This window comes from Oryza brachyantha, chromosome 3 (genome assembly GCF_000231095.2).
Source record: "Oryza brachyantha chromosome 3, ObraRS2, whole genome shotgun sequence".
NCBI classification, from domain to species: Eukaryota; Viridiplantae; Streptophyta; class Magnoliopsida; order Poales; family Poaceae; genus Oryza; species Oryza brachyantha.
Window position 1 is genome coordinate 17,772,886 of NC_023165.2, and position 108,601 is coordinate 17,881,486.

The window sequence follows — 108,601 nt, forward strand, 5'->3', positions numbered from 1 at the left end:
CGAGGAAGGTGTCTCCCCGTTCAACGCAACAAGGAACCGCAACAGGGTCGTCACGGTCTCGAGCAGCAGCGAGTCCGCTTCTGGTGAAGATGAAGATGGCCTCCCCAGCAACTCAAGAAGCCGCTCTGAAGACGAGGAAGAAGATCCGTCCCCTGTCGTCGATCGTCGCTCTCCTTCCGTGCCCTAGACGCCGCCCTTAGCTTCGTTTTAGTCGTTGTGTGCTAGTTTTGGTGTGTTAGGTTTGCTTCGCTTGGGGCTAGTGGTGAACCATAGCAGTAGTGGGGTTATGGTTGTGCCGCCAGGAGTTGTGTGGTTTTTAAGTGTGTTTCTTAAGCAAGACAATTACAGTTCACTAATTAAATAAAGCCCCTGTTTGCTTAGTCGTTTCTTTTTCTTCTTTCTCTTTCTGTCCTCCCGCCCCGCAGATGGTGAACACCCGCCACGGCAACCGCGACACCGACCAGTCCAGCACCGGAGGACCGCCCCCGCCGCCCCCGCCGCCCCCACCAGAGAACCCGTCGCTTGCCCAGGTTCTTGCTAACCAGACGCAGATGCTCTCTTGGATGATGCAGCAGATGCAACAGCAACAGCAGCAACACCAACAACTGCTACAGCAGCTTCTAAATCAAAGTCAGAATAACCAGCAACAGCAGGGACCACCCCCAGTGCAGTCCAAGTTGCCGGAGTTCCTCCGCGTCCGTCCCCCAACTTTCTCAAGCACCACCAACCCCATGGAGGCAAGTGATTGGCTCCATGCTATCGAGAAGAAGCTCAACTTATTGCAGTGCACTGACCAAGAGAAGGTTTCCTTCGCCGCACATCAACTGATGGGTCCCGCCTCCGCTTGGTGGGATAATTTCCTGGCTACCCGCACTGCTACCACAGAAGTGACTTGGGCGGAGTTCTGTCTTAACTTCCGCAAGGCCCATATCCCTGACGGGATAGTCACCCAGAAGAAGCGTGAGTTCCGCGCTCTGCAGCAAGGTACCAAGACAGTGACAGAGTACCTTCATGAGTTCAATCGCCTAGCGCGATACGCTCCCGAGGATGTCCGCACCGACGCCGAAAGGCAAGAAAAGTTCCTCGGAGGCTTGGATGATGAACTGAAGAAGCAGTTGCTTTCGGGCGACTATGCTGATTTTGAGAAACTAGTGGACAAGGCCATCCGTCAAGAGGACCAGCACCTCCAGATGGACAAGAAGAGGAAGGCTTCGCAGTTCAGGTCTAACCAGCCGCCTCCTCAGAAGCCCCGATTCCACACCGGTCCCTATCCTCAGAATCAACAACACGGGCAATCAACCTTCATTGTCCGCCAACATCGTCCTTACAACCCCAACAACTTCTCCAGTGCTTCGTCCCAGCGTGCTCCACCTCAACGCGCTCTTCCTGCCCTAGCTCCCCGGCAACAGAATGCTCCTCCACCGACAGCTCAACCTCCTCCAGCCAGGAAGGATGCGGGTGCAAAGCCTGGGGTGTGCTACAACTGTGGCGACCCAGGTCACTTTGCTGACAAGTGCCCGAAGCCGAAGCGCAGTGGGCAAAGGTTTGTGCAAGCTCGCGTGAATCACGTCACCGCCGAAGAAGCACAGGCTGCGCCAGAAGTAATACTGGGTACGTTTCCTGTCAACTCCGTACCTGCTACAATACTTTTTGATTCTGGTGCTACACACTCTTTTATTTCAAGGAAGTTTGTGGGAATGCTTGGGTTAAAAAGGGAAAAGTTAAGAGATCCGATGCGGGTTAACACTCCAGGGCATAGTATGTTTTCGGACCTTTATAGCCCTGTTGTGCCCATAGAAATCCAAGGGACACCCTTTCTAGCCAATCTCATCCTTCTCGAATCTAAAGACCTAGATGTCATTTTGGGAATGGACTGGCTTACCAAGCATCAAGGAGTGATTGATTGTGCCAAGCGTACAGTCACCTTGACCAGTGAAGAAGGTAAAGTGGTGACTTATCAGTCGCTGGAGTCAGTGTCAACCAGGACTTGTTTGAATCAGATGGAAGCCGAAGAGCAGCCCTCGGAAAAAGACAAAGACCCAAAGAAGTTGGAAGACATACCAGTGGTTTGTGAGTATCCGGAGGTGTTTCCAGATGATCTCACAACGATGCCGCCAGAAAGAGAGATCGAGTTCCGTATCGACTTGGTACCCGGAACCGCACCGATCTATAAGAGACCCTACAGGATGGCCGCCAATGAGATGGAAGAAGTGAAGAAGCAAGTGGATGAACAGCTTCAGAAAGGTTACATCCGCCCGAGTACCTCGCCTTGGGGTGCCCCGGTTATTTTTGTTGAGAAGAAGGACAAAACTAAGAGAATGTGTGTGGACTATCGTGCTTTGAACGATGTCACTATCAAGAATAAGTATCCTCTGCCAAGGATTGATGACCTATTTGATCAGTTGAAGGGAGCCAGAGTTTTCTCCAAGATCGATTTGAGATCAGGGTATCACCAGTTGAGAATTCGGGAAGAAGATATCCCTAAGACGGCATTCATTACTCGCTATGGCTTGTATGAGTGTACGGTAATGTCGTTTGGACTTACCAATGCCCCGGCATTCTTCATGAATCTCATGAATAAGGTGTTCATGGAATACCTGGATAAGTTTGTGGTTGTCTTCATCGACGACATTCTTGTCTACTCCAAGTCAGAAGAAGAGCACGAGCAACATTTGCGGATTGTGCTAGAAAAGCTAAGGGAACACCAGTTGTACGCCAAGTTCAGCAAGTGTGATTTTTGGCTGCATGAAGTGAAGTTCCTTGGCCATGTGATCAATGCCCAAGGTGTAGCCGTAGACCCCAGTAATGTGGAGTCAGTGATCAAGTGGACCCCGCCTAAGACGGTTTCCCAAATCAGGAGTTTCTTAGGACTTGCGGGCTATTACCGCCGGTTCATTGAGAATTTCTCAAAGATAGCCAAGCCAATGACACAGTTGTTGAAAAAGGAAGAGAAGTTCAAGTGGTCAAGAGAGTGCGATAGGAGTTTTGAAGAGCTCAAGCAAAGGTTGGTTTCGGCACCCGTGTTGGTTTTGCCGGATCAAACGAAGGACTTCCAGGTTTACTGTGACGCATCCAGATCAGGACTGGGATGTGTGCTAATGCAAGAAGGAAAGGTGGTTGCTTACGCCTCTCGTCAGTTGAGACCACATGAGGGTAACTACCCGACTCACGACTTGGAATTAGCAGCTGTGGTGCATGCCCTAAAGATTTGGCGACACTACTTGATCGGTAACAAGTGTGAAGTGTATACGGATCATAAGAGTTTAAAGTATATCTTTACACAACCGGATTTGAATCTCCGTCAGCGAAGATGGTTGGAATTGATCAAGGATTATGATCTAAGTATCCACTACCATCCAGGCAAAGCGAATGTAGTTGCAGATGCCTTGAGCCGGAAGAATTACTGCAACGCTGCGATGTCAACAGAAGTTTGTGAGCAGTTGCAACAGGAGTTTGAACGACTAAATTTGGGTTTAGTCGACGAAGGTTTTGTGGCAGCCCTAGAAGCGCAGCCCACTTTGGTGGATCAAGTACGCCAATCCCAAGCAAATGATTCGGAGATAGCCGAACTAAAGAAAAATATGCGAGTTGGTAAGGCTCGAGATTTTTCAGAAGATGAACATGGAACAATCTGGATGGGAAACAGGTTGTGCGTACCAGATAACAAGGAGTTGAAGGAGTTGATACTCCAAGAAGCTCATCAAACCCAGTACTCTATTCACCCCGGGAGTACTAAGATGTATCAGGACCTCAAAGAAAAGTTTTGGTGGGTTAGTATGAAGAGAGAGATTGCAGAATACGTCGCCTTGTGCGATGTTTGTCAACGAGTCAAAGCAGAACACCAAAGGCCAGCAGGACTATTGCAACCTCTCCAGATTCCAGAATGGAAATGGGAAGAAATCGGGATGGATTTCATCACTGGTTTACCAAGGACTGCTGCTGGTCATGACTCGATTTGGGTAATTGTTGATCGATTGACAAAGGTCGCTCATTTCATACCAGTTCACACTACCTACTCAGGGAAAAGATTAGCCGAGATTTACTTGGCTAGGATCATGTGTCTACATGGAGTACCGAAGAAGATCGTTTCTGACCGTGGGAGTCAGTTTACTTCAAAGTTTTGGCAGAAGCTACAGGAAGAATTGGGAACCCGACTGAACTTCAGTACGGCTTATCATCCCCAGACAGATGGTCAGACAGAGAGGGTAAATCAGATTCTTGAAGATATGCTCAGAGCTTGCGCTCTCGACTTTGGTGGAACTTGGGATAAGAATCTACCGTATGCAGAGTTCTCATACAACAACAGTTATCAAGCCAGTCTGCAGATGGCACCTTTTGAAGCATTGTATGGGCGAAAGTGTCGTACACCCCTCTTCTGGGATCAAACAGGAGAACGTCAAGTTTTTGGGACTGAAGTTTTAAGCCAAGCGGAAGAAAAGGTCAGAATAATCCGTGAAAGGTTGAAAACGGCCCAAACCAGACAGAAGAGTTATGCGGATAATCGTCGAAGGGACTTAGCCTTCGAAGCAGGAGACTATGTGTACCTCCGCGTCACACCTTTGCGAGGAGCGCACCGGTTTCAGACCAAAGGAAAATTGGCACCACGTTTCGTGGGACCATACCGGATAGTGGAACGCAGGGGAGAGGTTGCGTATCAGTTGGAACTCCCCGCTAACATGGCCGGAATCCATGACGTGTTCCATGTGTCGCAGCTCAAGAAGTGTCTCCGTGTGCCTGAGGAACAGGCCAACTCCGAGCACATCGATCTGCAGGAAGATCTAACTTATGTGGAGAAGCCAGCACGGATTCTAGAAACCAGTGAAAGGAAAACTCGGAACCGTGTGATCAGATTCTGCAGGGTTCAGTGGAGTCACCACTCAGAAGAAGAAGCAACATGGGAAAGAGAAGATGAGCTCAAGGCCGCCCATCCGCACCTCTTCGCCAGTGCCTCCGAATCTCGGGGTCGAGATTCCGTTTAAGGGGGGTAGGTTTGTCACACCCGGAGTTTCGTCCTAAGCCTAAGTCGTAAAAAGAAATCCGTAAATAACAATTGGCTTAATTAACTCAGGAAAAATCCCTCTAAAAGGATTAATTCACTTAAATCGAGGCTCGCAAATCGACTAACAGGATTTAAATTCAAATTGCAGAAGTATAAAATTTGGCCAAACAAATTAATTTAAAACTCGGCAAAAGTGGGGTTTTCCTTTTTCCCTCCTTTTTCCTTTCTTTTTCCCTTCCTTCTCAAATTGGGCGGAAGTCCAATTTTCCTCCCTCTCTCTTTTTCCTTTTTCTTTCTCTTTTTCTTTTCCTTCCCGGGCCGGCCCAGCCGAGCCGGCCCATCCTCCTCCTCGGCCGGCCCAGCCGACCGGCCTCCCTCCGCCCGCCACCGCGCGCTCCGCCTGGGCCGCCGCTCGGCCCAGCTAGCCGCTCGCCCGCGCCGCGAGTCCGCGTCGCCTCCCTCCTCTCTCCCGCGCCACTGACAGGTGGGGCCCACCCGTCAGTGACTGTTCCGCGCCCGCGCCCGCGCCGCGCCGCGTCCGAGCCGAACTCCGCCGCCGCGCCGCAACCACCGCCGCCGCATCTGCCGCCGCCGGGACCGCGTCGTCGCCGACTCGGTCTCCAACCTCCGCCCGCCCTAGCCGGTCGCCGCCACCCTATAAATCCCGAGTCGCCGCGCGCCGTCGCTCGCTTTCCATCGTCGCTCGAGTCGCCGCCGCGCTGCCGCCGTTCGTCGCCACCGCGCAATCTCGTCGCCCCTCGCCGGTCGTCGCCGCTCTGTTGCGTCACCACCTCCGTCCCTCTGTCGTCGACTTGTTGCCGCTCTCGCCGTCACCAGGGAGCCTCCTCGGCGCCGCGCGTTCCCTCGTCGCCCGGCCGCCGCCGCGTCTCGCCCGTCGCTGCCGCCGATCGATCTCCACCGCCACCACCGATCTCCCGCACCCGCCCGCGTCGCCACCTTCGCCTCGGTCTCGCCGACCCGTCCGCGCCCTCGCCGTCGCCGGTGAGCCACCGCACCCTCCTCCCCTCTTTCTCCCCCTTTCCGGCCGACCGCCGCCGAGTCGCGTGCCGTCGCCGGACGAGGCCGAAGCCCGCCGCTCCCGTCGGCCACCGTGGTCGTCGTCGCCTCCGCGTCGCCGACGTCTGGCCGCCGTCTCTTGCGCCCGCGCGTGCCGCGCTGCCGCCGCTCGCCAGCCGCCGTCTCTTGCGCCCGTGCGTCGCCGCCCCGGCCGTCGTTGCCGTCGCGCCGTCACCGCTCGCCGGTCGTCGCCGTCGCCGTCGCCGTGCGCCGCCGCCGCCGCGTCGCCCGCCGCTCCCGCCGGTCGCCGCCGTCCGCCGAGCCGCGCGTTCGGTCCCCAGCTCTCTGTTCCCTCTCGCTGACGAGTGGGTCCCACTCGTCAGTCACTCCCCGCGCCCGCTCTCTCTCTCTCCTCCCGGGTCCCGCATGTCAGTCTCTCCCTTCCCCCTCTCTCTCACCGACAGGTGGTCCCCACCTGTCAGCCGTCAGCTTCCTCTCTCCTCGCTGACGTCAGCAGCCCCATTAATTGCGCAATAATTGATTTAGGACTTTTCTGTTTAGTTAAAAACCGAGAAAACTTCTAAAATTCATAAGTAATTCATCTAGTCTCCGTTTAGGTCCATTCAAATTTCATTAAATTCATAAAATTATCAAGAATCCATTAAAAATAGTTTCTTTTGCTGTTTCAGTAGAGTTTGTGCCTGTTTTATTTATTTTTGTGCTTTGTCGCTTAGATTCGGACCCCGCCGAAGAGCCGGTTTACTTCGAGATCGTCGCCGAAGTTCCCCAAGGGCCAGAGCAAGGCAAGTGACACTCATCCTTGAACATATTGAACCCATTATTGCAAATTCCCCGCTTTATTATTTCAAATATGCATTGTTTTAATTAAAGTACTTACTTTACGCTATTTTCGGGTAAACCTTGTTATTATGCCGTTGTTTATCCAACTTTGTTCATTGCTGGACCAGGGGTAACTTGATTAGAGTCAGGCCTAGGTTAATGCTTAGCCATGCTTAGAACAAGTAGCTCATGGGATCACATTTAATTGTGCTTAGTTCTGAATAGCCGAGATAATGATTCACTACCCGGTTCGGGTTAATGTCAACTAAAATATTGATAATGGTGGGCTGTGGGTGCATGGTTTTGAGAGTCGCACCCATGGCGATTAAGGACCGGTTCACGGGAAACCCTGGAAGTCGATAAGTGCTAACCACATGCCGAAATGGGTAAGGTGGGATTTGGAGCATGACTTCGAACTATTTGACGTACCCAGGCAAGGGTAGGCGTGATGGAGTATGGACGGGCAATCGTGGTGTAACGAAAGCTTCTCCTGCTTCCGGATCTACCGAGGCACAAGAGGGGACTGCCCGACTTGGTGTAAAGGAGGGGGTGAAACCTGAAGTGTGGTACGATTAAATAGGGAGGGTTGTGTAACGGGTCCTATCACGGTCTCCTTTCCGGTATGCCGTGGTGGTATGTCGGCGCACGTTCAAGTGTAGTAGAGTCGTGTCTTGTGGGTACAGTAGTACACCTCTGATCAGAGTATAAACTATTCGAATAGCCGTGCCCACGGTTACGGGCGAACTCCCAGCTTCACTGTGATTAGTGAACCCTAATAACTTGAGTAAAATCTGTTGTCACTTGGGACTACTGCAGCGTGGGGTAACGTTGAGTAGTGGTTGGGCCTGTTGCAACGTGGTGTAACGTTGGACAGTGTTGTGGTATTTTACAACTGCTTATTTTATTTATGCTTTACTGTATTTAAATTACCTTTATTTCTTTCAGTCTCTGTTATTTATTTAAATTGCTGCTTTGTCGCAACTAACCCGAGCCTGTCCTTGTTAATCCCATTGCATCATTTGTTTCCCCCTTGTCCGTGTTACTTGTTGAGTACGGTGGTTTGTACTCAGCCTTGCTTACCTTTCCCAACCCAGAGCTAGAAGCAGAGTCCGATGGAGGTGCCTCTCAGGAGTGAGCTGTTCCGCCGTCGAAGTGTTGCCTGTGGACTGGAGCCGTACCCGCTGGAGCTAGTCTGCCCCTTTGTTTTTCTTTCCGCTGCATTTCCGCTAGAATAAGTGTAATTTTTCAGTTGTTTATAAGAACGATGGTTATGTAATCAACATTGTCTTTTTGTGTACCCTGGCTGGTCCTGGACAGGGATTCAATACACAATTAAGTTCAGAAATTCGTGTGAGTAATTTCTGGGCGTGACACCTACGCTCACCCTCAACTCAGCAAGAGCTTCTAGGCTCCTCGTCACCCCTCAATGGCCGCCAAGATCAATCATAGGTGCTACTAGAACTCATTAGTGCCACATGGACTATGCCAGATTCCCAAGTGACATCTGCAAGGATTCATGTAGTACTGTGTTTTGAATTTACCCATAAATTAATGTATATGTTTTATATATGTTTAAATTTATTAGTATCCATTTGAATATAGAAAGAGCCAAAAAAAATATTAACAGAGATAATATATTACCTAGTGCACCGAATGCCACGTGGCAGTATGGGACGCGGAGTAACTCCAGAAACTGGAGCTTGTTCGATCTTGATTCCAGAATCGCAGTACCACTCATGGACGTTTGTTGGGTTTGCCCATGTCATTTTGGTCCCATGTTTTATGGGCCGACGCAGCCCACGTGCATCAATACTCATGCATGGCCGCATGGGTTAACACGGTGGCATTTACGGACAGAACTATTGCCCCTTCAATCTAATGCTTTCCATGTATTAAGCAATTCTCGAAAATGACAATGCACCCAATATTAACGACTTATCATTCAAAGGTACCATACCAACAATTCAAAAGCCAAACTTTCTTGTTCAAGTGATAGATGTGCAATAATTCCTCTGAATAACTAACATGACTTGAGATCTACATATTTCATACTACAGAATCAGACATTTGCAAAATTAAATTTGGTAAGATGCCACAATCCAAAATATGCTCTTATCCCAGCATGGTCAAGTTGGGTAACTCCATAACCTAAAATAACACAAGCAAATAATGAGGTAATTGTAGAATGTATAGCATAGCAATTATTCTATAAAAGGACTAAAACATGACAAATAGTAAAATGTATCAACAGCACATTCTTTTAGTACAATTTTAGTTTTACCAACCCATTTTATAAAAAAATGAACATTATAGCTTTATTATTCTATTATATTAACTATGCAAGGTCTAGAACATAAATGAACTAATTAACCACAACTTCACTTTTTTGCGGCCTTCACAAGGAGAGGCTAAACAGCGAATTGCACCCTCGTCTTTCCGCTTATGCTTATGATTATAAGTCAAAATTTAAATTTCAACCTTAAATTTGGAGATGATTTTAGGGGTTTTTTCATCGTAGTTTATTTTCCAGCTTTTGCTTTTAAAACATTAAGAACATGTATATAAAAGTTTTATTCATAAATTATTTTTCATTTGTAAATATGCCATTTCACTTTTTGCTTCAAAGTGTCAAAAGATGGGCACCCTAATCATGATGACTAGACACTAAGAATGAACAAAATACTGTTAGGCATCATATCGCACACAATTTTCATTGGCTACTTTCTATCTGGCATATGAAACAATTTCATGCTGACATTTTATATTGTTTTCAGCAATGGCAGGGACTATGAAACAATTTCATGCTGACATTTTCTATTGTTTTCAATCCATAGGATGTTAATGTTTGCTATAAATCAGGTAAGTAATGAGATTAGATGAAAATGCTACCATTTATCATGAAATAAATTCTTTTATCATGCTTTTCTAGTGTTTACTAAAATATTATGTTCAAGTATTGGTCAAACTTGCAAATGTCAAAAAAGTTTTATATTTGTACACAGAGGAAGTAAAGACTAAAATAATGAAATAGTAATCTTTGAACATTAAAATACAACATAATATAAAAGATTGTTGCCAAACTTTCCACTATAACCAAAATTATTTTAAACCTCAACCATCTTTCCATTTGGAAAGATCCGCAACCAAACCTTCCTCCCAACCGCGCACATGACTTTTAGGCTCTAAGCTTTTGTTTCTCAGGAACAGAATGGTTGAACACTATAGTTTCTTTTGTTCTCCATCCACAGTATGGTATGGCTGCATTAGCCCTACATGTTTGACCTTTCTAAAAGTGTGGACTGTGGACTGCAGCTAATTTATGTTCACTAAAACAGAGAAAATAATATGGCAATGTTTTCCAAGTAAAGAAGCAATCAGGTAATCATAGTAATGCACTGGAATCCAAAACAATTTTGCAGCTAGACTCAATACAAACTCATCTAAAATGTCCAAAATACTTTTGAGCATATCAGTTTTCTTTGTAAAAATGTAATTTAGTTAGCTGTATTGTGAACAATGAGATCAAAGTGCTTATCACTAGATAATCAGGAATTCAGTACAAACATTGCCAGGAAGAAGTATGAAGTGCAATGGCTTTCAACAGTCTTATTGACTATTCTAAATAGTCACAATGATATAGCCAAAATCCAAATGGTTTAACTGCACATTTTCAGTTCTAACACTGGGTCATGATTGGAGAGAACTGTAGTACACCAAAATCAATATGCTCCTTGGAGCCAAACAACACTTTTGCGACATACAGTCGCACAGCACAGTCAAAGAAAATATATTGCTCCATTTAATCTGAGTTACTTACTACATATAAATCAGTTAATAGGACAGCTGGGAAGTTGAAAAAAGATTGACCCAAGCTTGCTCTCATTCTTTTCCCTTCTGACTATTAATAATAATGTTTGAACAGTTTTAATTTATTGATATAAAGTTTCATAAGTAGCCACTACTTTTAAGTAACAGTTTAGATAATATATTGACAGCGGCAAATTTAGCATTTAGCTATTAAAACTTGATTTTTTTACTAAATAGGGATGGGTTTGGTTGAGACAGCAGAATGTATTATAGTATAGTGTGTAACATAAATCTCGGCAAATGAGTCTTTAAAACTGCTAATGCATTAGCATCAAGATACCCAAAATCCAAGAACATCTAATCATATCCACACAAGATGTTTAGATAGACTGAAATTTGGATCAATGGAAACAAACTGATCACATGTTCTTTATGATTGATCACATATTGCTTGCAAATGTAGGATGAAACTGAAGCATTGATGTGGACAGCAGACAAATATGGAGAGCACACAGGAAACATAATGTATGCAAAAAAATATGTATATGGCATCAATTCTAGACTAAACACTTTGATGCTTAAATATACATTTGATCCGAGTTCGTTGATCTTAGAACATGCGCACCCCAACTCAAAGGTAGAAAAAAGGTTAGAATGGGTCTAAGCAATTTGAGGCTGATATATATTCACGGAAAAAAGGAATATAAAGGTAGATGCAAAAACTAAAGGTTCCAAAGCTAAAAAAATGCTTACCATCTAATGTTAACACACTAAAACCTAGTGTTAAGAAACATTCTGTCATGATTTTAGTCAACACTGCCAAAACTTAATAACCTTAACCAGTAACAGCACTGTGGAGGCTGACATATATTCATGAAGAATATTACAAAGTATAAACCAACTAAATTCAAGACAATAAAAATAGTTCTAAAGACACTGTAGCAGAGTTCAGATGCAAAGCTACGGTGCCTTACTGTAGAAAGGGAGAATATATTTTCATGACATGAAATTATTAATAGTTTCAGTAAATGTCCTTAATTATCAACAATTTATTTAATTTGAAGTGCAAACTGGAGGCAAAGTATTTAGTAATACTATATACGTAAGTAATTAAGCATCGAAAGAGAAAGTATGTAGAGAAGGGAACAATAATGTAAAATATAGAAAACATGCAAAGGAGAAAAGAATAACAGAAAGGAAATATAATATTATTTAGCTCCAGCCCTAGTGTTAAGTCTCTGTCAATCAAAACAGACAAAAAAAATGGCTGCAAAACACCAGTCATGCCCAATATTCAAATTACAACAATTTCATCCAAGATACAGACGGTAGATGAGGGTAAAATTCCATACCTCAGAACCGAAGGAAGAAAACATCCTTATCATCTCCTGCTGAACCTGAATTTACCTCCAGCTGCTGGGCCAGAATGTATGAATGCTATACCCAGTCTTCCAGTTATCCAAAAGAATCACCTTCTTCACTGCCCACCACCCAATTGCCATGACTGCCAGCATCGTAAAGCGCTGGATCTGCAGGTTCTCCGCCCTCACCAGCAAGTGTGTCACCATAGCGATCATGAGCCCGACGAGAGTGTACAAGAACCCAACCGCAAAGCCCTCCGCTCCAAGCTGCATCCCAGAACCCTGGTAGAAGAACACGAGCTTGTTTGGATCTGATCTGTCGGTGATGAACATCGGCGTGTGCCTGATGATCCCGTACATTCCCCCGGAGACGCTGAAGAAGTAAATGAAGAGCGCCCCGGCCATCCAAACCCGCCGGTCATGGAACACGGTTTCCCCTTCCATGATCCTCTTGATGAGGAACGGGATTGAGACCAAGAAGAAGATGACAAGAACTATCGTCTGGTTGCGGGAGACGAGGGGCGGGCGGACGATGGGGCCGACCTCTAGGCCGGTGCGGGACTCGACGAACTCGGCCATGGAGTCCGCGAGGCGGGAGAAGTGGGACTGGTCCATCTGCTCGGAGCCGGCGAGGCGGCCGTGCTCGGGGCGGACGAGGCGGACGTGGGGGAGGGAGTTGACGCCGAACTGCGCGAAGGAGTGCTGCGACTCGGAGAACTCGATGTCGGCGAAGAAGAGGTCGGCGGAGGCGGGGTTGTGGGCGAGGAACGAGGCGGAGAGAAGGGCGAACTCGCGGCGGAGCTGGGGGAGGTGGAGGTCGGTCTTGGAGTGGAGCGAGGCGGCGTCGAAGAAGACGAGCACGGAGTAGGGGCGCGGCGCCGGGGCGGAGAGGAAGCGGGTGACGGATGTGTCGGTCAGGTGGATCACGCCCGACGGGGAGCGGGAGCGGAGGGATTGCAACTCGGCCACCAGGTCACCGGCGCCGGCGGAGGCGAAGGAGGCGGCGAACGCCGCGGCGAGGAGCATGAGGAAGAGGAGGGGGTGGGGCGGGGACGCCATGGCGATTGACGGATCTGGGCGAGGAGACAGACGGAGGAGACGAAGAAATCTTGTTTGGGAGGAGAGAGGGGGAAAAAATTAAGATTTTCGGTACTTTCACGTAGGGAGGAAAACGGGGGCAATTTTTTTTCCACTGCTACCGTATTAGTTTGGGGTATTTGCAATTTTTTTTCCACTGCTACTCGTTTTTTCTAAATGGTATAGATGACACTCGAATAATAATTCTAGTGACATTTTTTGCAATGTTCTAGTGGTAATTTTGTAATAATATTTTAAACCAGTGGTAAATTTGCAATTGTCCCTGTTAGTTTAGATATTTATCACTCTAATAGCAAGTTCATTAGTATAGTCAATTGCTAGCTTTAAATCATCTATATGCCGTGTTCGGCTAGCATGGTAGGTTAACTTACCTCCCTCGTTTTTCACGCACACGCTTCCCGAACTGCTAAACGACGTATTTTTTTCAAAAATGTTCTATATAAAAGTTGTTTTAAAAATACAATCAATCTATTTTATATTTTAATAATTAATAATTAATTAATCATATACTAATCTATTACTACGTTTTTCGTGTCAGGATAAGCTAACTTACTAGCCTTCAACGAACGCGGCCATAGTCAATCTAATAGTCAATTTATACGATAGTTAGCTACCATACATATACTACATGTTGTGTCATTTTGGTTACGGCAATGTTTGCCCATTGTTGATGATGAAAGCATTGGTTGTGCTCATTTGTTTGTCAGTTTCAGATTTATATGCTCGTTGTCCTTAAATTAAAATGATACTACTTGTGCTATTCCAATTATGTTTAACTTGTTATTTGCCCACTAAAATTAGCTTTATGCAAATATTGAACCTAGAGACCCACTTTAAGATAGAAACATGCATACCTCTCCCTCCTCTTGTATTTTTATGAATTTGGGTAAGACTTATGAGTACAATATTGTATTTAACCGCGAAAGAGTTTGTAACTTAGTGGTTACATAAGGCCTTAGTAGCATCTGAGGTCCTAGGTTCGACTCCTTGTTGGAGCAAATTTTCCAGGATTCTAATGGCTTTGTGCTCTCAATGAGAGACCCTCATAGGGGGGTTTGCGCGCGTACGTTCTTAGGGGCGAGTGGGCAGCGTCTACGTTGTACTGTGTGGTCGTTGTGCTCCCAAGTTCTTGTTTCCCCGATCAGTTTGCCCTAGCGAGGGTTATGACACCACCAGTCTTACTTATATGTTTATGTGTTTATTATTTGAGACTTCCACCGCTACTTTTATGTTATATATCGAGATTTCGGACTCGTTATGTGTATGTATCTTGTTGTACTATATTCATATTTTGCACTTGTGATGATGATCCAATTGCTTGCGATAGAAGTGCAAGGCTAGTCGAACTCCTAGGGACTAGCTAAGCATGAGTAATGAGTTTTGATCCCTTGAGATAAGTGGAGATAGCGCTTTGATTTGAGTCCACTGGGGTATGTATTGTTTCCGGTCGCTGCCTTCGTATGGTTTGACGAGCATATGACGAGGTGAACTGGCAAACTATCTTATGGTTATCTCTTGTGTTCACTACTCGACATTTCGATTATTATAGCAGAAGATACCAACCATGATCATGGACACATTGAGTATGAGTGGCTATTTATGTTGGTGGATCCCACTCCTCTAACAGTATGTGGTGATCGTGTTGGGCATTGGATGGTATAATACTCGAGGTGTCCACAAGTTGGCTCTAGAAGATGCGTCTGGCATGCCAATGTATCGTGCCATATAGGCAAAAGACATGATTAATTAAGAAATACCCTATCATTGATGACCAATATGTAGGAACAAATATAAAAGTGACATTTAAATAGTAGTGTTTTGTAGTAGTGGCAAATAGTTAAATTTCTGGTCGATCCAGCCTCCCCAAACCTTCAGTTAAGCTCATAGCCCCATTGAGGTTGCGTTGGTGAGTTAGAGCATCTCCAAGAGAGAGTCCATCCCACTCTCCAAGCTAAAATTTGGACATGTTGCTAAAAAAATAGCTCTTAAGACTGGCCAACCGGATGGTTTGGCCAAACCAGCTCCCAAACTAGCCAAATTTGGCCATCCAAGCTGACTTGCCATCTGTGGGCCCCACGCGTGGGCCCACAACACAGTATTACTTCTATACTATTGAACAACACTGGTGCACTTCTACAAGCCACCACCGGTTGCCAGGGAGTCGCCGCCGCTGGCCGCCGAGGGGTCGCCGCCGTCGGGTAGTCGTCACCGAGGGGTCGCCGTCGCCGAGGGGTCGCCGCCGCCGGGGAGTCGCCGCCGCGTCCGCTCGATGCCAGATCTAGACGTCACCGGCTCGTCGTCGCACCAGGGCCACCTCGTCGTCGAGATCATCACCCCGCACCGCCGCCAGGCCTCCCCGCGTCGCGCCGTGCCGCCTCGTCGTCGAGGTCGTCGCCCCGCACCGTCGCCGGGCCTCCCCGCGCTGCGCCGGCCTCCCCGCGCCGCGCCGGCCTCCCACGCAGCCTCCCGCGCCGCCTCTGCGCTCTCGGCTCGTCATCGCGCCACCCCGCCTCGTCGTCGAGGTCGTTGCCCCGCGCCGCCGTCAAGCCTCTCGAGCCTTCCCGTGTCGCCACCGGGCCTCCCGAGCCTCCCCGCATCGCGCTGCGCCGGCGCGGCGCCGCACCAGCCTCCCGCGCCGCCTCGTAGTCGGGGTCGTCGCCCCGCGCCGCCGTCGAGCCTCTTGGGACTCCCCGCGACGGCGGCGGCGCTGGCACCGCCCTCCCGCTCCGCTCCGCTCGCTGCCTCTGTTGAGGAAGAAAATGAGAGAGAGAAAGAAAGAGAGAAGGAGATTGAGGGAGAGAAAAAGAAAGGGTAGAGGATGACACGTGAGACCCAACTGTCATAGACTCATAATAGAGAGGGTGGATGGAGAGACTGTTAGAGTAAAAAACAAATTTAAGTAGCCAAACAAAATGGAGAGCGGCCAAATCGATATTTAGAGAGTCTAATTTGGGTAGTCTATTGGAGATGCTCTTATGTCTAAGTCTACCCTCACAGACATGAGAAAGCTATATATATATCATCCTAATAAGTGGATTACTATAAATATACCATTATAAAAGAATGGATTCACTGTAGCACTAGCTCTGTTATTTGATTGGTAAGTAATCCACGTAAAAAACTTAGCAACAAATTAATATATAATTAATTAATTAATTATTAGTTATAAAAAATTAGAAAATAGTTTGATATAATTTTTTAAGCAACTTTTTATAAATTTTTAGAAAAAAACCACTGTTTAACGGTTTGAAAAACGTACTGGTAAAAAAAATTGAGTCAATATGGACTAGTACCACTTGCAAAAGAACAGGACCGTTTGTTACTTAAATAGGTCTTAAAACGTCACGCTCGGTAGACACTATATGTCACCAATATTAGAGCGATTGTTCAGTATGATCGACGTATGATCTAACGTTACAGAAGGACGCATGTTGTACCAGCCTACACGAAAACATCCCAGTGCGCGCGGCGGATGTACTTGGTGGACGCCATCATACGACATTCGTATATAAAAACGTTGTATGTATAGCATTGCTCATACGCCACAGCATCATTTCACCAATTTTATGGTAAATATAAAAGATATTGTCCTCTTCTCAGTTTTTATTAACGAAATTGCTCCTGGAAACAGTAGTTATTATTATTATTATTATTCTAATTTAACCGAGCGGCGTCTCTCGTTCTTCCTTCCTCCCACACCGCAGGCGAGCGTTCTCGTATCCGATACTGCCGGAGGACAGGCCCGGCACGGCCGGCCTTCACTTCTCCCGGCCGTACTCGCCGCCTCTAGCCGTCCCGCGCCATCCCAGCCGACGCCTCCGGTCTCCCTCTCCTCCCTCGGCCCTGCACAGATCTGCCGCCGCCGCTGCCGCTGTCGCCAAGCATCCAGGCCTCCGGCACCAGGCGACGACTGGGGCCGGTGTCCCTTTCCTCCCTCGGCCCTGGAGAGACCTCCCGCCGCCGCTGGTCGCCTAGAAACCGGGCCGCCTCCACCACCAGGCTCCCTCTCCTCCGTGTGCCCTGCAGAGACCTGCCGCTGCCGCCGCTCGTCGCCTAGCATCCATCCAGGCCGCCTCCGGCAGGAGGCAACGACGCCGCCGGAATCCTTTCCAGCCCGGCCGCCGCTCTCTCTCCTCCGTCGGCCGCCATTCCTCCACGCTTCGAGCTCCCTAGGCAGGAAGAGCAAAAGTAATGATCCCCTATCTTTGTTGCAATAATTTCCCCTTTCCATTTATTTTTCTGTTATATAACGGATTTTGTGCTGTGGATTTGTGTACATGGGACAAGATCTTAGTGCCGAAAAATAAATATGGATTGTGTGTTAGTGGATTTGTGTAGATCTAAGGATTTGTTATGTGCCTCCGTAAATGGATTTTAGTGCTGTGTAATATAGATGATTCTCAGTTGGAAAAGATGAAAAGTGATTATAATCTATGATGGGATGCTTGCTATGTTTGCACATAGTTGCAATCTATAAATGTCTGATATAATTTTACAAAAAAAAATATTTGTGCACATTAGTATGTACTTATAATCTATATTGCACATATTTGTTACTATCTACTTGCTAGAAGAAATTTATTTCTTTCAAATCTCTTGTTACACAGGTGTAGTACAGACAATTTATCTTCAAGTCCCCACATTAGAATCTACAGCTAACATTTCTAGCCAAATGCCCAACGCTACTGATTCTGATTCTCTTCAATATATGATTAATGAAGAAACAGAATTCGGAAACAGAATCACAGAATGATAGAATCTGGAGCTATACCAATATGCCTTGGCCTCTCCTTTCCTTGGTCCGCTCGTCCGGGAGGTCAGGAAACACACATACACACACTCTCTCTCTCTCTCTCTCCATCTATTGCTCTCTCCTGTCTCCGCAAGGTCCCCAAATTGATACGGCCTCCTGCCCTCATCCCTCAAATTGATTTCAATGTGCCTCCCCAAATGGCTAGTGCTGCAACCTCACATAAATTGGTGCTGTCCCCCATCCTGATTGATGCTGTCTCAACTCATTCACATCTACATAGACATTGCCTCTGCTATCCCACCACATTGCTCACGTTACTCTGCACCCCATCAAACTGGTATGTCCTCTTTTCCTTTCCGTCTTGTGCACCCTTCACCTCCGCCACATTGGTGCCAGACAGTGACAGACCTGCCCCAGTTCCATCACCTAGTCAGAAGGAGATATGGTGTGTGTGTGAAATTTTATAGACAAGGTTTAGTAGAAATACATGTCTCAAAGCAGGTTGGCTTTTGGGAACTTCTATCTTCAGATGAAAATCTTGTTTATCTTTCTTTTTGTATTTGAATCGGTTAGGGTTCAGGGTTGGTTGAACAAATATTTTTTTTTCTGTAAACAACTGAAGAAAACATATACCACTGTTTTTTTTTATTTCATTCAACTTGTGAAGTTAGCAAACATCGATCTACCATGTTGGTTTAGGAAAGCCTCTAGCTCTTCCGATGATAAATTTTATTAATTCATGTTTTTTAATTTATTTGAATTCGTAGGATTAGTTGGGCAATAATTCTCAGATTTATACTGAATAAACAATTTTGGAGGCAGAGAGCTACTAACTCCACCATTATTCTGGCATACTGTGGACTTCCTAATTTGCCATATTTGTTGAATTTTGCATATTAGTGACAGCAGCCCAAATTATTGTTGCAGAGAGCTAGCTCTAAGCCAATTCACATCAAGTAGTGTTTCACCCTGTTCTCTTGTGGCCTTCGAAAAAATTTCGCCCTATTTGCTTTGTACGCATAGAGGAGATTAGTAGGAGTGTTTACTAGAATTCCTTCTCTCTTTTTTGCGAATCTCAATTGTGTAAAAAAAAAGAAAGTATAAGATTTTAATACACATATAGGGACAGAGTTGGTAATTTATCAACAGAAAAGAAGGAAAAAAGGGACTAAAGTCAGCCATTTTATTCACTTGGCCCAAGGATTCGTTCAGAATGAGGATCTGTTTAATAGTACTGTATTTTCTACTTTGACCTAGGATTAATGATAGAATGAGGGCTTGTTTGTTGAATATGCTTACACCTGCTAAGTAGAAAAAACATCTTAGCATGAAAAGTCATCCAGTTGGTTTATATGGTGGACTGAATGTTATTTTCCCATTCTCTCAAAATAATTTTCTACTTAGCAGGTGTGAGGAGATTCAAGTCTTTTCTTTTTGTAGTTGATAGAAACCAACTCTATCCTTACATCTGTATAAAATTGTGCTTTTGGTTTTTTCTTACTTTACATAACTCGCAGGTTAACTTTCCTTTGTAATATTGCGCATTCCGTACTATTAGGAACAGTAGCAGTTGTCTACTACTCTATTTTTTCATGTTTCTGGTATGAAAACTAGCTTCTACAATAATTAACTGTCTTACAGTCATACATGAATGGTTCCTAGGCTCATAGTCAATTGGAAGAGAAGATAAGTGTTCAAGAACATTAATAAAGGGATGAGACTAGGAAGCATAAATGGACTACGGTGCAAGCAGCTTAAACTTGTCATTCTTGCTTCTTTCATGGTGTTTCTTCTCTGGAAATGGGAGAGAGGAACATACTACACTACTGAAATCCTCCGGCCAGATTTATTGGTTTTGACTCATCCAGGTCATATTACGCATACTGAAATATGTTGACTCCATCCTTTCCATTTTAGATATATATTTATTCTCATTTTGTTCCAAACTTCTGTAGCTAACTCAAAGTTTGTAGATCAGCATACATCCTCCGAAGAAGACTTTCCAAATGCAGATACATTGACACAATCAGTAGTTAAAGTAGAACAGCAAGCAAGTAATGCACCACCACCACTGTCCACAGTAAGACATTCTGCTGATGCCGCAGATGAAAGAGAACCACCATCTTCTGGGAAGAAAGGTATCATTCATCTTCTGTAACTGCAGGATGAACCATTTCTTCTGAAAGCACTAATTGATATATTCCTCCTTCCCTTTATTTTGCATTTCCAAAGATTCTTTTTGGCAATGTCTTTGTACATAAGATAATGCATGGGTTGTTTGGTCCTTCCTATTACTTCTACCTGATGTTTAATTCATCATCTTACAGATTGTAACTACAGAAATGGAAAATGGGTTTCTGACAACCGCAGACCACTATATTCAGGTTTTGGCTGTAAACAATGGCTTTCTGGGAGCTGGGCATGCAGACTAACACAGCGCAAAGATTTTGCTTATGAAAAATATAGGTGGCAGCCTGAAGGTTGTGAGATGCCAGTGTTTGAGGCTTCACAGTTCTTGACAAGGTATGCGGCCATTGCCTATCCAAGATGAATTTGGTGATATGTTGCACTCGCTGTCTTGATATTGTTATCTGTATCATTTATGTAAATTCTAATTTTGACATATTTCAGAATGCAAGATAAAACCATTGCTTATGTGGGTGATTCTTTAGGGAGGCAAATGTTTCAATCAATGATGTGTATGGCCACTGAAGGAAAGGAGAGACCAGATGTGGAAGATGTTGGTACAGAGTATGGTTTTTTATTAGCTCCAGGCGCAAAAAGACCAGATGGCTGGGCCTACCGATTCCCAAGCACCAATACAACCATTTTATACCATTGGTCATCAACACTCTGTGATTTGGAGCCTCTGAATCCATTGGATCCAGCCACCAGTTACGCCATGCACCTTGATCGTCCACCTGCTTTTCTGAAGAATAACCTTCATAGGTTCCATGTTCTTGTTCTTAACACTGGCCACCACTGGAACCGAGGGAAGTTAAGGGCAAATAAGTGGGAGATGTATCTTGGGGGGGCACCAAACAACAACAGGAATATTGCTGTCATCTGGAAGGCCAAAAACTTCACCATCCACAGTGTTATTAAGTGGTTGGATTCCCAACTTCCTCACCACCCACAGCTGAAGGTGTTCTATAGGTCAATATCTCCTCGGCATTTCTTCAATGGTGATTGGAACACTGGGGGTAGCTGTGACAATACAAGTCCATTGGCCAAGGGAAGTGGCATTTTCCAAAATCATTCTGACGACGCCGATGCTGAGGATGCAGTGATGGGAACAAGGGTGAAGCTTTTAGATATAACTGCCCTATCACGTTTGAGAGATGAATGTCATATATCGCGTTACAGTATTAAAGCCACACAAGAAGTTCAAGATTGCTTGCACTGGTGCCTTCCTGGCTTACCAGATACATGGAATGAGATCCTTGCAGCCCAGTTGTAGTCTCTAGTTTAAGTTCTTGTATACAGCGATTACTAGAGCTTTTGTCCCTCTGGAAGAGGAACACCAATCAGCGATGGATTCTTTAGGAAGCTTTTTTTATTTGTAGCTATGAGCTTCTTGTAATGTAGTATTACTTCCATCCCATAATTAGTTCAAATTTAAACTACAGATAGGTACTTATTATGAGATTGATGTAGTAACACCTTTTGTATTTTCTTACTGGGTCTGGCCATTTAATTGATTGGCAGCAAGGACGTACTCTTGAGGATAAGGGCACGTTCAATCCACAGACAGCATGTTCAATCCACATACGGTAGTTACAATTAAAAAGACATGTCATAAAACCCATAGTCGATTTCATTGTCTATAAGTTATTTAATATTTTTATATAGTTAAGATCAACTATAAATAAAATATTAAAAAATTATTGTCTACAAGCTATACAACAGAGCTAAAGTCATTTATTTTTTCTTAGAGCATTAGTTGCTGCCGTCTGCTGATGAGACGACAACACTATCGTCTCCTGGCCAAAGGAGGGTTTTTTATAAAAGTACTGTCTCCAACAGAGACGTTATACATGTCCTAAGTTACATACGTGTTCTTAGCGATGAATGATAAGAAAAACTCTAAAATCAATTTTAAAAATTTAAAATTAAAAATTTAAATTTTGGTCTATAAGTATAGGGAATAGGGAAAAGCGAAAAGAGGGGTGGCAATATCGGAAATGCAGTTTTGAGTATCGTGATGAGACCCAAGTTTTGTTTCACTGGCAGCATAATAGCACAATAGTCTTCGGTCAAACTTCTCTAGTTTACAAAACTTATAGAAAAATATATTAACATTTACAGTAAAAAATAAATGCTACTATCAAACATATTTCACTATCGAAAATAAAAGGAGTTTGGTTTACGATAAAACCAAGTAGCCTAGGGCGTGGGAGTATGTTATTGGATTATCTAGTATTCCTCTTTATAGCCAATGACATGCAGGACCCACTAAACATAGGTTATTTATTGTCTTCGGTGAAAACCAAAAACTAGCCTTTGGAACCCATTGTGCGACACAAATCATGTTATCACAAACTTAAGAAGATTTCAGTTAAAACTTGAGCAGGGTTGAGGTGTAAGTGTCATGAAAAATTGAAAATGAAATGCTGCTATTATTTGGAGAGGGCATCGTCGAACGATTACCCAGAATGACCGTGCAAGTCCAACTGTATCCGTAACATGTTTCCAATGTTTCATATTTACAACTGTTTATAAGTCAAAATTTAAATTTTAAAACTTAGCTTTAGTTTTAGAGTTAATTTTGTGTTTTTATTGTAGTTTATTTTACAATATTTATATTTAAATCACTATGAATAAATATATACACAAATTATTATTTATTTATAAATAAATCATTTTACTTTATTATAAAAAGCGAAACGTTGCGAGGCTACGGTGGCCGTGTCCGATTCATAGAGAGCATCTATGTCCGATTCACATGCAGAGAGACTTATTAGCTCACAAGAAACAACATTCCTTCGAAATACCACTCCGGCTGTGTTCTTCTATAAATAAAACATAAAACATCATCTGATTTTTGTTAGATATTTAATAGTATAAATAATAAAATAAATTGCTATGAAGTTAAAAATCTATCTTAGAAATATGAGATGATAAAATTCTATATAAAAACTTTTAGAAAATACGCCGTTTAAAACGCGCACATAAAAACCGAGCAATAATATCGCTGTAAAATAAAAAGGTCAAAAAAAAAGAACATTATCAACTGTCCGATGTCGTAGCAACGGTAAGATGCAAAAGGATTAACCTTTCCAGTTAAGTGCTAGACTCTAATCCCAAAAATATGATATTTGTTTTGCCAAGATTTGACAAACTTTGATCAAAATTTACTATTTTAAATGTGAATTCTCCCTTAAAATATACTTTTGTCATGTGTCAAACCCTCAATTTCTCTGTTTTCGTTGAATATGTACACCCTCGTACAACCTCTTTCAAACGATAGAGCTAAGTAATTAACACGTGTCAGGCTACACTTATCTTTACTACTTTTAAAAGCACAGTTTCGTCCTCCGTACGTTCACCCCGTGCCCTCCCACGTCGCACCGTCCACCCCGTGCCCTTCCACATCGCACAAAACTGCCGCCATCCATTCCGCATATCTTAACAGGTTAATTCAATTAACGTTCAATCAAAGACTCAAGTGGCTTCATAGTCCAGTGGATAAGGGCTTCTTCTCTCTAGAGAGGTTCTAGTTTTGAATCTCCTGTGAATTATGTTTGCAAATTTTTTAGCCCGTGCATTAACAACAAAATATTGTCACCTAAATTTATGTTTATGGACGAAAATATTTTATTTGTATTTAAAGTTTATGACTAAAAATATTTTATTTATGAATAAAGTTTATGTATATTTATGTGCATAGTTTATCGATGGAAAATTTTATTTATATATAATGTTTATGGATAGAAACATTTTATTTATTTAGAAAGTGTATCGATGGAACCTATTTTTCATATATATATAATTTCGATTATAAATTTAAATTTTTTGTTCACTTTTATTTGATAAGAGAACCTAATCTAAGAAAAAAATTCTAAGAAGGTTTCGTACCAAATATGAGAAATTACAATTTTGGATGTACGAAAGCTTTATGCTGCCGAGTATATAATATTCTGGCTGTTGTCATTTGGGCTCTTTTAAAAACGATTAGGATCGGTCGTAACCCATGCCTGTTGCAATGGCGCCTCAAAACACTACATAATTAAGCACAATGACTTATTGTTAGACTATTTTTTTACTTTTGTTGTTATGCAATCATCTATTTAATTTAACAAACATCATTTTTCTTTGTTTCAACGCAAAAAATTAGTTCATCCCAGCCTTAATACTACTATGTTACTTTGTGTTTTTATGTATAATTATTTCTAAAGTTTATTTCTGTTGGTTAGTTTTAGTATATTATGAATAAAATTTATGCTTTAAAATATCTAATATAATATCTTTAAATGTAATTCCGTTGCGAAGCGTGAACATATAAGTACTGTTAGAAGCAGGAGCTTATTTAAATAGTTTCAGCTCCATGCGAAATGAGAGCGGATCAAGTGATTTAAAAAACAAGTGATTTAGAAAGATGAACCAGGTACGTGGAGCTGAGATCGAGCAGCTGTACAACTCAATTCCAGACTTCACTTTTAGGGATCGAAGAGGCAAAACCCTATCAAAGAGGCTACCAAGGAGAGGCTCAGAGAGCCAGAGGCGAAGGAGAGACGAGGAGGCAAGAGAGACGTGTGTGGTGGGAAACAAGATCATCACGCACCCGGCTCCCGCCGCGTAGCGTCCAAACTCCACATGGCGCGCGCTATCCACTGATCAGCGCCGCCACCCCCCTCCATCCCTCCCCTCCCTCGGTGTCACGTCCCCAGCTCCCCGATCGCCAGTTCACTTCGCCATGGCCCCCGCGGCCGCCGCCGCCGCCTCATCCACGCTGCTCCGCGCGGGGACCTTCTCGACCGCCCGCTCCGGCCATTGCCTCCCCACGAGGGTAGCCGCCGCGAGCAGGACGCCGGCGGCTGCGCGTTCTCCTGCCACCACCTGCCTCTCCGTCGGGGCGAGGAGGCGGGGAGCCGAGGCCGTCCGCGCCTCCGCAGGTGGCGCGGCGCCCGCGACGTCCCTGCCGGCGGCGCTGCTGTTCGACTGCGACGGCGTGCTGGTGGACACGGAGAAGGACGGCCACCGCATTTCCTTCAATGAGACATTTGCCGAGGTCCGCTTCCTTCCCCCCACTAGTTTTTTGGGTTTTGGTGTCGCTTATGTTAGGTAGTTCCTGTGATCGATGTCTTAGTTGTTCATGATGGACTGAATTTATTTCTGTGGAATCATGAACCTAAATCTTTCCAAGGTGTTGAGTAGATGATAGTATGATACCTAGTAATTGATTTATTTCTTACCTTCCGTGCACATTTACATTTCGACTCTGTTTACCAGATTAGCATATTTTGCTAAAATAAAGTTAGTTATGTTCAATTGGTCTGTTTATTCATCGGCCATTGCTTTTCTAGCACATTGCACCACTTGCGATTTGTGAAAGACTAACATTCTTGCTAAACTTTGCCATAGTTGAGGTGACCGACTTCTTCACCACGACTGTGGTTTGCCACATATATATTGGCAGAGATAGTTTGTTAGGTATGGGTATCGGGGCATATCCAGTGAAAATGGGATGACTGTTGAAAATGGTACACTGCAATTTCTTTCACCTGGCTCAAGATTCAGTTGCTGTTGTTAATCTTCCTAGAGTGGAAATGAAAGAGTGACCTCCGAATTTTGTACTTAAAACTAAAAACTGTAATACACTTTCCAACCGAAATTATTGTGTCAACACAAAATATAACAGACAGCTGTTAAACAATGAACTTGTTTGCTTTATGATGTACCCTCAACTACTTACTGACATAACAAAATATAATACACACACACATACATACATACATATATGTACTGAAGTGTATGTGCATGTATTGTTGTTTACAGAGGGAATTAGGTGTGAGCTGGAATGTTGAGCTGTATGGAGAACTGCTCAAAATAGGTGGCGGCAAGGAAAGGTTAATCAACACTCTAGTGTTTTCTTTCAGTTTTAGACCTACCAAAATCCTGACCATTCATTTGCATGCCTAACAGGCATGTCCCCAAAACATGTTTTTGTCAATATGTAGTTTGTGCCCATCTAGGCTTACATCTAGTTATCAACCTGTAACTGTAAGAAAAGAAGTGCTGCTCTGTTACTGTGTCAGCTTACATATTTACAATCTAGTCACTACTGTCAACACATAAATGATAAAACAATAATGTTAACTACACACGACAAAAAAATTTCATGAATTTGCAATCCATCTCCTAATGATGTTGCATACATCTAAACAGTATGTGCTTTCCACAATCATTCACATGACAAATTTGCAATTTATTATGAATTCTGACTATTATCTTGACTGGTAGGGGAAGCATTAAGATGCATTTTACCGCTGGCATTTTACTAATGTTATCAAATTTTCAGTAATCAGTATCAAGAACCTTACTGTCATTTTCTAAGTTTATTGCTTCATGCTGATATAAAAAGGTTAATAAATATTGTCTCTGAGACAGCGATATCAAACCATTTGTTTGTTCTAACACAAAGAACATCATGGATTGTTTTTCACGTATCGGATGTCTATTCTTTTTCACAGGAACTAATAGTTATTATCTTAAGAAAAATGGTACAATTTAATTTTCACCAAAAGCATATCAAGATGTCCAGAATGAAGAAACATGATAAATCATCAAATTAGTGTACTTGTTCATTAATGGAAGATATTAGAACTCTCTTTTGGCAAAGGTGCTACTTAAAAAGCTACTCTAAGAATCATGGCTTTTATAGATTTGTGTTTTCCTGTAAAATAAAACCAAAATTTTGGTTGAATTTAACTGCAACACCTATTTCAGGATGACAGCGTATTTCAACAAAACAGGGTGGCCAGCTAAATCACCAAAGACTGATGACGAAAGAAAGGAGTTTATTGCTTCATTACACAAAAGGAAAACAGAATTATTCATGGCTCTTATTGAGAAGAAGTTGCTTCCACTCCGTCCAGGTGTTCAAAGGTCATAATTTTACATGAATTTGATGACTTTAGCAACTTAGTTCACTTTAAAAGTTCTAACACTTTGATACCCTGCTTTGCTACTTTACCACAAGTCATTTGAAATGGTCCTAACAACAAAATCAAAGTTATTATGTGTTGTGGATAGGCATTAGCCAACAAAAGTGATTGTTTATTTTTACCTCTCATTGGCATTCTACAAAATTTCATTATTTTTTCTTTCTTTGTGGGGAGGACCCCGGAATGGTCACCCAATTTCATTAAGAGGGGGAATGTACAATTATAAGGCACTGAGGCCGAAGGTTAGTTGTAAACATACAACCCGTGGCTAAGGCCATCAGCTAAGAACAAAAGCAAAAACACTGCCAACCGGAGCAAGCATCAGCCAATGCCCGTCGGTTCCCGGACAAACTCCGCTGCCTTCCAAACGGAGATCTCCTCCATGTAATCTCTAAACCACTGCGGCGGTGATCTGCTGACATTATTGAAAATCCTTGCATTCCGTTCCTTCCAGAGCAGCCAGCATGCCAGCGCTACTGCCGAATCAAAGTTCGCCCTGTAGTGTTTCCGACAAAACTTGCGCGTCGTTGCCCACCACTCCGACAAAACTTATTTTTTCTTTCTCAAACTATGGATTCGAAGGGGTTATATTCTTGTTGTAGCCAAGCTAATTTTCTTCACTGGAAAACTAAATGCACCTTACAAATATATTGTTTCTTGTACTTACGACTATAACATGATATCGTGACAATGATTGAAACAAGTTTTAAATAAGTAACTGCACAGTTTTACTTTCTGTTGAGGAAGTCTGTGTTTCACTGTTTCATGCATTAGGAAGATACACCAATCCATTTCTAAAATAGAATGTTGAATTTACTAACTTTGAAGTAAGCTGGAGTAAATTTGTGTAAGGTCAGTTACCTAGATTTTTTAATTACAATTTACAGGTTAATTGATGAAGCCCTAGGAAAAGGGGTGAAGGTTGCAGTATGCAGTACATCAAATGAGAAAGCTGTAAGTAATACAGTATTTTCCACACTAAACGTACTTTTATGAAGTTATATTGTCAGGATTGGTAATAACTGTTGTTGACATTTTTTATGAAATTTTCTTCCAAATTTTTCATAAGGAAATACTAGAATGATTTCTTAGAAAAACTTAATATATATTATGCTGAAGACTGTTTAAATAGTTACTACATGTTAATGGTAGCTGTGAACTTGTATGCAAAACAATTCAAATATTTATGCTTGACTGAGTGCAGGTTTCAGCAATTGTTTCATGTTTACTGGGCCCTGATCGTGCAGAAAAAATTACCATCTTTGCTGGGGATGTGGTTCCTCGCAAAAAACCTGATCCAGTAAGTTATTTTTTAATCAATAAATACATTCTATCAAACAATATCCTATCTAGTTCTTCAAGGGAAGAAAACATTTTGAAGTGTATAGAGCATAAAATTATAAACTAATCAGACAGTTGAAAACACTAATATTCTATCAGTTGTGTAATGTGTTGTACCATACTATGCTCAATCTTAAAAGGAAAATTATTTATTTTGCATCACTGGAACCACATGATTATCGGTTAGGTACTTTCTGCCTTCCAGTTTCCAGATTGGTTGTGTTGAAAAAAAAAATACTATGTTCGTAGCAAGCACAGTGCAACCAAACCCTGAAAAGAAATAAAGAGTGCTCATCAGCAGCAGTGGTGCAAGTGCTGTACCTCAGAGGTCGTTATTTATTTATATGAATATGGTCCAGGTAGTACCTTCTTAAAGTTACTGGTTCATATGAAATCATGTTAGTTTAATTTTACTTTTGTTGGATTGGTGATGATTCCTTCAAAATGATCCTTGCATTTAATAGTATGATCTTTTTAGGAAGACTCTAACTCTTCCTTTTAACCAAATTCACTTACTTTTGCCAATGTAGGAAGTAGTTAACTTTTCTTGTACAATACGTGTTACAATTGGATTCCAGGATTTCATTACTCATGAGAGAGTATGTGTTCTTTTTGCCTTTGCAGGCAATCTACATACTAGCATCCACCACACTTGGAGTCGATCCATCTAGGTAATGGATGCTTGGGTTTCTTTCTATTGTTCTGAGTACGAATGCTTATTGGTTGTTAATACAGACTTGCTGATTAACAAATTAGCTTGGATAACTGTAAATTATTCTGTGCTAACTGTCATAAATTGTTAAAGAATAATAATCATGTCCTTTAACATTATATTGTAAGTTGTTTTTTCATAAATGGTTTCTGTAAGTAATCCTAGATTACTTTTACAATTAAAAATCATAAAGTTTTCTCAACATGTGATATATTTTGTAATAAATGCCATTTTTGTCAACATTTTAATAGTATTTCAGTTTGCTGACACATTTTATTCTTGGATATTTAGCTGTGTTGTTGTTGAAGACAGTACCATTGGGCTTGCAGCAGCCAAAGCTGCTGGTATGAAGTGTATCGTCACAAAAAGCGGGTAATAATTTTCTCTGTGAAATATTTCAGTTGCATCAAATCACTTTTGCATGATAATTGGCATGCTATTCCATAATAAAGATGTGTTGATCTCTTCTGGGTGGAAACAAAATTTTGACTTTTACTGGAAATTCAGCACCACTTTTTTGGTGGAGCCGGGTCATTTATTTCCATACGGGTATTGTTTTTGCAAAAAAAGTGGCCTTTTCAAGCTTCATGCATGGCCGATGTATATGAAACAAGCATTACCTGCATTTCTTATGGCATGATAGAAGTTAGGTTATGGCTACTTCAATGGTGTAATGCAATTGCAGAGCTTGACTACGACTTAGGAGAATGCGTGTACAGGCTATACATGTGGAACACTGACATTACAAACTAAACAGAGGGTGTAGAATCTTGGGCCATTTATGGTCCCTGTTGTGTAGTGTTGTGGTATTAGTCATTTGTGGGAGAGTTTAGGAAGGTTGGGGCCATCATTTATACTCACAATTTCCAACCATGATTCATCTGGGATTAGTTTCATAGTTCTGTATGTAAATATCATGCGTGTTGCCTCATACTACCTCCGTTTCATATTGTAAGTCTTTCTAGCCTTGTCTAAATTCATCAATTGATGGATGTATATAATTTATATACATGTCTAGATTCATTAACATCCATATGAATCTAGCCAAGGCTAGAAAGACTTATATTGTGAAACGGAGGGAATAACATTTATATAACAAAAAAATTGCTGAATGTATTATGTCCTACAGAAATGGTGTGAATGGGAAGGGAAAAATAACAATGGTTTGGATAACATACCAAGGAAATAGCTGGCTGCTTGTGAATAGTGCGAATTTGTTCAGGAGATAAGGTACTTCTAAAAATGACAAAATTGATCACCAAATCCATCTGAATAATAGGTGTTAATAAAAATTGTCTACTGGAAGAAGCAAACAAAATAAGAAGGTGCGCTTTCAGTAGTGCACATTTTGATTTTTACCCTGCGTGGATGAAACTATGAACAGAATTTACTAATCTGTGTTGCATACATACACACTGACATAGAGAATGTTATCGATATAACAAACATGTTGCCATGTCTTGGGAATCATTTGGGGGATACTGTGAGGGTATATCCAAGTTGGTCAATTGTAACCATAGGAGTGGTGAATGGCAAGGTTGATTACCAGGCTTGTGAGACTGATGTGCACATTGCCACCATGGCAATCTGCACCTACGGCTGAGGCGAACCACCACACAGAAGATGGTGTTACCGCTTACAGAGCGGGGGAGTCCAGGAGGTGATTAAAACACAAAATCAAAGATTACATTAAATCCCTGGTCTGCTTGACTTCCTCTTCAGTTAAACATCAGGATAAATCAGTGCAACTTGGAAGGCTAAAACCCAAAGTGCATACCCCCACACCCACCGCCCAAAAATAAAAACCTTCTTGAACTTCATAATCAGGACAAATAGTATTCAGTGGTTGCTGTATCTGCTCACAAAATTCTATCTTGAATGGTAGACCTCTAGGTTGCACCTGAATATGTCCTCCATGTGGTCCTATGGAAATGTGTTGTTATAATATGTAGTGAACCAAACAAACCAGGAAAGCATTTGCTTTTGTATGTACAAACAAAAAAATTGCAATATATTCAGGACATATAAAATCTAAAAGTAGAAAAATACTTATATGTTCTCAAAACTTTCATCATCCCTTGTGTATCGCTCCATTCCCCATGACATTAAGATAACTGAGCGGTCATGCAGATTTTTGTTGTTGATGAGTAATTAATCCTAGTAAAATAAACTATGTAGAATGTAGTATAGCCGGATTCTCAATTCAGATTCGAATAGTTTGCAGCTAGATTTCATTAGACGTACCAATAGTGACAGTATTATGTCTTGTTATTTTTATCCACCTTATACTGTCTTCTCGTTTTATTCACTCCTATGCTATTATTTGAAAACCTAGATCTGTTGGATTTTAATGTGACCATTTACCAACTATAGTAGTATCGTGTCTTAATTCTTGATCTACTGTGCATTAGCTAATTAAATAATTAGTTGGATATATACATGACAACTCTGGGAGCTCATGTTATTGAAATAGGTATTTATGCTATTCGCCGTTGCTTTCTTCTGTTCTGATTTTTTCAATCTAAATTAAGAAAAGAACACGTGAGAATTGTACACCTCATGTTCCAAGTTCCAACAAAATTTGTGATATTATGTGTTTTGGGTTCTTTACAGATACACTGCAGAAGAGGACTTTGGGACAGCTGATGCTGTGTTCGATTGCATTGGTGACCCTCCAGAAGTTCGCTTTGATTTGGAGTTCTGCGCCAACCTCCTCCAGACACAATTCGTAAGCTGAAGAAGCAAACGGCCAATTTCACCGATATCGTATAAATCCTACTAGTATATAAATTGTTGCCCAAGTTTGTGAAAAGTGGCAATGGTCTCCGTAAAGTTGCTAATACAAAAGTCAAAAGGAACAACGCTGTTTTACATGTAATTGAACATCATAAAGCCCCAAGTTTTATGGTTTAGTCGCTTGGCATGCTGATCCGGCTAGTGCCCTTGAGCACGCATTTTTGGGTTAGTTTGAACTGGAACTTTGTTTTGGTAGTGTCATGGTTCAAACCATCTATAGGTTTGTTTTTTGCCATCTTATAGATGATAGTAGGAGTTTTAGAGGAAAATGGGAGGAATTGATCAACCCCCACCCCCCAGGTTGGAGTAGAACGGTATAGAAAATTGGAGGAAATTTCCCTCCGGCAATCTTTTTCCTAGTAATTCTGTAGGAATTGAAACTATCTCTCTCCTTTGAGAAGTGCAGGACAAACCAATACACGTGACTTCAAACGATCATAATTTAAACACTCGTAAAAAAACTACTATGTCCGTTTCACAATGTTAGAATCGCAATGTAAGACTTCTAATCTTGCCTAGATTCATATGGATGCTAATAAATTTAGACATATATATAAATTATATATATTATCAATTGGTGAATTTATGCAAGACTAGAAAGTCTTATCATATGAAACAGAGATAGTATAATCTCGTGTTTTGCATATGCAATCCTATCAATGCCTATATTTTTTCTAAATCCATGCGTTCTAGACTCCAAAAAGAAATTCTTTCACCGATTGATCATTCATATCGTTATTTGGATGATTATCCAAAACAGATTCCCTATGTATATCAGTTATTACTTCACTAGATTCATATTACATCATCCATATATATTTTATTAATATTTTATAACCATCTTTTCTTATATTGTTATTGTTTTCTACTCTTGTGATAAATATTGAGATATGGAGGACAAAGAACAACCATATTTAGAGTCTCTTTTCCAATATAGATGATCATCTATTTTTTTAGGACGAGATGAAGTATATACTAAACCAATATTTTTCCCCTCACATACTCCATCTTACAATATAGGATGGGATGGAGTATATATTGAGGATGCTCTTATATGTGTATCAACCTAAAGCCCTTATATGATGCTATATCCACCTAATCAAACTAAAATGAACTACCTCATTCATTTCACATATGTTCCTTATTTATTATAAATGGTTAAATATATGTTAAAAAATCAACGATGTTAAACATTATAAAATATGAGAGAGTATATTAAATTTTTCATAAAAAGGAAAACTACGAAGACAAGGTTTGTAGGTAAAACCTTATAGCGCTGACTGTTGCATTTGAAACAGAGAACGATCACACCCATGGAGTAAGCTAAGGATGCGACCACGAATCTAAAAAACAATAGTAGAGTTTCAGTCCTATTTCCATTCATCTTTGACATAAAATTTTAGAAATGACTTAGTGGGGCTTCCATAGACCTAACAGGGGTAGTGGGACCTCGAGCCCCACTGCCTCTGTGATGATACAATCACATACGTCAATCTAACCATATCCTAGAGCATGCATTCACATTCACCAAATGATATCGATTCAAAATACTCGTGGAATCATGGTACACTTCCCCCTTAGAGATTTTCAAAACTTCGTTGATTTGAAAACAGCCGGGGTCTCATGCTTGTAACTTAAGTTCATCTTATACTATTCATTGCTAGAAACAAAACCACATATACCAAGCTACACTTAGCAATCAACACTACTAATATCGGAGTAACCACTAGACAAAACATTATGATATGGAGAGGCTAAGATAGCAAAAATTGACATTTTCTATCGTGTAAACTAAAAAAACATTCGAGTACGATAACATGGATCGTTATTTCTCAACATGCAAAGTAGCAGAAGCAAAGTAAGAATACCTCAATACGATAATCCGATAAAGTGTGCGCCCACATAGAGTAAATAGTCGATATTAGAAACCCAATCATGTTATCTGTGTGTGAATGTCTTCTTCTCACGCAATTGTCTCCTCGTGTTCCCACTCTGACCAGTGCTACAATATATCAATGTCTCTAATAGTATCCATACGTCGAGGAACGAAACATTAAGTGTGAGTATGCTAGAACTCCATGACCATGCGTAAATAGGGACCTAGTCACTCCAAAAAAAATCGTAGAGAAGTAGAAAACTTTGTCACTAAAAACAATAAACATGACTTATATTTTTACATATTTGCGCTAAAAAAATTTAAATAAGATAAATAGTTAACTGTGAAAGTGCATCAAACTCCCATAAGTGTGTTGTAAATGATTAATGATAAAATGCTTAAGTGACTAATGTTTTGAATAAGATAAATGCAAATAATGGTCTAAAATTGGTACAATGGATCGTGACTACAATGGTGATTTTCAAAGAAAGACAACGAAAGGATCTGACATCAATTTAAATTTATTTTTGGTTTGAATTTGAGTCCTAGAAAAGACGTATAGTCACGGGGGACTATAAACATTGTACCTTCAATACTATTAACGAAAGATCAATTTAGAGCTAAGAGAGACAAACTTGGCATAACACTTGCACACTCTGGTGAGTTATGATAGCCAATGATTGGAAGGTTTAGTTAGGATGACTAGAGGATCAAGTCGATTGGTTCAAGAAGTTCTTTAAAGTGTTGACCGGAGAGTTCGGGCTCCAGTGATTGGGTTATTATGTCTAATGGCTAGGTGACGTAGGGTGTGGGTTTAAAAGCTCCTTCACCCTCTAACTGTTTTTTTTGGCAATTCCACTTTTGTTTTTATCTCATCTAGCTTCCCTAGGGCACTTTTGAACATCTCCCACTTTGATATCTAGGGTGTGTTCTTGAGAGATTCGAAAGATTTAGGGGTTGCTTTTTGAGACGAAGAAGGCTAGGGTGATCATTGAGCTTTGAGGATTGATTGGGATATTGTTTGGAGCTTATTACTCTTGAAGAAAGACCCCTAGATGGTTAGGTGTCGCATGCGAGCATCCTTGAGCTACGGATTACCCCATAAAAAGTTTGTGAAGGTACACGTCGCTTTCACAAGGAAACGAGATAACTTGATCTTTGTGGTTGCTTAGTGAGGCTAGGGTCAATCGAGACCCTACTCTCCGGAGCTTCTCAGCGGAGATCCTAAAACTCCATATGTCCCTCTCTCTGTGATCTTCTTTATGCACTTGACTTTTTATGTTTCTAGTACTTATGACTTGGCATGCATAATTTCTATTGTGCTTTACTTTTCCTGCCCTACGTGGAATTACCTTTGTTTGAAAAATTCCTTAGCTAACCGAAAGCTCTAGTGTGTTTGACCAGAGGTCCTGACCAACTTTCTCGGCTTGACTGAAAAAGCTGACCAAAGCCTCCGACCCTAGAGATTGGAAGTTATAGTCAAAGTTGAATTTGATCGCTGCTGCTACGCATTTTCAAGAAGCCTATTCACCTGTCTGTAGGCTCTTCATCGGGATTTCAAAATATTACTTACTTATGTTTGATAATTCTTGTCGTTTTAGACAATGGAACTATCTTCTAAATCTATTTTTGACTATGATTTTCTATTAAAATATATATAAAAAATAAATAAATATTTTTTTATTAAAACAATTTTTATGACTCATCTATACATATTGACCTAGTGTTTTAAACTAAATATTTTAAAACCATTAATAGCCAAAGTTTTAAAAGTTTGATCACAGTCTTGTCTAAAACAACAAAAATTATGGAACAGGAGCTAGTATGTTTAAAAATCAACAATGCCATGTATTTTATTACGGAGCATGTATTATCGACTTACTTTTAGAATTTTGTTGAAAACCGAAACGATGTTTAAAGATTTTTCAGAAAAATGACTACGGGTTGAGCAAAACTTGCACTCTCTTCATTTTTTCTTCTGATTGCTCGGCAGCTCCCTCTCGACCAAACCGACTACTCGTAGGGTTTTAGGAGCCAGCACGCCGCCGCCGCCGCCGCCGCCGCTAGATTCTCGCAAGCGGCGATGGCCATGGCACGGCGTTCCGCCTCCCGCCTCCTCTCCTCGTTCCGCCCCTTCTCGCTTCTCCTCCAACCGCTCGATGACGCCCCCTCGCTTGCGGCCGCGGCGGCGGCCGCGTCGGCCCGCCGGGGGATGTCTTCGGCGTCGGCGCTGCGGGCGCGGGACGAGAAGGAGGTAGCGCGGTGGCGCGAGTCGATGGACCGGATGCGGAACATCGGAATCTCCGCGCACATCGACTCCGGGAAGACGACGCTGACGGAGCGGGTCCTGTACTACACCGGTCGGATCCACGAGATCCACGAGGTGCGTGGCCGCGACGGCGTGGGCGCGAAGATGGACTCCATGGACCTCGAGCGTGAGAAGGGCATCACCATCCAGTCCGCTGCCACCTACTGCACCTGGAATGGATACCAGGTCCATCAATTTTCATCTCTTCTGTCTTATCTTTCTAGTATATGATTTATTAACGCCGGATTGCCCGCTAGATCACGTTGTTTTTGGCTATTGATCGGAAACTGCTTGCTCTCTCTCTCTCTCTCTCTCTCGTGTTTACTCATGTGCTTCCTTGTATGGATATCGGTTTCATTTCATTTTGCACTCTATGCTTAAATTTTGTTTATATCACTTTAATGTCTGATACTCACTCCGTTCCAAAATATAATCATTTCTAGGATTCAAATTTTGTACTACAATATAAGCATTTCTCTCATGATTCCAGAGCCAATCAGATGCTTAGAAATGAAATCTAATTAATTCAAAATTCAGAAATTAACCACTGACGTGACTAGAAGGGAATCCTTTGACATCTCCTTAGTATATGCTAAAAATCCTAGAAATGCTTATATTTTGGAACGGAGGTAGTAAATTACTATTATGTCATTATGTATCAAAATGCTCAGAAGCTACATGTATTATGATTTTTGGATCAGTCTTAGATTGCATTTTGAGTTTTGGTATAAGTATTTGAAAGTGAAACCTCAATATACGATTTTATGCAGGTTAATATCATCGATACTCCAGGTCATGTGGATTTCACCATTGAGGTTGAAAGAGCGCTTCGTGTTCTTGATGGTGCTATACTTGTGCTATGTAGTGTTGGTGGTGTACAAAGTCAATCAATTACTGTTGATCGGCAAATGAGAAGATATGAAATTCCAAGGGTTGCATTTATCAACAAGTTGGATCGTATGGGGGCTGATCCATGGAAAGTTCTCAGCCAGGTGACCATCAACTCTACTTTGATCTTTTTTTGTTGACACATGTTTCCATTGTGGCGATACAGAATTTCTCAAGAACATGATACATCAATATAAATAAGAAACTTAGAGAGGATTGAGAGAGTAAGAAAACAAATATACTGTAGAAAGTATAAGAATTTTCAAAAGAAGGAAAATATTTTAGGAAAACCGAATGGAAGATACATGCTAACTGAAAAATGATGGGAAAAACAAGAGTAACGCTACCAAAAAAAAATCAAGATGAACCTTTTTTTATTTGACATCGTACTGGACTTTCAAATGAGTGATGATGGGCTGTTGTATCAGAATTGTATCAGAAGTGTTGGTGCTGAAATTCCCAATACTCAGCTGATGGTATATGAGAGCAAGGTTTCTGAAACTGGTTAGGCAAGAATTACCAATGCCCATGCGGTAACTGGTTGGTTAACACCCGATGTCTGATTTTACCAGACTAATATTCAATGACAGTTTACCAGTAATCATATCCTTCTGGCCTTAACTGCCCCTAACAGTTAATGCATATACACAATGGTTTGGACTTTGGAGGAGTTTCAGCGCACCAGAATCTATCCATCTTGATGCATTCTGAGATATCCTTAGGGGTGTGACTGTAAGAGGCATACTTACGCTGTATTTTAAAGTTCTGAAGCCATTTTCCTCAGTGAACAGAAGTCCATCTAGCATTCCATTCCATTTCTGAAGTGTGCATTGGTTGATCTGTGCAATGATGCAGTGCAGCCATCAAACACACGTTAACAAAAGAGACTTGTGTAAATTACTGTGGTGAAGCAGGATTGACCTAAAATCAAACGAGGGCCAACTTAATTGGAGCAATGCTTGCTTAGAACTTTATCAGAAGAGGCTAGTATATAAAAAAGTACAATTTGTTTTTTTTATTAACAACCTATGAGTGGATGGAAGGATAAATACCCTCTTTGGAGCCAAGGAGATCTCTGGCACTTCTCTTTTCATTACCTTTTACTGGAAAAATGTAGTTATACTTGATAACAGATGTGTTTGAGACCTCTGGCACTTCTCTTTCTGTTACCTTTTACTGCAAAAATGCAGTTGATACTTGATAACAGAAGTGATGTGTTCGAGGTGTATGGAGTTGCAACATTGCCCTTTTGTTTTGATTTTGTTTGTTGACATTATTCAAAATGGTAATGGAGCAACCTGGGAGCCTTTACTTTTTCTCCTGTATAACCTTATTAGTATCTACCAATTGTTTTAGCACATGTATGATGCTACATGGGCCATGATTACACTTCAATAATACAGTTCTTGTGGTGAAACGACTGCAAAGCACCATTTACCTTATTCCACATGCATTATTTTTCCTGATATTTTGTTCCAACTTATTACTAGTTCCTTTAACTGATTTATTTTGGGTCTTAACATTCCTTTGCTTTTTTCTGATGAAGGCATTTCACAGTAATATGTTGTCATTTCCATGACTGACTGTTTCTTTATTTTTTTATCTTTGCTATTGAAGGCACGTTCCAAACTTCGGCACCACAATGCAGCTGTACAGGTGCCTATAGGATTAGAAGAAGAGTTTGAAGGCCTTGTGGATCTTGTGGAGCTGAAGGCTTATAAGTTTGAGGGTGGTAGTGGGTGTGTCCCTGTTCTTTACTAGTCCTTCAACCTGAATGCTATGTGCATTTGAATATTTCAATGACATGCCTGAACTCATGTTTAATGTGCAGCCAGAATGTTGTTGCATCTGATATTCCATCCAACATGCAAGACTTAGTCATGGAGAAGCGACGTGAACTTATTGAAGTTGTTTCTGAAGTAGATGATCAACTTGCTGAAGCTTTTCTCAATGATGAACCGATACAAGCTAATGAACTCAAGGTTTGTTCATCATACTTTAATTTGTTCATATACAATAATTTTACTCTGCCCATTTGACATGTTTTTGTTGTTTTTTATTGTTACATGGATATATAATATACATGGAATTATATATTAAACAGTACTTAAATGCCCGTGTATTGCAATGGATCTCAAATGAATGTTACTATAAAATGTAACTAGAAAGGAATCGTCCCTATGCAGAGTATCATTGAAGACCAATCAGCTTTCCAGGCTGCATCCAAACGTCCAATTTTTGACTACATCGAAAACACCATAAAAGATCCATTATGCATAATTTTTTATTTATGTTTGTACTCTATTCATATTTACATGATGTTATCACCCTAACACTATTAATTTCTTCAAGAGTTCTTTGTGCGTAGTTTAAAGTCTTTGGAATATAGAATGGTTTAGCAATTTACACACTGTAAAAAGACTGCCTCCCCAAATGTTTCGGTGACCGATGGAAACCTTTTGCAAAAACACACAGTTTAGCCGTTCATGAAGTGTGCGCGCAAAAGCCGAGGGGAAATCTAAGAAAAAACTGAGAAAAGAATGCAGCCTAAGAGCAAACCTAGTGATATTTCTCATGCATTCCAAGAGACTAACTAATCCTACTACCCTAGTTAACATTTTTATGTGGGTCCCAATAGTAGATGAGTGGAGGTGAAGGATGGCTAGTTTAGTTTGGCTAGCAAAACTTAACTAGCTAGTGAGCCCATTTGGCTAGTGGAATGGCTACCCGAGACAAATAGCTAGTCTCTTGGATGTGTTTTTTTTTTGCTAGACTAGCCAAAATCTAAGATAGCTTGCACGATGGCTTGTCTCTTGGAGATGCTCTAAGGGTATAACGGGGCATGGTGTCAAGTATTCTCCTTGAAAACGTAAAACCTCATATTGATAAGCAAGGAAACCATACTTTATTTATGATCTGAAGGGGTACAAAATTCACATCCTACCATCAGACCCTAGATAATCATGTGACGAGTCAAATGCATAGACGTGTGTAGGACCCCACCCCCGTGGATGAGAAAGATATGGATATTCATATATTTATTTATGGAAATTGCTCGAATTAAGGGCAGTGTCACTGATCAAAACATTTGCAAGAGTAAGTACATATATAAGCAGAAGATTCGTCTGAAAAGCTGTTCCAGCTTAGAGGTGGATCATGACACCAGGGATAAGTATGGATGAAAACCAAGTATTTAAGTGTGTAGTCTTCTACCATGCTGAAGGATTGTTATGGTTCAGTGGTGGAGACTAACATTGGTCAGTCCTGGAGCTGAGCAATGTGCACTTGGCCAGCCATTTTATATTTTCAAAATTATCATAATGTTTGATATGGTTTAAATGGGATAAACCTATAGGGTGCTCAAGCTCTAATTGCCCAACGCTTGTCTCCGTCCCTAGTTATGTTGTCCCTGTCCCTTATACAAGCTGTAAAAATGATTATTAAATTTATGCAATGCACATTTATTTGTTGGAAAGTGATTATTGTTTTTATTATAACTACCCACAACATTTTTTGTGTGTTAGATTAATGTATTTGGAAGTGTTGGATCCTACTGTAATGAACAGTGTTTTTTCTACACATTTTTTGAATGGTCAACATGAAAAATGGAGCAATTATGTGCTAAAAGATATTTACATACTACCTCCTTCCTAAATATAACTGTGTCTGGGCTATGTATCTAGACAAACACTTTCCAGGCACATGGCCAGAGGTACTGTTTAACCAGACTAACATGTTTAACATGCAGATTTATGTTTTTTTGCATGTGTTTGAACTTGATAACGAAAATTGTTAGTTTTTATATGATATTGTGTTGTAAATTTATTGACATGGGTTTCTGGTCACAAGATACCTTTTGATTGCACATCTACTTATTTTCCTAACTGTATATTTCTGAGGATTAGTAGAATATTGATAACTTTATGATTTAATCGTTAAAGGACTTCTGTACTACTTTTGTGTTGATGTCATATTTCATTTTGCCAGGCAGCTATCCGAAGAGCAACAGTAGCACGGAAGTTTATACCAGTTTACATGGGAAGTGCATTCAAAAATAAGGTTTGTTTCTGCTCGTTTCTGGCCTTCTCTGATTTTTTATTTTAATATTGTTTGTCCTGCCACTGATAATGGAATATCCTAAATTCCTTCTGTGCTAATAGAAGTTAGTTCTTAAGCTGAGTTGAATTCCTAATGATGTCTAGACGTAATACTAGTGTGGAAAGCTTCTTGTTTCTCAGTTATTATCTATGTATAGCAACCATGGGAACAAGAAAAATAACAACTGTGAGATTTTCTATAAATTACATGCTGGGTGTTTCACTGCTTGCATGAGCTTATGTTCTAACTGGTTTTGCAGGGTGTCCAGCCGCTTCTTGATGGTGTGCTTGACTATCTACCTTGTCCAATGGAAGTTGAAAACTATGCACTTGATCAAAACAAATCAGAAGAGAAGGTAATATAAAATCTCTGTGATATATTTAATAGGCAACTGTGGTACAGATTGCTTTGTTTGTGTGCTTTAGAACAGTCTTAATCTCCCACTAGCTATTCTATCAAGTTGAAGTGAAGATGGACTGAAAAATTGGTTACGTGTAGGAAGGCCAAGATTTTTTTTGCATGTACTGATCATTTGTGCCATAGTTTCCGTTATTCACTTATTTGTAATAACGAAGTTATTTTTTACACTTGAGGGTACTTTTGCTTCAATGGTGAATTATTATTGTCTTGATATCAGGTTTTATTGGCTGGAACTCCTGCTGAGCCACTTGTGGCATTAGCATTTAAGCTGGAGGAAGGTCGGTTTGGTCAACTGACATATCTAAGGTATGTGATATCTACAAGCTGAACTTTTTGCAGTATCTCATGCTTTACTCTGAAGTGGAATACGCTGCTTTGAATTTATTACTGAACTAATCATTCCTTCATGTTTTTGTCATTCTAGAATCTATGATGGGGTTATACGGAAGGGTGACTTCATTTACAATGTGAATACAGGGAAGAAGATCAAGGTAAGACTTAATTCTTGAGATCACGCAAGGCAGCTGAAGCAGTCGGTAACTACCTTTATGTGGGATTTTTTAATAATCAAAGCGCTATTTCCTATTTTTAGGGGCTGTAAGCAATTATTGAAGGAATAAGTCTTGAGCTGTTTGGTCTTGGTCTTGTGGTGTCCTACCCTTGTTTTTTCAGCTTTCAGTTACTAGGACAGCATCTAGGACAGGTTGTTAGGATGCTCTAGGACACGTGGTTAGGATACTCTAGGACAGGTTGTTAGGATGCTCTAGGATAGTATCCTTTTAGGCTAGAATGCAGCTATAAATATGTATCCAACTTCCCCTCGGGATGTATGGCATTTGGTGATAAGTAAACAGAAAATTGCCCCAAGTTTGAGTGTCATCCTCTCACCAATGAGAGTAACAATTGAGATACTAACATCTGGTATCAGAGCCACACTTTCCTGTAGGTTGAACATCTCTTGCTCCTCCCCTTCCCAACCTCGAGTGAGCACTCAGCCACCACCAACAGCAGCACCACCGGCTGCTCCTCTTTCCCCTTTCCTCTTCCCTTCTCCACGCAGCAGCCCCCCGGAGGCGTGCCATGTCCGACGGACAGTCTCGGCGTTCGGGCGCCTCGAGCACACGACGTCAGTAGGACGCCGAGCTCGCTGCAGCGCAAGAGCGCAGGCGAGCAGCGGCACAGACCGCAGCAACAGCAGCAAGGGCAGCAAGGCTGGCAGCAGCGGAGTTGGCGGCGATCAGGGCGGAGACGGAAGCAGAGGAGGCAGAAGATGCAGCACGTGCGGCGGAGGCTGAGGTTGAGACCTTGCGCAGCAGCATCAACGGCTCCATCGTCGGCGACATCACCGCCGACAGGGACCTTGAGGAGCTGGCGAGAGGAAGGGCGCGGGAGCGGACAGCACGGTGGGCAGCAGCCCACCCTCATGGCGGCGGCTGTCCAGGGGACCGCGCACCCGCCGACGGCGCCCCAGGCGAGGGCGCGTGCGGCAACGGTAGCCCAGATGGGCGCAGGCATGCCAGCAGCAACCCAGAGAACGCACGCCGCGGCGGCTATCCTCCCGGTGATGGCGGCCGGATCTACGGGGAGCGCGGCCCTCACAGGCAGCGCGACTCTCCCTCCCCTAACCGGCGCCATGGCTACCACAGCATCCAAGCGGTGGTTAGGGACTTTGGTCTCGGTGGTGGGTGGCCTACCCTCACCAAAACCAACTACATCGAGTGGGCTGCGGTGATGAGGGTGAGGCTCCAGGTGCGGCACATGTGGGAGGCAGTTCGGTATGGCGACATCGACTACGATGAAGACAGACGGGCGCTGGATGCCCTCATCACTGCAGTTCTGTCCGAGATGCAGTTCTCGCTTTCGCAAAAGCGGACTGCCAGGGAGGCCTGGGACGCCATCGCTGTGGCACGCATCGGCAGCGACCGCGCCCGCAAGAGCACGCTGCAAGCACTCCGCAAGGAGTGGGAGAACCTGGCCTTCAAGCCAGGTGAGGACATCGATGGTTTTTCCCTCCGTCTCAACACTCTGTTGCAGAAGTTGGTGCAGTACGGCGACAACACCTACAACGAGGAGAGAGCTGTCGAGAAGCTCTTCCGCTGCATCCCAGAGAAGTACAAGCAGATCGCCCGCTCCATCGAGTCTCTGCTGGACCTCTCCATGATGACGATCGAGGAGGCGATTGGCAGCCTTAAGGTCGTCGACGGCGATGAGCCACAGCCCCTCTCCGGGCCCATCACCATTGGCGGGAAGCTCCATCTCACTCGGGAGCAGTGGGAGGCCTACCAGAGTGATGGGAAAAAGGGGGAGTCTCGGTGGGCGGCCGCAAGCGCGGCAATCTGCGCAAGGGACGCGGAGGCGTCCAGGTCAGGCTGCGAGGACGCATCCGGGGTGGAGCCCGCGGAGGCGTCCAGGGCGGCACCACCAGTTACCGCAGGCCGACGCGAGACGACGCCTGCCGCAACTGTGGCAAGTCTGGCCACTGGGCCAAGGACTGCCGACAACCACGACAAGGCCAGGCCAACGCCGCACAAGTGGAGGGGGAAGAACCGGCCCTGCTCTTGGCACACGCAAGCATCGAGCTATCTCCAGCGGCACCGGCCGCATCGGCTTTCCTCCACCTAGAAGAGCCGAAGGCACGTGCCCTTCTTGGCGACGACTCCAACAACGACAAGACTGATGGATGGGTCCTCGACACCGGGGCCACCCATCACATGACCGGCCGACGGGAGTTCTTCACCGAGCTTGATCCCAGCGTCCGAGGCTTCGTCAAGTTTGGGGATGCCTCTGGCGTGGATATCAAGGGCACCGGCTCCGTCATCTTCACCACCAAGTCCGGCGAGCACAGGCTGCTCACCGGAGTCTACTACATCCCCGCGCTGAGGAACTCCATCATCAGCATTGGACAGCTGGAAGAAGAGGAAGGCTCATGCGTGGTGATCAAGAACGGAGTTATGAGGATTTGGGATCGGCGCAAGATCGGGGAGCGCCGTGGTCGCCTCCTTGTCAAGGTAACCAGAGGCAACAACCGACTCTACATCCTCAACGTGCAGGTAGCACAACCCGTGTGCCTCGCCGCCCGCCGGGATGACGAGGCGTGGCAGTGGCACGAGCGCTTCGGCCATCTCCACTTCGAGGCCCTGAAGCGACTCAGTACCAAGGAGATGGTGCGGGGCATGCCATGCCTTGACCACATGGAGCAGTTCTGCGACGTCTGCGTGTTGACGAAGCCGAGGCGGCTCCCCTTTCCTCATCAGACGAGCTTCCGAGCCAAGGAGCGGCTCGAGCTCGTGCACGGGGATTTGTGTGGCCCGGTGACTCCGGCCACACCAGGAGGACGACGCTTCTTCTTGCTGCTCGTTGACGACCTCTCCCGCTACATGTGGGTGACAGTCCTCGGTAGCAAGGGAGAGGCTGCGGACGCCATCAGGCGCACGCGGGCTGCTGCGGAGGCGGAATGCGGCCGCAAGTTGCGCATCCTGCGCACCGACAATGGCGGCGAATTCACGGCGGCTGACTTCGCGTCGTACTGTGCCGATGAAGGTATTCACCGTCACTACTCTGCGCCGAACAACCCGCAACAGAACGGCGTCGTTGAGCGGCGCAACCAGACGGTTGTGGGGATGGCTCGAGCCCTCCTCAAGCAGAGAGGAATGCCGGCTCTCTTCTGGGGGAGGCGGTGGTGACGGCCGTCTACATCCTCAACCGCTCACCTACCAAGGCTCTCAATGGCAGGACGCCATACGAGGCTTGGCATGGGCGCAAACCATCGGTCTCCCACCTGCGAGTCTTCGGCTGCCTCGCATTCGCCAAGGAGCTTGGCCACATCGGCAAGCTCGACGACAGGAGCACCCCAGGGGTGTTCATCGGCTACACGGAGGGCTCAAAGGCCTACTGCATCCTCGACCCAGAGACACGTGTGCGCACGGCGCGCGACGTGGTGTTTGACGAAGGGCGAGGATGGACATGGGACACGACGGTGGACAACGGCTCTACTCCGACGTACGACGACTTCATTGTCGAGTACATCCACTTCAGGGAAGCTGGAGACGTGGGCAGCTCCCCTTCACCGAGCGTGCCTACCCCGGCCTCCGAGTCTCCAACTCCGGCACCCGCCATTTCGGCCGCGCCACGCTCTCGAGCCATGACTTCGGCTGCGCCGAGCTCTTCATCGACACCACCACAACCGGCAACCCCACGCACACCGACACCAACAGCCACCCCTCAGGGCATGTCCACACCAACACCAGCTCACGTCGAGCGCAGCCCGGTGCAGTTCGCTACTCCGCTCTCACATGATGAGGATCGCATCGATGCCTACCATGATGGAGAGCCCCTGTGGTACCGTACGATGGAGGACCTCCTCGGCGACCAGCCAGTGCCGGGACTGGTGCCTCATGACCTGGAGGAACAGTTGCACCTTGCGTACGACGACGGCGAGCCTCGGTCCTTCGCAGAGGCCGAGCGACACGCGGCATGGCGCGCCGCAATGAAGGCGGAATTGGCCGCAGTTAAGGAGAACCGCACCTGGGAGCTTGCTGACCTTCCTCATGGTCATCGTGCGATCTCTCTTAAGTGGGTGTTCAAGCTGAAGAGGGATGAAGCCGGAGCCATCGTCAAGCACAAGGCTCGCTTGGTGGCACGTGGCTTCGTGCAGCAGGAGGGGATCGACTTCGACGATGCCTTTGCCCCAGTGGCACGGATGGAATCTGTGCGACTCCTTCTTGCGCTGGCAGCTCAGGAAGGCTGGCGCGTCCATCACATGGACGTCAAGTCGGCGTTCCTCAACGGCGACTTGAAGGAGGAGGTTTACGTGCACCAGCCACCGGGTTTTGTGATCCCCGGCATGGAGGGCAAGGTGCTACGTCTGCACAAAGCTTTGTACGGCCTGAGGCAGGCACCGAGGGCGTGGAATGCCAAGTTGGATTCCACGCTCAAGAGGATGGGCTTCGAGCCAAGCCCGCACGAGGCTGCTATCTACCGGCGGGGAAATGGAGGAAATACCCTGCTGGTGGGTGTTTATGTTGATGACTTGGTGATCACCGGCACCAAGGATACGGAGGTGGCAACGTTCAAGGAAGACATGAAGGCCACTTTCCAGATGAGTGACTTGGGGCCCCTTTCCTTCTATCTGGGGATCGAAGTGCACCAAGATGACTCCGGGATCACACTTCGCCTACGCCAAGCGCGTTGTTGAGCTAGCTGGGCTCAACGATTGCAACCCAGCCCTCACCCCGATGGAGGAGAGGCTGAAGCTGAGTCGGGACAGCACGGCGGAGGAGGTGGACGCTACGCAGTACCGGCGTCTTGTGGGGAGTCTTCGCTATCTCACCCACACACGGCCGGACCTGGCGTTCTCCGTCGGCTACATTAGTCGGTTCATGCAGCGACCGACGACGGAGCACCAGCAGGCTGTGAAAAGGATCATCTGCTACGTTGCGGGGACTCTCGACCACGGCCTCTACTACCCGAGGTGCCCTGGAAAGGCACAGTTCATTGGGTACACCGACAGCGACCACGCCGGCGACATCGACACTAGCAAGAGCATGAGCGGGATTCTTTTCTTCCTCGGCAAGTGCCTCGTTAGCTGGCAGTCGGTCAAGCAGCAGGTGGTGGCCCTATCCAGCTGCGAGGCCGAGTACATAGCGGCCTCCACTGCTTCGACCCAGGCACTCTGGCTCGCTTGACTGCTCGGTGATCTCCTCGGCAAAGACACTGGAGCAGTGGAGCTTAGGGTGGACAGCAAGTCCGCTCTGGCCCTGGCAAGGAATCCCGTTTTTCATGAACGGAGCAAGCACATCCGGGTGAGGTACCACTTCATTCGAGGCTGCTTGGAGGAAGGGAGCATCAGGGCGAGCTACATCAACACCAAGGACCAGCTTGCGGATCTGCTCACCAAGCCCCTTGGGAGGATCAAGTTCCTTGAACTTTGCTCCCGGATCGGGCTGGCTCAACCTTCCCACAAAACGACGCACAAGACTTAGGGGGAGAATGAAGGAATAAGTCTTGAGCTGTTTGGTCTTGGTCTTGTGGTGTCCTACCCTTATTTTTTCAGCTTTCAGTTACTAGGACAGCATCTAGGACAGGTTGTTAGGATGCTCTAGGACACGTGGTTAGGATGCTCTAGGACAGGTTGTTAGGATGCTCTAGGACAGCATCCTTTTAGGCTAGAATGCAGCTATAAATATGTATCCAACCTCCCCTCGGGATGTATGGCATTTGGTGATAAGTAAACAGAAAATTGCCCCAAGTTTGAGTGTCATCCTCTCACCAATAAGAGTAACAATTGAGATACTAACAATTATAGATTGAATATGCTGTGAATGCAACAGGAGGGATATTGTCATGGTCGGCATTGTGTATAGCAGACGCAAGGAGTCAGGCTCGGCTGCAGAGTCCGGATCGGCTGGGGCAGTCCCAGTCAGACACAAGTGGATTAGTAATTAAAATAGTTAGATTAGGTTTGTTAGGATTGTTAGTTTAATTATCTCTAGTTCACGTGTGTAAACCTATTTAAGGGGCAACCATAGATCATAATGGAATCAAGCAGAATTAATCTACCAATCTCATCTCCAATTTCTCTATTCTCTCATCTCCTTCTGATTGTTCTTGTCGTCAGCCACGGAACGACGGGCTGCTAGGCCGCTGAAGCCAAGGCCGCCGATTACTCGTCGCTATCTCATCCGATAATACGCTGGGGCTCGTAACAACTTGGTATCAGAGCTCATGGCGCCCGAAGATGCTTCCTCACACGTGTAGCCCCTCCTTGAGCCTACTGATCCGATAGCCAAGTTGCAAGATCAGATGTCGCAAGTTCTCGCCGGCATCTCGCTGTTAGCTTCGAAGCATGACTTGGCTGATCTTAGCCGAACCGTAGCAATGGCTACATCACGCATAACTTCTCTAGAACAGCTTCAGGCATCATCATCGGCAACGCCACCCCCGAGCGCACCTCGTCTGGGCCGCGGTGGTATACTGGGGACACCCATGGCAATGGGACAGCAGCCGACACACGAGACGGGTAGCACAACCAGTGTTCCTCGTTTTTACAAATTGGAGTTCCCAAAAAATGACGGCAAGGAGGACCCATTGAACTGGTTCAATCACCGTGAACAATTTTTTCGCGGTCCGAAGACGCCGGTCACAGATCGTGTCTGGTTGGCGACCTACCATCTCACTGGCGATGCACAAGAGTGGTACTTTCACTATGAGATGCACAAAGGAGCGCTGACTTGGGAGGAATTCAAAGACCTCTGCCATGGCCAATTCGGTCCGCCAATTCATCGTAACTCACATTGGCGAGCTCAAGCGGCTATCACAAACGTCCACGGTGGCGGCATACCAAACTAAATTTTTGGCGCTAGCTAGCCGGACATCCGAGGCCCTCTCCGATCAACAGCAAATTCAGCTCTTCACGGTGGGACTCCGAGAGGAATTGGCGATCGACGTCGAGCTTCACCAGCCGGCTGATCTACAGGAAGCGATGAGCTTGGCTCGAGCCTACGAGCGCAAGGCGCTCAAGGTGGGCAGCGGTGGCCATCAGGCCTCACGCCAACCCTTCCGCGCGAACCCGACGCCTCAGTCTCCACCGACCGCGTCAACAGTAGGGGCAGATGGCACGGCCGAGGCGCAACCGTGCCAATTTCGTCGGTTGACGCTGGCCGAACGCCGTCGCCAGGGGCTCTGCTATAACTGCAACGAGAAGTTCGTCTGCGGCACAAGTGTGCTCGACTGTTCTACATCGAGTACAACGAGTTCGCCACCGACGACGAAGCATCGAACACCTTGGACGATGCAGCAATAGAACCACGTGTCTCCCTGAATGCGATCGCCGGCATTAACGGTGTGAACACCATGCGCCTGCCGGTGACCATTGGGGGCCAACGAGTGGTCGCCTTAGTGGACTCGGGATCGACGCACACCTTCATCAATACACAATTGGCACACCACCTTGGCTGCCCGATTGTACCAGTGCGCCAGGATCTTCGCGTCGTGGTCACTAACGGTGACCGATTGGCGAGCCCGGGTCGCTGCTATGGCCTGGACCTCATTATCGATGGCGAACGTTTTGTTGTGGATTGCTTCGCACTCGAGGTCTACGCCGTCGACATTATCCTCGGTACAGAATGGCTGCGCTCCTTGGGCCCAATTCTTTGGGATTTCCGCAACATGCGCATGGCGATCTGGCGTAACATCCGGGAGGTCACACTCCATGGCCTCACCGATCCCCGAGCGTCGTACTGTGCGGCGCTTGCTGGCGAAGACCTCTTGCCGCAACTGCTAGATGAATTCAACGACCTCTTCGCAGAACCAACGGGGTTGCCGCCCCCCCGTGCGATTGATCATCGCATTCATCTCAAACCTGGCACGACACTCGTCGCGGTTCGGCCTTACCCGCGCATTCATCTCAAACCTGGCATGACATCCTCAAGACGGCGTTCTGCACCCACCAAGGCCACTTCGAGTTCCTTGTGATGCCATTCGGCCTCACCAACGCGCCAGCCGCGTTCTAGGCGTTGATGAATACAGTGCTGTCTCCGTTCCTACGTCGGTTTGTACTCGTCTTCTTTGACGACATTTTGATTTACAGTGCCACATTGTCCGAGCATCTGCAACATGTTCGAGCTGTCCTCCACGCCATTCTCTCATCTCCTTCTGATTGTTCTTGTCGTCAGCCACGGAACGGCGGGCTGCCAGGCCGCCGAAGCCAAGGCCGCCGATTACCCATCGCTATCCCATCCAATCATACCCTGGGGCTCGTAACAGATATACTGTGGTAGAAGAGTACAAATTACTGTTTTCATTATGTGCTGCCAGAGTGACTTTTCTTTATAAGTGCTACTGCATAGTAAACACACATGCTGTTATAGCTATGATCACTATGGAGTTGACTAGCTTTCTTGTTCTTTGACGAATTTCAAATAATATAAGTACTTCTGGAGAGGTGAAATTAAATGAGGGATGGTTGTGATTGGTTGAGATGAGGAAGTAGGTGGAGAAATTAAATGAGGGATGGTTGTGATTGGCTGAGATGAGGGAGTAGGCGAGACATTAACTATATTTTGGGATAGAGGGAGTAGCAACTATGCTAGAAAAACATTATATAGTTATAAAGAGTTTTAATTCTGGTGCTGTTATGTTTTCTAGGTTCCTCGCTTGGTAAGGATGCACTCCAACGAGATGGAGGTAAGTTCATATTTTTTAATCTAAATCTTGAATAATATTAGTTCAATCTAGGGCTGTCAGAAAAGCTCGAGGCTTGCAAGCTGCTTGAGCTTGATTTGTTTTGGGCTTGACTTGAGTTGTAAACGAACCAAGCCCGAGCCTATGTGCAGACTTGTGAGCCTCATAGAACCAAGCTTGAATGGTGTGATGAGCTCAGGTGTTCACTCTCTGTCAACAAGACCGCACACTATTTACTTTATTTTTCTATCTGCTCTGCTGCAGCTATGGGTTATCCCACAGGCCACACACCACATCAGGTCTGCATGTCATCATTAAAATTTTCACACCCTACTACCACAGACCAACCATCTACTACTGGAGTACTAATAGCACATATTCCAACAAAAAAAAGTTGCATGGTGTGCTTCCATCAGTGTACACATGTACTAGGCAATTAGGCATGTACTAGCCCTTTACTTTAATTGGCTGAGCATGCCAGGCTGCTAGTTTACTTTGCGATCTAGTATTATTACACAGGACATGCAATCTTCAATGCACTAGAAGCTTGATGAAAGCTTGAAGCTAGGACAAGCCAAACCTGAGCCCAACCTGAAACTTGAAGTCTGATGAGGCTCGAGTCAAGCTCGAGTCTAAACCAAGCTCGAGCCTAGACTGCTAAGCTTGATCGAGCTTGGTTCGTTGATACTTGATAGCCCTAGTTTGATCAGATCATTGGAGCTGATTGCTTCCTTTATAAGGAAGTCCACTTCTATGCTAATAATATTTTCTTTATTTTTGGTCAATATAGGATATTCAAGAAGCACATGCTGGCCAAATTGTTGCTGTCTTTGGTGTTGATTGTGCATCAGGTAAAATTTTGAGTGAAGTGCATGATATTCAAGAAGTATTTCCGTCCACTATACTCCCATGTGCTTTTCTGTTGTCTGGTTGACATTTTAGGATCTCACCCGTTACTTCTTGCATCAATAGGTGATACATTTACAGATGGATCGGTGAAATACACGATGACTTCCATGAATGTCCCAGAACCCGTGATGTCCTTGGCCGTCTCCCCTGTATCTAAAGATTCTGGAGGACAAGTAACTAATTTTCTATTTTGAAGAATGCTATATTAACTTTAGTATCATACATGGGATGAATTATTAATTACCATATCATTTCAGTTTTCAAAGGCTCTGAATCGTTTCCAGAAAGAGGATCCTACGTTCCGTGTAGGTCTGGATCCAGAAAGTGGAGAGGTTTGTGTTGTTATCTGTTGTATGTGTGTTCAAATCTATCTTTTGTGAAGTATAAAGTGTAAATTTTGATTGCAGACAATTATTTCTGGGATGGGTGAGCTGCATTTGGATATCTATGTTGAACGTATCCGGAGAGAGTACAAGGTAATAGATGCGTAATTCAATGGCATTATTAGTTCCCCCTGGCAACGTGTGCAATACAATGTAGGAATGATGGATATTAATTGTACTAAAGCTTGCCTGTGTAAAGTTATAGTGCCAGAATGTTTGATGAAATCATCCTTAAATGACAGCCAAACTAGTTCCATCTTTTGTCAGATAGTTTGTCCATATGATGCCTAATTGGCTGTGGATTTACCAGTTAGTGAAGCACATATCATGATATACCAATTAAGTTGGTAGATAATATCTGATTTTACCAAAATGTAATCATAAAATACTGGCCAACATAATAGGAAGAATAAGTAAAACATTGTAGTTACTGTGGACAGCCATAAAAGATCATTTGCTACCTGTTTGGTATGCATTGTGTGGGGGAATCATATAGCTACCAGCAAAGCTACCCTCAAAATTAAGAGATCTCAGAGTTGGATGTTACATTAAATTGTTAAGGATACTATTGTATTATTCTTGGTTTGGTTTATCCCTGTATTGTCCTAGACCTGAAGGTATGTTTGAGGTGGTGTTTTGATTAATAATTTCCAAACTCTATGTTGTAAGTACATATTAATGAAACTAGTCTATCATGTTGGTGAAAATTTAAAAATTGACTACATGACTACAAATAGTTTAGGGAAAAACAGAGAGACCATTGAGTTGGTCACTTGGTCTACATAGTAACTCATGAATCATTGCCCTGAATTCTTGATACCGAGGTTCTTTGCTCAAATGATCAATAGGGAACTGGTAGTCGGTTAATTATGCAGAATCTATTTTGCACTGGTTTGGTGAAATATCATGGTGTTTGGTTTGTGTAATTCGACAGAAACTGCGCCATCCAATCCTCTTTAGTTTATGGAATGGTTTGAAATGGTGACATGACCAAGCCATCCCTCATGGTGACAAGGTAAGATTGAAAAACCGGGTCATCATGCCAAAACTGTAGGGTGACCTCAATGTGGACCAAATCATCTTAAGAGTGGGTTGATTAGTCAAATGAAACACCTGTATGTTCACATATTTTTGTGATACTGAGCGGTGAGCATTAAACAGAAGAGTTCACAAATTTATTTGCACTGCCTGATGCCTGATTGGGCCTTCTTTATGATTATATGCCTACTATTTTTATCAATAACCACACTCCTGCGCTGAATATTAAAATCATCTTATCTCCTGTATGGCTATTGAAATGTTGGATAAATCTTATACTTGTCTTCTACATGTGTAGGTTGATGCAAAGGTTGGGAAACCTCGTGTGAACTTCAGGGAAACTATCACTCAGCGCGCTGAATTTGATTACTTACACAAAAAGCAATCTGGCGGCCAAGGTCAATATGGACGAGTTTGTGGGTAAGCTCTTATAAACCTTACTATTAATAACAATTTCATTTTTGTTTAAATGCTATATCTTCAGCTTATGTGCTTCAAGGATATATGATTGTCACATGTATGATGAGTATTGTGTGGTGATACTGAAAACAGTACTCATGAAGTGCACCATGGTTGGACACCACACCTAAGCGATTAATTGCACCGAGTAAATGTCAAATGCATTGCAATTCAATCCATCTAGTGCTACTGGCTGAATGCCTGTGCTTTGCAAAGAATAAAAACATATTATGTTATTCCTAGAATAAATAGAAAAATATTTTTCATGAAATATGTGACCATCTTTTTTATATAGGAAATATCCATATCATTTTGATTTTATGTGGATATCCATCTAATTTGATTGATTTTTAAGAAGCTAAGGGGGTAATTTGTAAAAATGCAATGGGAGTAGGTGGTGGTGGCAGATTCACTGCCACCACCACTAGAGGCTGTTTAAATGGTATATCTTCAGCTTATGTGCTTCAAGGATATATGATTGTCACTTGTATGATGAGTATTGTGTGGTGATACTGAAAACAGTACTCATGAAGTGCACCATGGTAGGACACCAGACCTAAGCGATCAATTGCACCGAGTAAATGTCAAATGCATTGCAATTCAATCCATCTAGTGTTACTAGCTGAATGCCTATGCTTTGCAAATGATAAAAACATATTATGTTATTCCTAGAATAAATAGAAAAATGTTTTTCATGAAATATGTGACCATCTTTTTTATATAGGAAATATCCATATCAATTTGATTTTATGTGGATATCCATCTAATTTGATTGATTTTTAAGAAGTTAAGGGGGTAAATTGTAAAATTGCAATGGGAGTAGGTGGTGGTGGCAAATTCACTGACCACCAATAGAGGCTTTTATGGTAGTAAAGATGATTGCTGTAGAAAATACTTGTAAACTACAAAGCAGTTAAAAAATATATTCATTTTAGCTCGCAGCTGCAAATTCTAATTTTCATACTTCATACCATAAGTTTAAATTGGTTTGATGTTTTTGTTAGTCTTCAACTAGAATGATTTGCAACTACACTGCTGTTCTCCTTTGTCTGCAAGTAATTGGATGTCATTAGGGGCATGTTTAGTTTGCTGCCATATCCAATCTTACCAAATTTTGCAAGAAAAGAAATCTAAATATCCCAAATGCCCTTGCACACCAAGATTTAAAGACTCATAATACTTCCTCACCTAACACAAATGCTGGCGATGCATCAAATGGAACGTACACCTGTTACCAGCACATAACTTTTAATACCAAATTTGGCAAGTTTGATTTTGGTTAATAGCAGGACCATCTGGGGCCTTCTCCATCTCTTGGGCATGGGAATATATGGTCTGCTAGACTTGCAGCCTAAAACTTATATCTTTGTAGGCTAGTGTATATTTATCCAGTCAGATTGAATTTTTCTCAATTATTTGTGAGACATCATATTTTAAAAGTATATTTCCGCTTAAGTTCGTAGATAGTATTGGTTCGGTAGTTATGAAGACACATTAAGCTTAGTTGATAAATGCAGTCTGTGCTATTATAACCATGTTGAGTGACTGGTGGAAGGACAAAGCACATATTGACACCGCCACACCAGAAGTGGTGGGGATGGCCGGACGTGCAAAGCAAAGTGACTAGCGTTTACATTACTTTTTCAGACTAAACCTTTAGAATAGATTACTATGTGCTCCATGATTTTACTTGTATAAAATTTAGTTGGACGAGTAAAAATATCCTGATTGGAAATATGAAATGATGTGTTGATTTGTCTCATCTCTTATGAATTACTTTCATAATATTGTAGTATGACAAAACATAATTGAGTGGTCACACTTCACCACCAAAACTGTTGTGATACCCAAAATGTAACTTATATCTGATTGAAGGAGTAAAATGTGTTTTTACTTCTCTTAACCCTTGTTGCACTGTCTTCTGTCATTTGACTGCAACTTGTGACCATTAAATCTACACATACTTTATCTGTACCTGGGCTTCTTTCAATGCGGCTCCTAGGCAGTCCTTCTTTTCTCACGCTAATACTCAATACATGCTTCCATTTCTTTAAGCATGTGACTCTTTGGTTTATTATCTTTTGATTGTTGAAAAATGAAAATTGCAACTCCTATTTTAGTTCTGACCTCAGTAGATATATTGCTGAGGCCTTAGCCTCAGCTTTGCTTAAAAACACGATTATAATTCTGACCATGTTCAGTGCACTGGCTATTTTATGCTGTTATTCTCTCTTCCTTCTTTTTCTACTGGCTCCATTTCTCACACATGTTATACTGGTGCTGCTTGTGTCCCTTTGGTTGACTTGTGTGCACCCAGCTTTGGTATCAATTATTTTGTTTGTTTAATTAGCACATGCAATCCCAGGATTCACTTCTATAAATTATGATTGTGGCTTAGGCTTCTGGGTCCATCTTTGGTATCAATTTCTGGATTTTTCAATTTGTGCATGAAATCCAAAGCTTGTGTTGGCCATTTCATATTTGCACATAACCATCGCATAGGTGTGTGTTCCTTATGCCGCACTAGAAAACTTACAAATGCTTGTGTCATAGTGTTTAATAAACTTTTTTGATGATACTTGTCTTAATTGTTTATTTTGTTGGGTATGCACAATACTCCTGCAAATGCATTTATTGATTATTCTGCTGAAGTCGATATGGAGTTGTCAGTTGTCATGACAATAAGCAACAATATGCAGGTACATTGAGCCTCTTCCATCAGGATCAGATGGTAAATTTGAGTTTGATAACATGATCATTGGACAAGCAGTTCCTTCAAACTTCATACCAGCAATTGAGAAGGGTTTTAAGGAAGCTTGCAACTCGTGAGTCCATGTCTTCATCACATGTTAAAAGCTGATCTCTCTCTCTCTCTCTCTGCAGTGATAACCTGTGTTTGTGTTACCATGCTATGCACTGCAGGGGTTCATTGATAGGGCATCCTGTGGAGAACATTCGAATTGTGCTGACTGATGGTGCTTCACATGCAGTGGATTCCAGTGAACTTGCTTTTAAATTAGCTTCTATCTATGCTTTTAGACAGGTGAGACTTGTTATATTTCTACAAATGCCATTCTTTCAAGTAAACTGTGACATTAGAATGATGAAAATACATATCTTATAAATTAATTTGCTCTTTCTATATCTCCATTTGCCAGTGTTATGCTTCTGCTAGACCTGTAATATTGGAACCGGTAATGAAGGTGGAACTAAAAGTTCCTACAGAGTTCCAGGGGACAGTAACCGGTGACATGAACAAGTGAGTGTTTGATATCAACTATTTCTTACTGCTAAAATATATGGTTACCACACTTTCAATCAGTTAGAGTTAGCACACTATTAATCAGTTTCACGCCAAGTTTTCCTTTTTGTATTTCATGCTATTTAACTACAGCTGGAAAGACAGTCTGTTGTAGTGCCATCAGCTGTGGTGATGGCATTTGGGCATGACACTGCATGTCATACGGGTTGACCCATGATGTTTTTTGGGGGCAAATTTTTGTCCTTCCTCATTTATTATTAAATTTTCCTTGGAGACATTTCTGTCAAGTTATACCATGCCTATGAAGTCTAATATTGTTTACATTATGTGGAAAACAGGAGAAAGGGTATCATTGTTGGAAATGATCAGGAAGGCGACGACACAGTTGTGGTTTGCCATGTACGTAAAGAACTAAAGCCTTGGTTCATATGATCTAATTTTGAAAAAACATAGTGCTTCATATATTCTTTGCTAGTAAAATAGAATGTCTAAGAGTTCCTTGCTGAAATTATGCTGTTAGCTTCATTGTTAGAAGATGGTAAACCATATTGGCAATAGTATTGTGATCTAGCTCTTGAAGAGAAATACTTTTCAAAATGGCATTTTTTTTGTTTGTTTTATATGCTCAATATCTCTCAACTACTTCACAAACAAAGGTGTTACGTTTTTGTGTTGAAAATTATCCTTTTGTGATTCCTCGTTCTTTGTTTCTAATCGTATAAAAGTTGTAATTTGTTTAAATGGTGTGTGCTTGTTGTACAAGTATCACAAGTGCTCACATGACAACATCCAAAAATGTTGGCAGATAAGAATATGGCACGAACCATATGGCATTATTCATCTTGTATGGAAATTGACAAATTTGCAGATTGTCAGTGGACTTTGGTCACTAGTGCTAGTTGCAATGTTGAATAAATCAGAATAACATTTTAGAACTAACCACAACATAACAGAACTGGAAGTGCCTTTGTAATGAGTATCAGATGTGGTGGGTTGGTGGCATAGATATTGTATTAATGTACCCTTAAGAACTCTGGCTAGTTTTGCACAAAAAAAATCACTTCCCATTTTACTAATTCTTCTTTTCGAAATTTTCTTTTTACTGCTTTGCTGGTTTGGTACTTGCATGCGCATGCTTATAGACAAAGAATAAGGGTTTCCCATAATTTGTAACATGGATACTGTTTACATAGCTTCCCCTTCTCGTTCGCTGTTGTGTTTAATAGTACACGTGAATCTCATCTCCCTCTGTTTCAGGTTCCACTAAACAATATGTTTGGATATTCAACGTCTCTTCGGTCAATGACACAGGTCAAATGTTATTCTTGTTTACTTGTCTATCTTTTATTGACTTATATATACCCAGAAAATGCACATTGATAATGCTAAATCTATTTTGATTTTTATTTGAATTGTTGTAAATAAAAGCAGCGGTTTAGAAAACAGACCTTTTAGTAAATTTCGGAGAACCCCACATTTTATGATCAAATTTGTAGAAAACCATGGGTATTATGACTTGTGGCACATAACCACATGTTTTATGGTTAAATAGTTCCATAGAACCCAACCTTTTTTGAATCTTATGTCAATTTAGCATGTCTAAAACAATATTGTATATCTGTGGGGGTTCTGTGAAACCTTTGGACCATAATATTTGTGGTTAAGAAATCAATAATTAAAATTTCAGACATTTTATAAGATGAAAACTTAAGTAAATGCATACTTAACATGATAGGGGTAGGGTTTTGTGAAACATTAGGAGTTAGGAGCATAATATCTGTGATTTTCTGCAACTTAGACCATAAAACTTTGGGTTTTCTTAAATTTACTCTTCTTTTTTACTTGAGGGAGTTTCAGTGCTAGCAAATAGGGAGAACCAACGAATGATGGTTTTCCTATTCAATTCATTATTGACTGTTGTGTTCTGCAGGGGAAAGGTGAATTTTCGATGGAGTATCTGGAGCACAATACCGTATCACAGGATGTACAGATGCAACTAGTGAATACGTATAAGGCCAGCAAGGGGACAGAGTGATACAGAAAAATGGAAATAGTTTCACTTAGTTAACGTTGCATTTTGTGGCCCTTAATGATGAACTAGGACATCACTAATATATAGAGTGATTCTTCTAGATTACATAAACAATTTTTGGTTTCATCAGTTTATATGTTAACATTGTATTTTACGGCCCTCTGTGATAAGGCAGGGCATTCACTAATAGGTAGTATTTGTTACATGGGTTTCTTGATACGGCAATGGAGTTGTGATGCAATAATGTGAACAACGTATGCGCAAACGTACGTGATGATCGAACTAGGGAAAGTTATGTTGGGTAATGAAAATTCCATTATTTCTTAATGCAAGTCGTGGTATTATGATTTCTGCTCCTGTTTTCTTGTGATTTTTCCCACAAGTCAATGAGCAGTACTGAAGGCCCAGTACTGCAGACGACCTGTTCGTGGGCCTGGAGCTCAGGCGCTGGAGTGAGAAGATTTCTTGTGTTCTTGAGTTTTCGCTGAATTATTTTTCTACCCCTGAGATTTGCCCTAGTGTTACATTTGTCCAAAACCTCGTCAAGGCAAGCATGTACGAGGCGTGGAGTGGTTTGACAGATTTGGACATCGAGCTGACCATAAGTGGCTGAACGGCGAGCTGCGATGAGGGCAAGATGATGAGGAGCAGGGCGAGGAATTGACTACCGCGAGCAGCCTCCACTAGCGCGGTTATACGTACCAAGATTGGAGGAAAATATTTTTCAGCCTCCACCGTGCCTCGCTGCCCTTCTCTTGTCACTATTGGGCTTTTCTGCGCGTTCTCCAATCTTGTTTTCCCTCCATCCCGGCTGGATTCGGTGGCCACTCGAACGTAGCCGCCACATCCTACGGCGACTTACGAATTGATGGTGGTGACACACTGACACTGCACCCGGTGATGCAAGGGGTGATGGTTTGACTTATTAAAAAAATCAAATGACATATTTATAAATAAAAAATAATTATGAATAAAAATTTTATATACATGTTCTTAGTGATTTAAAAGCCAAAGGTTAAAAAATAAAATACTATAAAGATTCTAAAATCTACTCTATATTTAAAATTAAAAATTCAAATTTTGGTTGATAAGCAGAAATGAAAAAATAAGGCTATCAGACAATGCAACTAAACGGGTCAATGAGATGCATGCTTGATTTTTTTCCTTTTATTTATTTATTTATTTATTCTCTTCACTGGTTATTCATATTTTTATAGTTTTTCTTGTAAGGGTATACGTTTTTTTTCTAAGAATAAAGTTTATGACCGGTAGTGAGTTGTCACGTAGGTTAATGATCTTCCAAAATATATTTTGAGGTCAAAAATATTGTTTTAATGTATCATCGTAATCCAAAACTCGTTTAACTCAATTGGAACGTTGATGTGGCATGACACGCGGACATGGTTTTTGCATTCTCCCCTCTGAGCTTGCCATTTAACTCCTCCCCTACATCCTAAATGCACGTGCTACCAAATCTTATTATTTCCCACCGTTGCTTCCTAGGGTTTATCTGCTGCAAGCTCCATCCAGAAGCAATTCATGGGGAGCGAGGAGGGTGACGGTGAGGTGTGTCTTCCATAGTTAATGTGACTAGCTTATCATCATCCAATGTTTAGAGGAGAAGAGCGGGTCTACCTAAATAATATATATATATATCTATTTTTTGCCTGGATAATATAATAATTCAGGTATTAGACCTGCTAGTATTAGGCTCTATAAAAATATGAATGGATATATATTATTCGATAGTTTTAAGTCGTAGGAGACGAGGCTGTCATCACAAAGATAAGATTTGATTCACAGGGGAGAAGGCATATTCATTCACTAGCCATGGCCCATGGGGCAAGTAGATAGGGAGAAGAGCTGAGCTGGCCCCTGGCTCGTGGCTCGTGCCGGCCGTTTGGTTATCTCCTCCCCTCTACGCTAGCCGGCGGCTGCAGGACGCCCGCAGCTATGGCCACCACCAGATTGTTATCCCCGCACGCCCTCCCTCTCCCTTCCCGCACCGCCGCCGACGCCCTCCGCCCGGCCGCCACCCCCTCGCGGAGGCCGCTCGCCGTCAGGGCCGTCGCGCTCCCCACGCCAGGATGCCGCCCCAGGAAAGGTCCCCGTACGTGCTCTTCTCTACCTTGCCAGCATTTTTTTTTTTTTTGCCGCGGTTTGCTGCAACGTCGGCTTTTGCTTGTGATATGCCATTAGGCTGGTGGAACTGGGAAATGCTACTGTTTCTGATACGGCGTCCGGCAGAAATGATGCGAATTCGTTCTTAGATATGTTTTGAAGCTTTTGTTCTTTCTTCTTTTTACTTGGAGGAGAGATATTGGAAGAGCAGATTTGTGATGGAATAGTGAATTATGAATGCCTTTAATATCTACCTCTTCCTTTTGCTCTGTAGCAACGATGAATGATCTTTTGGTATCTTGTATTGCAACGTGATGTTAGTTTGTCACAAAATGTAACTCATCTGATTTCGTTCCAACAACGTGTAGTCAAGACCCTCAATCATCAAAAGAAAATTATGTGTTGATATGGGAAGGAATGGAACGTTTCCTCGAGATGCGTTGACACATTTGGCATTCTACAATTGTTGCCTTTCTCTCGCAAATTTGCATCATGTCGCCATTTTGATCTGTGGTGATGAGAAATGGTTGTCTTGGGATGGTAACAGTAAATTTGTCTAGGACATTTTTTATTCACTATATTCCAGTTACTTCATACTCCTACTCACAGGTCAACATTGTGAAATTAGTTTCTACTGTTCCATAAGACAGTGAGTACAACACAAAATAACAATACGAAGTTTCAACCAACCGCTGCATACCTGTGAACCCAATCAGTGCCATTGTTCTACTCAACCAAACCTACTCCTCCTTGATCCCTAATTCCCTATGTGCCAACCCATGAATGGTTGATAGCTGCCAATTTATTCACCTACATCTTTTCACTTTTGCTTTTGCTTATAAGTCAAAGTTTGAATCTTTAACCTTAAATTTAGAGTAGATTTTAGGATATTTTCTTCATAGTTTATTTTCCAACATTGACTTTTAGATCGTTACGAACACGTATATAAAAATTTTATTCGTAAATTATTTTTATTTATAAATATACCATTTGGTTTTTTCACCCACGTTGTCTGACTGATCCACTTTCTCTTGGTTTGTTCGTAATCCTAGTGCTTTTCCTTAACTATATCAGATGATGCAGAGGAGAGCTCTAGGAGGACGATGTTGCTCGCTGCAGGGGCTACAGTGTTTCTCTCTTGGCCTAATCCGGCAGCATGTGAGTTGCTCTTCCATATTAATATCAGTTTAGAATGGTACAAGTGTGATAATACTTGCCTGTGTAGTAGCACTCAGACTTGTGAAATGGTTTGTTTGGTCAAAACCATGTGCCTGAGTGCCACTCTGATCTGGTATAGTCGCAGCAGAGGCTAAGAAAGGGTTCTTACCTGTCACCGACAAGAAGGATGGGTACTCCTTCCTCTACCCATTTGGATGGCAGGTATAAACAGTGACTGCTAAAGGGTCATGTGATTCGACGTTGCATTTCATGTCCTTCATTGTAATGTGAGTTTTTAATTATCCAGGAAGTGGTTGTTCAAGGGCAAGATAAGGTGTACAAAGATGTCATAGAGCCTTTGGAAAGTGTGAGCGTCAACACAATTCCAACCAACAAACAAGACATCCGTGACCTTGGTCCTCCAGATCAGGTTACTTATCCTCTTCTTTTTTCTAACATTTGGTTATGTCTGTCAGTCTGTGTAGTCGTACTTGTATACAAAGTCTGATCCATTATGAATTATCATCTGTTATTTAGGTAGCTGAAGCTCTTATACGTAAGGTTCTAGCCGCACCTACGCAGAAGACAAAGTTAATTGAAGCAAAAGAGGTATACCTTTTTTTAATCCAATAATTCGTGCATGCTATCACACAATAATATGCATTTCAGTGTTTCTTTAGCATAGTCATGATGACTGTCCAATTTATGTAGTTCTGGTAAGTAGAGCCAACAGGCTATTCAGCCATTTGTTGAAATTTATGTATCATTAATGTGGAGTAAGAGTGCCAGTTGGCCCATATCTACTGTTTTGTCATAAAACACGAAGACAAATGAAATCAGGAATGTATTTTTGGATACACTTTTGTATCTGTTGAATGCTACTATCTCGAATGTGATTACGGGAAGCATGAAAGTCAAATGCATTTTTAAGTGGAGTTCTCTGATAATACTTCCAGTTGAAATGAAACAGTTCTAAAAAAATTTGAAATGAACCTTCGTCTACATAATTCATCTGGAAGCGATCTCTTTTATCATCCTATAGCACTGCAGTAATTTATTTATATCTACATTGCTGAGTGTTCGCCTTAATATCAAATAGGTTAGGTCGGCTGCGTTCTTTTATGGTTGATTATTGCTCGACTTTTGCGCGTATGTTTACCAAACTGCTAAACGGTGTATCTTTGTAAAAAGTTTCTATATAGAAGTTGAGAATCTCACATTTCTAAAGTGTGTTTTCAACTCTGTGGTAATTAAATCCATTGTTTATACTATGAAATAGCTATAAAAAACCATATAGTATTTTATTTTTCTTATTCAAATGGTCTTTGCTTTGTGTACTACATAATATATTCTAAAATGCTCTAACACTTTCCGGCAAACCTTATGTACGTATCACCCAGAAGAAGATATGAACGCAGCTGTGATGTCAAACATTCATTAAAAAATGTGGATTATATAGTACTTTTCTGTTTGTGTTTTAGAATGAATTGATAATTTTGTTGGCTACTCCGTGTTCCGTTTTGCAATGGGAGATATTTTGTTACTCATTTGTTGTTAAGTTCATAAGGTGTATGTCGTTGCGCAGAACAATGTTGACGGAAGAACTTACTACACATTTGAGTTCACAGCTCAGGCTCCAAACTTCACCAGGCATGCACTTGGTGCAATTGCCATTGCAAATGGTATTGACTCCTAGGCCCTGCTGGCATCTTTTCTCAGCAAGATGTTCTGCTAAGTACTGCATGCCATTGACAATCTTCCCTGCATGCCATCTTTTTTTTTTAATTCTTGTTTCCACATAGATTGCTTAATGTTGTGCTGGTCACTGTTATCAATTATATTTCCGTTGTGGATGGAACGTTGCAGGCAAATTTTACACGTTGACAACTGGAGCAAACGAAAGGAGATGGGATAAAATGAAGGACAGACTACATACAGTCGTTGATTCATTCAAAATCGAAGCAAGAATATGATGGAAGTGTGAGAGATATTCTGCTGATTTTCCTTGTTGGTTTCTTCGTTTCAGGAACCAACTGGCGAGGTTCAATGGTAAATGTCGGGAACATGGATTGTACTGATCTGTTTTCTTTTGAAATGTGTGACACCACTTCCTCCTTGTATGTATATCTTCCCATCACCGTTACTGATCCTTTGAGCAATGTTGATTAGACGACCATCTGTGAGAGTGAGAAGATCTATACCTGTTATCCCTTTTTTTTTTTTAATCCAGAGCCAAAATATCTGGCTTTTATTGTGTCAGATATGTGTATATATTGTGATATGTGATGTATACAGTAATATATGGTGCATTTATAATATCTTGTGAAGCTGATAACACAAAATTCTTTCTTTTAGACAGGAGTAAAATCTCAAAATAAGTTGATGATAATTGAGTAAGAAATCAAACTTTACAAAATACTTTTTATAATGGGAAAAGGTATATTTGAAGTGAAGTTTATCTTGGGGAGGAGGCTATTAGTTAATAGAACACTTAAGTTAATTGCATTCATTTAACGACGGAAAAACAGAAAGCCAACCAGAGCAATATCAAGAACAGAGCAATTATTTTTCGGCTATGTAATCATTGAATAGAGAATTTGCTAATACCTCATCAATACTCTCTTCATAACCAATAAAGGAACTTGATAGTTACTAGTCTTTTAAAGGGATTCATGGTGTTCAGATATGTATTGCTAAATAAATTAGAAACAAAAACAATCTATTACACAAACGGAGTGCTAGCTGCAGTTAGGACTGGGCAAATAGCTTGGGCTCGTGAGCTCGACTCAAGCTCAGCTCGGGCTCGCCTGATTCGGCTTGGCTCGAATCGTAAACGAGCCAAGCCTAGACCCGTGTTTTAGCTCATTGGTGAGCCGAGCTCGAGCTAGTCCGCGAATAGCTCACAAGCTTAGTAGGCTCGGTGGAATAGTCAATTTTTGGCCCAAGGACCCAACTAAGCCCATCTATACAGCCTATCACTTCTAATTAGGGTTGACTCCTGTGAGACCGTGACTGTTCGCTCCCATCCAACCATCCTCTCTTGTACGCCAACGCCGCCCCCATCCCTGACCCTGTGACGAGCTGCGACTGCGAGTGCAACTACGACCGCGATATGGCGAGATCACGACCGCGACTCGCGAGCGGGAGCAAGGAGACACCGCCACCCGCCACCACCTCCACCTGCGCCGCCGCCTCGCCACTTGCGCCTATGTCGTTGCCCCACCACCTACGCCAGCACTATCGTCACCTGCTGGAGGGTTTTTGTTGCAAAGCTCTCGAGCCTTTCCACGAGCCGAGCCAAGCCTTGTGTATAGCTCGGTTGGAGTACCGAGCCAAAGTCGCTTCTACCCCTAGCTGCAGTTTCTTCATTAGTGGCCTTCAAGGCTTCAACAAACTATTTACTCCTGACAATCCCAAATTACAGAGTGATCCCATTTTCACTAGCAATATCAAGATGCAAAATAGTGCCATTTAATTTAAGTTAGTTTCAAAGGGTTTCTAGCCCTCAACTTTACCTCTAGCACAACAACATGTTCCTTTGCACTCACATATTTTTGCTTATGCGTATGCTTGTAAGCTAAAATTTAAATTTTCTTACTCACCGAAGTTTATTTTCTAGGCTTAGCTTTTAAATTGCTAACAATACGTATATAAAAATTTTATTCATAAATTATTTTTCGTTTACAAATATGTCGTTTCAATCACCCCTTAGATATTCTATTACTGTTTCCAACTCTACCTTTTCGGCTTCTCGAGCTGCAAACGATTTCTCAATCAGTACCCTCGTCCTAAATTCCCTCCTTGGTAAACTCCTTGATCTCTATTCGTGCCACTTGCATCATTTTCATGAGCATTTCTTTTAACAGCCCAATTGTAGTAAGATAGTAGAGTGTTCCGTATGAATTTTTGTGGTGGCATTTCAGCATTTGCATTTGCAAGAATATCGGAGAAATGTAATTGTTTCTACATTTCTTCGGTAGAGATAATCTTTTATTCCATAAAAGATTTTTGAGTTTTGATTTTCCCTACCATTTATCCTCTCTCTGATAAGTTTGGTTGGTATGGTTCAATCCTACCTGATGAATTAGTTTGAGCGAGAAAAATGGAATATGTTTATATTTTGAGTAAACTGCACAAAACCCCGGGCTCTTCACACAAAACCACATAAAATTTGGCATGTGACACAAAAACTCTGGAATTGTGGTAATAGTGTTTCTCAAAACCATGCGTTTAAAAGATCAACTCAAATTTCTCCGTGAGATGAAATATTTATAGGATCTGATGGGATGGAACTCTTGTATGCTCATATAAGTATGGTGGATCATTATATTTTTAAATTTTAGGTCTAAAACAACAAAATTAAAAAATAACAACAGTTGGTTATTTGTTTACCCAAAAAATTTCTCATCATGCAGCGATTGTTTTGCCGCCAAGGTTTTTTTTTTCACAGAAAAAACATGTGCATTCTTGAGTTTCACTCAAATGCCATTCTATGCCGCTGAGTTTGGCTTCCTTCCCTAGCTACCTTTGAGTTTTCTCAAATCCCATATGTATTCACTCATTTTTTTTATTTTTATTCCCCTATGTATCTAAATATGTTAGCTAACCACATATTTCTTTTTTAAAATAAACCAAATTACCTATTTTTCGTAAACATAACTAATAAGGCTCACTACCAAAATGAAAACCCTCAAAACGAAAACCATTTTAACTACAACTTCTTGGAAAACGAGAACTGCCCAAGGAATTTCAAATTTCAACCAAATATTTAAAATAAAAATTGAACTCTCATCCTAATTTCAACTATTTTGATGGGAACATTTTTTAAGAAAAAAGTTACTAGGTGAAAAATGGCCAATTCTTTTGTGGATTTAGTCAATTTCACCTCCCTTCTTTGATTTTTTTTCCAATTTAACTGAATATCATTTGAAAATAAGTTTTTTTTGCAAGTTTTGGATGGAATTAATTTTTTATTTGAGCAATTATGAGCCTATTAGGTTGTCCAAACCCAACCTTGCCAAATAATTGGAAACACCCAAAAAATGTGGCCCATTTGGTTTGTAAAAAAGACCTCTTTACCAAATTATTTGGTTAAGCAATGTTGGCCATTACCCATGAGTGGCAAACCAAATACTCGGCTAGTTGCTTATTTTGCGAAATAGATTAATGGAGAACGTACGTTTATAAAAGTTCTTAGAAATAAATAATTATGTTTCCTCCCAAATATAATGAAAATGCAAATCAATGTTTTTGAGAAATTAAAGCCACATTGTAGTATTCACTGCTTAAATTGATGCAACTAAACATGAAGGCTCCTATCGTTTCGCTTTTTTGGAGAAATAAGCGAAAACACGTTTTTCCAAACGAAAAATAGTTTACAGATAAAACTTTTATATACGTGTCCATAGCGACTTAAAAGCGAAATGTGTAAAAGAAACCATAATGAAAAAACCACAAAATCAAGTTTAAAATTAAGTTCTAAAATTTAAATTTTGGCTTATAAGCAGTTACACTGCGAAGCGACGGAGCCCGAAATCAATATATCATATGAAACGAATTTTAAATCTATTTTCTATCAAAAGGCACGATTAAATTGTAAAATTCAGATTTTGGACTTGAAAAATTACAAAACATAGTTTTTAATCTAAATTCTATCGAAAAGCAGTAATGAAATATAAAATTCAGATACAATATCTAGTACTGTACCAAATATGACGTAATTATATTAAAAAATTAAAACGGCTAGATTGGAAAGTAGTAAAATTGAGATCCCAAGAGAAAGAGATTACAAAAATTCAAAAATTATTCCAGGCCTAAAAAATTACAAAAATTAAAACTCAACTACTTGCACAGTTGCACTTCCCGCTAGATCATAAACGAATATAATACTCATTCCGTATTATAGTAGATTACGTTGTAAACATTTTTGCATATATTTAATCATTTGTCTTATTAAAAAAAGCTTATGTAATCATCATTTATTTTATTATTTATTATGATTGGATTTATTTCTGAATTATTTTAATAATAATTTATATTTTCACATATTTACATAGAAAATTTTAATAAACCAAATGATCAAAATATATGCCAAAAAAAAACTCAACAACGTCGAACGAGTAAAAGCCAATAGGCAACCAAAATACCGCCATGGCAACCCATGGCACGACAGGGCGACCGTTAGATCATCACGGCCGCCGGACCAGGAGCGGCGACAGCGCGGGCCGGCGAGCTCCGGAGGACAGCTGCCGCCGGCGACGGCCTCCCGCGCCCCATGGTGAACCCTCGCGTTCCGTCGGGCATCCTCGGCCCCTGCGGCGCGTACCGGGGGCTCCTCATCAGGGCGTCGAAATGCCCGGCCGAGGCGGCGGGATGCGGCGCTCCGGTGGCGTGCGGCGTCCTGCCTCCCCGCCCTCTCGCCCACGACTTCTTGCCATGGTGATCTTCCTGCTGCCAACAATCCAAGGTGAGAAGCCGTGGAGGTGGTTTTGAACGGTATATTTATCAATAAAAAATAATTTATGGATAAAATTTTTATATAGTATTCTTCGCGATCTATAGCCCAAAATCAAAAGGTAATGTTCGGTGAAAAATATCTTCAAAATCAATTCTAAATTTAAATTTTAAAATTCAAATTTTTGGCTTATGAAGCACAAAGATGGGGCACGTGATACTAATTCCTCCATCTTTTTAATTGACGCCGTTAACTTTTGAATTTATGTTTAATCTTTCGTCTTATCCAAATTTTTGTCTAAATATGAGAAATTTACAAACATGTCATTATAATTTTGTAAAGTTAGAGATATGTCACTGGTATCTCAATGGCAAGTCAATAACAGGTGGATCAGGATGACATATCTCTAATTTTGCAAAATTACAGTGACATCATTATAATTTTTCCCAAAATATAAACATCGTACTTAAAGTTATTTTAGTAATAAATCAAATCATAACAAAACAGTTAATAATTATATATATTTTAAAATAATATGAATGGTAAAACGGAGGGAGTATTAGCCAAGAGTGAGCGGTCACTTCTCTTGTCCGTCTCTGCAAATTGCTTACGTACGTGATGGTCAGGCGAGTGGTCCGCCATTGGCGAATCCGACGACACCTGAGACAGCGGCGAGTGCTCGTCGTCGGAGATCATGGCGTGGTCGAAGTCCGGTCGCTTCAGCCGTACCACCGATTTCGGCTACAAACGGAGGAACAAGAAAACAGAAATGACACCCAATGTTTGAACTTCGGCTGCTGCATTTTCCGACCACTGGTCTGGTTTGCATGCAGAGGAGTTTCAGGATTCATCAGATTACCGATCGACGTAGCACCGGACGAACTCGCAGCCCCTTCCTCCAGTTGCGTTCGTCGTTCAGCTTATCGACCTGTCAAAAACAGTTTCATCTCTTCACCACTGCCACAAGTATTCAATAAATTCTGAGAAACCAGGGTGATTGTTTGTTTTTTCATCAAAAAATCAAACAACATATTTTCAAACGTAAAATAATTTATGAATAAAACTTTCATATACGTATTCTTAGCGATCTAATCGCTAAAAGTTAATGCTGGAAAATAAATTTTTAGTGAAAAACCCCAAAATCAACTTTAAATTTAAGTTTAAAAAATTAAATTTTCTCTTATAAACATAAGCAGAAACGAAAAGATTGGGGTGAAGATTCATTGGTGTTTATTTACAAACTGGGAGAGGAAACTTACCGCCCGATCGGCTTGCTGTGATGTCTCATACTCTATGAGCGCGTGCAACTTTGGAAGCAGAAATCAAACACAGAAAACAGTATCAGGATCAACAACATATATGCATGCAGAGATGCAAGTCAGGCTGAAAACTGGAACCGAAACCGCAGATTGCGTATATGGATTTGTTCATCAGAGTTACCTTGTTACTCACTAGCGCGTCAGACTTTGACGATCTGGCGGAGCTAGGCTCTTGTGGATGGCATATCCTGATGTTCTTCACGCTGTTCATGGCATGAAACATTTTCAGTTAATGGACGTCACAGATTATACTACATTTATCGTTGAGAGAGCAAAGAAAAAAGAAGATTTACACGTCAAACAAGGAAGATCTTCTGACCTTCCGATGATGCCGAAGATCTTCTCAAGGCTGTTCCTGGTTGAATCCTCCGGCAAATTCTCCGCGATCACCATTCGAGACTGCGACGGCAGTTCATTGCATTTTGGTCTTAGATGGTAAAAAAAAACATCTGAATTTCACATAGGAAAATGTTGCTGCTGTTCACCTGCAACTCTTCTTTGTGTCGCTCAGTGAATGGCTGTGCCCGGCGCACTTTCTTGCCGTCGTCACTCACAACCTGCACAGCTCTTGGATTTTAGGATTCAGGCAATAATAAGAGTTGCAGTTAACAGCGGCGACTTACGAGCTTTGACGATGTCCTTAGAGCATTCACCAGGAGCTGGTTGGTCACGCCCATAGCTTTAATCTTCTTCCATGAAGAAATGACAGACATAGGGACTGTCCAACACATGGAAAGGAACATAAGTTTCTGTCAGATATATTTTTTTTTCCTTGGTCCTCATTTACATCATGTACATAAGTTTATGTTAGATTTTCTCTTACAGGCAATAGCTGTCTGATCTCAAACATTTTGAATGTAAAACTAATGGCTGTGTTCTCTTACCATAGCACTCAGGATCTTTGTTCATGATCTTCATCAAGAAATCATTTGCAACCAAATTCGTGTCACTGAATTGGTACTCGACCTGCCCAACGTAAGAACGCAAAAGGAGACAGAGGAGAAGAAGCAATGAACATTGTTGGATTCCAACACAAACGTTCGATTCGATTCAACCCACAAGAAATGGCATCGTTTTTTGGAGACGCGAACCTGCTTGATGATCTTCTGTGCAATGTCGGCCGGGCTCGCCCCCTTCGGCGGCCCATTCCCGGCGGCGGCGGCGATCTTACCGTGGCCGAAGTCCGGCAGGAAGAAGGCCGGATCCGGCTCGGCGAAGATGCTCCAGTCCGCGCACAGCCCAATGCCGCTGCCTGGCAGCTGCAAGAACGGCGAGTAGAAGCCGGCGGCCGCCATGGGGCTGACGGCCGCCGGCGACCGCGGCACGAACTCGGGGGCGTGCACGTTCAACCTGAACGGCGGCGTCGAGCACTCGCCGGAGCTGCTGCTCGCCGCCGGCGCCTTGCCGGAGCTGCCGCGGCTCTCCTGCGCCATTGACGTACGATCGATCGATCGACCCAAGTGTGAGCGTAGTAGGACAGACAGAGACGATGTGTCAAGATCGATCCGAGATTGGTGTGTGTGGGGAGTACAAGTGCGTGTTGATATGTATCGTCTCCGGCGCCGTGTGGGGGCTTTGACCACTTCGTTTGTACGTGAGGCGGGAGTGTTTCTTGCGCAGCTTATTTCGCGCCACTCTGCGTGGGGCATCCACGTATTACCTACCTATTACGCACCGCTACTATAGGAATAGGAGCGAAGGCCGTTGACCGTCCGGGGCAGAGATTGAAAGTTAGGTTCAGCTGAAAATAGAGGGCAACATGAATTTGGAAGAACGTACAGTAACTGCATAGTGTGAACTTATTTTCTTTTACTCCCCTCAAAAATATTTATAATGCGATTACCTCTTTGTAATCGATTATTTTACAATAGGGTGAGACTAGTCACGGTGAAGTTCGATCAATTGCCCATAACCACGAGCATGGTTTGTTAAAACAATTTTACTATGATTAGAAGTATACAACTTTACCTATAAGACACTGCCCCAACACACATTCCCATACGCTGGTGTGCCACCACGACACCTCTCGACGGGAGGCCATGACAGAACCATCCATATAACCCTCTCCTAACCATCCACACCACACCGAGGTTGTATCTTCCACACATGTACCCTAGCGGGCATACTATCTCCCTTGTGTCACAGTAAATCCAACAACCAATCAACCCTCCCTTGGACCAATCCAACTCCATCCCGTCTATCCTTACCTCGGTCCCTAAAAGAGGAGGAAGTTATATTTCTAATCCAGCGTTGCCCATGTTGGCTTGCAGTACGTAAGGAATGTCTCTTAAGGTTTTCCCGCGAACCATTCCTTAACTATCATAGCCATGGTGCAACCACCACTTAAGTCAACTTTTAGTTGATTTAATGAAAACATAATCCAACTAACTCCTTTCATCATAAGTGCACTAAATTATACTAAGCAATGCTAAGCATAAACCCTAACTTATCTAGGGTTGCTAAATGCGGGTTAGTCAAAATTAATTATCCTATGGTAACAAGGGAATGAAATAATACCGTATTTAATTCAAGCATAAAGCACAAAGGTTCCCATCATCGCATGTAATAGCAAAATTATGCAATTTTTTTTTGTAAAAGCGAAATTTAATTCACAATTGGGTTTAATATGACATATGACTTGCCTTGGTTCCCTGGATTGACTTGAGGGATAACTTCGTAAATAACGAGAGGGTTAGATTTTCCGAAGTCTAAAACATACAACAAAAATCATTCAAAACAGTATAATGGACTGCTGGCGACAAGAAGGTTGAGGAAAGGGCAGCTATGGTATGGGCACGAGAGAAACGGCGACGAGCTTCAGCATTGTGGGGAAACTGAGGAGTGATCGAGAGGGTTTTTATAACCCTGACAGCGCAGAGGTGTGACATAACGACTATTAAAGTGAGGGTCTACAAGAAAGAAATGACAAATGTTTCGTAGGTAGACAACCCTTTAGTTAAAACCATTAGCAATAATGATTAGGCATGTGATTTGTATTTTCTCCGTTGCACGTTATAAACCTTTTAACCTTGTCTAAATTCATTTAGTGCTAATAAATCTAGACACATATGAAAACATATACATATTGATATATGGATAAATCTAAGTATAAACTCTTATAAATGGAATAGAGGGAGTGTGGTTTTGTGGTTTAAGGACGTTTTTTAAACTCAACAATAAGATGAGGAACTTAAAGCATATTTTCTATCAAAAGGAAAAAAATGTAATCAACTCATCAAAGCCGCCTTGAAACGAGAAAATTGATATTATAACATCATCGAAACACAGTTTCGTTGAAATGCCACTTTGGATTTAGGATTCTTCAAAACACCACTCCTACCTAGAGAGACTTCATCCTAATGTCATTGGCTTCCTTTCTTGTAAATGAAAATGGTTTTGTCTATTTTTCCTATCTTTGTTGACCATACTACCCTTGGTTGAAACAATTCAACTAAGGTTGTGTTCTTGTGTGAGGCAGGTAAGTAGCGGACTAGCATATGATTAATTAAATTATTAGTTACATAAATCTAAAATTAAAAAATGTATTGATATGATTCTTTTAAATCAGCTTTCTTATATAAAATTTTCGCAAAATACACATTGTTTAGAAGTTGGGAAGCATGCACACGAAAAGCGAGAGAATCTAGGTTAATTAGCAAGGGTAAAGAACATGGCCTAAGTCTATTCACATGCATTAATTTTGGGGTTGAAAGAACCAGTGAGTTCAACCCCAAATAAACATGGTAACAAATAACTAGTAGAACAAATGAACATTTTATATTAATTGGCCCCGTTTAGTTCGTGAAAAGAAAATATTCGGGTGTCATGTTGGATGTTTGACCGGATATCGGAAGGGGGATTTTTAACACTAATGAAAAAATGAATTTCATAGCTCGCCTGGGAACCGCGAGAGGAATCTTTTGAGCCCAATTAATCCATCGTTAGTACATGTCGGTTACTGTAGCACTTATAGTTAATCATAGACTAATTAGGCTCAAAAGATTCGTCTCACATTTTCTCATTTAACTATGTAATTAGTTTTTTTTCATCCATATCTAATACTCTATTTAGATGTTTAACAATTCTACATGCTGTTTTTGAAAAAAAATTGAAACTAAACGGACATAAATCAATTTAACAACAAATACTGACGAGGACATTCTTACGTCAGCGGAAAGCCCACGAGCGCCACCTCGCTTCACTCCCCGTCGGCGACCAGCCGACTTTACTCCCCCTCCCGATCGCAATGCCGGCGCCGCCCGCCTCTTCCTGGCGCCGGCACGCCGCCGCCGCCGCGTCCTCCTCCACGCCTAAGACCCTCCTCCTACTCCTCCCCGTCCTCCTCATCCTCCTCGTCCTCTCCAGGGCGCCAAATCTCACCCTCTCCCCCACGGCCGCCTCCTTCCGCCGCCTCCCCTCCCAGCCCCGCCCGTTCGACTGCTACGCGTCGCCGCAGGCCTCGCCGGTCTTCGCCAGCCTCGTGGAGGGCGTGCCCCACCCCTTCTTCTACTCCCTCGCCGACATGGGGGCTCTCCCCGACCGCCCCCACAAGAACATCGCCCGCCTCCTCAAGGGCAAGCGCTTCCGCAAGCCCGACATCTCCGAGACCATCCAGCGGCTGCTCGGGGGGAATGTTGGGAGCGGCTCCCCCGGGGTGGTGGTCGACGTCGGGGCCAATGTTGGGATGGCGTCGTTCGCGGCGGCCGTCATGGGGTTCCGGGTGGTGGCCTTCGAGCCGGTCTTCGAGAATCTGCAGAGGATTTGTGATGGGGTGTACCTCAACAGGGTGCAGGACCGGGTTGTGGTGTACCATGCTGCGGCTTCTGATCGAGTTGGGAACATCACAATGCATAAGGTAATAATGGCTTCTACTACTTTTGAATACCCTGCATGTATACTTCTGAATTTTCGTATGTGTACATTTCATTTTATTTTTACTTTATCTGCAATGGCTGCCTTCTATCAGCTCTGTTTCGCGTTATAATATGTTCTGGCCCCCTAGATTGATGCTAATAAATCTAGATACACATATAAAACATATTTATTGACCTATGGATGAATTTAGGTAGCACCAAAACATCTTATAATATGGAACGGAGAGAGTATAATATTATATTAGTACCAAGGTTTTTACTGAATCATTAAAGATAATACCAGAAAAAATCATGTTTAAGGTAGTGTGGTAAGCTCTGATTGCATAAATATTACCTTTTGAAGTATTCTCGTGCATGTCTTGAGCTTTCTAGGGCCGTTTTTTTTTACCAGGAACGAAATATACCCAGTATATGTTTCATTAGAGATTATACCAGGCAATTGTTTCGTTTCTGAAGCCACATCATCATCTCTAAAAGGATCATGAACATTTCTGAGTTTAGTTGGTCTTGCCAATTTCATAGGGAAAGTTTTCAAGATTGCGATGCTCATCTACAGAAAATGTTTCTGAAATGTTTCCTTATACTTAAATTTTTGACGAACCATTGGAATTCGGGGTTTATCTGTTTTCTGTCAATGCTATAATTTCTAAATGATTTAGAAATGCTGTAACATTAATCATAATAGTCCTATTGTTTTAACTGCTACAGAGTGTGGCAATTTTGGTATGTCATAGATGTTATGAAATTTCAAGAAACATTTGTATTAATTGTATATTCTTGTAAAAATGTGCTCTAGTGTAAACAATGCAAGACATTGACCATTTCATTAGAGAATATTTTTTTCACAAAGAAATACATACCATATCATATACTACTTTCTTTTCACAATATAAGACTTTCTAGCATTGTTTAGATTCCATATAGTTGCTAATGAATATATAATATACACTGATCAATAGATGAATCTAGGGATAGCTAAAAAAAAGTCAACAATATGAAATGGAGGGAGTAGTTATTTAGTGGTCCAGTTGATAGCTCATAAATGCTTGTTTTAGCATAACTAATGCTTTAGGAAAAATGCCACTGTGCGTTGCTAAATGCCTTCACTAGCTAGTTATGTTTGAAGATCATTCTAGACAGGGTTATAATTTCTAGTTTACCTTAGAACTTCACATGACGTCTATAGAATTTTTTTTACTCCCCTCGATTCCAAATATAACTCGTTTTATCCTTCTCATCCCTTTCCTAACTGTAGGTTGTTTTAAACTTTTAGGCACTTATTGTTCACCTTTTCTTCCTTCTGTGCCCTTGCCATATTAATGCTTCTCACAATCAAATGAATCTTCTTTCCAAATGTAGTACAAATGAAGTGTGACAAAGTCATTTGTGCTACTTTCTTAATTCTTGTACAAAAGTCCAAAAATTACTTACATTTGAAATCAGGAGTATGAGAGTATCACTGTGAAGCCATAAATTCATTGTGCAATCATAGATGTGCAAACATATTTGGAATCAATATGTAGCTTACATGATGCAACCATGTTCCATTTGCCATAATTCTGACTTGTGCCTCCATATGAAAAATTATTTTAATTCCTTGCAAATCTATTGCATTCTCTCTATCCAGTTTTTTTTTAATTATTTGACACCTATAATGACTGTTTTGGTTACGTAGGTGATCGGACGACTCGACAACAGTGCTATATCTGCAACTGGTGCAAAGTTGGCATTCAAGGCAAATGAAGAAATTGCCGTTGAGGTTGCTACAATACCACTGGATGAAGTCATTTTAGACGCAGAGCGAGTGCTTGTGATCAAAATTGATGTTCAGGGATGGGAATACCATGTTCTGAGAGGTGCATCAAAGTTGCTTTCAAGGAGAAAAGGTGATGCTCCCTACCTTATATATGAAGAAGATGAGCGCCTGCTGCAGGCAAGCAACAGTAGTGCACAGGAGATAAGGGCATTTCTTAGTAGTGTTGGTTACAATCACTGTACACGGCATGGGACAGATGCTCACTGCAGAAAAGACTAGGCAAATGTCTTTTTGCCTGTTGATTTGATTCACCTAAGCTGATGATCATCTAGAAACAATGCAGAGTCATATATGCTGTACTGCTAAGTAACAAAGCATTTTTCCTCTCAGGCAGCATACTATGATCTCGAAATTTAGATATTTTCATGAGTACAAATAGTTAGTCAACTTTTAGGTTCTGACTAATGTTTTTTTTTTTTGAGGGGGGGGGGGGGGGGGGGGGAGGGGTACATTGTGGACGGTCAAGGTTTATTACCATGCATTATGGATGATTTGTTTGACGACACTTCATTTTAATTATGATAATTCTTGTGAATTTCTTCCTGTTTTGAGTATGTTTCTAAACATAGTGGATGTTCAGACACTAATGAATTTTTTTATCATTATGTCTTTTAAAGTGTGCTAGTTGCTATACATAAGTGATTACAGGTGCTTATGCTGTTTTTATTTTGAGAAATATTTATGTGTCATTTTTAAAATCAACAATTAAATTAGTTTGATCCAAATCGTTATATTTGGTCAATGTCCATATTCTTTTTTGGTTGATAACTTACCAACCAATTGTTTAACGTGATTACTTTGAATTGGATGAGATTTTACATTACTCTGAATGGTAAACTAACCTGAAGCCTTTTATTTTCTTTCCAAGAGGAAAGTGTGGTACTTAAAAGATAATGGGGTACTACTTAGGCCGCGTTCGGATGGAGGGGGTAAGTTAACTTATCCCCGGCACGGAAAACGTAGTAATAGATTAGTACATGATAAATTAATTATTAAAAAAATATAAAATAAATTAATATGATTTTTCAAACAACTTTTCTATAGAATTTTTTTGCAAAAAATACACCATTTAGCAGTTCGGGAAGCGTGTGCGAGAAAAACGAGAGAGATAAGTTAACTTGAGGGGGGTAATGAACGCGGACTTAGTTGGTTCCATTGTTTCCAAAAGTTAAGTAATATGGTCTACCTTGTCTATACTACTTTAATCTTTTGTAATATTTTTATAGAATTTGGTTGATCAAATTGCAACCTAAAATTTAAGTTACAGTAACCTGTGTCCGAATTGGACTAAGTTTCAGATTGAGTAAATACACTGCTTGTCCCCTTGCAATCACTGGAGGATTTCACCATCTATCTCAACACGAGGGATATGTGCAATCTTTGGCCAGTCAACACCACATTCTTTTCTGAGTCTATCCTTGAGCATTGGGTTACAGAGTGCAATTTCAAGCTTTCTCAGAGATAGTGGCAGCTGCTCCTCTGGGAGTGATTCCAGCTCAGGGCAATTCCACAAGATCAACTTATCTAGGGACTCCAGGCTAGATAGTGAGGAAGGCAGTGATTGTAAACTGTTGCAGCTACTTATGCATAGGGTTTGTAGTGATCTTAGATGTTGGAAAATATCCTCATTGTCTGTGGTGAAGGAGGTGATCTCTGAGCAATCTTGGATGTCTAAGCTCTCAATGTGCTCAAGCCTTTCCCTTAAAAGACAACATGTGAGTATTGTTGTATGATCAACGATCAGACTTCTAAGTGACTGAAAGCTTGCTATAACAACTCCATTGGTCACTGGTGAGGAAAATCTGGCAAGTAGCTTGGGGCAGTTGAATATGCAGAGAGATGAGACAGTGGTGCTGGCAGTGGTCAATTGTGCCATCTTCACATCATGATGGTATGGAACCCAGAACCCTTTCTTTGCAATTGTCAATTCCGCAAGGCTTGGAGGTAGTGGAGGTAGCTCTTTGAGCTTTTGGCAGTCCTTAATCACAACGTTGCGGAGATTCTTCATTCCCTGGCCTGTCCATGACCATTCATTGAGTTCTTGCATGCCATCAAGAACTAGCTCCTCTAGTGACTGGAAAGCCACCTGTGGACTGCCATTGCCATATACCTCTAGACCTATATGCCTAATCATTTTCAAACGCTGCAACCAAATAGTCCTGACAGATGGAAGCTGACTGAGTGGTGGGAGCTGTTCCCAAGCATTGCAACCACTGAGGAAGATGAGCTCAAGATTGATTAGCCATTTGCTTTCAAGCCAATTGGGAGCTTTGACTCCCATCCAACCCATGATGTCCAGCCTCTTCAGATTTGGGTGTGGTTGAAGATACTCTAGCACCTCTGCTTCCTTATTTGAGTTGACCTCATCTCGAGCAGGTGCCCACATCAGCTGCAGCGTCGACAGCTTTTCTTTCTTGCACAGCATGGCTTCTTTTGCCTCATTAGGAGTACCAATGTTCTCAAGGTTTCTAATGTGGAGGGATCCACAAAGCTCTTGTAGGTAACCAAGTTGAATAATGCTGTTTGTTTCCTCACTGGTGACCTTGAAAATGGGCAATCTCTGAAGGTATCTTAGGCTTCCTATGTCTGTTATAGTGGAAATAATCTGGTTAGCTGCTGTTAGATGTCGAAAACTGACTAGATTGTTTATGCTTGAAGGCATCTTTTCAACCCTGCAGCCTGATAAATTTAGAACTTGCAGGTGGTAGAGTCTACCCAAGTATTCTGGTAACGTCTTGATGGCAGTTGATGAGATATTTAGATATCGGAGATGCACACACTGCCTTATGCTTTCAGGAAGTCTGTCTATCTTGCAAGGTGATAAATCTAGGACACGAAGGTTTCGAAGGTTATCAAGAACTACTTGTGGGATGGAAATGTTGATTGGAGTCACTGTTCTGCTAGTAAAGAAAATGAGAGTGCGCAGGTTCCTGTATGGCACTGTCTCATCAAGAGCTGATAGGCTATCTAGATGGATTGAGAGATGCCGTATAGACGATGGGATCATTCTCTGTTCATCCCCTCCAATCCTGAAGCATGTTTCGGCTGAAACTGATTTGGCAAGTTTTTGAATAACAGGAGGCATCACATAATAGCTGACAAATTCTTTCTTATGAATGGCAAAAAATGACCGACTACATAACTCATCTACATACTGCTTCCCAATGTCTTCCATTCTGCTGCAACCATCCGGGTATACATAACCTTGTGCCATCCACATGAGGATCAACTGCTCAGCTTCAAATTCCCAGTCCTTGGGGAAAATACTACAATATGCAACGCATTGCTGAAGGTGCACTGGGAGATTCTCATAGCTCTGCTGAAAAATTGGCATGATTTCCTCCCATACTGCATTTCTTTGTAAGACTTGTTTCCACTCATCTGTGGTTTGTTTATGTTTCAGCTGCTTACCGACCACCTTTGCAGCAAGAGGTAGACCACTAAGTGTCTTAGCAATATTGCTCCCAATATTCTCCAACTGTGAATTGATAGTATGGTTCGTACCACCAAACACAGTAGTCTTTATCAGGTACCAGCAGTCCTTTTCTGACAGGCCTTCCAGATTAGTTATATAGACAGACTGCAGCATCTCGGCCGCCATACTCGATCGGGTGGTCAGAAGTATCTTGCTCCCATTTGCTGCAGCCTTTAGGGGAGCAAGAAGCTTCTGCCAGTTCTCATGCTCTATTGCCAGATTTATCTTGTCATTGTTCCAGACATCATCTAAGACAAGCAGAAACCGTTTGGATACAAGCCTTGCTCGCAGTGCGACCTGAAGCTTGTTGAAATTTTTTATACCATCATGCCTAAATCGACTGCTGGAAACTGCCTCTAGCATCTCTCTGGTGATCCTTAACTCATCAAAGACATTAGTAACACAGATCCACATTCTGATGTCGAAGTACTCTGCTACTCTAGTGTTGTTATACACATGCTGTGCTAGAGCAGTCTTGCCAATGCCACCAACCCCAACAACAGATGCAACCAAGACTGGATTATCACCATCCTGGGAGCTTAAAAGGGTACTTATTAACTGTTGGGTTTCTGATTCCCTTCCAAAGATTTCCCCGTGGGGAACTGAACTTGTCATGATGCTGTATCTGCTGTGCCTGGGCTTCCTTGGTAGGCTGAGTGCTTCAGTGACTCCACTTGCAACCTGCTCAAGACGCTCCAACAGATTTACCATCTGATTCTTGACCTTGGTTGATCTATCCCAATGTGGCTCTAGAGCAGAATCTTGGGCCCCTTGGTTGCGAAACCTGGAAGGCATAAAAGCACTGATTGGGCTGCTGTTGCTCTCGGTTGAACTAGATTCCTGCATTTGATGATGGAGGCGGTTGTACTCAAGCTTGTCTAGTAGGTCCTCTGCATCGTACATGACATCCCGGAGCTCCCGCATCCATGGAAGGGAGCTATAGGAGAGTGAAGGTGTCACCTCTGCCCCATGGAGGACAGACTGTGTGCGAAGCAGAGCGACGCGAAGTCTGTCCATCTCATGGCTGATGCCACAGTCGGCTGCCCAGCTCTGGAGCTGGTATGAGAGGTACTTGTCAAAAATGACCTGGATGAACCAGCCACCTACAGCTAGGTAACTGGAGATGTCCATGCTTCTTGTTTCTTGAACTTGCTATCTCTGGTGAGTGGTGAGGACTGAGAATCCCCTGAATATCTCCAAACTAGCTAGTAGCTAAGCCAAGTCTTCGGCTAAGTCTTCGAAAAGACTTCAACTTGGATGTTGGATGTTCTGGTAAGCTTTGAAAGGGACACATTGCCAACTCTTAATGACCAGTGGACACTTCCGAACCTTCCCATCTTCCTTTTAGCCATGAGCATCAAATATATAGTTCTACGTGAACTAAGATGTCTTGACAGAGTGCAGCATCAATATTTTGGCATTTGCTTTGGTCTATTTCCTAAGCCGGGTTTGGATCATTTCCCTTGCTGTCATTCCTGAGACTTTCTAAGCTTCCCGAAGGTGTAAAATCGCCGTTGCCTCTACAGCTCTACTTCAGTGGCGCTTGCCAGATCGGTGAGCCACGATAAATTCTACAGCTTTGGATAATTTCTCCTTAATTTCGGTGTACAGGTTGGTTTTGAGCTGTCGTCCAAGTCTTTGCATCGTCACTTGATTTTGACTGGTACAACACCACGGTTCAATTGCAACAGCGAGTTTACTGGTATAATATTGAGCGAGATTTTACAGTGAGATTGATTTGATGAATACTGTCAACCTTGGTTGCACTAGCCTGTCTGCGTGGTCATTTTGTTTGTTTTTGCGGGGGCTTTGTGCCTGTGTTTGAAGGCGTAGAGGGCGTTCTCTTTATACAAGACTGATACATGGTATGGATTTTTTTTCTCGTTTTTCTTAACAACTGAGCCATCCCTTTGCCCTCTAGTAACTGACCAAATAAATTTGCATGCGACAATTTTGCAAATGTGCGACACGGTTAGATACGTCGTGTAACACCCAGCATTCACACAATTTGTCTTGCTTCACGCTTCGAGCATATTTACCATTGAAGTGTAATGCAATTAAAAGAATGAGGACAACTCATAAAACCTTGTATTTTATATTGATGTACTTTCTCTTTTTTTTTTATTTGACACCGTTAATTTTTGAATTTATGTTTGACTGAATCATCTTATTAAAAAAATTATACAAATATACAAAATTATAAGTCATGATTAAAGAATCTTTGGTAATAGATCAAATTGCAATGAAATAATTTACAATTATGTAATTTTGACAAAGTTAACGGCATCAAATAACTAAGAGCGGAGGGAGTAGTTGCATAAACTCTAGTTTCTTGGTAAGTAGGGGTATCACTTAATTAACTGTTAAGACCATAACATACCAAATTTATCAGCCTAATAGCATCAAATCTTTTTTCAATTATTCTAGGAAAGTCCATATGGGACTTCTCTTTCTTATCAAAGCGGCATTCCTTCGGTCAAAATTTCCACTTTGGCCATACATTCATTAACCATTTATTGTCTCAGATCCCAGCAAGCGGCAGCATCAAACCTGTGACCAGTGATGCCAAATGTAAATGCAGCTTCGAATTGACTAGCATCATTTTAGAACAAATATAAAAGTTAGTATGATCAGATAGATCTGCAACATAACCAGCATACTTATGTTGCATGGCACAATCTCGGCTATACCAGTGCACGATCTCGGAGACACCAGTGCAATGCCATCATCAGTTGAGCAGCGAGCCGGCAAATCAGAAAGCATGACATCGCAAAGCTGAACTGGAGTTACTGGAGTAAATGAAACGACTAACGCTGTAATGAACTTTCTGATCACAACACAAAGAGATAAATACCACCACATCATCAACGAGAAACCAACATCAAATCCTTGTTGCCATAAATAGTGAACAAAGTCACGTATTCAGGGAAGAAATCTAATAATAGTGTTGCATGAGCTGGCGCTAAAATATATACAGATCATGTCACAAGCCAAAGAAGAAACGAAACCAGTCACTAGTGTTAGACTCAGCAACCCATTTTAAGTTTCACAGCAATACAGTCACGGCAAAACATGTCAACCAAAATCACAACAAACAAGCACAGTTGTTGCCAGACCAGATGATCAAACATGATAGTGCCACTCCTGCACTCAAATTAGATCAGCAACATTCATTGGCATTTCATCAATCTGGGTGCTGTAGTACTGCTCAATATCTCTCAGGATACGGATGTCTTCCTTTTTGACAAAATTGATCGCCACACCCTACAATACGTAATGTTTTTTTGTTAGAATCTGCCAAATCAAACTGTTAACTGCAGTATGCAGTCAGGTAGCTCCTGATAATACATAATACTGATTTTAGGTCATTTTCCTCATTGTTAGGTAAATATTGTTTAGTCGCACTCGAGGTGTTTGTTTGGTACCCGCATCTTTGGCAAGGAGCCTTATCAAATATCAACTTAGCCTGTGTTAGGCTTGGTACATAAACGCCAACAATTTGTTGGCCACACACTTTGATACTGTGCGAAAGGGTATGGCAATCAGAATTCATGTTATCTAAGTTGTCATATACTGACAACAGAAAATTGTGCAAGCACTTTTTGATTCATTAATATTGACATGATAATTGTTGAATGTGTGATTGTGTTGAGCAAAACCTACCAAAAAAACATTAACCAATATTTCCTTGGGATGGGAAGATTTAGTGCAATAAAGAGTTGCAAGTTGTGTAGTAGAAAGTGTAGCATTACCTTGCGACCAAAACGTCCAGATCGACCAATGCGATGGATATAAAGTTCACGATTATTTGGGAGATCATAGTTTATGACAAGAGAGACCTGAAAATGAATAAAATAGCAATCAATACTCCACACAGAGTAAAATCAATAGTCTTCAAACAAAACATCGCAACAAACTTGCCTGCTGAACATCCAGGCCTCGAGCCCACACATCTGTCGTAATTAGAACACGGGTTGCACCAGACCTGAATTCAGCCATAATGGCATCCCTTTCCTTTTGAGGCATGTCACCATGCATAGCTGACACCGTGAAGTTATTGCTGCGCATTCTTTCCGTAAGCCAATCAACCTGACCAAAGGAAAACCCAGGATACCAAACAAAATTTCAATAACAACACGTGGGCATGGTTGGGAAACATTGCAATTCAACATAGTAAAAAAACAGTAAATTAAAATTATCAACCCATGCAAGTATTCTAGAACTAATCAACAAGTTTCAAGAAACACGGAGTATTAGCAACAGCCCAGATGGCATAAAAAAAGGTGTTTGAAAGAACTAGAAAGGGGCTATGACCATAATATAGCACAACAATTTGGTGTAGACAAACAACAGTGAAAGGATCATAACAAAAAAGAAAACAATATATTACCTTTCTCTTCGTATTGCAGAAAATGACAGCTTGGGTGATTGTCAGTGTATCATAAAGATCACAAAGTGTATCAAACTTCCATTCTTCTTTCTCAACAGCAACAAAGAATTGTTTGATGCCCTATAAGCATGATATGAAAACATGAACATATTAAAAAACCAACAAAGTAAAATACATACTTGATCATCAAGTTTGTTTGATAAGCAAAAGAAATGATGATGTTTACCTCTAGGGTCAACTCATCACGCTTTACAAGGATCCGAACTGGGTCGGTCATGAACTTGCTGGTCATCTCCAAGATCTCATGAGGCAAAGTTGCAGAGATCAAGCAAACCTGTGCAAATGAAATAGTAGATTAATATTGGGACCTGACTCCGCAGGATATGCCATCACTTACTGTCATCATGTTCAAGTATTACGCTATCAGAATATAACAGGTCATACATTACTAATCAAAACAGATACAAGGTAGCTAGTCTGTTCGTATGATGATACATTACAAGAGATCATCAAAACATAGACATAACAGTTCAATGAGCAATGCATTAGAGATGGAAAATACTCCCTCCTTCCCAAAACATAAAAGGTTTTAGAGTTAGGCATGGGTTATGATTGGTTGAATGAGAGAATAGGTGGAAATGTGGTTATATTTTGGGACAAATTTTGGATGCTAAAGGTAGGCTATATTCTGGGACAGAGGGAGTAGACATTATACAATGATGAGGACATAAATTTAAGAGATAATTCATTATATGCCACTGGAAATTGGCCAGTTCCCTTATATGCCACTCGAAATTGGCTACTCCCTTTTATGCCACTGGTTTAAGTTTTCCCACCCTTCTATGCCACTCCCATCCCTGTACCGTTTGTTGATCGTTAGTCAAATGTTAGTTTGTCCATAAGTGACCAATATGCCCTCCCAAGTCCCAACTGATAAATGTGTATAGTTCAAAATTTCAAAATAAGTTTATTCTAAATCCTTTTTAGTGAACAAAATTTTGTTAGAACCAGTGAAAAAAATGCTCTTTGTATTAAAAATTTTGTTGGAAAGCTGCATGTTTCTTGCTTTTATTGATAATTCATTGTGATGGTGGTGGCAAAAAAAATTCATATGTTGCATGTGTGTGTGTGTGTGTTATAACCAACTCCTAAAGGTAAATGCATCTTTTGATGAAGTTAACAGTCAACAGGCGGTGAAGTGATGGGAGTGGTCCAAAAGGGATGAGCAAACTTGAACCAATTGCATAGAAGGGAGAAGCCAATTTCGAGTGGCATAAAAGGAATTCTCCCAGAATCAATCAGCTGAGATGTATACACTGAAAAACAAGACAAACTATCAGTCTACTAGTACAGGTTTAATTTGTGATTGACCTGGAGTTCTGGAGGTAGATATCTGTAGACATCATATATCTGATCCTTAAAGCCTCTGCCCAACATTTCATCGGCTTCATCCTGTCATTGAAGATTGTTATTATTGTAATATTTGTCAAACCAAAAAAGGTTCCAAAAAACAACATGAAAAGTAACTAACCAGAATTAGGAGCTTAATGGCTCTTGTACGCAATGTCCTCCTCTTGATCATATCACAGACTCTGCCAGGTGTTCCTGACACAACATGCACACCATGCTCAAGCTTTCTAATATCTTCACCAATACTTTTGCCACCAATACAAGCATGCACTTGGATATTGATGAAGTCGCCAATAGCCAGCATAACTCTTTCTGTTTGTGCAGCAAGCTCTCTAGTTGGTGAGAGAATCAAGGCCTGCACCCTGCAGAATGAAACAACAATATTAACTACCAACACCAACAGACATAAAGATTAATGGAACATAGACAACGACAAGAAATACTCATTAATCAGTACCATAACAGGCATGGAAAAATTCAGGTTATAGCAATGACCTATACTATACCTAGTTTTCTTTCCTTTTGCAAAATAGAAAAAAAAATCTTATAGCAATGGCAATACAAGGTCAAGAACAGATAAAAACGAGAGCCTTGACCAGAAAATCAGAATACAAAATCGTGGTGCCCTGAATCAAATAGCTCGGAGGCTAAGTCACGACCATAGCAAATCTACAGAAATGCCGAGAGTTGCGGTAAGGAATAAAAACCCTATCCAGACTTTTAGATCCTAATTACTGGACCTAAGATTGGTATTGGTATCAGCACGGTGCTGCGGTCGCAAGCTAATCTGGAGTAAAACAGATCGCGCGGTAGGAAAAGTGGGTGGTAGAAACGCCAAGTTAAAAAAAATGTCAGATTGGTACTCCGGCAGCTAGCAGTGAGGGGATAGCAAAGAGGCGTACTCGCGGACGGCGGTGTCGACGATCTGGCAGACGGAGAGCGAGATCATGGAGGTCTTGCCGGTCCCGGACTGCGCCTGGGCGATGACGTCGCGGCCGCTGATGATGGGGAGGACGGCGCGCTGCTGGATGGCGGAGGGCTTCTCGAAGCCGTAGGCGTAGATGCCGCGGAGGAGGTCGTCGCGGATCCCCATCTGGTCGAAGCTGCTGATGACCTCGACCCCGGGTGAGGTCTCGAAGGTGAGGTTCTCGTCGTCCATGGCGCCCGGGCCGCGCCGGGACGTGGTGGCCGCCGTCGCCGCCGCCGCCATTGTGGGGGGAGACGAAACCCTAGTGGAGGGGGAGGGGGGTCGCTCGTTGTCGTGCTCGCCGTGAAGATTAGAGAGAAAGGGGTGGGGAGGACTTTTCCCTGCGTGACAGTTTCTTCCGAGTGGGCGAAATATCAGCCGTTCGATCTGATCGGACGGTGCTGGTTCCTTGGAGGCCGTCGTTCGATGGGCCCGCATCTCGTTGCTGGGCCGCGCGCGCGAGTTAGCAGCAGGCCGGCAGGCCCAGTAGGCCTATAACGTATTATCTAGTACCCCAGCCCGAAAATATAGCTACCGTTGCGATCTAAGGGGCTGTTTTGGATAATTTAGCCCCTGGTCCCATCAAATGTTTGCACACTTATTATAAATAGTAAACGTAGACTATTAATAAAACTCATCTATAATATTGGACTAATTCGTGAGACGAATCTATTGAGCGTAATTAATCCATAATTAGCCTCTGTGATGCTACAATAAACATGCTCTAATTATGGATTAATTAGGCTTAAAAAATCATCTCATGGATTAGCACTCATTTATAAAATTAGTTTTTTTATTAGTCTATGGTTAATACTTCAAATTAGTGTCCAAACATCCGATGTGACATGGGGCTAAAAAGTTTAGCCCACATCTAAACAACCCCTAAATTTAGGGGAAATTCGACTAGTTTTTTACCTTGGTACCTAAAAATACCACCTGCCAAAATCTGTTTAGATCTATACTACCTCATTCGATTTTTACCACTTCCGTCGGTGTTGACGTCAAATGTGATTCGACGTGGCACACACAAAAGCCTAGGAGTCGTTACCTAGAAGGTGCGCGGGCATGCTAGTCAGTTTGATATTACAATTGAGAAGATAAAAAGTAAACCAAGTCGATCGGCTATCGAGCCGATAGGTAACTAAGGAACCAGCCAATCGACTGTTGATGTCATAGTATTTAGCCGATAGGCTGATCGATCGGCTGTTGAAACCTTATATCGGCTGGGAATCCGACACATAAAAACTCAAATAGATAAACAAACAGTGAATCATTTTCTACGATCGGCAAAAATCAATCAACATTCAAATCTCATAAGCCAATGTAACATAAATAACTATCGATCTAACTGAATCAAGCCGATTGGTATAAAAATAATGCACAAGGCAATTGGCTATTCTGTTGATATAACTATGAACATGTAGATCGACAAATTATCATCGACTATAAATGACTGACAAACAACCAAGATCTATAAAATATCTAGCCCAGATTGCTAAGAATAACCATAGAAGATCGGACCTAACCAAGACAATTCAAGATTACGCCTAGCAATGTTAGGATAGATACTAAACAGATCTAAATTGTCATCAAGCCGATGAGCCAATAACTGATAATTTATTGGCTGGTACTCCGATAAAACAATGAGCAAAATATATTGATCTGATATAAACCATCCGATAAACGCAATCTACTATATCAAACCGAATCGAGACAATATTAGATTGAATATGTTAAATAGCAAATATCAAACTAACGTAGATCGTCCAAGGTGGTTGACCAGATCAACTCAGGAATCAAAGATAACCTAGGCTAAAATTGATACGATAACTAGCAATTGCAGAACCAAATTAGAAGATTGGACTGAACCAAGACAGTTCTAATTTAGCCGATACGATTACCGTGGCCCAGCGGAACGCAGGACTTAACCCTCCGCCGGAGATCGAGACAATGCAGCCTCACGTCAGGTGCCAAGTTCCGCCGGAGTTGAAACCTCGGGAAGGAGGGTGGCGATGTGCCGAAATTTAATTGATCTGAGATGTAGATGATTTACGATGACCTCGGACATACATATTTATACCCTCGGGTGGATAGTAGTACATGTTGGACATAACACACAACTCCTAATAGATAATAGGAAATAACAAACTCTATCTCTAATACAACACACGTTTCCTAATAGATAAAAAGAAAACAAACAAGTCTCGATCGGACTCTAACTCTCTTAGAGATAAAACAAAATCCTAACTAACTCTAACTAACAGATAAATTTACGCCGTCATGCCTTGCTCTTCACGATTCCCTGTTGAATTTGAACTCTTCCGGATAAAATTTCTATCGGTGATTGCACATTTTCTTATCCGAATCTAATAAGAAAATTTACCAAATTTTGGTGTTAACAGTCGGCCCTCCCGTTATGTTCTAGACATATGCCCTCTATCCCCACTTGATCTAGACAAGCTGAGCACCCGTGAGGGCGTGACCTAAGTCGCCATCCATTTTTCTTTCATGTGCAGTGTCGCCGCCGCCACCACCACTCACATCTCCCCCTCCCATTGCTGCATTGGTGATTGAAAGCGGTGAGGAGTAACGAGACACATTGAGAAAGGAGTATACATGGACTGGTATATATGTGCTACAAATTGCTTTGATTATTTATTTATTTTCAGGGTTTTTTCAAAACACACAACTTTTCTTTATTCAGTGTTTGTTGCCAACAATTGCACTGCCTTCTCTTCTTAGTTCCTCTTCTGCATTGCTTGCCAGTATTGTATCTTTGTACAAGGCTTCAAGGAGCAACACCATCTTTGTTCCTCTTCTTCATTGCTTGCAAGGATTGTATCTTTATATAAGGCTTCAAACAACAACAGTAATCCAACACCAAATTTGGTGCTGCAACAAAGCAAACCAAAATTTACTTTAAAAAACGAAACTACCTTCAGAGGAGTGGGGGTAGCGGGAGAGGTTCTGACGAACTGAGCATGCCAACGAAATGAAAACTCCATGCACAGTCCAGAGAGTATCTCTCACTTCACTGCTCCGCATGGTGAGACTTCATGCCACTGTAGCAGTCTCTTGAGCTTTAGGGTTAGGTTTTGAGTGAAATGAAGAGGAATTGGGAAGGGACAGGATAGGACACGAGACTCAAGAGATGTTGACAGGAGGACAGATGGAAGTGGTAAAAATCGAATCGAATAACACTAGCAAATAGGTGTTAACGATTGAAACATATTCTTGTGAGTGGTATTTTTAGGTACCGAGATAAAAACGATAGTACTAGTTGAATTTTTCCTTCGCTAAATTTAAGCATAAGTGAAACAGTTTATTGATAATTAAAAATTTATTTTTGATAAAACTTTTATATAAGTTTTCTTAGTGATATAAAATAAAAGGCTGAAAATAAAGTAAAAATCGCAAAATCAACTTCAAATCTAATTCTTAAAATTTAAATTTTAGCTTATAAGAGCATCTCTAATAGGTGGCTAAATGAAGCCCCAAGAACCATGTAATCAAGGCCTCCTAAAAAAAAGAGCCTAAAAATTACCCCGACTCCAATGGACCCAAAAATTAGACCCTAATAATTGGTTATTTGGTCACCTAAGCAAAGTGGGACCATGCTGTTGGATCTGGCGTCGCCCTCTTCCTTTTCCCTTCTCAGGTCACTCTTCTAGCCTTTTCACATTGTTCTCTTCCACCTCTCCTTCCGCAGAACAACATCCGTCGTCACCGTATAATCTGTTTGATCATTTTTCTATTTTGTGGGAAAATGGAACACTAAGATGATACCCTAGCCATATGTGTCATCAATCAGCTAATATCATACCTAATTTTATTAATTTGTTTAGACCCATGTAACATAGCTTGTAATCATGTACCATGGAGATAAAATGTGTTTTAGTGGTCGACTTGGTTACAGCTAGTGTGGAAGTTGTTTACCTAGATTTCACCTAATTAAATCTTGAAATTCACAAACATTACATGTTGTATGGCATATTTCTAGTCTAATAACTCATAATTAAAAGTTTTGTAGTTCGTCCAATCAACGATGAGTTATCCTTGCTCCTTATTTCAATAGTTATTAGATGAATCATTATCTAATGATGACGACGACGATTCTTTTTGTTGCGGCACAAGTCACGTATTTGTATTCACACTATCAATTTCACCAAACATGGTGGGTATATTCCTGGACATTAGGTGATTGACTGCAGCCAAGAAGCTAATAATCTGACTTATAGGCAGACGCAAGTTTGTACCAAGCCAGTTTTATTTAGTTAATCATTATTGTTGATTCTAATATATACACCTAGGGATGAAAATGGTACTGAAATATGCCGAACCGAACCATTTTCTACATTTGATCCGATCGAATTTATATTTTTGGACAAATTCAGAATATTAAAATTCAAAATGGAACACAAAATTCAGAATGTGAAAGAGGAACGAAAACGGTTTTACGCTTGTTCAACCGATTTCTATATTTCTATATTTTATTTGGAACATTCTGTATTTCCAAATTCGGTTAAAACCGAATTTGGCCCACTAACAATTCACAGTCAAAGCCCAAGCCCATTTAGAAGAAAACCCTATCTCATCTCAGGAGGAGAGGACTCATGGCTGTTGCTGCCTGGCTCATCCATCCATCTGCCGCCGAGTGCCGAGAGAGACAAGAGAGAGAGAGACACGAGGGCGGGCGGGTGGTTGGCGGCTCATCCATCCGCTGGCGTCGCCGCCGCATCTCCCCACCGGCACCGGTCACCTCATCTACCCGCCGGCCGCTACTTTTTTATCTCCCTGCTGGTAGACCGCAGAAGGCCCTCACTGACGGACTGAAAGTGCATCTAGGCCCCTAATTTGTTTTGGTGATTATTGACAATCAAATGATGAGGACTAATGACATGTGTGAGAACGTGAAGGTATAAATAGTCCTCATGAAAAAGTTGTTGTCGCGCCGCCCACGTGAAAAGAGAAGTAAAGTCGGTATATTCGTGTTGGCGTGTGTATTTACTTTGAATTTGAGTCAACTAGGAATGCCGTACTATAAAGAGGAGTGTGCAAATGAAATCTAGGAATGTATCCGATGCTCGGAAATATTTTTGAAGTGCATCTTTTGCTATCTTTTTGAAGTAGTGCTGGAATTTACGGAAGTTCCGAAGGTACTGTCGGAACTTCCGAATGGGTCAGAATCGGTTCTGTATGTTTGGCAGAAGTTCCGAAGGAGACCTTCGGACGTTCCGAAGGAGCCAAAATCGGTTCTGTATGTTTGGCGGAAGTTCCGAAGGAGCCAAAATCGGTTCTGTAAGATTCACGGAAGTTCCGAAGGTCTTGACCGGAACTTCCGTTGACTTGACTTTTCGCAGTTGACTTTAAATTTTCTAAGTGTTGGGGGCTGCTATTTTAAACTGACCGGAAGTTTCAAAGGAATCTTTTGCCCCCAACGGGCAGAAATTGAGAGGGGTGTATAAATACCCCCCCAACCCCTCAAGCTAGGGTTGCTGCTTCACTTGTTCATCTCTATGCCCTTGGCTTGCATTTCTTGAGATTCACTTTGAGCCTTGCTTTCTCACTTCCTCCTCTCCACGGATCTAAGTGATTTGGATTTTGTGTGTGTGAGAGTTGGTTGGTTTGAGTGCTTGGTGTTGACTTCGTGAAAAATTTCGTGAGCACTAGATTCATGTCACGCTCAGAAATTTACACCAAATTTCTGAATAATAGCATGTATTAAATCTCGGTCCAGACATTAGCCCGAGTACACACTATAACAAATCAATACACAGTTCCACGACTTAAAAACAAATAAAAACAATTATCTATCGAAATGCAGCGGAAAAGGAAAACAAACTAAACCATCTAATCTTCAGCTTCAGCTGGCGATGACGGCTCCACACCACAGGCATTCTCGACGGCGGACTGAGCCTCACTTCAACCTTTGGAACAACCTTCTGACTCAGGCTCTGGCACTTGCTCTGGTGGGGGAGAAAATTAAGCAAGCCTGAGTACAAACCACCATACTCAACAAGTAACACCCAAAAGAGGGAGAATAATGAATGCAATAAGGTATCAAGGAATAGGCTAAGGTTAAATTGCACAAAGCAACAGTAATTTAGCAAAAAAGTAAATAAAATACACTGAAATAAAAGTAAAGTAACATTTAAAATAATCATCCACTGTTCAACGTTACACCACGTTGCAACAGGCCCAGACCGCTGTCGAACGTTACACCACGTAGCGATAGGATCAACCCTCTGTCCAACGTTAAACCACGTTGCGACAGACCCAAACCACTGCCAACGTTACACCACGTTGCGCAGGGTCAAACCAGTTCCAAGATTGATCAGGTTATTAATGGTTCAACTAATCCCAGTGAATCTGTCAGTTCGCCTAATAACCGCGGGCACGGCTATTCAAATAGTTTTACTCTACGGAGGTGTACAACTTTATCCACATAAGACATGGCTCCTAAGCATGTTACCATGTCCCCAACGTATCACCACGATACCTTAGTATGAAAACCATGATAAGACCTTTCACCTAACCCTCCCTAGATAATCGCACCGTACTTCATGTTTCACCCCCTCCTTTACTCTAAGTCGGGCAGTCCCTTCTTGTGCCTTGGTGAATCCAGAAGCAGCAGAGGCTTTCGTTACACCACAATTGCCCGTCCATACTCCATCACGCTCACCCTTGCCTTGGTACGTCGAATAGGGACAAGCTAGATTACGAGTCTCACCATTGCCCATTCTGGCTTGTGGTTAGTACGTGTAAGACTTCCATGGTTTCCCGAGAACCGGTTCTTAATTGCCATGGGCATGACTCTCAAAACCATGCACCCACAGCCCACCATAAGCAATATTTTAGTTATATTAATAATCCACATCGGGAGATTAATTATGATCACAACCATTAAAGGTCTATCAAAGTCTAATGAATAATTAAATAATAATTGGTAAGCTAGTTGAACAAAGCATGGCTAAGTATTTGTCATGCCCGGAGTTTTATCCCAAGCCTAAATATGTAAAAGAAATTCGTAAATAACAATTCGCTTAATTAACTCAGGAAAAATCCCTCTAAAAGAACCTAATTTAATTAAATCGAGGCTCGCAAATCGACTAACTGGATTTAAATTCAAATTACAGAAGTATAAAATTTGGCCAAACTAATTAATTTAAAATTCGGCAAAAGTGGGGCTTTCCTTTTTCCCTCCTTTTTCCTTTCTTTTTCCCTTCCTTCTCAAATTGGGCCGAAGTCCAATTTTCCTCCCTTTCCTTTTCTTTTTCCTTTTTCTTTTTCCTCCCCTCCTTCCCGGGCTGGCCCAGCCGAGCCGGCCCATGTCACGCCCAGAAATTTACACCAAATTTCTGAACAATATCATGTATTAAATCTCGGTCCAGGCATCAGCCCGAGTACACACTATGACAAATCAATACACAGTTCCACGACTTAAAAACAAATAAAAACAATTATCTATCGAAATAGAGCGGAAAAAGAAAAACAAGACTAGACCATCTACTCTTCAGCTTCAGCTGGTGAAGACGGCTCCACACCACAGGCATTCTCGACGGCGGACTGAACCTCACTTCAACCTTCGGAACAACTTTCTTCTGACACAGGCTCTGGCACTTGCTCTGGTGGGGGAAAATTAAGCAAGGCTGAGTACAAACCACCGTACTCAACAAGTAACACCCAAGAGAGGGAGAATAATGAATGCAATAGGGTATCAAGGATAGGCTAAGGTTAAATTGCACAAAGCTACAGTAATTTAGCAAAACAGTAGATAAAATAAACTGAAGTAAAAGTAAAGTAACAATTAAAATAAACATCCACCGTCCAACGTTACACCACGTTGCAACAGGCCCAAACCACTGTCGAACGTTACACCACGTAGCGACAGGGTCAACCCTCTGCCCAACGTTAAACCACGTTGCGATAGACCCAAACCACTGCCAACGTTACACCACATTGCGCAGGGTCAAACCAGTTCCAAGATTAATCAGGTTATTAATGGTTCAACTAATCCCAGTGAATCTGTTAGTTCGCCCAATAATCGCGGGCACGGCTATTCGAATAGTTTTACTCTGCAGAGGTGTACAACTTTACCCACAAGACATGGCTCCCAAGCATGTTACCATGCCCCAACGTATCACCACGATACCTCAGTACGGAAACCATGATAAGACTTTTCACCTAACCCTCCCTAGACAATCGCACCACACTTCAAGTTTCACCCCCTCCTTTACACCAAGTCGGGCAGTCCCCTCTTGTGCCTTGGTAGATCCGGAAGCAGCAGGGGCTTTCGTTACACCACGATTGCCCGTCCATACTCCATTACGCCTACCCTTGCCTCGGTACGTCGAATAGGGACAAGCTAGATTACGAGTCTCACCGTTGCCCATTCTGGCTTGTGGTTAGTACGTGTAAGACCTTCAGGGTTTCCTGAGAACCGGTCCTTAATTGCCATGGGCACGACTTTCAAAACCATGCACCCACAGCCCACCATAAGCAATATTTTAGTTGTCATTAATCCACAACGGGAAATGAATAACGATAGCAACCATTAAAGGTGTATCAAAGTGTAACAGATGATTAAATAATAATTGGTGAGCTAGTTGAACTAAGCATGGCTAAGCATTGCCTAACCCTAAGTCTAGTCAAATTAACCCTGGGATGACAATAATAATAAATAGGGATCAACGGGTATAAGGGTAAATGCCCAATAGATAAATAAAATAAATAGATTTGCATAAAACAATGCATGTTTGAATGTAAAGCGAGGAATTTTATAAACATAGGTTCAATATGATCAAAGAAGGGTGCCACTTGCCTTGCTTAGACCCACGAGGAACTTTGGCGATGACTTCGAGAACGAACGGCGCTGCGACGGGGTCAAAACCTACGACAAACAAGGGAAAACAAGAAAAACAGGCTATAAAACTACTGAAATAGAAAAAGAAACTATTTTTAATGGATTCTTGGCATTTTTCTGGATTTAATGAAACTTGAATGGACCTAAACAGAGACTAGATGAATTACTTATGAATTTTAGAAGATTAACTGTGTTTTTAAACTAAACAGGAAACCTTAATGATTTATTGCGCAATTAATTGGAGGGATGACGTCAGCACAGGAGTGAGAGGAGGCTGACGTCTAGGACCCACATGGCGGTGAGAGAGAGAGGGGGAGGGGAGGCTGACCGGCTGACGAGTTGGGCCCGCTCATCAGTGGCCCAGAACAGAGGTGGACGGGGGCAGCTCGGGGAGAGCGACGGCAGTGACGCGACGAGCGCGGCGGCGCTCCGACGGTGGCGGGGTCGTGTTGGCGACAGCAAGGCGAGGGTGGCGGCTGGCGGACGGGCGACGGAGACGGCCAAAGCGCGCAAGAATGCGGCGGCGGCGTCGGCTCCGGCGGCCACGGGCGGAGAGGAAAAGAGAGGGATAGAGATGTCACGCCCAGAAATTCCTCACACGAATTTCTGAACTTAATTGTGTATTAAATCCCTGTCCAGGACCAACCAGGGTACACAAAAAGACAATGTTGATTACATAACCATCGTTCTTAGAAACAACTGAAAATTACACTTATTCTAGCGGAAATGCAGCGGAAAGAAAAACAAAGGGGCAGACTAGCTGCAGCGGGTACGGCTCCAGTCCACAGGCAACACTTCGACGGCGGAACAGCTCACTCCTGAGAGGCACCTCCATCGGACTCTGCTTCTAGCTCTGGGTTGGGAAAGTTAAGCAAGGCTGAGTACAAACCACCGTACTCAACAAGTAACACGGACAAGGGGGAAACAAATGATGCAACGGAATTAACAAGGACAGGCTAGGGTTAGTTGCGACAAAGCAGCAATTTAAATAAATAACAGAGATCAAAAGAATAAAGGTAATTTAAATACAGTAAAGCATAAATAAAATAAGCAGTTGTAAAATACCGCAACACTGTCCAACGTTACACCACGTTGCAACAGGCCCAACCACTACTCAACGCTACACCATGTTGCAGTAGTCCCAAGTGACAACAGATTTTACTCAAGTTATTAAAGGTTCACTAATCACAGTGAAGCTGGGAGTTCGCCCGTAACCGTGGGCACGACTATTCGAATAGTTTATACTCTGATCAGAGGTGTACTACTGTACCCATAAGACACGACTCCACTACACTTGAACGTGCGCCGACATACCACCATGGCATACCGGAAAGGAGACCGTGATAGGACCCGTTACACAACCCTCCCTATTTAATCGTACCACACTTCAGGTTTCACCCCCTCCTTTACACCAAGTCGGGCAGTCCCCTCTTGTGCCTTGGTAGATCCGGAAGCAGGAGAAGCTTTCGTTACACCACGATTGCCCGTCCATACTCCATCACGCCTACCCTTGCCTGGGTACGTCAAATAGTTCGAAGTCATGCTCCAAATCCCACCTTACCCATTTCGGCATGTGGTTAGCACTTATTTACTTCCAGGGTTTCCCGTGAACCGGTCCTTAATCGCCATGGGTGCGACTCTCAAAACCATACACCCACAGCCCACCATTATCAATATTTTAGTTGACATTAACCCGAACCGGGTAGTGAATCATTATCTCAGCTATTCAGAACTAAGCATAATTAAATGTGATCCCATGAGCTATTTGTTCTAAGCATGGCTAAGCATTAACCTAGGCCTGACACTAATCAAGTTACCCCTGGTCCAGCAATGAATAAAGTTGGATAAACAACGGCATAATAATAAGGTTTACCCGAAAATAGCATAAAGTAAATACTTTAACCAAAACAATGCATATTTGAAATAAACAAGCGGGGAATTTGCAATAATGGGTTCAATATGTTCAAGGATGAGTGTTACTTGCCTTGCTCTGGCCCTTGGGGAACTTCGGCGACGATCTCGAAGTAAACCGGCTCTTCGGCGGGGTCCGAATCTATGCGACAAAGCACAAAAATAAATAAAACAGGCACAAACTCTACTGAAACAGCAAAAGAAACTATTTTTAATGGATTCTTGATAATTTTAGGAATTTAATGAAATTTGAATGGACCTAAACGGAGACTAGATGAATTACTTATGAATTTTAGAAGTTTTCTGGGTTTTTAACTAAACAGAAAAGTCCTAAATCAATTATTGCGCAATTAATGGGGCTGCTGACGTCAGCGAGGAGAGAGGAAGCTGACGGCTGACAGGTGGGGACCACCTGTCAGTGAGAGAGAGAGGGGATGGGCGGCTGACACGCGGGCCCGGGGAGGAGAGAGGAAGTGGGCGCGGGGAGCGACTGACGAGTGGGACCCACTCGTCAGCGAGAGGGAACAGAGAGACGGGAGCCGAGCGCGCGGTCGGGCGGACGGCGGCGACCGGCGGGAGCGGCGGGCGACGCGGCGGCGGCGGCGCTCGGCGACGGCGACGCGACGGCGACGGCGCGACGGCGACGACCGGCGAGCGGCGACGGCGCGACGGCGACGACGGCCGGGGCGGCGACGCACGGGCGCAACCCGGCAGAACAGCGGCGATGGCGATTGGCGAGCGGCGGCAGCGCGGCACGCGCGGGCGCAAGGGACGGCGGCCAGACGTCGGCGACGCGGAGGCGACGACGACCACGGTGGCCGACGGGAGCGGCGGGCTTCAGCCTTGTCCGGCGACGGCGTGCGACTCGGCGGCGGTCGGCCGGAGAGGGGGAGAAAGAGGGGAGGAGGGTGCGGAGGCTCACTGGCGGCGGCGAGGGCGCGGACGGGTCGGCGAGACCGAGGCGAAGGTGGCGACGCGGGCGGGTGCGGGAGATCTGTGGCGGCGACGGAGATCGAGTGGCGGCGGCGAGACGACGAGGCGCTGCGGCGACCGGGCGGAGAGGGAGCGCGTGGCGCTGGGGATGTCCACCGGCGACGGCGGGGGCGGCAATCCGACGGCGACGGCGGCGCGGAGAAGGTGACGCAGCGAGACGGCGACGACCAGCGGCTGGCGGCGAGATTGCGCGGCGGCGGCGAACGGCGGCAGCGAGGCAGCGACTCGAGCGACGACGGAAAGCGAGCGACGGCGCGCGGCGGCTCGGGATTTATAGGGTGGCGGCGCCGGCTAGGGCGGGCGGACGTTGGAGACCGAGTCGGCGACGGCGCGGTCTCGGCGGCGGCGGTTGCGGCGGCGGCGGAGTTCGGCTCGGACACGGCGCGGCGCGGGCGCGGAACAGTCACTGACAGGTGGGCCCCACCTGTCAGTGGCGCGAGAGGGGAGGGAGCGGCGATGGACTTCGCGGCGCGGGCGACGGGCGAGCGGGCGAGCTGGGCCGGAGCCGCGGCCCAGGCGGGGGCGCGCGCGGCGGCGGAGGGAGGCCGGTCGGCTGGGCCGGCCGAGGAGGAGGATGGGCCGGCTCGGCTGGGCCGGCCCGGGAAGGAAAAGAAAAAGAAAAAGAAAAAGGAAAAAGAGAGAGGGAGGAAAATTGGACTTCGGCCCAATTTGAGAAGGAAGGGAAAAAGAGAAGAAAAAGGAGGGAAAAAGGAAAACCCCACTTTTGCCGAGTTTTAAGTTAATTTGTTTGGCCAAATTTTATACTTCTGCAATTTGAATTTAAATCCTGTTAGTCGATTTGCGAGCCTCGATTTAAGTGAATTAATTCCTTTTAGAGGGATTTTTCCTGAGTTAATTAAGCCAATTGTTATTTACGGATTCCTTTTTACGATTTAGGCTTAGGACGAAACTCCGGGTGTGACAAGAGAGGACAGCAAGGGCTTACCGGCGACGAGGACGGCGGCGGCAAGTCGGCGAGGGCCGATGACAGGTGGTGACGGCCGGCACGAGGTAGATCGGCGGTGGCGATGGAGATCGCTTGGCGGCGCTAGCACGGTGGCACGACCGACAATGGCCAGCGACGGCAACGGCCGAGAAGAGAAAAGGAATCCGACGGGGAGAGGAGGGAGGAGCGGTGCACGACGACGGCTTGGCGTCATGGCTTGTGCGCGGGGAGGCAGAGGACGATGGAGGGAGGGGAAACCGTGACGATGGCGGCCGGGGACTGGCGGCGGCAAGTCGGTGAGGATCGGGCACTGGCGATGACGCAGCTCCGCGGCCCCGAGCGGCGACCAGCGACGAGATCGGCGGTGGACGGTGCAAGAGCAGCGGCTGCGACGCGCACACGCGGAGGCGGCGAGGGGAGGAAAGGGAGCGGACAGGGAAGGGCGGCAGTGTCGGTGGCGCGACGCGACGGGGAGCGCCGAGGGAGAGAGGGAGGAGGAAGGGGAGAGGGTCTCACAGGCGACGAGAACGACACCGGCGATGAGGATGGGGCAGCACCGCGACGGTGAGGGCAGCGGTGGCTCGAGAGGGCGAAGGGGGAGCAGTGGCGGCCGCAGAGGCGATTTAAAGGTGGAGGCCGGCGCGTAGGGCGGTGAGGTAGTTGGTGACGGGCGCGGGAAAGGGGGCGACGCCGGGAGAAGCGGGGCGGTGGTTACGGCGGGCGACGGATTTGGCAGTGACCGGGGAAAGCGGAGTGGGTGCGGCGGAGGACCGACGATGGCCGATTACTGGCGGGCGAAGGCGCGAAGGTGGAGACCGGTCGCGATGGCCGACGGCGGGGAGCAGCGCCCGACGGCTTGGCGTCGCGCGGCGCGGTGGCAACGACCGAGGGGGCCCGCTGCAGCGATGATGAGGCGAGGGAGACGACGCCAGGATGGCACGTCGGCGGCGAACAGTGGCGCACGTGCATGGCGGTGGCACATGGGCCGGCAGCGGCTACCGAAGGGGAAGAAAAGGAGGGATAGGGGAAGAGGATGCTCACCGGCGGCGCAAAGGGCGGCAGCGAGTCGGCGTCGAGCGGGAATGGGTGATGACGCGGCTCCGTGACGGCGACCGGCGGTGAGGCGTGAGCTCGGCCGGCAGTGGCGAGGCGATGGGCGCAGCGACGGCTCGGGGATGTGTGGAAAAAGGCGGCGGCGGCTCGAGGAGAGGGGGATTTATAGGTGGCGGCTACCGCTCGTAGGGCGGGGAGGTCGTTAGCGCGGCGGCGCGGATTGCGGCCGGTGGTTGGCGATGAAAGGGAGCACGAGGGAAGAGTGAGGTGGTGGCGTCGGCCAAGCAGCGACGCAGCATGGCGGCCGGGCGGCGGACGCGACCGGAGGGCGGCGCACAACAACAGCGCAACTGGAGCGACGGCGACACAGGCGCGGCGTCGCGACACGAGCGGGGGCGGAGAGCAGCGCAAGCAGAGGCAAGGTGAGGCGGCAAGGGGTGCGGCCGACGGTGCGACGTGGAGAGGCCGGTGGCGCGGCGTGGCGGGGAAGCTGCGCACGTGCGCTGCAGCGCAGTGCGCGACGAGGCAGCAGCCCCGGCGAGGGCGTGACGCAGCTCGGCGCAGCGGCGAGCGGAGCGACGGGGACGACCCCGACAGGTGGGGCTCACCTATCGGTGTCCCGATGAGAAAGGAGGTGGCCTGGACTTCGGGGCGCTAGTGGGCTACAGTCTATGGGCCGGCCCAGCGGGAGGGAAGGGAGGAGAGGAGGGAGAGCAGGCCGGAAGGGAGAAGTGGGCCGGCGCTGTTGGGCCGAGAGAATAGGGAAAATGAGGAGTGGGCCGAGGGAGGTGATGCGGACTTTGAGCGCCGGTTGGGACACGACTCGGGAAATTGCAAACAGTACACGCATTCACACGACAGAACCAAATCATGCACGAATTAGAGATTCGTACGACAAATTAGATCCGATACGTGAAACCGTGAACTGTTAGCGGCACAACGGCAGGAGTTAACGACCCGTTAAATTGAGATTTAACAACTCGCTAAACTAGAATTAGATGACTTTAACGTTAAACCAATCTACGTGTACGAAATAGAATTTCATACTGTAGATCAATCTCGCGTTAGCTAATAGATTGGAAAACCTAAGCAATTACAGGGTAGATTAACGATAGATTGATTTGCATGAATAAAACGTATGCAAACCTGAGGTTTGGTGGAGAGATCAGCGACGGATTGCGGTTGTTCCTCGCTGTTAGGCTAGAAAACTTGAACAATTAAACGGTAGATTAATTTAGATTGATTCGCAAGAATAAAATATATGCGAACCTGAGGATCGGTGATAGATTAGATCGGCTTTCGCTGCTGCGAACAGGGATGCAACAGGGCTGCTAGCGGCTTGCTGCGCAGCTGCTGGATAGGGGCGGCACAGCTGTAACGGAGGCGCAAGAGGCGACTGGAGATGCACGGGAGAGGGAGACAAGGAAAAGTAGCAAGACTCTAGGGGGTATTTATAGGGGGAAGCTAGAGATAGATCTTGTTACCCATCTCCTATTAACAAGGAATAGATAATGTTCAAGGGGATAAGATTTAGAATTAATTGGAATTGATTTTTTTGGTGGAGATAGAGATGAGGCTGCATGGCTTGGAGAGGAGGAGGAGAGGATCGTACAGGGAGGAAGGAGAGGAGGTGCGACCAGGAGAGAAAAAAAAAGGAAAGAGAAAAGAAAAAGGAAAAGGGGAAAAAGGGAGAAGGGAAAAAGAAAAGAAAAAGGAAGGAGGGAAAAAAAAGAAATTGCCTCCAATTTTGCCGATTTTTATTAAGTTTATTAGACCAAATTTTATTGACTGCAATTCAAATATAAATCCTGTTAATAATTTAAAATGCTTCCGGGACATTTTAGAATATTCGAAAAGCTTCCAATTAATTAAATTAATTTATTACACCGAGTTTCTCCTGAACTTTAATTAACAAATTATTTTTAATGCATTATTTAATTATTTCTTGGCTAGGGTAAAACTCAGGGCGTGACAGCCCACCTCTCCCTCCAGGCCGGCCCAGCCGAGCTGGCCTCCCGCCCCTCCCACGCGCCCTCTCCTCCGCCTGGCCACCAGCCGCTCGGCCCAGCGCCCACGCCCGCGCCAGCGCCCGCGCCCGCGCCGCGCGAAGTCCGCGCCGCCTCCCCGTGCCGGCTGAGTCCGAGCCGAACGCCGCCCGCCGCCGCCGCAACCGCCGTGTCCGAACCGGCCGCCGCAAGCCACGCGCGTGCGTGCCGTGGACTCCACAACCGCCGCCCCGCCCTAGCCGGCGCCACCACCCTATAAAATCCCCGTGCCTCTACCCCGCCGCCGCTTTCCCCCTCTCCGCCCGAAGCTTCCCTCCGTCGCCGTCAGTCGCCGATCTCGTCGTCGGCCGTCGGACGTCACCGCCTACCCGCGTCGCCACCGCCACCTCTACCTCGCTGACCTCCCGCCGGCTTCCGTCGCTGCCGGTGTCCACCCCGCGCCCTTCGCCGCCCCTTCATCCTCTCCACCGCCGCGCCCCGTCGCTCCGCCGCCGTCGGCCGGTCTCGCCACCGAACGTCGCAAGCCGCCGCTCGTCTGTGTCTCCACCTCTGCCTCATCCTCGCCGACGTGCTGCCGCCTTCCATCGCAGCTGGTGAGCTCTCCTCTCCTCTCTCCCTCTTTCTTTCCTCTTCGCTGCCGCTGCCGACCTTCCCGTGCCGTCGGCAAGCGCCAGGAGCCATGCACCGCCGCCGCCGGGTCGCCGCCCGACGTCGTCGCCGTCACGCCGTCGTTTTGCCGCCACCGCTTTCCCGCACCGCCGCCCCGCTCTTCCTCCGTGCGCGCGCCGCCCGGCCGTCGCCGCCGTCGCCGCGATGCGCCGTCACCGCCTTCCCGCCCTGCGCGCGGTAGCCGCCACCTTTAATCCCCCTCTCCCTCGTGCCGCCGACGCTGCTCCGTCGCGCCGCTGCGCCACCGTCGCCCGGCGCCGATCGATCTCGTCGCATCGGTCTCGTCGCCGCGCCACCCCGGTGAGCCCGCTCTCCTCCCTTTCTCTGTTTCTTCGTGTCACCGCGAGTGCGCCCCACCGCTCGCCGTTGGCCGACGTCCTCCGCCGCCACCCGATTCCGCCGCTCGTCGCCGCTCCGAGCCGTGCAACCCCGTCGCCGTCTCCGCCTCCTCCACGCCGACTCGTCGTCGCCGTTCTCATCGCCGTCCCTTCGCCCGTCACCACCTTCTCCGTCGCCGCCGCCGATCTCCTTCGCCGCCTGCCGGTCGCCGTCCGCCGCGCCGCCCGCTTGTCACCGCCCTCCGTCCGCCGCCACCCGGCCGCCCTCTCCCTCCTCCGCTCTAGCCGAAGCCGAGTGCATCATCCCCTTTCCCTCTCTATTTTCTCTCTCTGCCAGCCGGGGCCCACCCGTCAGCCGGCTGGTCCCCTCTCTCCTCTCTCCCCCTCTCGGGCCCACCTGTCAGCCCCTCATCCTCTCCTTCTCCCGCCGACAGGTGGCCCCCACCTGTCAGCCGTCAGCCCCTCTCTCCTCCGCTGACGTCAGCAGCCCCATTAATTGCGTAATAATTCAATTAAGATTTTCTGTTTAGTTAAAAAACCCAGAAAACTTCTAAAATTCATAACTAATTCATCTAGTCTCCGTTTAGGTCCATTCAAATTTCATTAAATCCATAAAAATGCCAAGAATCCATTAAAAATAGTTTCTTTCTCTGTGTCAGTAGTTTTATAGCCTGTTTTTCTTGTTTTGCCTTGTTTGTCGTAGGTTTTGACCCCGTCGCAGCGCCGTTCGTTCTCGAAGTCGTCGCCGAAGTTCCTCGTGGGTCTAAGCAAGGCAAGTGGCACCCTTCTTTGATCATATTGAACCTATGATTATAAAATCCCCCCGCTTTTACATTCAAACATGCATTGTATTCAAATGTATTTACTTTATTTATCTATTAGGCATTTACCTTTATACCTGTTGATCCCCATTTATTATTATTGTCATCCCAGGGTTAATTTGACTAGACTTAGGGTTAGGCAATGCTTAGCCATGCTTAGTTCAACTAGCTCACCAATTATTATTTAATTACTGTTACACTTTAATAGACCTTTAATGGTTGTAATCATTATTAATATCCCGTTGAGGATTAATACAACTAAAATATTGCTTATGGTGGGTTGTGGGTGCATGGTTTTGAGAGTCGTGCCCATGGCAATTAAGGACCGGTTCTCAGGAAACCCTGAAGGTCTTACACGTACTAACTACAAGCCAGAATGGGCAACAGTGAGACTCGTAATCTAGCTTGTCCCTATTTGACGTACCGAGACAAGGGTAGGCGTGATGGAGTATGGACGGGCAATCGTGGTGTAACGAAAGCCTCTGCTGCTTCCGGATCTACCAAGGCACAAGAGGGGACTGCCCGACTTGGTATAAAGGAGGGGGTGAAACCTGAAGTGCGGTGCGATTGTTTAGGGAGGGTTAGGTGAAAGGTCTTATCATGGTTTCCGTACTGAGGTATCGTGGTGATACGTTGGGGCATGGTAACATGCTTGGCAGCCATGTCTTGTGGGTAAAGTTGTACACCTCTGCAGAGTAAAACTATTCGAATAGCCGTGCCCGCGGTTATTGGGCGAACTGACAGATTCACTGGGATTAGTTGAACCGTTAATAACCTGATTATCCTTGGAACTGGTTTGACCCTGCGCAATGTGGGGTAACGTTGGCAGTGGTTTGGGTCTGTCGCAATGTGGTTTAACGTTGGGCAGAGGGTTGACCCTGTCGCTACGTGGTGTAACGTTCGACAGTGGTTTGGGCATGTTGCAACGTGGTGTAGCGTTGAAGAGTGCATGATTATTTTAAATGTTTACTTTACTTTTATTTCAATTTATTCTATTTACTATTTTGCTAAATTACTGCAGCTTTGTGCAATTTAACCTTAGCCTATCCCTTGATACCCTATTGTATTCATTATTCTCCCTCTCTCGGCTGTTACTTATTGAGTACGGTGGTTTGTACTCAGCCTTGCTTAATTTTCCCCCACCAGAGCAAGTGCCAGAGCCTGTGTCAGAAGAAGGTTGTTCCGAAGGTTGAAGTGAGGTTCAGTCCGCCGTCGAGAATGCCTGTGGTGTGGAGCCGTCATCACCAGCTGAAGCTGAAGATTAGATGGTTTTGTTTTTCTTTTTCCGCTGCATTTCGATAGATAATTGTTTTTATTTGTTTTTAAGTCGTGGAACTGTGTATTGATTTGTCATAGTGTGTACTCGGGCTGATGCTTGGACCGAGATATAATACATGCTATTGTTTAGAAATTTGGTGTAAATTTCTGGGTGTGACAGTATTGCCTAATCCTAATTCTAGTCAAATTAACCCTGGGATTACAATAATAAGTGGGAATCAACGGATATAAAGATAACAGCCCCATAGATAAATACAATAAATATATTTGCATAAAACAATGCATGTTTGAATGTAAAGCAGGGATTTTATAAACATGGGTTCAATATGTTCAAAGAAGGGTGCCACTTGCCTTGCTTAGACCCACGAGGAACTTCAACGACGACTTCGGGAACGGACGACGCTGCGACGGGGTCAAAATCTACAACAAACAAGGCAAAACAAGAAAAACAGGCTATAAAACTACTGAAACAGAGAAAGAAACTATTTTTAATGGATTCTTGGCATTTTTCTGGATTTAATGAATCTTGAATGGACCTAAACAGAGACTAGATGAATTTGCTGTGAATTTTAGAACATTAACTGTATTTTAAACTAAACAGGAAACCTTAATGATTTATTGCGCAATTAATTGGAGGAGCTGACGTCAGCAAGGAGGGAGAGGGAATGCTGACAGACGGGACCCACTGGTCAGTGGCACGATAGAGGGGAGTATGACAAGTGGGCCCGGGGAGGAGAGGAGAGAGAGAAAGGAGGGGGTGGCTGACGGGTGGACCCGTTGGGAAGGGAGAGAGAGAGGGCGGGGTGTTCGGCTAGCATGTGGGCCCCACTAGCCGGCCACACAGAACAGAGAGGAGGGGGAGGACGGCTTCGGCCAGGTGGAGGAGGGCGGCGGCATCCGGCGCGGAGGGTGGTGGAGGGCAGCGTCCCGGTGGCGAGCGACGCGAACCGGTGGGTGGCGGCGGACGGCGACGACCCAGTGGGCGACGGCGCGAGAGCTGGCGACGGTGCTAAGAGCGGCGGCGCCGAAGGGAGAACGACGGCGGCTCGGGGAGGATGACGACGACGGCGCGATGGGAGGGCGATGACGCTCCGGCGTCGGCGAGGTCGCGTCGGCGACGGTGAGGCGAGGGTAACGACGGGCGGAGGGGCGACGGCGACGTCTGGAGCACGCACACACGTGGCGGCGGCGGCGGCCTCAGCGACAGCGTGCGGAGGGAAAAAGAGAGGGGGATGGGGACAACGACGGCTTACCAGCGGTGGGAACGACGGTGGTGGGTCGGCGGTGGGAACGACGGTGGTGTGTCGGCGTCGTGGCGGGACGGGTGGTGACGGCCGACGGCACGGACGGCGGCGCACAGGTGGCGAGATCGGGCGCGGCGGCGAGGTGGCTAGGCACGACGACGGCTCGGGTGGAGAGGGGAAAAGTGGCGGCGGCAGGCAGGGAGGCGAATTTTATAGGGGTGGCGCGGCTAGGGCGGAGGTGGCGGTTTGAGACCGCGTCGCGCACGCGCGCAAAGAAGGCAGCGGCAAACGTGGCGGCGGCGGCGACGTGGCGCAAAAAGCACGGGTGCGGCCGTTGCGGACACGGGCGAAGCGAGGCGGTGTGGCGCGCGAATGCTGCCGCGACCGAGTGATGAGGCAGAGGCGAGGCACGGCGGCTCGGCGAGGCCGGGCGGCTCGACGGGGGCGGCCGGCCCGGCGAGCAGCTGGCGGGGGCGGTGCGGTGGCACGGCGCAGCGCGGCCAGTGGCGTGGCGGCGGCGCATGCCCGGCCACCGCGACGGCGAGGCCGACGCGCAGCGCGGCTGCGGCACAGAGCGTGAGGGCGCGGTGGGCGAGCGTGGCGCGGGCGGACAAGTGCGTGGCCGACGGTGGCGAGGCACGAGCGGCGGCGTCGCAGAAGTGGGCGGCGTGCGCGAATGACACGGCGACTGGACGACATGGCGGCACAGCATCACGGCTCGACGGCATGGCGGCAAGGCCGATGGGGCGGGCGCGGTGGAGCGCGTCCGAGGCAGCGGGCGCTGGCACGACGTGGCGGTAGCGAAGAGCGGCGTCGTCACGGGCAGAAGCGAGACGGCGGCTCAGTGAGATGAGGGCGATGGTGGCAGGGTGTGCCGACCAGCGGAAGGACAACGATGACGGCCGGAGCGCGCGAGGGCACGGCGGCAGTACCCGGCTCGGCGTCCACGGGCGGAGAGGAAAAGAGAGGGAGAGGGAGGACGGCGACGGGCGGTGGCCCGCAACACACGGCCGCGACGACGTCGAGGCCGACGTGCGGCGCGACTGAGAGGGAGTGGAGTGGCATCCGTGACGCGACGGCGCGGTGCACGGCGAGGCGCAGCAGCGGCAAGGTGTGGCGAGGGAGAGCAGCAGCGCGATGGCACCAACGCGGTGGCGAAGCGCGGTTCGGCGCACGTGAGTGGCACACAGCTCGGTGGCCTAGGCACGGCGCGACAACGGCGACGAGCGGACGCGGCGCGATAGCGACGAGCGCGTGCAGCGGCGAAGCGCGGGTGCGAGGGCGCGGCGCGCGACGCGGCGGCAATGGCCACAGTGACAGCGAGGTGGCAAGTCGCGGCGCGGGCGTGAGCACGGTGGCGTGGCGGGGACGCGGCGCGGCGTTGGCTCGGTGGCAGAGGCGAAAGGCGGACGGTGACGCGGTGCGACTACGCGGATGCAGCGCACGATGGTGAGCGCGGCGATGAGGCAGAGCGGAAGCGTGCGCAGGTGGATGGTGGTGCGGGCAGCCGAGGCGAGGTGACGACGCAGCGCGGCGGCGCGAGCACGAGGGCGCGGCACGACTGGGGCACGGACGCAGGCAGAGAGGTGGATGACGTGCTCGACAGGTGGGCCTCAGCTGTCGGTGTCCCGGGAGGGGAGGAGGCGAAGAGGACTTGGGCGCAAGCGCGATGGGCCATAGCCTGGCTCGGCCCGGAGAGGAAAAGAAGAGAGAGGAGGGAGGCCGGAGCGGCTGGGCCATGGCCTTTGGGT

At 44.1% G+C, this 108,601-nt stretch overlaps 10 protein-coding genes across 17 annotated transcripts; 5 read left to right on the top strand and 5 right to left on the bottom strand.

Moving 5' to 3' along the window:
• Window positions 1–8,720: 8,720 nt before the first annotated feature.
• LOC102713885 (probable dolichyl-diphosphooligosaccharide--protein glycosyltransferase subunit 3) lies at window positions 8,721–13,160 on the bottom strand. The gene is made up of 2 exons (XM_006650189.3): window positions 12,016–13,160; window positions 8,721–9,004 (listed from the first exon to the last, which is right to left on the bottom strand). The coding sequence occupies exon 1, from the start codon at window positions 13,081–13,083 to the stop codon at window positions 12,067–12,069; it is 1,017 nt and encodes a 338-aa protein (XP_006650252.1). The 5' UTR covers window positions 13,084–13,160; the 3' UTR covers window positions 8,721–9,004; window positions 12,016–12,066.
• Window positions 13,161–16,800: 3,640 nt separating this feature from the next.
• Window positions 16,801–21,667, top strand: LOC102714162 (protein trichome birefringence-like 14). 4 transcript variants are annotated; one of them, XM_006650193.3, is made up of 5 exons: window positions 16,801–17,310; window positions 19,517–19,743; window positions 19,831–20,013; window positions 20,260–20,398; window positions 20,507–21,667. In XM_006650193.3, the coding sequence occupies exons 2-5, from the start codon at window positions 19,590–19,592 to the stop codon at window positions 21,333–21,335; spliced, it is 1,305 nt and encodes a 434-aa protein (XP_006650256.1). In that variant the 5' UTR covers window positions 16,801–17,310; window positions 19,517–19,589; the 3' UTR covers window positions 21,336–21,667. The 4 variants fall into 4 exon arrangements, with proteins under 4 accessions (XP_006650256.1, XP_006650253.1, XP_006650255.1 ...); XM_006650190.3 differs by having other exon boundaries at window positions 16,802–17,310; window positions 20,203–20,398; XM_006650192.3 differs by having other exon boundaries at window positions 16,802–17,310; window positions 19,849–20,013; window positions 20,203–20,398.
• A 2,916-nt stretch (window positions 21,668–24,583) lies between these two features.
• On the top strand, window positions 24,584–32,024 carry LOC102719005 (CBBY-like protein). Its single transcript, XM_006651490.2, has 8 exons — window positions 24,584–25,106; window positions 25,874–25,944; window positions 26,825–26,983; window positions 27,930–27,996; window positions 28,247–28,342; window positions 29,008–29,054; window positions 29,387–29,467; window positions 31,709–32,024. The coding sequence occupies exons 1-8, from the start codon at window positions 24,792–24,794 to the stop codon at window positions 31,830–31,832; spliced, it is 960 nt and encodes a 319-aa protein (XP_006651553.2). The 5' UTR covers window positions 24,584–24,791; the 3' UTR covers window positions 31,833–32,024.
• Window positions 32,025–35,745: 3,721 nt separating this feature from the next.
• LOC102714994 (elongation factor G, mitochondrial) lies at window positions 35,746–59,044 on the top strand. Its single transcript, XM_006650194.3, has 20 exons — window positions 35,746–36,261; window positions 36,846–37,067; window positions 38,581–38,702; window positions 38,795–38,945; window positions 40,951–41,022; window positions 41,321–41,416; window positions 41,699–41,787; window positions 41,906–41,972; window positions 50,626–50,664; window positions 51,452–51,512; window positions 51,634–51,743; window positions 51,828–51,902; window positions 51,978–52,046; window positions 53,290–53,411; window positions 56,150–56,275; window positions 56,373–56,493; window positions 56,609–56,709; window positions 57,051–57,111; window positions 57,970–58,023; window positions 58,643–59,044. The coding sequence occupies exons 1-20, from the start codon at window positions 35,851–35,853 to the stop codon at window positions 58,745–58,747; spliced, it is 2,274 nt and encodes a 757-aa protein (XP_006650257.2). The 5' UTR covers window positions 35,746–35,850; the 3' UTR covers window positions 58,748–59,044.
• A 1,510-nt stretch (window positions 59,045–60,554) lies between these two features.
• Window positions 60,555–64,359, top strand: LOC102715278 (psbP-like protein 1, chloroplastic). Of its 4 annotated transcripts, none has more exons than XM_006650195.3 (7): window positions 60,555–60,854; window positions 61,940–62,023; window positions 62,163–62,245; window positions 62,331–62,453; window positions 62,561–62,632; window positions 63,609–63,705; window positions 63,890–64,359. In XM_006650195.3, the coding sequence occupies exons 1-7, from the start codon at window positions 60,698–60,700 to the stop codon at window positions 63,994–63,996; spliced, it is 723 nt and encodes a 240-aa protein (XP_006650258.2). In that variant the 5' UTR covers window positions 60,555–60,697; the 3' UTR covers window positions 63,997–64,359. The 4 variants fall into 4 exon arrangements, with proteins under 4 accessions (XP_006650258.2, XP_006650259.2, XP_040378706.1 ...); XM_006650196.3 differs by having other exon boundaries at window positions 61,949–62,023; XM_040522772.1 differs by having other exon boundaries at window positions 60,555–60,848.
• Window positions 64,360–68,069: 3,710 nt separating this feature from the next.
• Window positions 68,070–71,314, bottom strand: LOC102719286 (la-related protein 6C-like). Of its 2 annotated transcripts, none has more exons than XM_040522532.1 (10): window positions 70,888–71,314; window positions 70,681–70,762; window positions 70,420–70,514; window positions 70,282–70,353; window positions 70,116–70,195; window positions 69,918–69,999; window positions 69,737–69,784; window positions 69,337–69,405; window positions 69,093–69,218; window positions 68,070–68,473 (listed from the first exon to the last, which is right to left on the bottom strand). In XM_040522532.1, exons 1-10 carry the CDS (start codon window positions 71,227–71,229, stop codon window positions 68,204–68,206), a joined length of 1,266 nt encoding a protein of 421 aa, XP_040378466.1. In that variant the 5' UTR covers window positions 71,230–71,314; the 3' UTR covers window positions 68,070–68,203. The 2 variants fall into 2 exon arrangements, with proteins under 2 accessions (XP_040378466.1, XP_040378467.1); XM_040522533.1 differs by having other exon boundaries at window positions 68,070–68,470; window positions 70,888–71,310.
• A 2,682-nt stretch (window positions 71,315–73,996) lies between these two features.
• On the top strand, window positions 73,997–76,905 carry LOC102715744. Its single transcript, XM_015835087.2, has 2 exons — window positions 73,997–74,651; window positions 76,346–76,905. Exons 1-2 carry the CDS (start codon window positions 74,043–74,045, stop codon window positions 76,703–76,705), a joined length of 969 nt encoding a protein of 322 aa, XP_015690573.2. The 5' UTR covers window positions 73,997–74,042; the 3' UTR covers window positions 76,706–76,905.
• A 791-nt stretch (window positions 76,906–77,696) lies between these two features.
• LOC102716024 (putative disease resistance protein At3g14460) lies at window positions 77,697–79,983 on the bottom strand. The gene has a single exon (XM_006650197.3). The coding sequence runs from the start codon at window positions 79,818–79,820 to the stop codon at window positions 77,817–77,819; it is 2,004 nt and encodes a 667-aa protein (XP_006650260.2). The 5' UTR covers window positions 79,821–79,983; the 3' UTR covers window positions 77,697–77,816.
• LOC121053818 (putative disease resistance RPP13-like protein 1) lies at window positions 79,894–81,092 on the bottom strand. Its single transcript, XM_040521771.1, has 2 exons — window positions 79,991–81,092; window positions 79,894–79,904 (listed from the first exon to the last, which is right to left on the bottom strand). Exons 1-2 carry the CDS (start codon window positions 81,090–81,092, stop codon window positions 79,894–79,896), a joined length of 1,113 nt encoding a protein of 370 aa, XP_040377705.1.
• A 1,730-nt stretch (window positions 81,093–82,822) lies between these two features.
• On the bottom strand, window positions 82,823–87,047 carry LOC102716302 (eukaryotic initiation factor 4A-III homolog A-like). The gene is made up of 8 exons (XM_006650198.3): window positions 86,664–87,047; window positions 85,883–86,123; window positions 85,723–85,803; window positions 84,578–84,685; window positions 84,352–84,471; window positions 83,883–84,050; window positions 83,714–83,800; window positions 82,823–83,225 (listed from the first exon to the last, which is right to left on the bottom strand). Exons 1-8 carry the CDS (start codon window positions 86,969–86,971, stop codon window positions 83,112–83,114), a joined length of 1,227 nt encoding a protein of 408 aa, XP_006650261.1. The 5' UTR covers window positions 86,972–87,047; the 3' UTR covers window positions 82,823–83,111.
• Between the last annotated feature and the right edge of the window lie 21,554 nt (window positions 87,048–108,601).

Bases quoted from the DNA above. Each gene is read 5' to 3' on its own strand.
- LOC102714994 (XM_006650194.3), top strand. From the start codon at position 35,851: ATGGCCATGGCACGGCGTTCCGCCTCCCGCCTCCTCTCCTCGTTCCGC. The intron at 37,068-38,580 runs GTGACCATCAAC...TTGCTATTGAAG, and splicing joins CATGGAAAGTTCTCAGCCAG to GCACGTTCCAAACTTCGGCA. The intron at 53,412-56,149 runs GTAAGCTCTTAT...AACAATATGCAG, and splicing joins CAATATGGACGAGTTTGTGG to GTACATTGAGCCTCTTCCAT.
- LOC102719286 (XM_040522532.1), bottom strand. From the start codon at position 71,229: ATGGCGCAGGAGAGCCGCGGCAGCTCCGGCAAGGCGCCGGCGGCGAGC. The intron at 70,354-70,419 runs GTAAGTCGCCGC...AGAGCTGTGCAG, and splicing joins TAAGGACATCGTCAAAGCTC to GTTGTGAGTGACGACGGCAA. The intron at 68,474-69,092 runs GTACGTAAGCAA...GATTGTTGGCAG, and splicing joins ACCACTCGCCTGACCATCAC to CAGGAAGATCACCATGGCAA.
- LOC102719005 (XM_006651490.2), top strand. From the start codon at position 24,792: ATGGCCCCCGCGGCCGCCGCCGCCGCCTCATCCACGCTGCTCCGCGCG. The intron at 25,107-25,873 runs GTCCGCTTCCTT...TGTTGTTTACAG, and splicing joins TCAATGAGACATTTGCCGAG to AGGGAATTAGGTGTGAGCTG. The intron at 28,343-29,007 runs GTAAGTTATTTT...TTGCCTTTGCAG, and splicing joins CTCGCAAAAAACCTGATCCA to GCAATCTACATACTAGCATC.
- LOC102716302 (XM_006650198.3), bottom strand. From the start codon at position 86,971: ATGGCGGCGGCGGCGACGGCGGCCACCACGTCCCGGCGCGGCCCGGGC. The intron at 84,686-85,722 runs GTCAATCACAAA...TCATTTGCACAG, and splicing joins ATCTACCTCCAGAACTCCAG to GTTTGCTTGATCTCTGCAAC. The intron at 83,801-83,882 runs GCAAGTTTGTTG...ATTCATTTTCAG, and splicing joins GAGGCCTGGATGTTCAGCAG to GTCTCTCTTGTCATAAACTA.
- LOC102715278 (XM_006650195.3), top strand. From the start codon at position 60,698: ATGGCCACCACCAGATTGTTATCCCCGCACGCCCTCCCTCTCCCTTCC. The intron at 62,246-62,330 runs GTATAAACAGTG...TTAATTATCCAG, and splicing joins TCTACCCATTTGGATGGCAG to GAAGTGGTTGTTCAAGGGCA. The intron at 62,633-63,608 runs GTATACCTTTTT...GTCGTTGCGCAG, and splicing joins AGTTAATTGAAGCAAAAGAG to AACAATGTTGACGGAAGAAC.
- LOC102715744 (XM_015835087.2), top strand. From the start codon at position 74,043: ATGCCGGCGCCGCCCGCCTCTTCCTGGCGCCGGCACGCCGCCGCCGCC. The intron at 74,652-76,345 runs GTAATAATGGCT...TTGGTTACGTAG, and splicing joins GGAACATCACAATGCATAAG to GTGATCGGACGACTCGACAA.
- LOC102713885 (XM_006650189.3), bottom strand. From the start codon at position 13,083: ATGGCGTCCCCGCCCCACCCCCTCCTCTTCCTCATGCTCCTCGCCGCG.
- LOC102716024 (XM_006650197.3), bottom strand. From the start codon at position 79,820: ATGCCAATTTTTCAGCAGAGCTATGAGAATCTCCCAGTGCACCTTCAG.
- LOC121053818 (XM_040521771.1), bottom strand. From the start codon at position 81,092: ATGGACATCTCCAGTTACCTAGCTGTAGGTGGCTGGTTCATCCAGGTC.
- LOC102714162 (XM_006650190.3), top strand. From the start codon at position 19,590: ATGAGACTAGGAAGCATAAATGGACTACGGTGCAAGCAGCTTAAACTT. The intron at 19,744-19,830 runs GTCATATTACGC...AAACTTCTGTAG, and splicing joins ATTGGTTTTGACTCATCCAG to CTAACTCAAAGTTTGTAGAT. The intron at 20,399-20,506 runs GTATGCGGCCAT...GACATATTTCAG, and splicing joins GCTTCACAGTTCTTGACAAG to AATGCAAGATAAAACCATTG.